Below are 121,896 nucleotides of genomic sequence, written 5' to 3'. Positions count from 1 at the left end.
AGACAACGCTTCCTGAAACACACCCTGTGTAGAAGGTGGAATGGAAGGGGATGGTAATTAATGGTATTGGGGATGGTAATTAAATTTTACTTTAATAGTCCAGGCTGGAGTTTTCCAAAGTGTAGAATGAGTGTGGACCATTTGCATCAGAATCTTCCTGGGAGCTACTCAGGAGGCTGAGATGGAAGGATTGCTTGAAGCCAAGAATTTGAGACTGCAGTGAGGCTGTGACTGTGCCTTTAAATAGGAACTTTACTTTAACCTAGCCAGCATAGCAAGACCCATCGAGAAGAGAAGAGAAGAGAAGAGACGAGACGAGACGAGACGAGACGAGACGAGACGAGACGAGACGAGAAATCTTCCCGGGGCAGTTAATAAAAATGCAAGTCCATCACCTGTCTCCTCAGGTCTACTAGATCCTAACCTTTTCAGCAGGGCAAAGGAATTTGTGTTTGAAATTAGGCACACACACAGACATATACACCCACATGCACACAAGTACATGCATTTGACTCTGAGAGGGTGGAGTGGGATCAATTGTGGATGAAGACAGTGAGCTAAGTTTCTACCTATAGCAAGAGAGGTAACTATGGGACATCCAGCCAGCCAGTAGAAATTAGGGTATCAATTTTGATGGGTGTTTATTAGGTTCTTTATTGATCTTCCTCGTTCAGGAAGTACGGGGATGGGGAGTTGCACATAGTAGGAACTCACCAAATGTTTATTGAGTGAATTACGAACTTAGCTTAAAAGCAACTCGCTACAATTCTAATTCCTTACCATCTTCCAAACTCTGTTGCCAAGGGTGTGCATGATTTTATTACGGTGGCTATCAACCTGGAGAAGTGGGAAAAGCTTGAACTTCAGAGCCAGACAGACCTAGATCCAAACCTGGGTCCTCTTCTTCCCAGCTCTATGGCCTCAGACAAGTGATTTTCCTTTTGGTTTTCTCATGTGTAAATAATGCATCCTGTGAATCCGTCATTCATTCAACAAATATTTATGGAATGCCCATATTCACTGGGCATTGTTGTAGGTGGTGGAGAAACAGTGATGGATGAGACAGACATGGCTCCTGCATTCCTGGGTCTCACATCCCAGAAGGAAAAACCTGCAGTAAAGAATAAAGGCAGTAAATAGATTAATTATACTGTATGTGGAAAAAAGGAGCAGGGTAAGGAGCTGGGATGGGTGGTATTGGTGGCAATCATGCAGATCATTATTTAGGATGACCACGTAGTAGGGCACATCTGGAAGGGAGATTTGGGGAACGACCTGAAGGAGGTAAGGGAGTGAGCCAAGTGGAAATCTAGGGAAGAGTGTTCCAGGCAGAAGGAATAGCAGGTGGTAGATCCCTGTGGCAGAAGTGTAGCTGGCAATGTTGGTGACACTAAGGAGGCAGTATGGCTGGAGTGGAGTGAGTGAAGAGGAAATTGAAAGAAGAAGGCTTTGTGCTTGCTTCGGCAGCACACATACTAAAATTGGAACAATACAGAGATTAGTGTGGCCTCTGGGGAAGGATGGCACGTGAATTTGTAAAGCATTTCATAGTATATATAAAATAAAAATGACGGCACCTGTAGATCAGTGGGTAGGGCGCTGGCCACATACACCAAGGCTGGCTGGTTCGAACCCATCCTGGGCCAGCTAAAACAACAATGACACCTGCAACAACAACAACAACAAAAATAGCTGGGCATTGTGGCAGGTGCCAGTAGTCCCAGCTACTTGGGAGCCTGAGGCAAGAGAATCGCTTAAGCCCAGGAGTTGGAGGTTGCTGTGAGCTAAGATGCCACCGCACTCTACCCAGGGTGACAGCTTGAGACTCTGTCTCAAAAAAAAAAAGAAGAAGAAGGCGGCGGCTTTGTCAGGCTGTGACATTATGACAAAAGAATGAAATCAACTCAATTACTAAGTACTGAGTATGTGTCAGGAACCGTGCTTGACATACACTGACCTTTTCATCCTTGCAATAACCTTACAAGGCAGGTAATGTGGCCCCACCCACCTATCATGCACATGAACAAATTGAGAGACAGGAACAAAAAATGGGACTTGCCCATGATGTGCAGCCAGTAAGTGGCTAAGCGGGTCCTTTTCTAGAGCTGTGCATCATGCACCACGTATCTGTTGATATTATAGCTCTAGCAATTCCATAAACTTCCCATCACTTTTAGTGAAAGGATTCAATGAGGAGATTGTGAAGCGGACATGGCCTAAGTAGAGGGAGATGCTACACAGGGCCCATGTATCCTGAGGCTGTCCTGGGACCTCAGGGGTAAGGTCTGCAGAGAGGCTCTTCAAGTCAAGGGCATTATGAGCCTGGAGTGGCTAAAACATGAGGACTTGCTCAAACAATATTACATATATTGCAGTATATTTTAAATGATTGCCTCTAACAAGATAATGTTTTTAACACATAATACACAGTAATATGATTTATTTAAAAGTATTAAAATTTATAGCATGCAGTATCAGGTGGTACAGTGTGATGGTGGGATCCATCTTACAGATGTGACAGTCCTCTTCCCAGACTGTCAATTGGTTCTATGACTGAATGTGTAATTCATCTGGTATGAACATCAAACTCTACACTTGAGGCCTTTGACACATGTTAATGAAGATAGTGATGGTAAATATGTGTGGTGCTCTCTGAGAGCTGCTCTAAGTGTTTCCTGCACATCGACTAATATCTTCATGACAGCCCCTGAGGTTGGCACTATTGTTGCCCCCCACCCCGTTATGGAAGGAGAAACTACAGAACAGGAACTGATTTACCCAAGGTAAATTACAATTTGCGAGTGGTGGTCCTGGGATTTGCAGTTTTTGGCCGGGGCCGGGTTTGAACCCACCACCTCCAGTATATGGGGCTGGCGCCCTACTCCTTGAGCCACAGGTGCCACCCGTGGTCCTAGGATTTGAACCTACACAAAGTGGCTATCCATGTTAGGCAGCCCCAGTATTTAACTATTATTTTCACTGCCTCCCAGGGTTAGGCTTTGGCCACAGGCTCTCCCAGGTGGTTTCTCCCAAGGACTCTTTCCTGACATTATCATATTGTACTCTTCTTCGGGCCAAGGAGGATCTTAGGGCTGACATTTCCTGGTCCTCTTGGGATCTGCTGGCACCCAAAGACTGGGCTGGCACCCAAAGATTCACTGTGGACTGGAGTGAGAATCTGTTAGGGAGTGGGGTGGGTCAGAGCACACCAGTGAATGCTGCCTTCAAGACTGAAGGTCTTGGAGTTCTGGCCCTGGGGTCTCTGTGGAGAGTCCCTTCACTACGCCCACCCTTTCCTTCTCTTCTTTCTACACTGAACTTGTGGTGTTTTGAAAGAGTGCTAGACTCAGATGTTACAAACCTGACTTAAGTCCTGGATCTGTTTCTTAATAGCTAGATGTGTAACTTAGGACAAATGGCTTTATGATTTGGAGCCTTGGTCTTTTCACTTGTAAAATGGGAGTGAGAATAATAGCTACCATGTATTGAGCCTTCCATGTAGCCGGACTTGGACTGATACACCTGGGGCACCTGGTTGGGAACTATAAGAGCTGAACAATTGGGAGGCATTATTACCATTATTCTGATCTTTGCTCTAAATGCTGTGCCTCTCTTTGGTTACTTCCAACATAGCTGATGTTCTCCTTCCATCTGCTCCTAGAAGACCCAAGGCTCCTGGCCTTCTCTGAAGTCTCTTCCAGTGTGTTTTGTCATTTCCTATGTGGCTGGACCTTTGCCTGGAGAATGTGAGGTACAGAGAACTCAGTTTAACATTGCTGCCCTCAGTAACTATAATATCACTCTCTCTCTATATATATGTAATATCTATATTATATATAGATATTTATATTTCTTTTTAGAGATGAGGTCTTGCTATTTTTCCCAGGCCAAACCATAGCAGCTATTTCACAGGCATGATCATAGCACATTATAGCCCCAAATTCCTAGGTTCAGGCAATCCTCCTTCCTCAGCTTCCTGAGTAGCTAGGTCTACAGGTGCACAACCACGCCCCGCTATTATTATCTTAATATACTTTTCGGTGGAAGGACAGCATAGCTAGATAAGCACACACATTATGAGTGCTTAATGAGTTATCATAACATGACTACATCTTTGTAACCTTTGTAACTACCACCTAGTAAAGAAATAGAACATCACCATTTTTCCTAAAAGCCCTCATTGTTCCCACATTATGCCCCCTCCCAATCACTGTCACCTCCTGCCTCCTCCTGTCTTATCTCTGTGTTTTCAGCGCCCCATACAAAGCCTTATTAGGAGATCCGGTAAATATTTGTCAAACTGAATAAAACCTCTGTGAAATTACTTGTGACCTTAAACTAGTCACCTTTACTTTCTTGGTCTTAACTTAATTCTTCAGTAAAACAGTTCATGTTCAATAGCTCTCAACCCTAGCTGTGCACGAGACCTTTTGAAAGAATAACCATCCTTGAAGCAATTGTATATAAATCTCTGCAGGTGGTCCCAGGAAATGGTATTTTTAAGTTCTCCTATGTACATCTATAATCTCTTAAACCTTATCAATTCCATCCAATTTCATCCGACACCATAGGTTCAAATGTCAGTTCCACTACTGTTGTGGGTTGAATTGTGTGCCCCTAAAAGATACTGAAGTCCTAACTCACAGTGCTTTTGAACATGAACTTATTTGAAGATGATCAGGTCATTAGGGTGGACCCCTGATCCAATCTGACTGGTGTTCTTAGAAAAGGGTGAAATCTGGATTCAGAGACAGAGAAACAGAGACAACTCCTTGTGATTGGAGTTATGTGGCCACAATCCAGGAATTTATTAGACATTGCCTGCAAACCACAAGAAGAAATGGAACAGATTATCCCTCACAGTTCTCAGCAGAAACCAACCTTGCCAACACGATGAGGTTCCAACCTCTAGCCTCCACAACTGTGAGATATTAAGTTTCTGTTATTTCAGACACCCAGTTTATAATACTCTCTAGTCCTAGTAAACTAGCACAGCTATTTCCGTACTAGCTAAGGCTGCTGAAGCCCCAGGCCCCAGCGGCAGATCCCTACTGCCTGCAGCCCCACAGCAGGAGGTAAGTGAGAGCGCTGCCAGCAAGTGAAGCCTCATCTGTGTTTACAGCCGCTCCTCATTGCTTGCCTCACTGCCTCCTGTCAGATCAGCAGCCCGATAGATTCTCACAGCCTCAGGAACCCTACCATAAACTGTGCATGTGAGGAATTTAGGTTTCCTGCTCCTTGTGAGAATCTAATACTGGATGATCTGATGTGAAGCTGAGGTGTAACTGCTAGTGCTGGGGACCCGGGTGAATACAGGATGCGATCGCCTAATTTCTTTTTCTTTTTTTTTTTAATTTATTTTTTTTTGTGTGTGTGTGGTTTTTGGCTGGGGCTGGGTTTGAACCTGCCACCTCTGGCATGTGGGACTGGCGCCCTACCCCTTTGAGTCACAGGCGCCGCCCAACAATCACCTAATTTCAGGAAAACAAGCTCACAGCTCCTGCCGATTTCTGCATTATGATGAGTTGTGTGAATTGTATGATTATTTATTTATTTATTTTTGTGTGTGTGTGGTTTTTGGCCGGGGCTGGGTTTGAACCCGCCACCTCCAGCATATGGGACCAGCGCCCTACTCCTTGAGCCACAGGCGCCGCCCGAACTGTATGATTATTTCATTATATATTACAATGTAATATTAGAAATAAAGTGCACAATAAATATAATGTGCTTGAATCACCCCAAAGCCACCTCCCACCATGCTCGGAAAAACTGTCTTCCATAAAATTGGTCTACGGTGCCAAAAAAGTTTGGGGACTGCTGACTAAGGAACTCTCTTGACCTGTTTCCTCATCTGTAAAACTGGACCTATAATAATGCGCTAGGGTCATTGAAAAACTTTATACGGATTTAGAGACTTCTGCCATCTCCACTTTACAGATGAGGAAGCTGTAACGAGGTTAAGTAACTTGCTCAAGGTCACATGGTAATTGAATACATAAGATAATATATCTTGGGCCAGCCCGGTGGTTCATGCCTGTAATCCTAGCACTCTGGGAGGCTGAGGAGGGGGGATCGCTTGAGCTCACGAGTTCAAGAACAGCCTGAGCAAGAGTGAGACCCTAGTTCTAAAAAATAGCCAGGCACAATGGCTGGGCGTTGTGGCCGGCGCCTATAGTCCCAGCTACTTGGGAGGCAGAGGCAGGAGAATCGCTGGATCCCAGGAGTTGGAGGTTGTTGTGAGCTGTGATGCCACGGCACTCTACCTACCCAAGGCGACAGCTTGAGGCTCTGTCTCAAAAAAAAAAAAAAAAATAGCCAGGCATTGTGGTGGGCGCCTGTAGTCTCATCTATTCGGGAGGCTGAAGCAAGAGGATCGCTTGAACCTAGGAGTTTGAGCTCTACCTAGGGCAACAAAGTGAAATTCTGTCTCAAAAAAAGATAATGTATAACTTTCACAGTTATTGGAAAGCCTTCGTAAGACAGCAGCTGTGTGGATGTGAAGCGAAATTGCTTTTCACCCATGTTACCTAGAATCTCAGTAGATTCAGGACTTTTTTCTTTCTTTCTTCTTTTTTTGCGGCGTGGGGGGCACCTCTAACTCTCCTTCCTTTTCCTACGTGGTATTTCCTTCCTTAGGCGACAGGGGTCGCTGCGCTGCACGAGCCCTGACAGGTCGCTCTAGCCTGCGCGCCGGCTGCTCGCTGGTGCCTATAAGTACCAGCGCCGGGCTTCTCCAGGCATCAGTCCATTGCCGCCGGGGCTAGTGGTGGGGTCAGAGCTGGACGTGCAGGGGCTGCTGCTGGGTCAGGGCGGAGCGGCTGCCGCGCCGGAGACATCAGGAGGGGCGTGTTGCTGTTGGCCCGCCGCGAGCTGCCCCCAGCCCGCGCCGAGGCGCCTTCCCGCCAGGCCGCCTTCCGCTTCCCTCCATTTCCGCGGAATCTAAGCCTGGCGCGCCTGGACCCCGGCCCTTCTCTGGGTGGGAAAGCTCTCGGCTGCCTTTCAGCTTCACTCCTTCCTCGCAGACTGGGCTCCTAGCCCCCTCTTTCCTTCTCCTGGTCTGGATCTCATCCCCTTCGGATCCCTTCCTTTAGCTTAGGTTCCCTACCCCTTCCGTCAGCCTAGAGTCCCGAGATCCTCAGTCACTTTCCTCAGCTAAAGGTGTTCTTCCTTTCCTTTGGCGGGATCCAACCTATCCTGTCCCTTCCTCTATCTCCAGGGCTGAGTCTGCCCCTCTTCCCCTCTCCCAGACCTGGAATTCCAGACCTTCTGTGGTGGTCTTTTTCTATGGTCCTTTCTGGGTCCTTGTCCCTCTTCCCCAGTTTGGAGTTCCAGATTGGGAACCCAGCCTCTCTCCACCCCCAGAGGACTACTTCCACGAGCATACCTCTTTAAAACATGAACTTTTCCTAGAGACAACTCCAGTCTCTCTTCCCACTTGCTGACCCTTTTCTACCCATGTGCCAGGATTTGCTCTCATTTGGCTAAGGGTCAGGCCTGCTGGGCTGGGGAAGCAGCATGATGCATCTGTGGTCTGGCATCTGTGGCCTGTCTCCACCTCGGATCTTCCCTTCCTTGCTTGTGGTGGTAGCCTTGGTGGGGCTGCTACCTGTTCTCAGCAGCCATGGTCTCCAGCCCAGCCCTACTGCCAGCACCATCCGAGGCTCAGAACCACCACGGGAACGCTCTATTGGGGATGTCACCACTGCTCCACCGGAGGTCACCCCAGAAAGCCGCCCTGTTAACCATTCTGTCTCTGACCATGACATGAAGCCGCGAAAGGCCTTTCCAGTCCTGGGCATCGACTACACACATGTGCGCACACCTTTTGAGATCTCCCTCTGGATCCTGCTGGCCTGCCTTATGAAGATAGGTAAGTCCAATTTTCTCTGATGCTACCATCGCCACCAGACTGGCGAGCTTCTCACCCCATCTCTTATCATTTGAGTCTGCCTAGGAATAAGGGTCTGAGCTACTCTTGTAAGCTAGGCAGCCTCCATCTGTCATCTTGGTCCTTCTCAAACTCCAGCTCTGTGGTCTGAGGCCTTCCAAGATTAGAGCCAGCCTTGCGGAAAGGAGAGCGAAGGATTAGAGGATAGGATACTTCTGATACTAAGTACCTTCTGCAAGGCTTCTGGGACTGGCAAGTCTCAGGCTGGGCCAGACCCTGATTGGAGTCAGGCACCCAGCTGTGTGGGAGACAGAGAGGACTATTTTCTGGCAAGTGGCACATTCTGCTCTGTCAACAGCAACCAGTGTAATTTATTATAAGTTTCATGGGATGGTGTTCCAAAATGGAGTATACTTCTAGTTGGTCTGTTTGAGAAGTTTTGAATATAGCAGGGATCTGGGCACAGGACATTTACAAGTGTGATGAAACACAAGGGATCCCCATATTCTCATCTTTCTTCCCCCAACCTCAAAATGTTATCTGTCAGCTTTGCCGGCCCAGGCTAGTTAGGAGCCCTTGAGTCAGTTTCTGGCCCAGGAATGCCATCCTTTATAGTCTTTGGTACGAGGGGCCTGAAGTCTGCTTTCAGGGTAGAGGGAGATCGGAGGTGGTTCAGGCTTGGTCTGACCCCAGCTCACCCCCAGGTTGGCACCCAGCTGTGTCTCAAGGTGCTCTCTGGGTTGACTAGGCACCTTGGCTGCTTCTTAATCAAGTAGTTGAGGTATAGGGGGAGGGGTTAGGGGTTTTCTGGTCTGAAGAGACTTTGAAACATTATTTGGGGGAGAAGGAAACAGAAAAATTATTCCCTCCCAGAGGATTTTTTTTCACTGCAAGGCCTGAGCACCCTATTCTACTGGGTTATTGGTCCAGCTCACTGGAGCCACCATCTCCCAGACATCCCTAGAAGTGGTGGTAGTTGTGGGAACTTTGAAAACTGCCTGAGCTTTTTCAGCCTGCTCCCAGCTGGCGGTGGAAGGCATGAGCTCCCAGGACTCTGCTCTCATCTTTGCTTGAGACTTAGGTTTGGGGAGTTTGAGACTCTTGGCAGGAAGCCTTGCAGCTCTCCCAAGGACATGCAGGAGCTGAGTGGTGATGCCAGGCTGGTGTGAGGCAGGCTATGGGATGTGCTGCAGGATAGCACTGGTGCCTCTGATTTGATAGTTCTGGGAGCTGGTTTCCTGGCACAGGGCTTTGGTGCTGAGCCGGTCCCAGTGGCAGAGCCTTAAATGGAGCTGGGCCATCAGCACCTATACCCTGATGGCATCCAGCTTCCTGGAAAAAAAATCAAGGACTAGGCAAGGGGAACCATATGTACTGATTCTGACATGAATGCATGACCTTGAACAGCTGGGGCCTTTTTCTGCAGGTCTTCCTCACTTGTGAAATCTCTATTTGTCCCCAGCATTTGAGTCTTGAAACCTTGTGTCTTAATTTGTTTAAGGAGCTAAAGTGACCATGATGTGTCATTTGACTCTGTGAGACCAAGAAGAGACCTCACAAGTGCTGTCTATAAATTGCCTTCAACACCTTCACCTCCCAGCCACACTTGGCATTGTATTAGGGCACTGGAGCTGGCACACACACTGCAGGTCTCATTGTCTGCAGTGGGGCGACAACGTGTCCATAGACTCCACTGTGGGCAGTCAAAAGTTTGTCCCTGCAGACATGATATCTCTAGTTCTAATGGGGTCAGGCTTGGCCTGGCCTGCTGTGTCACCACCTGAGTGCTGTGCCCAGGACCGTGGGCTGCTGGAGAACAGAGATGGTGCCATGGCAAGGTATCAGTCTAGAAATCAGGAAACCTGGCTTCTCATCTCATCTTCCTCTGTGACCTTGAGCCAGTCTCACCTCCATACCTGTCAGTTGATCTTGGCCCCTTCCAGATCTGACGTTTCTGCCACTCCATTGATTCTGGAAACCCTGGCAAGTCACTCCGCGTTGGGCCTCAGTTTTTCCTGAGGCTGGATGTGATCTCCTTTGCAGTTTCAAAAGTCTGTGTCTCTGGCTCGGAAAGGCATTTTTCTACCTCTGAAAATAGAGAAGCCCTAGCACCTGGCCATTCTGGGGAAAGAGAACAGAGAGAAAAGTGGCCAAAAGGTCTTAAGGGTCTATGTTCAGGTAGCAAAAGTGAAAGCCCATTTTTTTCCCTTCACCTTTGCAGAGTAGAATTGAAGTTTTAGTGTAGAATTCAGTGACCACTGTGCCTTTCCGAGCCTGTTTCCTAATGTATTAAATATTCCCGTATGTAGCTTACAGGTTAAGGAAAAAAAAGGGATATGGTATCTAGCTATAGTGCTGCTGATGTGACAGTGACATAAATTAATGCATATAGGCTGGGTATAGGCTGGCACATACCTGTAGTCCCACAAGGCTAGGATAGGAGGATCGCTTGAGCCCAGGAGTTGGAGGTTGCAGTGAGCTGTGATCAAAGTACTGCTTTCTACCCCAGGCAACAAAGTGAGACCCCCCCATCCTGCCTCAAAAAAAAAAAAATATTAGTGCATACGTGTGTAAAGCTGATTTTGTATACACAGGAAGCACTCAGTGTCAACTGCCTTATACAGTCTTCCTCTGAGGCTGAGGATTACAAATCTTTCTCTCTCTTTTTTTTTTTTTTGTAGAGACAGAGTCTCACTTTATGGCCCTCGGTAGAGTGCCATGGTATCATACAGCTCACAGCAACCTCCAACTCCTGGGCTTAAGTGATTCTCTTGCCTCAGCCTCCCAAGTAGCTGGGACTACAGGCGCCTGCCACAGCGCCCGGCTATTTTTTGGTTGCAGTTCAGCCGGGGCCGGCGCCTTACCCACTGAGCCACAGGCGCCGCCCGGATTACAAATCTCTCAAATTAGGCCCGGATTACAAATCTCTCAAATTAGGCTACCACGAGTGTCCTTCCTTAAAGTTTCAGGGTTTGGGGTGTGTCCTATTCTTTTGTTCACTTGGGCTCCCTCCAGAGCTGATTGTGGGGGAGGGGAGATGGCACCAAGTGTGGGGGTAGAGTATATGCCAAGGGGTGGGTTGAGGCCATGCTTCCTCTGCAGTCTCAGATACCCAAGAGCCCAAGAACTTATTTTGGGGTCTTGCCTCTTCTCTCAACACACCAGCGTGGGTAGCAGTTACATTGGAGCCCTCATTCTGTCATCTCTGGCAGCTGCTTGCCTTGCAAGGTACCCCTCTTTCAAGAACAGAAAGTGCTTTGTGCTCTTCCTCCAATCCTAACCATGGAGCAGAGCCTCAGGTAGATACTTGCAGAGACTGGTGTGGGAGGGGCAGGGTGGGAGCTGAAGTTCTAGAGTAGATGCTTCTGAGTGCTGTCTTGCCTCTGACTCAGTGGGTGACATTAGGCAAGTCACTTCCCTTCTTTGGGCCTTTTTTCTCTCGCTGACAGTCAGGAATTTTCACTTTTTCCTTGGTGGGGAGGGGCTAGGGATGAGAGGGGGTTTAGGGTGCTGGGAGAGTGATGCGAATGACCCTAATCCTTAGGGTTAAGTCTACCTCCCCCAACTCCACATTGTGGTTTGGACCCTGTATGAATTCTGCTTTGTTCCTAGTTCACCTGACTCCCAATCCAGCGCTTGTTCTGAGGGACAGCCTCACTGTAACCCAGCTCACCGCTGGCATCCCTTCCATTTGTTTACCCATATTCTTGACCCAGAATGGCTGGCAGAGGCCTGGGAGCCCATAAAGCAGGTATTCATCTTGTTTCCTGACAGGGACAAAAAAGACTTCTTTTGTCCCTTTACATCCTATAGCTTTTTTTTCCTTTTGTTTTTTGCAAGGCGTATCCTGCCATCTCCTCCTTAGAACAGTCTATGAAGAGAGAAGGTGGGGTCACTATCTACTTCACGCTCATGAATATCAGACCCAGGAACTAGTTTCCTAGAAAATGACACTAGAATGCTCTTACTTCTCAAAAGAAGAGATGAATAACCAGCTTAAAGGTCACCTTGAAACTATCTCTAGCAGCCCAGGTGGAGGCCTGATGTAGTGGCTTGTGCCCATAATCCTAGCAATTTGGGAGGCTGAGGGAGAGGATGGCTTCAGGTAGGACCTTGTGTCTCCAGGAGCACCAAGGAACTTCAAGGGCCTAGGTTGGTCAGATAGGCTGGACTTTAATCAGTTGAGCACCCATGAGGTTTGCCTTTCCTCTAGGTTCCAGCCAGCCCCACCCTATCCAGCTAATAAAGGAAAGACGTCATCAGAAACCCTGGCTTCTGCCTCTAACACTGCCTTTTGGGTCCCTGTGTGTCCAGGTCCATTGGGTTTTATGCACCTCATTTTTCTGAATCTGACTTGCCTCATCAGTAAGGTGAAGATACTGTTTCTGTCCTCTAAGGCCCAGGTAGAGATTGAATGTGGGAATGCCCAGCAGAGTGTCCAGCTCAAGGTTTTCAGAGCCTGTTCAGATTCTTCCCCTTTTGGGAGGTCTTCCCAGCCAACAGCAATTACTTTGGCTTTCTCCCCATCCCTAGTCCCTTATTATTTATCCATAACTTTGGCATTAGGCCTAGTCTCTTCTGTGACATCTCCTCTGTTGGGGTGTGTGTGTGTGTGTGTGTGTGTGTGTGTTTCAGTAACAATTACCATTTATTAAGTATCCACAGAGTAGTGTCAGGCACTTCATAAACAAATCTCACTTAATCCCTATTAAAATCTCATGAAATAAAGTCTGTCTCTGTTTTGCAGATGAGGAAACAGCTTAGAAAGGTTATCTTCAGTGATGCTGAATTACTATTTATTTCCTGTTTCAGTCTTAGCATAGCCTCCCAGAAGGGTGCAGCCGCATCATCTTCTGCCTCTGGCATTCCCCTCAGCAGATGCACACAGCCCTGCAGTGAGTCCTGCCCAGCTCACTGCACCTGCGCTCAGGAATTATGGGACTCCCTCTAGGGGTTGGGTAAGTGTCGATGGTGGGAGCCCTCTCCCTGTCCTGAGAAAGCCATAGGTGTTCTGTGCCTGGCTTTGGGCCTGTCCTCTGTGAGTCTGCATGGGTGCACCTAAATCCTGCAGTGAGGCTGGGCTGTCCCCTTTTCTCTAGTAGTGACTGTGACTGCTGTCGCTCTGCTGGTGCCCACTCAGCGGTCTGACCAGAGATTTCTTCTTCCCTGCTTGAGCAGGGGAGTGCCCCTGGCTAGCGAGGGTGGCTGACCTTCTGACTATGACCTTTCTGCCTCTAATCAGGAAGGATGATGGGCTGCTATTGGTTATTCTCAGGGCCCAGTAGGATCCCCTGAGAGGCAGCCTTTGTGTTGGGAGCAGGTGGTGCAGGTGGGGCAGGAGGAGTTTAGCAGTAATTCTCATTAGGACTGAAATTGGTTGCTAAAGCACTTGCATGTACAATATTTAATTCTGATCTTTTCAGTGGTCCTGTGGATTAGAATAGCATGTGATATTGATGTACCCATTTTACATCTAAGGGAACTGAGCCTTGGGTCATTTAGTTAACTGAGCTGAGGTCACTTAGCAAGTAAGTGGCAGAGGACACAATCCCTGGACTTCTAGGGACCTCTTTCCTGCCAGGCTGACATGCTGGGCTATTATAAGGATCAAGGGGAATAAAAGATCCAAAGGGGCTTTGAGGATAGTAAATGACCAGACACATCCATATTGGTAACCTGAGTGGGTGTCAGGAGGGACACCAGTTCCTCCTGTAGGAAGGAAGGGCTGAAGGAGCCGAGTGGTCTGGAGCTTTGATGGGCTCAGTTCTAAGTTCTTATCAACCCGTCAAACACACCTGCGTTTGCATGAAGGAGGAGAATGAGGCTGAAGTCAGACTTGGAATTGTCATTTGCATAGGCCTTGTCGGTGAAGCAGCAAACCTTTGAAATACAAGGAATTTCCCTTCCCTGAGTGGAGTTGTAGGCCTTCGGAGAGAGGAAAGAAGAGGCAGGGAAGTGAATTACAACAGAAAACATGTGGGATGGGGCGGGAGATTCAGCTCTTTCTGCCCAGTTGTGTGACTTTAGGCAAGACATAACCTCTCTGAGCCCTTATTTGCTAATTGGTAATATTTTTATTTAATATTTGCTAATTATATTAGCTGCCACATATTAAGTTCCTGTTTCAGAGGTTGTGTAATATACTTGCACAGCTAGAAAACATTGTGATTTAAGCCCAGATCTGACTCCAGAGCCTATGTTCTTGTCATCCGCATGCCCTGACTCCAAGGGCCTTTTCAGCTTAGAAATTTAATTTTTCCCATAATCATTTTGAACTGGGAAGGTTTAAAGGTTATTTCAAGTCTTGGCTGCTCTCTGTGGATTGCTTCTTGGGTTTGAGGAAAAAATTGTGACTCACTCCAAGTCCCACTGTGAAGCAGATAGCCTTTCTCAGAGGTGGTGGCATTCAGAAACACAGGAGTGACAGGAACTGGAGCTAGGGGGCCGAGGCTCCCTCCAGGAATGGGAACGCCTCCTTTCCTCCTCTCACCCCTCCCCCACTTGTCCCCTTTCCTTTGGAGGCAGAGAGAGAAGCCTCACTCAGCAAACCCAGGACCTAGGTTATTACTGAGTCATCCATTGCCTGTGTGGGCCTCATTTTGCAGCACTCACTCCCCCTGCAAATGTCTGAGTCAGACATGTCTCCCCAAGGTTGTCTGCACACACCGCACTGGGCCAAACCGTCTCTTTAGATGCTGATAAACATCAACTGATACTTTAAGGCAGCCTGTGATTATATGTGGGTATTTTTAATCTTATAGACTATTCTAATTTTAACTGAACTAAGTTTTGGGTTGGGCCTGGATCAGTGGGCTGTTCCCCTTTCCAGGGATCATGCTGACTTCATTTCCTTCTCTCTGAAGCACCTCCGACATGCAGCGCCAGTTTTGGGGTCTCAGACCTGAGCCTTGAGTTCTAATACTACTTGCTGGGGAGTTCCCTCAATTACTCCAGCAAGCTCTTTCCTGAAAAGATAAGTCCTTAAGCAGCTCTGTGAGGCTCAGGATGAGAGCCTCTCCAGGTCCCCTTCCCAGCCGCTCAGGGGAAAATTACCCCTAAGCCCAGATTGGGCTTTCCTTAGTGCTGAGCCTGTTTGAGACCAGGCCACTGAAGGTGGAGAGGTGAGGCACAGCTGTGTGTGAGACAGAGCCCAAGTTCACCAAAACAATAAATAGCTAATGCTTACATGGTACTTGCCACACGCCAAGTAAAGCTCAAAAGGCTGTGTCTTTGCACTGGTCATCCAGGACAGAGAGTAGCTCATTAAGAACCTGGGTCCAAGAAGCAGGTCTGCTGAAGTCAGCTGGCAGGCATTTAGCATGTGGCCCCTTGGGAAACAAAGAGGCATGGGGTCTAGGCCTGCTCAATATGAGCTTCCAGCAGGGGCAGCTGGGTGGACTCCTGGCAGAGGCAAGGCTCAGAGAGAGTGAGCAGTCCCTGTGGACCGAGGTGTTTAGAGAAAGCCTCTTAAAGGATGTGATGTGAACTCCAGCCCAACTCTAGAAGGATGGAAAGGAATTAGGTAAGCAGGCTATACGTAGTAACGATTTTCACAAGGATGTAAGCCTCTTGAGGACAGGGCTTTGTTCACTGTTCTTATCTGTGTCTGGCACAGAGTAAGAGCTCCATAAATATTTAGGAATGGATGAATGAATGAGCATGTGACTGACCTCCTTGAAGAGACAGGGTCCCTGCAAAGCCGCTGGGGCAGACAAGAAACCAGTCTGACTGCTCAGAGAGGAGGGAGAGTGAGGGTGGCAGAGGCTCCTTGGCGCCAGACTGAATGCCAGGCCAGGCCAAGCCAGGCCAGGGAGTTTAACTGAGCTCACTGGGAAAGTGACACTGACACTCACAGATTGATGCTTTGAGTGGTGCTGCCACGCCTCCTCCCTTGGTGTGACTCTAAGAGAGGATTTGCCAGGGCATCCTTTCTGGGCTGGGTGGGGTCTCTCTGGGAAGGTCTGGGTCTGTTTGGTTTGTCCTCAATTTGTGTAAGTAAAAGCGAGATACCAGAGCTTCCTTGGGGAGCTGCCGAGAGCCCTAATTGAATTAAGCTTTTTCTGAGAAGATTCCTCAAGCTATAAACTGCACTGTGACTGTGAATTAATGAGACCAGTGGCCGTAAACCATACAAGAAGGCATGTTACTAATTTATTCTTTTTTTTTTTTTTTTTTAAACATTTTCTTTTTTTTTTTTTTTTTTTGGCCGGGGCTGGGTTTGAACCCGCCACCTCTGGCATATGGGACCGGCGCCCTACCTGCTGAGCCACAGGCGCCGCCTACTAATTTATTCTTATACCTGGACAGGTTTACTTACGGCTTCTCTTTGCTTTTATGTGTGTTAGGGGTGGGCTGGGGCCAGAATCTCTTTTCTATGGCAGATTTATTTTTATATAATAATATGAATAAATAAAACATGTAAAACATGTTAACGGTAAAACAACAAAAACAAAACAACAGCAAAAATAAAACCCAACAGTATGGAAGGGTATTAAGGTAAAAAGTAAAAGTCCCTTCCTCACTTCTCTGATCATGCCCATTTTCATACTCCCTAGAGGTTACCACCGTTAACTTTCTTGTCCATCTTTTTAGAAGTTATCAATGTGGGTGGCACCTGTAACTCAGTGGGTAGAGCGCTGGCCACATACACCAAGGCTGGAAGGTTCCAACCCAGCCCAGACCAGCTAAAACAACAATGACAACTGCAACAACAACAACAACAACAAAAAATAGCCAGGCATTGTGGTGGGCACCTGGGGTCTCAGCTACTTGGGAGGCTGAGGCAAGAGAATCGCTTAAGCCCAAGAGTTTGAGGTTGCTGTGAGCTATGATGCAATGGCACTCTACAGAGGGTGACAGCTTGAGACTCTGTCTCAAAAAAAAAGAATGAAAGAAATTATCAAGGCATATAGAGTGTGTATGCACGTGAAGGCAAATTTAGTTTTTTTTTTTTTTTTGAGACAGATTTTCACTTTGTGCAACCTAAGCTATTGAGGTAGCTTAATGCAACCTCAACTCCTGGCATAAGTGATTCTCTTGCCTCAGCCTCCCTAGTAGCTGGGACTACAGGTGCCTGCCACAGTGCCCAGCTATTTTTAGAGCTGAGGTCTCATTCTTGCTCAGATTGGTCTTGAACTGAGCTCAGGCAATCTACCTGCCTCGGCCTCCCAGAGTGCTAGGATTATAGGCATGAGCCACGGCACCCGTCTGGCAAATTTAGTTAGTTTTTTTTTTTTTTAATTGAGACAGAGTTTTACTGTGTCATCCTTGGTAGAATGCCATGGCGTCTCAGCTCACAGCAACCTCAAACTCCTGGGCTTAAGTGATTCTATTGCCTCGGCCTCCCAAGTATGTGCCCGCAATAACACCTGCCTATTTTTTGTTTTAGGAGGCCCAGGCTGGGTTTGAACCCATCAGCCCTGGTGCATGTGACTGGCGGCCTACCCACTGAGCTACGGGCATCACCCAAATTTAGTTTTCATAAAGCCATTAGGTAGGCCAGGTATGGTGGCTAAGATCTATAATCCTAGCACTTTGGGAGGCCAAGGTAGGAGGATCACTTGAGGCCAGGAATTCAAGATCAGCTGAACAACACAGTGAGATCTCGTCTCTACAAAAAAAAAAAAAAAATTTAAAAATTAGCTGGGCATGGTGGCAAATACCTTGTAGTCTCAGCTACTCAGGAGGCTGAGGCAAGAGGATTCCTTGAGACTAGGAGTTTGAGGTTGCAGTGAACTATAACTGTACCACTGCACTTTAGCCTGGGTGACAGAGTGAGAACCTGTCTCAAAAGAAAAAAAAAGCCATTGTGTAAAGGAATAGAGCTCTAGCTTGGGAATTGGGGCCCTGAGTCCTAGTGCCAGCTCTGCTACTTTCTTACATATTGGCCTATGGTAAATCATTTTGCTTCTCTGGGCCTTAGTTTACCTATCAATTGATTTTCGTTGTGAAAGGCTCTTTGGGGCTTTCCAGTGGGAAGGGCAGTCATTCTAGGGAAGCTGTGGCACTGTTGAGGCCTGGGCAGACGCTCAGATTTCCAGAAGGGGAACTCCACTTCACAGCCCCATCCTTTAGGGGTAGGCCAGTGCTGTCTTTGAGTCCTGGCTTCAGAGCACAGGCTTCTCAAGTACAGGATCATGGTGGCCATCTCTAACTTGAGACTGAAGAAATGAGCATTTGTGTGGTTTAGGCTGGGATTCTGAAGGAATCAGAAAAGAAGAGGAGCGATGAAGGAAGCTGCTCCCCATGCCCCCTCCTGAAGAGATGGCTGGGTTGCCCAGGCTGGAGTGCAGTGGTGTGAGCACAGCTCACTGCAGCCTCAAATTCCTGGGCTCACGTGAGATTACAGGTGCAAGCTACCCTACCCAAGGGAAGCTTCTTAAATTTTAGGTAGTCTTAAGAAGTGGGCTAGGTGGCAAAGAGGAATATCATTTAGGAGGGGTTGCTAAGGGATTCTGGCTTAGGTGGGATAATGGACTGGATGACCTGTTGTTCTTCTAAGATGTGGGTTTCTAAGATTCTTTCTGAGTCCATGATAGAGTTCATGGACCCTCCAAAATAGTCTGCAGACAGTCGTATATTTGCACTTATATTGGGAAGAGTGCCCATAGTAGCCATAGATGTTTTTTTAAAAACATAATTGATTGTCAGAGTGCAAGTAGCCATGGATTCTAAAGGTTAAGAGTTTCTGCCTTTTATGCTTTGGGAATTTGAATAAGCGTAGAGGACTAATTAGTTGGGGATAAATCCTTGAATGAGATGGTACTTCTGGAATGAGTGGAGGAACTACAAATGCCTTCTAAGTAGGCAAGGGAATGAACCCAGTCAGAATGAGTAAGCCGAGGGAAGAGAGGAAAAAGGAGTCCTTAAGGCAGAGAAAAACTTCTCTTAAGGTTCTGCTGCATCTGCTTTGATCTCCAAGGTGCTGGCTTCCTTCTGCCCCTGGGTCTGCTGGGTTGCCACGGGCAGGCCCATCTTACACCCCAGCAGGAGACTCTGGCCTCCTGTCTTTTTTTCCTAAAGTAGCTAGGGCCCTCTGAGGAGCTATTAGAGGAGTCAGCCACCTTCAAGGCAGCAGACACATGATAGAGAGCCTCTGAAGGTGGTCAGGCTTTGAGGGTACAGTTCTAGGAAGCCCTGCCTCGTCTCTGCTGTTTCCTGGACTAAGGATCCCTGATCTCTGCTCTCACCATGCCTAGGAGTGAAAGGAGGATTGCTTGAGGTCAGGAGTTCAGGACCAGCCTGGGCAACCCCATCTCTACAAAACCCAAAATTAGTCATTATGGTAATATACACCTATACTCCTAGCTACTTAGGAGACTAAGGCGAGAATATCATTTGAGCCCAGGAGTTGGAGGCTGCACAGAGCTATAAATTGTACCTCTGCACTCTAGCCTGGGTACAGAGTGAGACCCTGTTCAAAAACAAAAACAAAAAAACCTCAAAACTATATTCTATTTTTAGAATGTTAGAGGTAGAAGGAACCTTATCATAGCCTGTGGGGGGAATGGAGATGTTTTGATTCAGTCCTTTCATTTTCTAGTTGAGGCCCAGAGAGGACTTGCCCCAGGGCACATGTGAATTAATGGTGGAGAGCGATCTGGCCTCTCGGCAGTACAACCTAAGCAGTAGCTGGAGAGGAGGGGCTGTGGTCTTTGGTCTTGGCCTGGATATTGACATTTAAGTATTTGCAAATCTGTTTTCCCAGTGGATCCTTTAAGCCTAAAGAAGGGAAGCTTCCTGCTGGAGTATTTATTAGGAAACTGTCCCTTGCAGGGAAACTGTTTTGCTTTAGCCACATTGATCCTTAAGGGGAACCAAGTGCAGGGCTTTGGCCCTTTGAGCCAGTCTAGAGACTTCGGCCCTCGCACACTGAATCCTCAGGCCTACTAGTCTATCACAGCCAGTTTTTGAGCTTAGGTGCTGTGCTTTTTATAGCATCTTTTCCATCAAGCCAGGGAACAAGATCCTATCTCCTGGGCCCTGGGTCAGGGCCCACGGGAATCTGGATGCTCTACCAGGTAGGCAGCATGCCAGTGTGAGGCAGGGCCTGCTCACCCACCTGAGGAAAGCCTAAAATTCAAGTTACACCTAGCTGGGGGAGTGGGAGCAAGCGCCCCACCCCGTCCTTCCCTGACTGAGCCCTGCCTGCCTGGTTGGTGAAAGAAGATGCAAAGAAGCATGAGAACTGCTTCTCTTAAGGAGCTCAGGGACTGATCTGAGAAATGTGATACAGACGCAGAACAATCAGGCTGTAAAAAGTGAGTGTGATTTGAAGTACAGATGGAATTTCATGGGAGTTTAGAAGCAAAAGAGAGGCCTTCCCGCCTGGGAGGATGAGGGGAGGCTTGTGCAAAAATGATCATTGAGCTAGGCCTAGATAAGATGCTCAAATGAGATCTCACTGGACACAGTCCAAAACTTCTACTTGAGTTAGAAGCTCTGGATTGCAGAAGAGTGTCTCAGAGCAGTTCCCTTTGAAAATATACCCATGAACATGGTAGGCTGGGAACATAAGCTTTGCAGCCCAACAGGCTGGGATTCAAATCTTGGCTCCACTACATTGCAGCACCATGACCTTCGCCAAATCACTTAACCCTTTTTGAGTCTCAATTTGATCATCTGTAACATGGGGTAACACTTACCTGGCAGGGATGTTAGAGAATCAGGGAAGTTTCTATGTCAAAAAGGTAGCACAGAGTTTGCCACATTCTGAACACACACAAATGGTAGCTCTTAGGACTCCTTCTAGGGAAAGGAAGAAGAGAAATACTGGCCTGTTTTCTCTGGCTCATGTATCTCCCAGCAACTGAATAATCACTTAATAAGACTTATTGGTGCCTTGCTGTGTGTCCAGTGATTTGCTAAGCGCAAAGGTGAGCTGGCTATGATGAGAGAATATTGGTCTTTTTATTGAGTAAACTCTTTAGGTGAGTAGAGCACTCCCCAGTCTTCATCAGGAAACCTTTAGGGAGAGATGCTGTTATTAAATTTTTTTTTTTAATGAATGAGGAAGAGTGAGGTGACCTGCTTAGGGTCTTAATGCCTGACTGTGGCATAGCTGAAGCAGCCCAAAGGCTTCCCATTCCGTGTCCTGTGCTATTTCTCTTGCATAATATTATACTACCTTGCTAGAGTAGCAGAACCAATTGCCTGAAACATTTAATGATGAAGGCCCGATCTTGTATGACAACTTGATATATAACTAGAAAAGCATTCAAATTTGCAGAACGGAGGATAGTTTTTATTTTTATTTTCTATTTTTTTTTTTGAGACAGAGTCTCACAATGTCACCTTCGAGACTCTGCGTCACAGCTCATAGCAACTTCCAACTCTTGGGCTTAAGCGACTCTCTTAATTCAGCCTCCCAAATAGCTAGGACTACAGGCGCCCGCCACAATGCCCGGCTATTTTTGGTTGCAGTTGTCATTGTTTTAGCTGGCCCAGGCCGGGTTCAAACCTGCCAGCCTTGGTGTATGATAGTTTTTAAAATAGGCTCAGCTATGGTAAGTGCCAGGTGAGCTATGCCAATGTTGAAGGCAGAAGGTCTGCCACTTCTTTTTTTTTTTTTTTTTGTAGAGACAGAGTCTCACTTTACTGCCCTCGGTAGAGTGCTGTGGCGTCACGCAGCTCACAGCAACCTCCAGCTCTTTGGGCTTATGTGATTCTCTTGCCTCAGCCTCCCGAGTAGCTGGGACTACAGGCGCCCGCCACAACGCCCGGCTATTTTTTTGTTGCAGTTTGGCCGGGGCTGGGTTTGAACCCGCCACCCTTGGCATATGGGGCCGGCGCCCTACTCACTGAGCCACGGGCGCTGCCCAGGTCTGCCACTTCTTAGCTACATCATTCTGAGACTCAGTTTCCCCAGTCAGATGGAGTAATGTCTATAAAGCCTTGGGCACATTGTGTTCAGTAATGGGAGTTGCCATTATTCCTGTTGCATTAAAGGAACAAGTGAGGGTGGAGTGGAGCCCTGGGAGGTGGTTTTAGATATATGGGCCAGAGGGCACTGGGGTGGGTGGGGCTGAATATCACCAGTACTGGGGTTGGGGTACAAATGAGATGGTGAGCTGAATTGTCTGTGTTTAGTTGGGAGAGGGGGAGACACAGGCTTAGCAAACATTGATATTATTTTCTGATAAATGCTGTACTGAAGATGGAAAATGAGTAAATATAATCACCACCTCAAGGGAGAGGCCAACATTGTAAACAGGCACTTGTGCAGTGATGTGAATTGGCTCAGAAGGGGCCCACAGAGCTGTGGGTACTGGAGGGAGTGTGGGTGGGTGGATCAGGGGAGGCTTCCCAGAGCTTTGAGCTGGGTCCTGAAGGTTTTTTGTTTTTGTTTTTTGAGACAGAGTCTCACTTTGTCATCCTCGGTAGAGTGCCATAGTGTCAAAGCTCACAGCAATCTCAAACTCTTGGGCTCAAGTGATTCTCTTGCCTCAGCCTCCCAATTAGCTGGGACTACAGACACCCGCCACAACGTCCAGCTATTTTTAGAGATGAGGTCTCACTCAGGCTTAGGTTGGCCTCGAACTTGTGAGCTCAGGCAATCCACGTGCCTCAGCCTCCCAGAGTGCTAGGATTATAGACACGAGCCACCACACCCGGCCTCAGTCCTGAAGGTTAAGCAGGAGTTTGCTCAGCTCACACAGAGGAGAACTGGAGAAAGGCACAGAGATGTGAATAATGCAGAACCATTGTTGACCTTTGCTTTTGAAACTCATGGGGACATTTTGATCCCTTCCACCTCACCTACCTGCTTGGTTGGGCAGAGAAGGTGAAGAAGCTAACCACACCTATAAGCTGGTAAGCACCTGGGCTGGCCGTTGCCTTATGTAGGTGGTGTGGACGGAGCTCCCTACTACTTACTGAGACCCTGGCTAGAGTGCCATGGTGTCGAGGGCTGGCTTTGTGTGGAGGGCTTCACACAGTAACCTCTCTACTTGGGAGGTTATTTGACACATTGTGGGACAGCCCCTAAGGCTGCGAGTCATGGTGGGTAGCTTTATCCAGTTTACAGCTTCTTTGGGAAGGTGAAATAGAATAATTAAGTGCTTAATGATTGCTGTGCTACTTCCCCAAAGCACAGGAGGCCTTTATGGAGGGGAGAAGTGTGGCAGGAATGAGCAGGGAGCACAGGCCTTTGTACAGACACTTTCCCCAGATGCTCCTGAGAGGAGTGGAGGTGTTGGATCAGGCAAGCGCCATGACACCAGCTGAGGCTCTGAGCAGCACATGTGGGCAGGCCCCTGGGGAGAGGCCCGGACAGCTGGGGGTGGTAACATGTTAGTGAGAAATAAGACCGAGTGGGCTGGGCTGGATTCCTGATCATCTAGAACTGCAGCCAGAGCGGTGTGGATGTGGCTGGGCTCCTCAAACTGGTGGCAAGCGTGGTCACAGGTATCGAAGGCTTACCCTACACTCCGTCTCCTTTTGGCTCTACCTGTCCACACAAGCATCTCCAACCCAGTGATTCCTGAGCCTCTGGAATGGTCTCCCAGCTCCACTCCTGCCTGCCTGTAATCAGCTGTCCACAGAGGAACCACCGAGAGCTTTTAGAAGTGTAAACCAGAACATGATGTTCCTCTGCTAAAAACCTTTCAAATGCTTCCTGATAAACTTGGGAGAAAATCCAAGGAAAGTGTGACCCATAACTTTCTCCACTTAATGCTCCACTGCTCTTCCCCCTGCCCTGCTCCAGTCACACCGGCCTTCCTGTGTTCCTCAAACACACCTCCCTTGCTAGGTTCGTTCCTTTGAGGCCCCCAGCCTGAAGCACTGCCCAGAGGCTGTTGCAGGCCAGTGCTCTCATTCAGGCTCCAGATCAAATGTCAGCTCTTCAGAGAGGCCGCTCTGACCACCCAGTCTAATGTGCAGCACACGCCCTGCCAGATGCCTCCCCTACATGTCACACACTATTCTGGACCTGAGGATACAGCCAGGAACAATACAAAAGAGGCTCCTGATGTCAGGGGACTCCCATGCCAGCCTGGAGCATGGGACGGTGGACACAACAATGTCAGGCAGTGATAATGTCCTGAGACATGAGAGAGATGGGGTTACCTTGGATGGTCAGTAGAGGCTCTCGAAGGAGGTGGCGTTTGAGCTGAGACCTGAATGATGAGAAGGAGCCCACCTTTCTAAGACCATGGCCCCTGCAGAGGGTGTGTTTGAGGAACCTGGAGAGGGCTAAGAGGGGAAGTGTGGCATGAGAATGGAGAGGAAAGCAGGGTCCCAGCCATGTTGGGCCCGAGGGCCTTAGGTTAGGATTCGAGGTCTGTGTGGTGCCATCAAAGTGGGCTCACGTGATCCTCCTGCCTCAACCTCCCAAGTGGCTGGGACTATAGGGATCTGCCACCACACTCAGCTGATTTTTCTGTTTTTTTTTTTTGAGACTGACTCTCACTGTCACCCAGTGTAGAGTGCCACAGTCATTATAGTTCACAGCAACCTTAAGCTCCTGGGTTTAAGTGACCCTCTTGTCTCAGCCTCCCAAGTAGCTGGGACTACAGGGCACCCTCCATAACATGGGCTAGTTTTTCTTTCTTTCTGTCTTTTTTTTGGAGACAGAGTCTCACTATGTTGCTCTCAGTAGAGTGCTGTGCTGTCACAGCTCACAGCAACCTCCAACTCTTGGGCTTAAGTGATTCTCTTGCCTCAGCCTCCCAAGTAGCTGGGACTACAGGTGCCCGCCACAACACCCGGCTATTTTTTTGTTGTAGTTGTCATTGTTTGGCTGGCCCAGGCCAGGTTCGAGCCCGCCAATTATTTTTCTGTTTTTAATAGAGGCAAGGTCTTACTCTTGCTCAGGCTGGTCATGAACCACCAAAGGCTTTTGAGTAGCATGACACAGCCTGGGAGTCAGATGGAGAGTCAGCTCAGGTTCTAGGCTGGCTCCAGAGGGAGCGGAGCAAGCAGGTCCCTGCCTACCAGCAGCCCAGCCTGGGTTTCTGAGAGCAGCAGAGCAAGGCTTCCCAGCAGGCATGGCTGGCCAGCCCAGAGTGGGATAGAAGCTTTAGCTTAGGACAGCTGCTAGCGGGATATAAGGGGCAGGGGGTGAACAGGGGTCTGGGGTACAGTGGGAGGGGAGCGGGGCATGTGGGCAAGGGAAGGGCTGAATGGGTGCCAGCCGCTGGACTCCTGCTGGCTCCCTCCCCTGCCCAGCCTCAGCACCCGCAGGCGGACTGGATGGACAGTCACCAGACCTGTCACGTGGGAGGTGTGGCACAGCCAAGCTCCAGGACTAGACATGCCTGTTTCCAGCTGAATCCTATGGTCATGGCCTGGGGAGTTGTCAGCCAAGAAAGGACAGACCTAGAATCAGAGTCAGACTCTAGAGATGGTAGGGATCCTGGAGACAGAGTGGGGTGCCCAGGAGGTGTAACAGAGAAGGTGGGAGTTTGGGAATCAAAAGCCCTGGACTTAAATCCTGGCTCTTCCACATGCAATTGTGTGGCCCCATGCATGGGGTTGTGGAGGTTAGATGAGCACGCCGTGGAGAGAACCTAGCAGGAAGGACTCATAAATGTCTGGTACTGATGACAGAACCTGGCCCGGCCCCTCATCTCATGGAGGAGGAAGCAGAAGGCCAGAGCAGAATGGACTTGCCCAAGAGCCACAGAGCCAGCATTGAGCTCAGCCCTCCCAACCCTTAGTCCAGGCTGTTCTGTGATGATGGGAGTGGTCCTTCTGCAGAAGTGAGGTGGCTTCCTTGGTTTCTTGCATTCTTTTCCACCTGCCTCCGAGTACCTACTATGTGGCAGGCACAGCTGTACAGGAGGTGGTTCCCAGTCTTGAGATACTGACACTCATGTGGGAGACAGACATGTAAGCAGCTAAAACTCAAGGCAGGCCCAAGTGACACAGGGACACAGGACAATGCAGGTGGCCCAAACCTCAGTTGGAACTCAGTGCAGAGGAGTGTGGACTCTTTTCTGTAGATGGGGAGACTGCTGAGGTTTTGTAGGGAGCCATGACCATGACTGGCTTTTGTTTAGGATGCAGGCCCTTTGATGGAGAACAGACTAGATGAAGCTCTTTCCGTGTTCTTGGCTCTGAAAAAATTTCCGCCTCCTCCCTCCATGGATAATTATCCTTCCTAAGAAACTGATCAGATGGGAAACTGCAGGAGATGGTTTGGGACAGGGATTGTGTAGGAGTTGGGGGGGAATGGAGAGGATGTAGCAGGAGAGGGGATCTGTGCCAAGCAGCAGGAGGTGGCTCCTTTGAGAGGGGGAGTGAGGGAAGCCTGGACAGGACCAAGAACTTAAAGCAAGATGCAAGCTCTGGGAGAGCTGAGTCCCTCAATACTGCTCTAGTCCTGGTCTCTGGTTAGGGAGAGGGGTAAGGTTGACCAGCAGGGCTGGTTTTTCTGGGTCCACAGGAACTGGGGAAAGTGTGAGGCAGTGTGCCCAGTGGTTGGAGACAGGCCCCGTTCTGCTGCTTAGCTGTTAAGTGGCCTCTGCCAGGGCCTGTTAGGAGCAGTAGGTGTGCGCTGAGCACCCTCCCTTGGCACAGAGCATCCCTTCTCTTGCTGCTGCTTCCAGCAGACCCCAAACTTTAGCCGTGGGCCCAGCTTCTGCCCCATCTGGCCTTGCTGGTTAAATAGCTCTCTTAGTGTGCTGAGGCTTCTGGCAAACCAGGCTGTACTTTGTGACTGAGCCACAGTGGCAGGTGAGGAGCAGGCAGCCCCTACAGTGAGGCCCAGGAGTGAGGCTGCCTCTGGAGGGACCCTGATGGCTCCACAGGTAGAGATTCAAGGCATCCTTCAGGACAGCCAGGGGTCTATAGAGCCTAGTATCTTAAGGTCCCCCGAGTCCAACAAATCTGTTTGAATTCCAAATCCTCTACCCACCTAACCTGTGAGTGTCATTTTTCTGCGGATAATTCTTGCCTCAATGGTTTGTTTTTTATTTAAACTTTTCTCCCCCTATTAATTTGAGAAATTACACACATACACATATGCATACCACTAATCCTAAATTCTACAGCTCATTGATCATTTGCACATGTTTGCATCCATGTTAACTACTCAGATCAAGATATAGGATGTCTGTGCACCCCTAAGGTCCCCTTGTGCCCTTCCCAGTCTGTACCCAAGACTCCTCTGGAGCAGCTGCTGTTCTGACTTCCATCATTGCTGACTCGTTTTTTACCTGTTCTTCAACTCTAATAGAAGGACATGTAATATAATAGGTGCTCTTTTGTGACTGGCTTGTTTTGCTCAGCGTTTCTGTGAGATTCCTCTTTGTGGTCACACGTACCAGAGGTTTGTTCTTTTTATTGCTGTTTGGTGTTGCCTCGTGTGAATACACCACAGTTGGCTCCTTCTCCTGTTGATGGGCTTTTGGGTTAGTTCCCTTCTTTGACAATTGTGAATAAAGCTGCTCTGAGCACTGTTGTACTCCATAGGGCTTTTGTGAGAATTAAATGAAATAATCTGTTATGGTAAAATATTTCATTCTGAAAAATCTTTTTTTTTTGGAGACAAGAATCTCACTATGTCACCCTCAGTAGAGTGCTGAGGCGTCACAGCTCACAGTAACCTCTAACTCTTGGGCTTAAGCGATTCTCTTGCCTCAGTTTCCCAAGTAGCTGGGACTACAGGCACCTGCCGTAATGCCCATTTTGAGCCTGCCAGCCTCGGTATATGTGGCTGGCACCATAACCTTGTACTGCAGGCGCTGAGCCTTCATACTGAATTTTGACTCAGAGCCGGTGCTCAGAAAATTTTACCCCCAGGTGTTTTTTTGTTCAGAAAAAGTAAGAAACAAATTCAAATGCTGAATAAATACAGTAGAACTTGAGTAAGTTGACCAAGTTGACCACCCAAGGGACTGTACAAACTGGTCACCATACACAGGTAGTCAACATAAGGAACTAAGCCCACTGTACTGATATGTACATGTGGTGCATGTCGGGTCTATGAAAATTAGGTCAACTTGAGGTGGTCAATGTAGGGAGGTGGTCCACTATCTAGGTTCTACTGTATAAAGAAAAAAAATGCAAGTCATATCCTTTTCACTTCCCTGCTTCTCATGCTGAGCATTCTGAACAGTTCAGCGTGTTTGCCTGGGCTTTTCTCTATGGTGATGTGAACTTCTTTTTAACAAAAATAGTTGGCATAAAAACAATCACGCTGTCCATACTGTTTTGCAGCTTAACTTTTTAAATTAAATCTGATCTTTTAAAATAGTTCCCTAGGCTAGGTGCAGAGGTTCTCACACCTGTAATCCTAGCACTCTGGGAGGCTGAGGAAGAACGATCTCTTGAGCTTAGGAATTCAAGACCAGCCTCAGCAAGAATGAGATGCCATCTCTATTAAAAGTGGAAAAAGTAGCTGAGCATTGTGGCAGGTACCTATAGTCCCAGCTACTTGAGAGACTGAGGCAGGAGGATTGCTTGAACCCAAGAGTTTGAGATTGCTATGAGCTAGGCTGATGCCAGAGGACTCTAGCCTGGGCAACAGATGGGACTCTCTTTCTCAAAAAAAGCTTCCTTATCTTCATGGAAGGAGCAGCTTGGAGAGGGAGTCTAAGATGAGGCCCTGAAGCAGTCATGTGAGGCCCCCTAGCCTGGTGGGCCACTCTTACAGGCTGTACTGGGTTTGGTTTCCAGAGTCCTGGGGGCAAGTTTTGGCTCTTTTGCTCCCTGTCTGGGTGTGTTCTTGGGCTTAAATGCCCTAAACTTTGGTTTTTTGTCTTTAACATAGGAGAACCCATACCTGTCTCAAAGAGATGCCATGAGGCTTAAATATGATAATGTACCTGAAAGCGCAAAGCAAAATGGAAAGTGACACATGTGTGCTAGTTACGATGGGCTGTCAGAGCTGGAAGAAAACGCTGAGAACTTAACCCAGTCCTGTTGTCTTACATGTGATGAAATTGAAGCCCAGGGAAGGCCACAGAGCCAGCAAGTCAGGGAGCCAGAACCGAACCAAGGGTTTTGACTCCCAGGAGTTTGTACTGCTGCTTCCTGGGCAGTGGAGACTCCCCTGGAGGGGTCTCTCTCTGAGCCAGAGCTTAACTCTGACCAACACACTTCTTATCTGTAGGGCTCACTGCTAGGGAGGAAGGATACTTTATAAAATGTCCAAGGTTCTGCTCTGGGAGGCCAACGTGGGTGGATTGCTGGAGCTCAAGAGTTTGAGACCAGTTTGAGCAAGATCGAGATGCCATCTCTTAAAAAAAACAAAAACAAATAGCCAGGCATGTGGCAGGTGCCTATAGTCTCAGCTACTTGGGAGGCTGAGGCAAGAGGATCACTTGAACCCCAGAGTTTGAGGTTGCTCTGAGCTATGACAAAGTTAAACTCTGTCTCAAAAAAAAAAAAAAAAGAAAAAGGAAACGTCCAAGGCTCCAGGCCCCATGTCCCTGGCTGAGGCCATGGGGGTGACTAGAACTTGCAGGCAGTGAGATGTACCCAACCTCCTCTAATATAAGAAGGCAGAGGGACTGGCCAGGTGCAGTGGCTTATGCCCGTAGACCTGGCACTGTGGGAGACTGAGGCAGATGGATTGCCCTAGTTCAGGAGTTCCAGACCAGCCTGAGCAAAAGCAAAACCCCATCTCTACTAAAAACAGAAAAACTAGCTGGGCGTTATAGTGGGCACCTGTAGTTCCAGCTACTCTGGAGGCTGAGGCAAGGGGATCACTTGAGCCCAAGAGTTTGAACTTGCTGTGAGCTATGACATCGTGGTACTCTACCCAGGGCACAGAGTGAGACTCTGTCTCAAAAAAAAAAAGAAAAGAAAACAGGCAGAGTGACACAGGAAGGTCACAGAGCAGAGATGTGGGGGCTTGGATGGGAGGGAGATGCTGCCATGGTAGGCCACAGCACCCCTTCTGTTCTAACTGTACCCCCAAACCTGGGCCTCAGTCAGTTCCCCAGTCCCCCCTAAGATCATTTCCACCCCCCTGCTCCCTTATAAAGATGGGTTTGAGTAGTCTCTTACACTTCTAGCTCGGTGTTCAAATCCCTGAGCCTTCACAGGAGGACAAAAAGAAGCCCCCAGACCTATGAGATTACAACCAATGCTAAAGTCAGGAATCCGGAAATAAAACCTTGCCTGGCATGGCCTGGGCCTTTGCCTTACTCACCCTGCTCCTTCCCAGGAAACATTTGGCATGATAAGATTTACGTGGTATTGGCCCAGGTGGGCCCCACACTCCCAGGTGTTTAGCTACCCTAACAGTACCAGGTACCAGGAGGTGGAAATGGCTTCTTGTGCTCCAGCTCCCGCCCTCTCTTGGAGCCACAGCTCATTAAGAAAGCACTGTGGCAATGATAACAAGGGAGCCAGGCAGGGCCCACCTGGGAGTGCCCTGTTGGCCCAGAGCGGGGGATGGGGAGGGACTTCAGGCCTTGGTATCTGCTTTCGGGGCGAGGTCATGGGGTGACACATGTTCTAGTGGCAGTGAATTGTGATGAGAGAAAGTCCTGCACTAGGAGTAGGAAGCACCCGCCAACTCACACTTGAGCACCTGCCTTATCTGGCCTTGTGCTGGGCTTTCTGCCATCATCATCTAGGGTAGTTCACACCTAACCCTGTTAGGTGGGTAAGGGTATACCCATCCTATAAAAGAGGACCCCAAAGTCCAGAGAGATTAACCAACTTACCCAGGATCACACACACAAGAAAGTGGTGGAAATGAGTGACCTCTCAATCCTAAGTCAGAGTGAAAGAGCCATTTGAGGTTACGAAGTTCACTCCCTTAATTATATAGCTGAGCAGACCCAAAGTCAGAGTGTCACCTACTGAAAGAGTTAGGGCAGTGTGGAGACTGGCACTCAAGATCAGTGTTCTTTACATTCTGTTGATACCAACAGCTGGTTGTTACCATATCGAGGCCCCCAGCTTGTTCCTTTGAACATTCAGAGACAGTTCTGGTTATGCCCATCCTTTGGAGAACTGAGAAAATAAAACTCATGCACATCATTTTTCTGTGGCCCACATGCGGAACCACTTGAGAAATGCCTTGGACTGTCAGCACCTCTCAGCTCTGGAGTAGCTTCCTGGGCTTGAATTCTGCTTGGCCCTATAACCTAGCCTCTCTGAGCCTCAATTCCTCATCTGCAATATGGGTATTCTAGTGCCTACCCTTGCTGTAGCTGTGAGGATTAAGAAGCCCTAAGTAAGTTAGCTCCCATTATTCCTAATGTCTCCACCTCATGAGGAAGTTGGGAGACTGAGCTGATTAGAACCAGGGTCCCTGCCTAAGTTCATGACCCTCATACCTTCCTGTCCTGCCCAACAGTGGCTGCTTCCCCAGTTCCGGCTGCCACAGGTTTCACCCCTGCCCTGCCGCGGGGAGGCGTGTGCACCTGTGTGTTTTGTTGCCATGCGCAGGATCACACCATGTGCCCTGCCCAGACCCAGCAGCCGGCACAGGGCCAGGCGGAAGCAGGCGCTGACAAAGACTTCCTTATCTCCTTCCTGGGCACAGGGCATGTACTTCTATGGGGTGGGCTGGTTGGCAGGCAAGCAGGCAGACAGACAGCCTCGTCGTCTTCTGGACCCTTGGCCCTCCGTGTTCAGCTCATCCCTGCTGAGCTCCCAGTCTCCAGCCAGGATCTCATGTAGGAACCTGTATCCTGGAGGATGACAGCGTCAGCAGGAAGCAGTTACCAGGCCTGGTGTGAGGGTAGAGCTCTGGGATCAAACAGTCCTAGGATCAGATAGCAGTTTGGTTCTTTGCTGTCCAGGTGTCATTTGAGTAAGTTCTTTTAGTTCTGAGCCTCAGTTTCTCCACTGGAAAATGGAAGCAGTAGTGTGTACCTCATGGCATTGCTGAGGCTAAGGAGAAAGCACAGAGCTTGATGATAGTTCCCTCTTCCCACAGAGTTTTGCACAATGTCACCCAAGGCAGCACAAACAGGTCTTGAGCAGAGGCCTGCAGGCCAGACCCCGGCCTGGGAGATGCTGCCAACAGAGCTCCCTTCCCAGTTACTGCAGTGCCAGACAGCTGCTCCTCCCCTCACAGGGCACATAAGGGGCAGGCTGTGGTAGTACCAGGGGTCTTAAAGAGACCAGCAGTTTAGGGTATATGAGTGGCCTTCCCAAGGTATTGCAGCAAAGGAGTGACAGACCTGGCAGTGAGCAGGGCTGCTCCCCAAAGCCTCATTTGGTCCAGCATCAGGACAAAAAAACCAGGGCTTATAGCCTCAGGCAGCATGCTTGGAGGAGTGGCTATGGGGCCCAGGTTAATTCCTTTCACCTCTCTCTGCCTCAGTTTCCTTAGCTGCAAAATGAGGGTGATGCCTACGGGCTGGGCTGTAGTTAAGTATACAAAACATCAAAGGGAAGTGCTCAGTAAAAGGTGGTTAAAATAAAAGTGGAGATGGGATGGGGGCTGGCCCTGTGTTCTGAGCAAGGACCAGTTTTGGGGTGGATCATCTTGGGTGTGATTCCCAGATTGGCCACTACTTTGCTGTGTGACCTTGGCCAAGTTCCTTTCTACCCCTCTCTGGGCTTCATCCTTTGCATCAGGGAAACAGAGGGGTTAGAGTAGATAGTTTTGGAGGGCCCTACCTCTTCTAATTTCCTGTGTCTTCTTACTGCCCCTCTTCTCCCCGGGAGATGTCTGACCTCCTGTTGCTGTTCCATAAACCTTGGGCCCTCCTGACACCAGGACCAAGCCCTGCAGCTGGCTATGTCCTCATCTTTTCTCTGCAGTGTCCTTTAAAGGGCAGTCTCCTCTGAGCATGCTCAGCTCTCCCATCCACTTAGTACATCTCCTGGCTCCTAGCAGCCTGAGGTGACACACTGTCCCCAATGTGTTGGGAGAGGAGGCAGAGAGATGTCCTCCAGGCCTGCCTTCCAGCAGGGCTCAGCCAAGTATATTGTTTTTGGAAGAAATGTGTGGGAGACCCCCTACTGCTGCCCTGGAGATGGGTGCCTCAGGCACTTGCCTGGGGGTAGCTCTGGCCTCCCCTCCCCAGCCCCACTAGTCTGCCTCTGGGACTCTGGGGAAGGGTTCAGGGAACTACATCTGCAGAGGTGTGTTCAGCTTTTACAAAGCCCAGCAGCTTCCAAAGCTCTGTGACATGTACTCAGGGACCCTATAAGGAAGTTTTACACATTCTATAGGTGAAAAGAAGCAGGTTCAGTGGGTTCCAGAGGGCTTCTGCCTCTCTCAGCCTCCTTCAGTACCTCTGGAGACTCCTGCCAGCCAGGCTGGGCCTGAACCAGTCCTGACAGGGACAAGATGCCAAGCTCCGCTTCTGCAGGGCTGCCTCTAAGTGCAGCCCGGTGTGGCGGGCCTGGGTCCGCAAGCATGCACAGACAGAGCAGAGCCCTTTGCTGAGCGTTTTCTCTGGCAACTCTCACTTGAGAGACATAGTCTCATAGACTTTTGAGATGGAAATGAGAAACCCAGCTTTTCAGGCGAGAAAGGCAAGACTTGAAGGTTACATACCTGCCAAAGAGACATGGCTAGTAGGTAGCAGGAAACCGGGCTGCCTGTCCTCAAGACTGTATTCTCTCTTACCCCCACCCTGACTGATAGCTGGATTTGGTTTGAAGTTGTGGACAGGTCCCTAAGGTCTCTCTCCCCCTTCTTCTGGGTGCCTCCCTCTCAGCCAAATTCCTCAGGGTCTCTCAGCCTAGCCATCCTTCTGGTTCAGCCCTGTATCTCTGCCACAGTCCCCCACACTGCTGGCTACACAGCTCCTATGAGAAGCTGCCTGGGCTGGTGAGAGCTCGTGCCCCGAGGCCCTGGCTGTGTGCTGGGCTGAACCTCCAGGGCGTGCCAGGCATGAGTAACCTCTGCTCCAGGGGAAGGTCCAGCCCCCCTGATTTTCCATTCCTGCTATGCTCTCCCTGAACCCAAGAAAGTGGTATGAGCCACATGAGGCTGCAGAGTAAGTGGAACCCTGGAGGGCAGACGTCCTCTGCTCCATAGGAACAGAGAAGCCCTTTGGCATCACACCCCCATTCAAGATGCTGTCACTTTGCCCCCTTGTGTCCTCCTTGAAAGCAAAGTTGTCATATAATTATCCCTCTGCACCTTTGGGTCTATGTTTTTCTTTTGCTTTCTTGTGAGTGTTTTTACCTCTGTACTTTCTTCTTCTGTAGGAACCCTATGCCATAGACATTGCTTATCCCAATGTTAGAGAAGAAGAAATGGAGGCTCAGGGCAGTACTGTGATTTGCTGTAGGTCACAGAGAAGTTAAGGTTTAGAAGTAGGACAGAAACCTGCTCCTTTGTTGGCAAACTAGGGCTCTCTACACTGCCCTACCCTGGCTCGTGCCATCCTGCTGTGGCATGAACACTATTCCGGGCCCACACGCTGTGCTTGTTGGCATGGACAGAGATGGTGAATATTATAGAGCCTGACATTGTCCCGCAGCAGAGCTCACCAGTCAGTCGTCAGAGGTGGAAAGGCTCTCAATAAGCCTCTGAGAATGGGGAAACTGAGGCCAGAGAAAGCACCCAGTGAGTTGGTGGCAGGGTCTAGAGTGGAATCCAGGTCTCCTGACCTTTAGTCTTTGTTTGGCTCAGGCCCTTCCTTCTGAATGTAGACCACAGGTTTCTGGTCTCTTGAGGCAATCGGAGGAGGCTTAGAGGAGGCTTTACCTATCTTGCTGGCTTTTTCTGGAACCTAGACTTAATGGCTGTGCAGTTGGACAGTTCTGCCCCACCCAAAGGTGCTGAGGGTGAGTGACCAGTGCCATTTCCTTTGACTGTCTCTCTGTGGTGTCTGTGGGTAGGGCTTTCACATTGTTCCTCAGGTCAGAGCCCTCCAGTGGCTCTGCCTTCTCACCAGGTTGGTTGGGAATTCTCTCCCTCCAAAATACTTCAGACCTTTCATGACCTGGCCCTGGTGGGCTGGGAGTCAGCAGTCCTGGGCTTCTGACCTGGGTCCCCTGCTATCCTTATGACCTTGGGAGTGTCTGGACTTCTCTGAACTTTTGTTCCATCATCTGCTGCCCACTGCAGGTGCATGAGGAGCAGAGAAAAAACTGCTTCCTGAGCATCTAAGTAAGGATTTCCTCTCCAGTCTTCACTGTCATTTGGCTCCCAGAAGAAATCCTATACCTATCCTACACTTGTTCCTTTGTCCTGCCTTGCCAGACACTGCTGCTTCACCTGAAAGGCCTTCCCAGTGCCTAACTCTAACCCTTCAAGGTCAAGGTCAATTCAGCTGGAGTTTAGTGCACACATGCTTAGTGCCAAGCACCAGAGATTAAGTTAAACCAGAATTCTGGTTTAAGAATTCTGCTCTCAAATGGTCCTGCAGGTTTAATAAGCAAATCTTGATCCTTACCTATATGCCAAACTCAGTGCTCCATGCAGGAGAGTGAAAGACAAATAGGACCTCTCCCCCTCCCTACCTTTGCCTGCAGGTAGGAACTTGCTTGTGGTCTGAAGAGAAAGACAAACCAACCAGCTGTGCAGTGTTATCAGACTCTTCTTTTTTTTTTTTTTTTTTAGTTGAGACAGAGTCTCATTTTATCGCCCTTGGTAGAGTGCTATTGCATCCTAGCTCACAGCAACCTCAAACTCTTGGGCTCAAGCGATCCTCTTGCCTCCGTTTTTTTTCATTTTTAGTAGAGATGGGGTCTCACTCTTGCTCAGGCTGGTCTCGAATTCCTGAGCTCAAGCAATCCACCTGCTTTGGCTTCCCAGAGTGCTAGGATTACAGGTGTGAGCCACTGCACCCAGCCTCATCAGACTTTTTTTTTTTTCCTGAGACGGAGTCTCAAGCTGTTGCCCTGGATAGAGTGCTGTGGCAATCATAGCTCATAGCAATCTCCAACTCTTGGGTTTAAGCGATCCTCTTGCCTCAGTTTTTCTGTTTTTAGTAGAGATGGGATCTTGCTTTTGCTCAGGCTGGTCTTGAACTCATGAGCTCAAGCAATCCACCCATCTCGGCCTCCCAGAGTGCTAGGATTATAAGCATGAGCCACTGCACCTGGCCTTCATCAGACTCTTGATAGAGGTTCTGCAGGACCACAGAACTGAGTATGATTGGTTTCTGTCCCACAGGGTATTTAGGGAAAGCTGGTGATCAGCGCCTTGGAGGAGGGGTGGCTCTCCAGGGACAAGCTGGTGGCGACTGCCCTCCTCACAGGGTTTTATGGTTTGCTCAGTGTTTTCATATTTCTGGCTCATGTGACCCTCATAACAACCTTGTTAGGTCACTGGGGTAAGAGAGATTCATCTATTCAGCAAGTATGGATTATGAGCCTACTGTGTGCCAGGCACCACCCTAGGTGCCAGGGATATAGCAGTGATTGGGACAGACCCTGTCCTCACAAGGCTTACATTCTGAGTGGGGCACCATCAGTAAGCACATATAGGCTGTCAGGAAGTGACAAGTGCTATAAAGACAGAGAATGCAGAGTAAGAGGGTGGAGAGGGTAAGGGAAGGCATCTGAGCCAGGGACCTGAAAGAAGGGAGGAACTCTGACATCTCACTACGTGGTGACAAGTGTTTCCGGCAGAGAAAATGGCAGATACAAAGCTGGAATCATATTTGTGCTGCAGGAGAAGCAAAGAGGCCAGTGGAGCTAGAGGGGAGTGAGAAGAAATTTTGGTTTGGTGAAAAGTCACTAGAGGCTTTGTCCCTACCTTTCCAAAGTACATTTTACCTCTTAAAAAATTGCACTCTTGGCTTGCATAGGAAGAGCCTGGGGGCAGGAGTGGCTGCTGCTGTGGTGCTCCCACTCCTGGTGAGCAGTCAGGGCAGCATGGAATGGATGTTACCCATGGAGGTGGTAAGAAGTGTCAGGGTCTGAGCGGCACCTGTGGCTCAGTGAGTAGGGCGCTGGCCTTCCGAGGGTGATGGGTTCAAACCCAGCCCCGGCCAAACTGCAACAAAAAATAGCCAGGCGTTGTGGCAGGCGCCTGTAGTCCCAGCTACTCCGGAGGCTGGGGCAAGAGAATCGCCTAAGCCCAGGAACTGGAGGTTGCTGTGAGCTGTGACGTGACGGCATTCTACCGAGGGTGACAAAGTGAGACTCTGTCTCTAAAGAAAAAAAAAGTGTCAGGATCTGCACTTGTGTAGAAGGTAGAGCTGCAGGGTTTGCTGATGGATTGGATGTGGGGTGCAAGAGGAAGAAAGGAGTCAGAACGATCCCTGCTCAGGATCCCAGGGGCCTGAGCAGCTATAGGAAGAGCGGGTGTGGGAATGAGGAAATAAGAGTCCCCTGTCAGGGGCTCCCAGCTCCGGTGCTCTGGCCATTGCACAGTCCTCCCATGCACACCCAGACACAAGACTAAGGGTGCCTGGGCCCTACCCTCCAGGAAGCCTCCCCATCTCTTCTGCCTCAAGCTCAAGTCCTCTGAGAGTCATTTTCCCTTGCTCACATCTTTCTGCCCTTTTGAGAGGTCCAAAATATTCAACTTGAAGGTGCCCGACCCCCCTTTATCATAGCCCCCAGTTGCTGTGAAATGCACATAACAGGCCCCATAAAGCAGCCTGAGCAGGGAGTGGGAGAAAGGGGCCCCTTCTGCCTCCCTGAGGCTGCTGATCTCTCTCTTCCACCCAGCCAGTGACACTTGAGTCTCGTTGTTCCTTTGCAGTCCCCACCTTCCCTGTAGCAGCTGAAAATAGGACACTGTGACTTGCTTTCTGAGGGCAATTGTCCTGGAAATTGTAGAATTTCTTTTTGTGTTGCTTTCCTACTGACACCTCTCTATACCTCACTTCTCTGTATCCAAGTATGATGATATTTTGAACAATTTCGCGTTATATATAATGGATTGACTGCATTGTTAAGCTTCTAGGCTAAATGGAGGCAGCACTAGGAACAACAGGTATTTGGTAGACTCAATTTCAGTTTTCTCCCAAATTTGCATTTTGCAAGCTTTCCCTACCCTCACCTGAAAAGAAAAGAAAAATCTAGCTTTCCCATGGCTCTAATGTTTCTAGAACTGGTGCCTCTCTTATTAAGCCTGTTTTCTTCCACGCCTCCACCCCACCCCAGGGGTGGGGCAAACTGGTGGTGGGTGCTCCTGAGATGGACTGCAAATTCTGACAGCAGGGGGCCAGGGATGAGACTCCTCAGCTGTGGGGCTGCACAGCTAGAGCACCGGGAAAGGAGGGGGACAGCGGCTTAAAACCAGCTGTCCCCAGTTTCCTTTTCAGCTCAGGCATTCTGTGCTTTCACTTCCTCCACACTTTAAGGTTGAAATCTGGGAGCCAAGAAGAGCCCCCTTTGCAAGGAATGTCATTTAGATCTTTCTGACGCCAGTGGTACTGTGGGGTTAGGTGAAGGTGCGGATAAACTGGAAGCCGAGGCCCTCTGGTTTCACTGCCAGCGACACAGGCAAGGCCTGCTTGAGTCTCTTAGTAGAGGATATCAGTACAAGAAACCAACCAGCCTTCACTCTAATGCCATCGTGGCGAGGATTGTTTAGTTATTATGGGCAGTAAAGTCTGTAAATATAGTGGGGTTGCTCCGTAGGTGGACATGGAAGGAAGAAGGTGGGGTTGTCTTTCAGGAGGCCCTGAAACACTTGGGGCGAGTGGCCATCCTCTGGACCTGCAAAGGGCTGCAGTGTCATCATAACTCACAGCAACCTCAAACTCTTGGGTTCAAGAGATCCTCTTGCTTCAGCTTGCCAAGTAGCTGGGACTACAGGCACCCGCCACCAATCCTGGCTAGTTTTTCTATTTTTTAGTTGAGATGAGTTGCTTAGGCTGGTCTTGAACTCCTGAGCTTAAGTAATCCACCTGCACTGGCCTCCCAGAGTGCTAGGATTACAGGTGTAAGCCATTGTGCCCAGCCCTGGTTATTTTTCTTAAAACAGGGATAATACTGGCAACTACTGCAGGAGGGTTGTTGAGAGAAGTAAATGAGTACTTAGTTCAGTCTCTGCCCCACAGAAGCAGTTTTAGGACAGTATGTGTGATTTACCATTAACTATAGATGCAGGAAAGTGTGGAAGTTACGGATACCAAACTTAGTGTGGATTTTGGTGGAAGGCCAGGTAGGTTAGGTGTAAGAAAGGGGGAGATGATTCTGGGAAGATGATCCTCCACTTAAAGCACTTATATATGGGCGTGATGGCTCACGCCTGTAATCCTAGCAATTTTGGAGGCTGAAGCAGGCGGAGTGCTTGAGCTCAGGAGTTCGAGACCAGCTTGAGCAAGAGCGAGATCTCCATCTCTACTAAAAATAGAAAAATTAGCCAAGCATTGTGGTAGATACCTGTAGTCCCAGCTACTTAGGAGGATAAGGCAAGAGGATGGCTCAAGCCCAGGAGTTTGAGGTTGCTGTGAGCTAGGACACCATAGCACTCTACCCTGGGGCAGCAGAGTGAGACTCTCTCTCTCTCTCTCTCTCTCTCTCTCTCTCTCTATATATATATATATATATATATATATATATAAAATAAAGCACTTATATATTATGAGAAAAAAAATTTAAATGACCATGAATTCCATTTAAAATCACCAAAGAGGCTTGGTGCTAGCTCAGTGGTTAGGGTGCCGGCCACGTACACCAGGGCTGGCAGGTTCGAACCCACCTGGGCCTGCTAAATGACAATACAACAACAAAAGAATAGCTGGGTGTTGTGGTGGGCGCCTGTAGTCCCAGCTACTCAGGAGGCTGAGGCAAGAGAATTGCTTAAGCCCAGGAGTTTGAGGTTGCTGTAAGCTGTGATGCCATGGCACTCTACCAAGGGCAGCATAGTGAGACTCTGTCTCAAAAAAATAAATAAAATCACCAAAGAAATACATATATTCCATTTTGAGAAAATCAAAAGAAATCAGTGTGTATCACATGGTCACTTACTAGGGACCCAATTAAACCACAAGAGTCTTTGGAGCCCTAGATCCTACTCTCCCAAGTAAAGCCAACACCTCTAGCTGTCCTCCACCATGGATAACCACCCCCACAGGCTGCCTGGCACCTCTCCCTTGCCAGGCACTGTTGTCGAGCACTGTCTCTTGTCAACACATGGGCTGTTTACCTCCTATAACTCCTGTCCCTTCTCCTGGGTGAGTCATCTTCTGCCTCACTACACGCGACTCTTTGGTCCAGTGCCTTTCCTGCTGGGGGGTGGGGAAATTCATTCAACAGACATTTATGGAGAGCTTGGATGATCGGGGGGGTGGAGGGGGCTGCTAAAATGGGTCTTTGAGTTGCAGAAAAAAGTATGGTGGCAGTAGAACCCGGCTGCAGGCTGGGTCAGGGGCACTTAGGGCCAGTCCTGAAGGCCAGCAGACCCTCTGCGGCCTACAGGGTCAGCTCTGGCTCCTCAGCTCAGTTTCTTCCACAGTCTGCCTACCTCCTGCCTGTGTGCCAGGTCCCCACAGTGTGCAGTCTCATTTCCAGGCTGGCTGCAGGCTTCAGGATTCTCAGAAGGCTTTAGATGTTCCCTCTTTGTTCATTTGTTCACACTCTTCTCCTCACTGGTCCCTTACTTTTGAGACCAAACATTAATCCCACATCCTTGAGGAAGCTTCCATCATTACCTTAATTTACTTTTTTTGAGTGTCACCTCCGTGGGGCCCAGAGTTGTGTGCCCAGGATGCCACGCTGTCTAGAACACCAACCATAGATCTCCTCAGTTTGGAGGAACATCTGACTCAGCCTGGAAGGCTTCCCAGAGGAGGCGACACCTGCACTGGGTTTTGAAAGGTAGGTAGAAGTTCAAGACCAAGACAAAGGAGAGCTTCCCCCATTTGCGCAGAGGTGGGGTTTGGGGACTTTTGGCAAGCGCAGTCAAGAAGTTGATGCAGCGTAGGAGGCACTGTGTGTGACCATTGCCAAGGTCCCTGGCTCTGGAATCCCAGATCATGATGTACCTCCCTCTGGAGCAGCCTCTCTTGCTAGGTCTTTGAATGCAGACTTGCGACAGGCACTGCTGGCAGCGTCACTCTGCTTATTACTCTCGAATCGCCTAGCCCATTCCAACCTGCCTTACCTCTCTTTTATCAGTCAACTCTGCTACTTCACAATACACAAAGTATTCCTATGTCCAGTCCCTTAATTCTCAGTTGTTTAGATGCAAGGAAACTGAGGCCGTTCTGTGATGTAGTGATTTGCCCAAAGCTTGTGGCTTCTAAAAGGCAGAGTTGGCTCTGGACACAGTGTTCTGGCTTCCTGGTCCAGTCTTCTCTTTCCTGGCTCAAGGGCCAGCAGATGCTGCTTGGATGGGTTATTTTTTTTTCTTGGAAGAGATACGGTCTCGCTGTGTTGCCCAGGCTGGTCTTAAACTCGTGGCCTCAAGTGGTTCTCTTGCCTCAGCCTCCCCAGATACTGGGATTCCAGATGTGAGCCACCCTTCCTGGCCCTGTTGCTTATGTTTTCTGCTAGCTTTTTAGCTGCTTTCCCATCTAGACTTGATATTCCCAGAGGGTGAGACCCTGCCTCCCCAAGATAGTAGGTCCCCCTAAAATCTGGACTGAAACAAACTAGTAGTACCATTTGGAAGAACAATGGGGAAGGCAGAGAGAGAAAGCAGCTCCCCTGGGCATGGGGTGTGATTCCTGTCCAGGTGCTTGGAGCAGATTTACCTATGGCTGTTTAGGGGGTGCATATTACAGACTTGAATTCTCTTCCTGGCGATTCTGGCAGGCTTAGTTGTCATTGGCATGGCACAAAGAACTGGCAATTAGGACGCCTGGGTTCTAATGTCAACTCAGCCCCTTCCTAGGTAGGTAGCCTTGGGCATGTCACTTTACCGCTCTGAGCCTTGATGCCTTCATCTGTCAGATGGGGGTCAAGCAGGATATGAGACGAAACGAGGTATATAAAAGCCCTCCCCACAACACAGCACCTCGAGTCAGATGCTGTTAAGTGTCCGGTGTTTTTCTTCTCTGTGTTGGAAATTGTATCTTAATGTGGAGCATGATCAAATACAGTCCTACTTGAGTGGGCATTAATGGTTTACTTTTTTTTTTTTTTGCAGTTTTTGGCTGGGGCTGGGTTTGAACCTGCCACCTCCGGCATATGGGGCCGGCGCCCTACTCCATTGAGCTACAGGCGCCGCCCCGGTTTACATTTTTTTTAAGGGTTATTCATCCAGTTACTGCTGTGAGCCAGGAGTTCTAGTTAAATATCTCAGGGTTGCTGCCAACCACCTGGGGGAGGGGTAGCAGCATCAACCCAGCTGCAGAGAGGAAATGTGACTCAAAGACACATGTGCCTGGGATTGTGCTAGATGTTTTGCACATACCAAATAATCTCTGCAAGAGCCCTCATTTTGGATATTGGCGAAAGCTTGGTGAAGTCAGCCTGCCTTCCTAATTGTTGTCTTCTTCCCTTATTTTCCATACATTCATTCCTCACATTTGCTGTGTGCAAGGTACTATACTAGGCTTTTTGGAGGGTATAGACCCTTCTCTTTTATTGATCCTCCAAAGCCCAGTTCAGACGGTCCCTGCTCTGGGAACACCACCTACTCTTGAAAGTTTAGAGCCATCTCCACCTCTTTCCTCTTTCCCATACTCCTATTTGATAAGTCAGATTTATTTCCATTCCCAAATAATTGATGCATATTCTATTCTGGAAGCTGGAGACCCAGATGACTCTAGAAAGTTCCTGGAGACTCAGATGACTCTAGAAAGTTCCTGCCTTTAGGAAGTTGATAGCCCAGTAATGGACGCGTGCACACCAAAAGGTCAAGGTAACATAGAGTGATTTGTGTTATGCTGAGGTTTTGAGGAAAATTTCAGTATAGTAGTGTTGCTACTTTGGGCCAAGATGGAGTACCATCATTGTTTGGCATTCTTTATCCTTATTATCTTCTCCAGAAACCCTTTGAAATAGGCTTTTTACATACATGGGGAAAATGAGGGTAGGAGATGTGAAGTAACTTGCTCAAGGCTACCCAGCAAGTCAGTGGCTGCATCCAGAGTAGAACCCAGTTTTCTGGCAGTGGGCCGTAAGGGCTGGACAGCTAGCTCCATGTGTCTTCATCTTCTCTGCAGGTCTGTTTGTGAGGCTGTTCTAATCTGGATTATCGTCTCCCTCATCCTCATAGCTTTCATTGATGGTAGGAAGAATCAACATTGAGAAGAACCAGAATCAAAAAGAATCAGAGCCCTCCCCAACCTGAGGGCTCTCTGGCCTCAGTGGACACCAGGGCTGAGTGCAGATCAGGTAGGCAGGGGCTGAACAGTGTGAATCATTTCTACCTCTCACCCTAGGACTTTAGTAGAGAAGAATGACCCTTCCTAGCTGAGTTAACTTAGGCTTCCTAGAAGGAACAGGCTTAGAAGATAGGAAGGATTTCATGTGGTCTTTACTAGGCCTCTAGAGTGGGAGGGAACAGTGGGGGAACTTCCCTGGAGAAGCCCATGGAAAGAAATGCGTGCCTCTAGCCCTTTGGGAACTGCTTCAGGCCTCTTTAGTTCAGGGCTGATGCGCCCCTTAGAAACAAAGTAAGAATAAAACCCGGGGTAATGTGGCAAGTGGCTGAGAACACTCTAGGTCAGATGGCCTAGGTTTGAATCCCACTTACCAGCTGTGTGACTGTGAGCAAGTTGCTTAACCTTCCTGTGCTGCAATTTCTTTATCCGTAAAATGAGGGCTTGGTAAATTGCGACCTCCCAGAGCTGTGGTAAAGAGCAAATGAGTTAAAAAGTGTCAGAGTGCACTGCTGTAAACTGTAGAGTGCAGAGTTTTCATTGGGAAGTGTTAGCTTTCATTCTTATAGTTGAGACTCATTGCTAGGGCAGTTGAAGAGGGAGTTAAAGAAATGGAATCATTGTGCAACTAGGGATCCCTTGGGAACTGGCCGAGTTGCAGCCCCAGAGCAGTCCTCAGGCCTGGAAGTAGGGCGGCAGAGCCCCCAGGGTATCCCTGAGTCCCCTGTTAGCTGGCACTGGTGGGCCCTGGAGGCCCCTTTTCCTGGTACTCCCTTCCAACTTCCCAGCCAGGGGAGGGACACAGAAGTGGGAATGGGGGTATCTGGTCATCCAGGCAACCCAGGGTGATGTGGGGCAGCCCTGCCTGTTCCAGCGCACCAGTGTCTCAGCAGATGGAGATAGTCAAGGAGATATAAGTAAATAAATCATTCTCAGGGTGGAGGGCAGAGTAGCCACAGAGGGCTGAGAACCCCCTGCCAATTCAGAGTTTGATGACATGTCTGCTCAGCGTGCCACTGTGAACTTGCATGTGTGTGTTTTCCAGCTGCCACCTACACAGGCTAGAATGAGAACCCCATCTCCACCCCCACCCCACCCTGCCTCTTATCCTGAAAGGACAGCAGGCCCGGAACTGTGTCAATCTGGCCCCTGGCTCCGAGATGCCGAATTTGACACCTTCTCACCTCCCTGCTCTAAAGAACATCCTCAAAGGAGGCCAGAAGGAGGCCTGTGTGGCTTGAGCTGACCACTGAACTTGGAGCACCGTGGGCTGTCATAGTGGGACTGGTCGTGTGGCCACTGGCAGGTCACTGGCTCTCTTCCAGTCTATGCTTCCCTGTCTGTGTAATGGAGAATTTAGATGTTCACCAAGGTCCATTCCAGCTCTCATATCTCTGGATCTGATTCCAACTGCCTCTGCCCTACCCCGATTCCATCCGGGTGACATCACCCCTGCTGCAAGTTTGGGCCCTGGAAGTTTTGCATCATTTCTTGACATCCTGGGGTCTTTCCCCAGGGCTGGGCCTGCGTCAGGATAGAGGACCTCCAACCATTCTTCCAGGCCCCTTTCACCATGCCTGATGTCAGCAAGCTTCCTATGTTTTGAGGGGATTCTTCAGAGATAGGGGCAATTGGTGGAGTCAGGGCCTTGGAGGGGAACAAGCCAGAGCAGGCCCATGGCTGCCCCTCCTTCCCTGAGCTGCTGTGTGCCTGTGTGCGTCCTCCTGATGACAACCTTCCTCCTCCCCCAGCCCTGGAAGCACTTTCCAGTAATGTGCCACCTACCCCTGGGCAAGGAGCCAAGGGTAGATCTCAGACCTTCCTCTTCAGCCAGCCGGCCCTCCCCTTTTCTCAGGGTACCCTTGGGGGTCCCTATCTCCTGCTGACTGAGAGACAGAATGGGAAAGCCTGAGAGGTCAGCTCTGGGACCCTCGGAGCTGGCTGACCTAGAGGAAACTGCCACATTACAGTCAGGAGCCCAGAACTAGCCCTAGGTGGCTCAGCTGGGCACCTCCTGCCTTCTCTTGGAGTCTGGTAGGAATGGCAGCTGTCTCTCTACCTGGTGATGAGGGCCCCAAGGTCTAGAAACGCATGGCCATCCCAGGAGCTCCTCACAGAGGCTCGGAGTCAGCCCCAGTGCCCAGCATGGCCTGGTTCAGAGAAGACACTGACGACGAGGACGTCTGAGTAAAGGATTAATTAGCCCTCTTTAAGTAGCTTGTGTGTGTGCATGTACATGCGTGTGTATGTACAGCATTTCAGCTACTGTCCATGCTGCATAGAATAGGAAAGACCTCTCTCTCCCCCCAGCCTCCTCTTCCCGGCCCTCAACTATGTCAGAGGGTTTGGCCCTGGCTTGGAGATGCTGAAATCCACACCTTCTCACCTCTCTGCTCTGACAGGAATGGACACCCTTGAAGGAGGCTATGTGGCTTGAGCAGACAGCTTGAGCTGCAGATTTGGGAAACCCTAAGCTAGAGCAGAGCTCCTGACTTAGGTCCTGGGGACCCTGCCCAACCTTGCTGAGCCTCAGATTTGTCTTCTGCAAAATGGGGACAGTATGTAGCCCCCAGGGCTGTTGTGAGGACTGAATGAGATGGCATGTGGCAGGCTCCCAGCATAGTGCCAGCCCCTGGCACGCCTTCAGGAATGATGAACATTCTTTATGCTGCTGCCCTTGGCTTGCTTCACACACCTTCCCCCCTGCCCCTGGCAGGAGCTCTGCCCACTGTCTCTTGGTGTCCAGGGCACTGTCTGGTGTCACGGAACCAGCAAAGCTCTGTGCATTGGGCTGATAGGAGGGCCTAACCTCCAGGGTGGAGGGAAGAGCTGTCCACTGCCTGCCCTGAACTATCTCTCTGGACTCTGCCTTCTCCTGAGGCAGCTATTGGTGCACATCTTCTCCAGGGCGGGGTGGGGAGGCTGTTGATGTGGGTTCCCTGGCTAGAGCTGGACTTCTGGCCTTGGGAAGCTGCTTTCTGGCCTGTGCCTGCAGGAGCCTGCTCCCCTAAGACCCTGTGCCCACCTGTCTCCTCCCAGTACAGCACAGGTCTCAGGTGTGGTGCCATTGTGTTGTCGTAGTTGCTTCTGCCTAAGTTGTCTAATTGACCTCAGTAGGTGCTGGGGAAAGAAAAACCTGGGTGATGATTGTGGACTGAAGGTTATGGGAGAGGGAAGCACCAGAAGATGCCTGCCCTAACCTGGGAAGACTGGGTAGTCAGAGGACATTTTCTGGGGGAGGAGGCAGGTAGAAGGTTATGTCAGCCACGCACAGTGGGAGCAGAGGTAGAGAGAGGAAGTAGACTAGAAGGCTGGCAGGCAAAAGAGGATGCGGCTCAACGTGGGGCAGTTGTGAGAAATTTGGCAAGTGACATGAAAGAGTTGACAGTGGGGAGGGTAGGACATGAGGCAAGGCCACATGACATAGGCAGTGCTGAAAGTTTGGGTTTTGTCCTGTACAGCAGGGGAGACTTGGACCTAACATGACCCAGCTCTTCCCAGTATTGCAGCTGCACACTGGGTGTTACTGGTGGACAAGACAGACATGGGGACTTTTCAGCAAAAGGGATGACTTTTGATCAGGTCTGTTTTCTTTGTTTTGTTTTTAAGACAGAGTCTCACTCCATTGTCCATCCTAGAATACTGTGGCATCACAGCTCACAGCAACCTCAAACTCCTGGGCTCAAGTGATCCTCCTGCCTCAGCCTCCTAAGTAGCTGGAACTACAGGTGCCCACCACAATGCCTGGCTAGTTTTTCTATTTTTCGTAGAGATGGGGTCTCACTCTTGCTCAGGCTGGTTTTGAATTCCTAAGTTCAAGAGAATCTTCTGCGTCAGCCTCCCAGAGTGTTAGGATTACAGGCATCAGCCACTGTGCCTGGCCAAGTCTTGTCTTGAAGTCAGGAGAATGCACATGGTGGCTCTGAGGTCCTCTCCTGGCCTAGGATGGGATGTTTTTCCCAATGTGTTTTGAGTATCCCCAAAGAACTTGGCACTGTGCCGGTGGTTCTGAGCCCAGATGGTGTTTGGAGTGTGAGTTTTGACTTGTAGCTGTGTTAACTTTGCCCAGATCTGTCTCTCACAATAGGAAGGGATTTGGGTGTGGGGAGGCAAGTTCCTTTTCCTTCTCAAGGATCTTGGTGGTAGTAGGAGCAAGGCGTGGTCAGATGGGTTATCAGGAATCACATGGATACTGTCTCATCCCTGTGTATTTTCCAGTCAGTAGATATTTTTTTTGAGCACCTGCTGTGTCCTCAGCCCAGGGATATATTGATAAATAGACATCAAATCTGCCTGCACAGACCTTACAGGCTAGGGAGGGAAGGACTGAAGGACTGAGAGCTTTTACCTTGAGCAAAGGGTCACACCTCTTGGCCAAGCTGATCTTGGGGGTTATGGCACCCAACGTGCAGCTCAGTACTCAGGTCTTCTCCATCCATCTCCCCGTCCAAAATTCAACAAACAAAACAACTCATAGGGAACTTGGGGATCCGTGCCCAAACTTGGTATTGAGAGAGGCCCTCTCCGATAGAGATTTTTGCTACTCTCAGCTCTGGGTTTGCAGCCCTAGGTGAGCCACAGCAGAGAGTGGCCAGCTGCTGCTGGCCAGGACACAGCTTAGGGAGATGGTCGGTGGGTCTCAAGCAGAGGGGTCTCAAGCAGAGGGGACACCTCCATGGGGAAGAAGGGTAGAGAGGTTGTATTACAAAACTATGGAGTTTGATGGGAGCTTGCGGGGAGGGCCAGTCAAACCTGGATTCTATCCTGGTTCTGCTACCAACTTGCTGTGTGACTTTGGCAAGTCCCTTCCCCTTTCTGAGTCTCAGTTTCCCCATCTCTAAAGAGCTAGAAACAATCTGGCAAATAGATTTTATCTCACATGCCAAGACTGGTTGCTGTTGACTTCTTCGAGCCCTATCTCAAGCAGGAAAGCTCGCTGTGATTATTTAAAGATGTCTAGGACTGGAGGTCACTGTACTGCAAAAACTTTGCAGACTCCAGGCCTTATTATCCCTAAGTTCCTTCCTGCACTGATATATTCTTTGACTCTTCTGTGCTTTCTTCCATCTCCTATGTTGCTTTCCTAGCAGCTGGTTGTCTGTCTTCTGCTTAAACCCGTCTGTGATGGGGAACTCTCATATTCCCTCAGATAGAATTGTTTTTTTTGGGTTTTTTTTTTGTAGAGACAGAGTCTCACTTTACTGCCCTCGGGTAGCCATGACGTCACACGGCTCACAGCAACCTCCAGCTCTTGGGCTTACGCGATTCTCTTGCCTCAGCCTCCCGAGCAGCTGGGACTACAGGCGCCCGCCACAACGCCCGGCTATTTTTTTGTTGCAGTTTGGCTGGGGCTGGGTTTGAACCCGCCACCCTCAGTATATGGGGCCAGCGCCCTACTCACTGAGCCGCAGGCGCCGCCCAGAATTGTTAAATTGTTATTGCTCATGTTGAGCCCAGATCTGCCTCCTGAACTTGTGCCTGGAAAGATGCCATGAGTTCAGGCGTAGGAGATGCCCTTAGGTGCTTGGTGCCTCCGTAACCAGTTTCTAATTTCTGCCTTCTGGAGGCATACAGAACTGCTTTCTAACATTTTATGACAGTGACAGAGAGAGCAGAAGCATATCTGATGAAAAAAGCACTTTGAAAACATCATCACTTGGTTTATATGACAACCCTGTGAAGCTGGTATTGTCCCTTCCATTTTACAGGCAAGGAAGCGGAGGCTCAAAGAGTTAACAGAGCAGCCCTCTGAGACCAAACCTGTGCACCTCTCACCAGCTACATTACTCATCCCTGGCCTTGTCCCCAAACTTCTGTTCTCCTGGCTCCCCTCAAAGCCCACGGCCTCCCATTCTCTCGCCCTCCGCAGGTTTCCATGTGATCCCCACCATCTCGAGCATCGTCCCGGAGAGCTGCCTGCTGATCGTGGTGGGGCTGCTGGTGGGGGGCCTGATCAAGGGCGTGGGCGAGACGCCCCCCTTCCTACAATCGGACGTCTTCTTCCTCTTCCTGCTGCCGCCCATCATCCTGGATGCAGGCTACTTCCTGCCACTGCGGCAGTTCACAGAGAACCTGGGCACCATCCTGATCTTCGCAGTGGTGGGCACGCTGTGGAACGCCTTCTTCCTGGGCGGCCTCATGTATGCCGTGTGCCTGGTGGGTGGCGAGCAGATCAACAACATTGGCCTCCTGGACAACCTGCTGTTCGGCAGCATCATCTCTGCCGTGGACCCGGTGGCCGTCCTGGCTGTCTTTGAGGAAATTCACATCAATGAGCTGCTGCATATTCTCGTCTTTGGGGAGTCCCTGCTCAATGACGCCGTCACTGTGGTGAGGGGGCCATGCCCACATGCACACAGCACAGACCTGAATCCAGGTCCAGCAGTGACTCCCTCCTCCACCCACTAGCAACAGTAGAAAAAACAGCTGTTGCCCCTTCCTGCTCACAGAGTGCCAGGCGCCACGCTTCAGAGCCCTTTGACGTGGATTATCTCATTTAATCCTCATGACAGCTTCAGGAGATGCTTATTCTCATTTTCCAGAGGAAGAAATAGGCCCAAAGAACTCAAATAACTTGCTAAAATATGATAGAACCAGTTTGTGATTGAACCAGGTGTGTCTGACTCTAGGGGCTGAGCTCTTGGCTTTAGGTCATAGGCTCCCTGTTTGACTTGCATTTTGATGTGATCTTGAACAAATTACTTATCCTGTTTGTGCTTCAGTTTCCTCTTTATAGACCATTTAATCTGAGGGGCCTTTCAGCTCTTATCTTGATCATATCTTAAGTTAGAATTTGGTTTGTGCAGAGTTTGAAAGCAGCATTATGAGAAAGAGTCTTGCCCCTCAAACTTCCAGAAAGTGATGAGTAAAATGAATTGGCCTTGATTGGCCACTTGTTTGCTGTGTGACCTTAAGCAAGTGACTGTACCTCTCTGGGGCTCACTTTGGACAGCTGCAAAGTGGCAGAGCATTAGTGCTTTCCTCCAGGGTCTAGGGAGGAGAGGACAGATACCCCCAACTCAGGGTCTGCATATGCCCTTCCTTCCTGCTCTTTGCCTTAGGAGACAGATGTGTGTACATGCACAGTCCTAGTGTGAGGACACCCTCACCCCTTCCTAAGCTGGCTCCCTCAGAGGCAGCTGCACATGCAGGAAAGTACAGGGCGTGTGTGCGTGCTCGCACACGCGCTCCTGCATCCCAGCCCCTCAGGAAGCAATACCTCAGAGTAGAGACAGACTGTGGCATTCAGCTGCTGGCAGCCCGTTTCCTCTTCCTCCCCTGTCCCTTTTGCCAGCTCCTCATGGGCTTGGGTAGAGCAGCAGCCTTGCCTGAGCAGGCAGGCCTCTGTCCTGGTCTCTTCTGGCATCAGCTCTTGCCCACGGTTACCGCATAAGCCTCAGTTTCCTTATCTGTGACAAAGTATTGCAGTACCCAGCCTGTCATCCTCCCAGGGCTCTTCCAGGAGTAAGAGCTAATATCACTAATGTCTGTGACACCCGTGGGTGCCAAAGACAAAACCCCTCCCCTGTTGGATCTGGATGTTGGGATCCTTCAGGTGGCACTTCAGAGGAGCAGTGGGGTGTGGTTATGCCACACAGGTAACTCAGATCCAGCTACTCGGGACCCACAGCCATGCCACCAGAAGGTGGTGATCATGACCGTGGTATCTGTCAGGTGCTTCCTGTCTGAATGTGTATTGCCTCATCTGATTTGCACATTGACTTCATGAAGCTGGCATTCTTACTATCCCAGTTTTTTGACGTGAGGAAACTGAGGCATAGAGAGGATACATTAGCCTGATAAGTGATATATCACGTTTACACACTTACCACTATGCTACACTGCCTCTCTGGGCTTCAGTGGAAATAGTATCAGGGCAGAAAGGAGGACGTTGCCTTCTGTGCCCATCGCATTGGTCTGTGTGGTGAACCATGAAGGCCCATGAATCCCCTCAGGCCAGGAGAGCATTTAGGTAGCTCAGGGCTACCAACAGATGGGACAAGATGGGCTGAGTGCGCTCCTGCTAAAGAGGCTGTCTGCTGCTCTGTGTCCCAGGCAGCGACAGGCTTGGCCAGTGCAAGTTGGGTCTTTCTGGAGCTCTGAGCATGGGTGTGAGTGCCCCATTTCCTGGGCAGTAAAGCTGGAGGCTGCCCCTGAGCTGCCTGGTCTCAGGTCTGTACCCCAGAGCCAGTCCTTTCTCATACCTTATTCTCCTTGCCTCCATGTCCTGAGGGCTTTGGTGGGTTCCCTGTCAGGGCCTAGAGACGCCTCACTGGTTCTTGCCAAAGCTGTCTAGGACCAGACTCGGGGCTGGCGGCAGGAGGAGGTAGAACCACAAAGCTGAGCCTGCTAGGGCGGCCCCAGCCCATGGCCAACAGGGAACAATTCCGGGCCCATTTCTACTGAGATTGTCAAAGGGCTTTACAGTGCCACTTAAACATCTGGCAATAGCATTACAGTAACTGTCTGTTTCCCAGTCTGGGAGATGGGGAAGCCTCAGACAGCCTTCAGTTCTGTAGCTTTGGAATTCGGTTGTTAATCACAGCTGGGGAGCTTGTGAAATAGAGATTTCTGGGCCCTAACCCAGAGAGTCCAAGTCCAGTATGGCTTGGCCTTGTATATTTTCAGAGAGCATCAGAGATTAAGAAATCACCTTCTAGGCCTCTGTGAAGGAGAGACTGGAACCCAGAGATGGGCGTGATGTGCCCAGAGTCAAACAGTGAGGGGCAGACTTAATAGAAACAGTGGTACCAACGCTGGATTGGGCAAGGTTCTGAACGCTTTAATAACTAATTAGTGACTCATTTAATCCTCACAACAGCCCTTTAGAGCTGGCACTATTATCATCCCCATGTAACAGTGGGGGGGACTAAAGCACAGGGGATGTGTGACTTGCCCTATGTATACGGATCAGGAGTGGCAGAGCCAGACTTCCAGCCTAGGCAATTTGGCTTCAGGGTCTGACCCCTTCACCAGGTGACATGCTGCAGGGTCAGTGAAAGCTCCATCCAGCCCCAGGCTGTGGTTTTGAGCACCTGATTGGCACTAGGGTTTCTCTGCTTCCGTGTGGCCTCTTCTCGTGGCCATGGTCAACAGATGGGACAAGATCACTCTGGCTAGACCCTAGGGAGCCGTGGGGCCAGGCCCCTGCCCTCCCACCCACCAGCCTGCACACCCTCCCCAGGTCCTGTATCACCTCTTTGAGGAGTTTGCCAACTACGACAATGTGGGCATCGTGGACATCGTCCTCGGCTTCCTGAGCTTCTTCGTGGTGGCCCTGGGCGGGGTGTTTGTGGGCGTGGTCTACGGGGTCATCGCAGCCTTCACCTCCCGATTTACCTCCCACATCCGTGTCATCGAGCCGCTCTTCGTCTTCCTCTACAGCTACATGGCCTACCTGTCAGCCGAGCTCTTCCACCTGTCGGGCATCATGGCGTGAGTCTGGGTGTGGCAGGCTTGGTCGGGGGGCTGCCAGCTTGGATTCCCCAGGGTTGTAGGGTCACAGAGCTCCCCAGGGGCCAGCCTCCAGCTTCAGGGATGAGACATGAACTTCAGGCTCATCGGAGGTGTCCTAGAAGAGGTGCACTTCTGCTGAGCTTTGTGGGGTCCAGGCAGCTGGAGAGAGCCCAGGCATCTAGCTCTCAGCAGATGAAGCAAGAGTGACCTGCATTAGGGCAAGCCCAGGGCATGGGAGGACAGAAGCTGGAGCTACCATTGGAACATGGAAGCCTAAGCTTGAAGTTCAGGAAAGTCTCAGGTCTAGTGGTTCTTTCTGTCAGTTATCTCAAAGGGTGTCCTGTGGTCACTGCTGGACACAGGTGCTCATCACTCCTCTCAGCAGCCCTGAGGAGGCTCAAGGCTTCCATCGAAGTGAGGATTCTCACCAGGCTTGAGTCCTGGAGGCCCCACGCCCTCTGCTGGGTCTTGAAGTGGGGGAGAATGGACATGAAGAAGCAGTGAGGCATGAGAGCGTTTCCCACAGGGGAGGACATTGGAAACAGGGTAAAACTGGGGGCTTCAGGGCAACTGCAGAGAAGCAGAGCTGGCAGGAGCAGGGCCCAGGTGTGGGTGCCAGGCTGGGAAGACTTAGGCTGCTGCTTGGAACAAAACGTACTTGTGGGAACCTCTCTGCATCGGGGGATGCCACACTCAGGGGGAATAAACCCAAGAGACCACGGACATGTTACTGACTCCCTTTGGGCAGAAAGGCTTCGGGGTGGAGGCGCAGGTCTTGGAACTGGACGGACTGTTGTTTGCATCTTAGCTCTGCTGCTCGTTGGCAGTGTGACGGTAGGCAGGCGACTTTATTTCTCCCGGTGTCAGCTCTCTCATCTGAAAAATGCAAGAGCACACCTGTGCCGGTAGGGTTGTTGTGAGAACTGAGTGGGAATAGGTGTGTAAAGCGCACAGTGGCATCTGGCCCATAAGGGGAACTCAGAACATGGGCACCTTCATTGTGGTTTCCTCAGCCCCCAGCAGTGGTGGGGTACAGAAAAGTACGGCTCGACTATGAGCCTGATCTTCGCTCTTCCCGACCCCAGACTCATTGCCTCAGGAGTGGTGATGCGGCCCTATGTGGAGGCCAACATCTCCCACAAGTCCCACACCACCATCAAATATTTCCTCAAGATGTGGAGCAGCGTCAGCGAGACCCTCATCTTCATCTTCCTCGGTGTCTCCACCGTGGCTGGCTCCCACCACTGGAACTGGACCTTCGTCATCAGCACCCTGCTCTTCTGCCTCATTGCCCGTGTGCTGGGTGAGGGCTGGGCTGGGGCTGCCCTGCGGGGGAGGAGCTGTGTGCAGGGGCTCCCCATTCCTCCTCTCTGCCATGCTGACCCCACGATGGGTCCTTTCTAAAATGAGCTTTAGGTCTGTTGTCCCCAAACCTAGCTGGTTGTCGCTTGTACTTGGTGCACTTTTAAAAATCCCCTTTATTCCTGAGCCTCATCCTCTAGGAATTTGGATTCTGTTAAAGTTGGACCAGCCCTCTGCACTTTTTGTTTTTATTTATTTATTTTTATTTATTTATTTTTTTGAAACGAGTCTCACTTTGTTGCTCTCCGAAGAGTGCTGTGGCATCCCAGCTCATAGCAACCTCAAATTCTTGGACTTTAGCAATTCTCTTGCTTCAGCCTCCTGAGTAGCTGGGACTACGGGCACCCACCACAATGCCCGGCTGTTTTTAGAGGCAAGGTCTCCCTCTGACTCAGGCTGGTCTCGATCGAGCCTGTGAGCTCAGGCAGTCCACCCGCCTCAGCCTACCAGAGTGCTAGGATTATAGGCAAGAGCCACCACACCCAGTCTTTATTTGTTTGTTTATTTATTTATTTTTTAATTTTTTTTGTTTTTAGAGACAGAGGCTCACTTTATCACCCTCAGTAGAGTGCTGTGGCGTCACAGCTCACAGAAACCCCCAACTCCTGGGCTTAGGCCATTCTCTTGCCTCAGCCTCCTGAGCAGCTGGGACTACAGGCACCTGACACAACGCCCGGCTACTTTTTGTTGCAGTTTGGCCAGGGCCAGGTTCCAACCCACCACTCTCGGTATATGGGGCTGGTGCCCTACTCATTGAGCCACAGGCGCCACCCATTATTTTTGATTTTTTAAGACAAGAGTCTCACTATGTCACCCTGGGTAGAGTGACACGGTGTCACAGCTTACAGCAACCTCAAACTCTTGGGCTTACGCGATTCTCTTGCCTCAGCCTCCCAAATAGCTGGGATTGCAGGTGCCCCCCACAATGTCCAGCTATTTTTTTGTTGTTGTTGTAGTTGTCGTTGTTTGGCAGGCCCAGGCTGGGTTCGAACCCACCAGTCCCAGTGCATGTAGCTGGCGCCTTAGCCGCTGAGCTACAAGCACTGAGCCTATTTATTTATTTTTGAGATAGAGTCTCACTCTGTTGCCCTGGGTAGAGTGCTGTGGCATCATTGTAGCCCACAGTAACCTCAAACTCTAAGGCTCAGGTTGATCCTCTTACCTCAGCTTTCAAAGTAACTGGGACTGCAGGTGCCTGCCACCAATCCTGGCTAGTTTTTCTATTTTTTAGTCAAGATAGAGTCTTGCTAGCTGGGTGTTGTGGCGGGTGCCTGTAGTCCCAGCTGCTTGGGAGGCTGAGGCAAGAGAATTGCGTAAGCCCATGAGTTAGAGGTTGCTGTGAGCCGTGTGATGGCACGGCACTCTACCCTAGGGCGGTACAGTGAGACTCTGTCTCTACAAAAAAAAAAAAAAAGAGTCTTGCTCTTGCTCAAGCTGGTCTCCCACTCCTGAGCTCAAGCAGTCCGCCTGCCTCAGCCTCTCAGAGTGCTAGGATTACAGGTGTGAGCCACCACACTCAGCCTATTTATTTATTTAAAATTTTTCATTAAGGCTCAGTGCCTGTGGCTCAGCGGCTAGGGTACCAGCCACATACACCAGAGCTGGTGGGTTCAAACCCAGCTTGGGCTTGCCGAACAACAACGACAATTCCAACCAAAAAATAGCTGAATGTTGTGGTGGGCGCCTGTAGTCCTAGCTATTTGGGAAGCTGAGGCAAGAGAATCACTTAAGCCCAAGAACTTGAGGTTGCTGTGAGCTGTGATACCACGGCACTCTACCCAGGGCGACATAGACTCTGTCTCTCTTGCATTGCCACCCATGTTGGAAAGCAGTGGGCACAATCAATAGCTCACTGCACCCTTGAACTCCTGGACTCAAGCCATCCTTCTGCCTCCACCTCTTGGTTGCTGAGAGTATAGGTGTGGCCTGCATTTTTAAAATTTTTATTATGGAAATTTTCAAATCCATAGAAAAGAGAATAGGCTAATGATCCCCCACGTACCTGTCATATCAGCTTATGATCAGTCTGGTTTCATTCTTCTCCCTCCACCCTCCTATTCTTTAGCCAGTGGAGGCCCCTGTGACATCTCTAAAGCACATCTAGGTTGTGGAACCCCCTTAAGAGTCTACCCAGGGATTTGGAGCACCCTAGACTGAGGGACTCTGGAAAGAGTGAGTTGCGTGGCCTTAATAGTGGAAGCTTCCTGGATACGCAGAGAAGTCACTGGTGCAGAAGTGAGGAGGGGCTGGGGACAGCCTGACCTGACTCCTCACTTCCCCCTCCCCTTGGCAGGTGTGCTGGGCCTGACCTGGTTCATTAACAAGTTCCGCATTGTGAAGCTGACCCCCAAGGACCAGTTCATCATTGCCTACGGGGGCCTACGAGGAGCTATCGCCTTCTCCCTGGGGTACCTCCTAGACAAGAAGCACTTCCCCATGTGTGACCTGTTCCTGACCGCCATCATCACCGTCATCTTCTTCACTGTCTTTGTGCAGGTGCTGGGCCAGGGTGGTGCAGGCCTTTGCTTTGGGGACCCTGACGGTGTTCCAGCGGAAAGAAGGGGAAACATGTGACTCAAATTGAGGTCATAGGTTCTAGTCGTAGCCTCACCACTAACTTGCTACTTGACTTGGACAAGCCACCACCCCTCCTTTTGGGGCCTCAGTTTCCCCAGTGATAAAGGGAGAATTGTGATAATGGGTCATTGTGAAATGACTGATCGGAATATAAAGTAACCAAAAGTAGTTTGGTAACTTTATATTCCAGTTTTATTTTATGCTGCCTAATTTAATTAGGAGCCCAGATAGCAGTAAGAGAAGTGGGTACAATCAGCAGGGCCAAGATCTGCCTTTGCCACCAACTCATGATAGGTCTTTAGGCAACAGATTTCATATTTTAGGACCTCAGTTTCTGTGTCTGTAAAATGGGAATAATAGCACTGCCTGGGGAAGTGGGAAGGTCTTGGAGTCAGCTGTAGCTTTGCTGCTGTGTCTTTGTGGCCCGCCTCTTGAGTTGCAGTTCCCCATCTGTGAAGTAAGGGGACTGAGCTGAGATGATCCCCAAGAATTCAGCCTGCTGATTAGTAATTTCTACATTTAAATGACCCAGGCTCAGCTGAGAGTCCCCTGCACTCCCCATCCCATGTCCCCAAGGAAGCCCAGGCTGACTCACTCTGTGGGGCCTGGGGCAATTGAGAAACACTGGGGCTCCAGAGAGCTTTGGGGCCACAGCCACCTGGGTCATCCCAGCCCAGCAGGCTCCAGGGTCGCAAGAATTTTTTGGGGACCTAACCTATACCTGTACTTTCCTGGACACTAATCCTCGTTATCCCTGTGTCTTTCCTGGACACTAATCCTCGTAAAGCCCTAGATGGGACGCATCTTTGCATTCTCGTGAGAAACAAAGGGGAAACCTTCCATGACTGGGCTTATTCTTTGTCCTTTAAAGGGAGAAGCAGCTCCCTCTTTTGTCTTCTTGCTCTGCTTCCCTTGTCAAAAATACTTTTTTCACCTTGACTTTGTAGTTGTAAGTGCTAATGGTTTTCCAAGTGAATTTTCATTGAAGGCAGCATTGGGATGGGGACCTCCCTGTGGAAGCAGCCTGCCTGGCTCTCCTACTTCTGTGAGGCTTTGGAAAGTTGCTTAACCCCTCTGAGCCTCAGTTTCCTCATCTGTAAAAGGGCAACAATGAAAGGACCTATGTCTTAGGGTTATTGTGGGTATTAAAGAGCTAATACTAATACACTTGCAACCAGGCCTGTCCCAGGGCAAGTGCACAGTTAAATTAGCTGCTGCTGTCACTATGAGGTCCTCCTGCAGTCCTGGGAGGGAGGCAGAGCAAGGCCGCTTCTCCCTGTGTACGAGCCCTGACTCCTTGGGTTTGCAGAGCGTGTCTGCAGAAGAGCCTGCCTAAGTTCTGGGATGGAGGCTCAGGAATTCCAGCACTCTTTGGTCCTGGGAGTGGGCATCCTAGCCTCAGGGGCCACACTGTCTGGGTTGCAGAGCCAGAGTGCCTGACACCCTCCTACTCCCTCAGGGCATGACCATAAGGCCCCTGGTAGACCTGTTGGCTGTGAAGAAAAAGCAAGAAACAAAACGCTCCATCAATGAGGAAATCCACACACAGGTACTGGGAGCTGGGGCTGGGGCTGGGGGTGGAGGGGCAGGAGAAGGCTCAGGGAGCTGGGTGGCAACTAGGCCTCATGTCTCCACCCTCAGTCAGCTCCTTCTTCCCTTATGCCAGTGCTGGACTGGTCCCTCTGTCCCTCAAGGCCACCAGGGACTGTCCATAGGGAAAGTGTGGTGTGAGCAGCTGGGAGCCTGAGAGGGCATCATGCCATCTCTGTCTCTAGTTGAGACCTAGCCCAGACATTGGGCATAGATCAGAGAAGGGGGCTCAGTCTGATACCAGCAGCAGAGGTTTTCAATGTCCAGCACGGGTTCCCCAGGGTTCAGGATGAGTGAGGTATAGGCACCACCTCCTGGCCACTTCTGGAACTACAGGGCTGGATGAACTGCTACAGCTGCCAAGGAAAGGTGCGGGGGAGGGGGAGGCGTTTGGAAGTTTGGGAAGGGAAGGCGCCCAGTAGTGATCCTTGACCTGGCCCTGGGCCCATTTCAGTTCCTGGACCACCTTCTGACAGGCATTGAGGACATCTGTGGCCACTATGGCCACCACCACTGGAAGGACAAGTAGGTGGCAGGCCTGGTGGGTGGCAGGCGGGCAGGGAGGGACAGGTGAGGGTCTCAGGGCATGGGAGCTGGCTCCATCCATCTCCTTCCTCCTTTCACCAGACTCAACCGGTTTAATAAGAAGTATGTGAAGAAGTGTCTGATAGCTGGCGAGCGCTCCAAGGAGCCCCAGCTCATCGCCTTCTACCACAAGATGGAAATGAAGCAGGCCATCGAGCTGGTGGAGAGCGGGGGCATGGGCAAGATCCCCTCTGCTGTCTCTACCGTCTCTATGCAGTGAGTGCCCACAGCAGACCCTGGCCCATAACCTCAGCCAGAGGCAGGCCACTGGAAGTTGGGAGAGCCCTTTATTGTCCTGTCGGGGCAGGGAAAGAGCTTTGGAGCCACAGCTGCGTGGGTCATCCCAGCCCAGCAGGCTCCAGAGTCACCAGAATTTTCTTGGGGACCTAACCTGTACCCTGTTGCCCCAGGAACATCCACCCCAAGACCCTGCCTCCTGAGCGCATCTTGCCGGCATTGTCCAAGGACAAGGAGGAGGAGATCCGCAAAATCCTGAGGAACAATTTGCAGAAGACCAGGCAGCGGGTGAGAGCCTGCTTCCCAGCCCGGCTCCCCCACAGCAGAGGATCCCTTGGCCCCTCTCCACAGCAGCCCTCCCCTGCACATGCCCCCCAGCATGCCTTCCAGAGCCCCAGCCCAGCCTCTAGCCCTCCCCCATCCTGCTCCCCTTGCACAGCTTCTGGGGCCTGCCCTGATGGCTATTCCTCCCACAGCTACGGTCCTACAACAGACACACACTTGTGGCAGACCCCTATGAGGAGGCCTGGAACCAGATGCTGCTTCGGAGACAGAAGGCCCGGCAGCTGGAGCAGAAGGTGGCCCCTGCCCCTTTCTGGGAATCTGAATTTTTCTTCCTGCACCCCACCCACAGCACTTCGGCATGCCCCTCTGAGGAAATGTGCCTATTCTAGAAACAGAGGGTTTGAGCTTGATCCCAAAGGCATGAAGAGCCATGACCCCTTGGTCTAAGCAAGGGGATGCCGTGGGGGTGGCCTGGATTAGGGCAGTGGCAGAGAGATGGAGAGGAGTGGGTAGACATAAGGGACATTGAGGAGAAGACTTGGCTTCAGTTTGAGGTGGGCTGAGAGAAGAAGAAAAGGGGTCAGGGTCATGCTGGGCCTCTTAATGGGCTGGTTGGGAGAGGTGACTGCTGTGCAGGACCCCAAGGAGGGAACAAAGTTTTAAGGGAAGGAAGGAACTGAGCTTAGTCTAAACATGTTTGATTTGAGATACTTAGGGGCCATCCAGGGCCCAGGTATCCACTCCCAAGCTGGCTTTAAGGGACTTCAGTGCTGGGGCAGATGTGGGCTGGAGCCAGAGGCTGGGGCAGCATAGGGATGTTGAAAGCTGCCCAGGAGGTTGCTGGCTTGACAGTGCCTATGACAAGCCCACAGGAGCCCCTGAAGGGCCAGGATGGGTGCCAGCATAGGTGTGAGGAAGAGAGGGTAACTGCCCCTAAGCATACAATGAGGAGTGCACTGGCCTTGGGCACCGTCCAGAGGGCTCCCTCTACCCTGACCACACTCACCTGGCTACTCTCTCTGTCAGATGAACAACTACCTGACGGTGCCAGCCCACAAGCTGGACTCACCCACCATGTCGCGGGCTCGCATTGGCTCAGGTAAGGGCCTGGTGAAGGGCCTTGGGGCTGGGCTCTCATACCACAGGCTCTGACAGGAATGGGCTTCCGAGAACCAGCTGGGAGGACAGAGCTACTCCTTGCCGGCTTCCTCCCAAGCTACAAGCTGCTTCTAGGTCAAGTGTGGCTGGGGGTTCACAGAAGGGGGCAGAGGGCCCTGCTGCCATCCCCATGGACAGAATACTGCCAACAAGGACTATGAAGGGAGCGGGGAGGAGGTAGGGCGGCTGGCAGGGAGGCAGGGGGTTTGGTACCCTTGACTCTTCAGTACATATACAGGAAGTAAGGGCCCTGGGGCAGGCGGTAACTTAGGAAGAACCCAAATCCTTGACCTTCTAGGGACACCTGTGGTCTGAGGATAGGGCCAGTTTGAGGGAAAAGAAGTATTTCCCTTCTCTGGAGTAGAGGGTTGCAAAGGCCAGTGTGATGGAGGCCTGAGGCCTGTGGATCGCTGTATTCACGGGAAGCCCCTGTGGGAGGTGCTGACACAGCTCACCTGATGCAGGCTAGGCCAGACTCAGGAAGAAAACCCAGCTTGTGTCTTGCTCTTGGTCCCCAGACCCACTGGCCTACGAGCCGAAGGCAGACTTGCCGGTCATTACCATCGACCCAGCCTCCCCACAGTCGCCCGAGTCCGTGGACCTAGTGAATGAGGAACTGAAGGGCAAGGTGTTGGGGCTGAGCCGGGATCCAGCAAGGGTGGCCGAGGAAGATGAGGATGATGATGGGGGCATCATGATGAGGAGCAAGGAGCCTTCGTCCCCAGGCACCGACGACGTCTTCACCCCTGGGCCAAATGACAGCCCCAATGCCCAGAGGATACAGCGCTGCCTCAGTGACCCTGGCCCTCACCCTGAGCCTGGAGAGGGAGAGCCATTCATCCCCAAGGGGCAGTAATGCTGCCCCAGGGCAGTGCCCATCTCACCACAGACTCTCCCACCAGAACAGGGGCTGCTGACCTGGATTGGCCCTGCCCTTTCCCCACCGCATGGCAGCTGGGCCCACAGGCCACCACACTCCCCCCTACCCTGCAGCACGGCTTCCCCTGCCTCCTGGGAAGCATCCTTTCGCCATACCTATGGGGCAGAACTGCTGTGCTGGTGAGCAGGCCCTGCTCCTTCCCCAGGCCTAGACTCTCCCGCACCACACAGGGACCAGGGCCTCAGAGGCCATCCCTCCACTCCCTCACCCTCCCTGTTCACACCAATCTTATTTCTAACCAAAGAGGCTCTGGCTCAGCGGTGGTCCTACCCAGAGGGGAAGGCACTGAGGCCTCCTTAATCAGGGGAGACACCTGGGTGCCAGGCAGGTGGCAGGAGGAGGAATCAATGACCCATGGGGCCTACTCCTGCCAGCCCTGTCACCCTGGCTGGCCACCCCAACCTGTCCTCACTCAGAGCTGCAGTCTGAGGGCATCTCTGAGCTGCTCTGCCTGGAGCTGGGGAACTTTGTACAGGGACAATGTTGTGACTTAGAGCTTTCCAAACCACTCCTTCGGGGACCACTGACCTTTCAGGGGCTGCTGCCAGAGGAGGGACTATTGGGGCTCCAGAAAGTGCTGCCTTTTTATGTTTTGTTTGTTCACACTTTCGTGTATGATTCTGTTTGCACAGAGGGCACTCCTGTTTTTAAACCCCCTGGCTGAACAGAACTCTGTCCTCCATTTCCTTCCACTTACTCCAGAGAATCAGCCCTCATTTGTGCCTGTCTGTCCAGCCTCCTCAAGTCAGTCCTCTGCCTGCTGGGCTCTTAACTGTTGCCCAAAGGCTCTGATTGCAGCAGTGACCCCCCAATGCTAATCATGATCCTCCCACAGATACTGGGCCTCTTGGCACCTGACCTTGATTCCTGCTGGCCTGGTGAGGCCTGGGAAGGCTTTTCTTACTGCCCCCACCCCAGGGTTGGGCCCTGAAACCCCTTCCTCATGTGTACCACCCCCAGCTTGCCATGGAGCCCAGTGCTGGGAGAGGAGGCCTCCCTTGAGGATCTCTTGCCCACAGAGACTGGTCAGGAGGGCAGAATGCTGGGCCCCAGCAGCCTTTGCTCACGGCCCTCTGCCCTCCTCCTACCCCCTGCCATGGCCAGTCCTGTTGGTGTGTGTTCTCCCCAAGACAGTTCCTGCCCCAGGTTCATGCAATATCAGGATTGTGCCCCTCTTTTCAGTGGACTGGGCCCCTCTTTTCAGTGGATTGGGCCATGGGTCCTTGGCCCATCTGTCCATCCTCTCCATGCAAGTGCTGTTTTGAGCAGGAGTCATCATGCAAGGGTGACATTGACAACCATATACAAAGCCACTGCAGCTGCTGCCGCTCTGCCGCCTGTACAGAAGAAACGGAATCTTTTTCATATTCTAATAAATCAATGTGAGTTTTTGATAGAGTCAAGAGCTGCTTCCTGGGGATGAGGGGCTTTAGGAAGGAGGTTGGCTGTGGGCTGGGAGCATTTAGCTCACAGGCTGGCACAGAATCATTAGTAGCTGTCAGCTGCTGGTGTGGATATTCCATGTGCCATGCACCGAGATAACAACGGTGAACAAAGCAAGACGCTCCTTGGCCTCAAGAGCCCCCAGCCCAGCAGGAAAAGCAGCATTTATTAGACATTGAGCAGGCTGGAAAAGCCCAGTGTGTCTGTGAGAGAGATGAATAAAAGGCAGAGGGTGAGGAGGGGATGGCATGAAGGACTTTCCTGAGTAAGTGATGACCCAAGAAAGGACTAAAGAATGAGCCAAGTTAACCAGGTAGAGAGAAGGTATCTCAGAGTTCCCAAATACTCTACTTGGGAACTGTACACACAAACACTCTGGGATCTAAGAAAAGGTAGGGATGGCCCGGTCAGAGAATGACAGCAGGCGACAAGGAGGGGACCTTGAGGTCCATAGTTACAATTTTGGTCTTTATACTAAGGACAGTGGAAAGTCATTGACATTCTGTTTTTCTGTAAAACGGACAGCAACCCCTGCATGAAATATGCTTAGGTGTGAGGAGGTTAGCACGTCCAATCTGTAAAATGGCTCAGTGAGTAGGGCGCCGGCCCCATATGACGAGGGTGGCGGGTTCAAACCCAGCCCCGGCCGAACTGCAACAAAAAAATAGCCGGGCGTTGGGGCGGGCGCCTGTAGTCCCAGCTGCTCAGGAGGCTGAGGCAGGAGAATCGCGGAAGCCCAAGAGCTGGAGGTTGCTGTGAGTCCTGTGACGTCATGGCACTCTACTGAGGGCAGTAAAGTGAGACTCTGTCTCTACAAAATAAATGAATAAATAAAATAAAAATGAAAATCCAAAATCTGGAAAATTCCAGAATCCAGCACTGTTTAAGCTCCAACCTGGCTCCACAAGTGGGAAATTCTATACCTGACTATATGTGATTGGTCGTGGTCAAAACACAAAACTTTTTCATGCACAAAATTATTTTAAATATTATATAAAATTGCCTTCAAGCTGGGCCATGTGCAGGGGCTCACGCCTGTTAATCCTAGTACTCTGGGAGGCCAGGGTGGGTGGATTGCTTGAGCATGATTTTGAGACCAGCTTGAGCAAGGGTGAGACTCTGTCTCTAAAAATTGGCGGGCATTGCAATGGGAGCCTGTAGTCCAAATTACTTGGGAGGCTGAGGTAAGAGGATCGCTTGAGCCCAGGAGTTTGAGGTTGCTGTGAGCTGTGACGCCATGCACTCTGAAGGTAACAAAGCGAGACTGTCTCAAAAAAAAAAAAAAAATTCAAGCTGTGTGTGTAAGCTGTATATGAAACATGAATGAATTTCATGTTTAGACTTAGATCCCATTCTCAAGATATCTCATTATGTATGTGCAAGTATTGCAAAATTCAAAACAGTCCAAAATTTGAAATGCTTCTGTTTCCAAGCACTTTGAGGGAAACACAACCTGCCATGAGCTCAGTTCAGCAGATTGGACCCCTGAGCTGCATTTCCCAGAGCTGGCCGCCAGAGGGCAGTGGGGCCTTGGCGCACACCCCAGGCATACTTTGAACCCAGGTTGTCCCAGAAAGTGTCTCCTTCCAAGCCTGGGGCCTGAGTGTGGAGCCAGTTTGACTCACGAATTATGAGGTGGTCAATGACAAAAGGATTGAGGAATCACACTGTCCTTTCCCAGCAGGAAATGAATGCTACAGTTATTCCTCTGTATTTTCTGGGTTTTGGTTCTAGGACTCCCATGGATACCAAAATCCTGGGATGCTCAAGTTCCTGATATAAAATGGTGTAATACTGTCAGCCCTCCACATCTGGGAGTCCATCTACATCCATGGATTCAACCAACTGCAGATTGAAAATACTTGGGGAAAAAGGCTGGCTTTTGCCGATAATCCTAGCACTTTGGGAGGCTGAGGCAGGAGGATCGCTTGAGCCTAGGAGATCCCCAGAGTTTCAGACTAGCCTGGGCTGGACTCTATCTCTAAAAATAATTTAAAAATTAGGCATGGTGGTGCACACCTGTAGTCCCGGCTACTTGGAGAGGCTGAGGCAGGGGATCTCATGAACCCAGAAGTTTGAATTTGCAGTGAGCTGTGATGATGCCACTGTACTCTATCCTGGGCAACAGAATAAGATCTTGTCAGAAAATATTTGGAAAAAAATTTTATTATTTATTTATTTTTATTTATTTTCTTTTTTTATTTTCTTTTTATTTATTTATTTTCTTTGAGACAAGAGTCTCAAGCTGTCACCCTGAGTAGAGTGCTGTGACGTCGCAGCTCACAGCAACCATCAAACTCTTGGGCTTAAGTGATTCTCTTGCCTCAGCCTCTCAAGTAGCTGGGACTACAGGTGCCCACCACAACGCCCAGCTATTTTTTTGTTGCAGTTGTTATTGTTGCTTTAGCTGGCCTGGGTCAGGTTTGAACTTGCCAGCCTCAGTGTATGTGGCTGGCTCCCTACCTACTGAGCTATGGGTGCCGCCCATGGAAAAAAATTTTTAAACACAAGAAAATAAAAGATAATACAAATAGTATAACAAGTATTTACATAGTATTTTCATTGTATTAAATATCAGAAGTAATCCAGAGAATAGTTGACATATGCAAGAGGATATGCGTAGATTTGTGTTTTGTTGTTGTTGTTGTTCTTTTTGAGACAGAGTCTCACTGTATCACCCTCCATAGAGTGCAGTGGCATCACAGCTCACAGCAACCTCCACCTTCTGGGCTTAAACAATTCTCTTGCCTCAGCCTCCCGAGTAGCTGGGACTACAGGCATCCACCACAACGCCCAGCTACTTTTTGGTTGTGGTTGTCATTGTTGTTTGGCAGGCCTGGACTGGGTTTGAACTGCCAGCTCTGGTGTATGTGGCTGGTGCCTTACCTCTTGAGCTACAGGTGCTGAGCCTGCACCATTTTATATATGGGACTTGAGCATTCTTGGATTTTATTATCCTTGGAGGTCCTGGAACAAACCCCCTACAAATACTAAGAGATGAATATATTTGCATATAACCTACACACAGTCTCCCATATACTTTAAATCAACTCTAGATTACTTAGAACAGGGGTCCTCAAACTTTTCAAACAGGGGGCCAGTTCACTGTCTCTCAGACCGTTGGAGGGCCAGACTATAGTTTAAAAAAAAAAACTATGAGGGCAGCACCTGTGGCTCAGTGAGTAGGGCACCGGCCCCGTATGCTGAGGGTGGCGGGTTCAAGCCCAGCCCCGGCCAAACTGCAACAAAAAAATAGCCGGGCATTGTGGCGGGGGCCTGTAGTCCCAGCTGCTCGGGAGGCTGAGGCAAGAGAATCATGTAAGCCCAAGAGCTGGAGGTTGCTGTGAGCCATGTGACACCATGGCACTGTACCAAGGGCAGTAAAGTGAGACTCTGTCTCTACAAAAAGAAAAAAACAAAAAAACTATGAACAAATTCCTATGCACACTACACATATCTTATTTTGAAGTTAAAAAAACAAAACAGAAACAAATACAATATTTAAAATGAAGAACAAGTAAAGTTAAATCAACAAACTTATCAGTATTTCAATGGGAACTATGGGCCTGCTTTTGGCTAATGAGATGGTCAATGTCCGGTTCCATATTTGTCACTGCTAGTCATAACAAGTGATGCAAGTGTGCATCAGTTAGTCCTGAGACTGAGAGGAGGAGTTGAGGGACAGAGAGGAGGGGAGTCAGAGAGTGCAGTGCACATTCCACTGCGGGCCCAGGAACAGTCTGCTGCTAAACAGGACAGGCAGCGGTGGCAAAAACACGGCGGGCCAGATAAATGTCTTCAGCGGGCTGCATATGGCCTGCGGGCCGTAGTTTGAGGACCCCCTGACTTAGAATACCTAATACAATGTAAATGTTGTGTAAGTAGTTGTTACACTGTACGGTTTTTTTAATTTGTATTTTTATAGTATTTTTCTATATTTTCGATCTGTGGTTGGTTGAATCCATGGGTTCAGAACCTAAGGGTAGAGAGGGCCAACTGTATACTCAGAGAGGTACTGGCGAGACTTCAACTCAGGGATTAGTTGCAGAGTTGCGGGCAGGGTAATAGGAAGCTGACCAGGGTTGGAACCTGGTGGCGCTTATGGTACAGGAAGCTATTACAACCCCTAGACCTGAAAGGACAAGAGAGAGGAGCTGTCACTATGAGGGGCTGCTCTGCTAGAGCTGTGCACACAGGCCCTGCGGGGCGGGGATGGGGGATTAAGGACTCCTACTTCATCCTGACAGTGGCTCCTGTGTGTGCACACCAGGTCAGCAGCAGAACCTTCCAGTTGCCCCTCAGCATCTGCTCTTGTTCTTTGGAAGAAAAACTCGTGTCTGTATTGCATAATAGTTACAGAATTTCTGTTTGGAATGATGAAAGGTTTTGGAAATAGATTGTGGTGATGGTTGCACAATATTGTGAATTTGCTAAATGCCACTGAAGGGTTCACTTTATTATTGTTTTTTTCCTTCATGCTTCTCGACAGGGATAAAGTGTTCCTTTTTATTTATTTTTTATTTTATTTATTTACTTATTTGAGACAGAGTCTCATTTTCTTGCCCCCAGTAGAGTGCTGTGGCATCATAACTCACAGAAACCTCAAACTCTTGGGCTCAAGCAATCCTCTTGCCTCAGCTTCCCAAGTAGCTGGGATTACAGGTGCCCACCACAACACCTGGCTATTTTTTAGAGACAGGGTCTTGCTCTGGCTCAGACCTGTCTTGAACCTGTGAGCTCAGGCAATCCACCTGCCTCAGCCTCCCAGAATGCTGGGATTACAGGCATGAGCCACCATGCCCGGCTAAAGTGTTCATTTTTAAATGGTTAATTTTATGTTATGTGAATTTTGCCTCAATTTTCTTTCTTCCTTCCTTTTTTTTTTTTTTTTTGAGACAGAGTCTCACTCTATTGCCCAAGCTAGAGTGCTGTGGCATCATAGCTCACAGCAACCTGAATCTCCTGGGTTCAAGTCTCCTCCTGCCTCAGCCTCCCAAGTAGCTGTGACTACAGGCACCTGCCACAAGGCCAGGATAATTTTTCTATTTTTAGTGGAGGCCAAGTCTCACTCTTCCTTAGGCTGGTCTTAAACTTCTAGGCTCAAGGGATCCTCTACTCTTGGCCTCCCAGAGTGCTAGGATTACAGATGTGAACTACCATTCCTAGCCTCAATTTTCTTTTTAATGGAAGAAAGACAAACCTCATCTCCAAGAGTAAAAAGAGACACAAAGTCTCCTCAAGACTATATCCTTGTTCTCCTTCAGTCATATTCACCTGGAGCGCAACCTGAAATGCCAGTCATTCCCAGGGCTCTTTGAAAGCATATACTGCCTCCTACCTGTTAACAGCCCAATTGCAGGATGAAACAACAGAGGGTGCAAAGAACAACAGAAAGCTGCTACACCCCCTACTTTTTCAGCTGGTCCCAAGGCCTAAGTTAACCATGGCATCCTTCCTCCACCCCCACTTCCTTTTTCCTCTGCCCATCCTTCCATACTTTGGCTGATTGGGGGGTTAAATCTAGTGGAGTGTCCTAAACCTTTATTCCTATCCAATTCAGCTTCCTACTGTCTTTGCTGGGTTGCCAGCTTTCCACTGCTGTCAAATTGGACATGGAGAGTCCCCTGTCTACACCACTGCAGCAGGAGCCTACTGGCCTTCTGGTAATTTACATTGATAACTATCTGAAGTAGGTGACACTCCTCTCTGCCTTTTGGTTAAGCAACATGAAGAGCTCCAAACCACCAGGAGGAACATGCTACTTCCAATTTAAACAAACTGAGAGGTCAAAAATTGAAAATGAAAGATTATTCCGAAACATGAAATGAAAGGAAACAGAGTCCAGGATCTGTGTGGGCAACAGTGGCCTTTATTCCCACCCAGGTGTAGGTGAGTTGAGTTTGAGAAGGAAGTCAGCACGTGGGTTAAGGTGGATGGGAATTTTAAAGGGTCGGAAGGGTAGGGGTTGGCACAGTCCCTCTTTCCGGGGTGGGACATTCTATTTGGGCAGGTCGGTTCTATTTGGGCTGCCTCCTCCATTTGACTCTTATCAGGAACCATATCTGTGTTCCCTGGTGGAAAGATTCCTCCTTTGGGCATTAAGGACTCCAGATCCATTGAACACAAAATTGAAGAGACAAAAAGCAAAAATTCCTGCAGTCAGTGATTTGGAATAACAGGAGAACCACCCCCACGTCCGCCCCTTGGCCCCTGGGTCTGTGTGCTCTGGCTCTTGAGATGGGGGAGCCATATGTTAGCCACTGATTTGAAGCATATACTGCCTCCTGCCTGTCAACAGCCCAATTACAGGGTGTCGTGTCCCTGCTGGCTACACCCAAGATGCCTCCCTTCTAGGGCCCATTATAAAACCAGCACATTCCATGGGCGAAATTGCTGTGTATCCTTCACCATAAAAGGCAGGCAATGTGTGTGATAGCAGAGTGATGAATGAGCTCTTCTGTCAAGTCTAGAAACGATGGTGCTGGCAGAAGTAGTGCAGGCAGGGAAGGGAAGTCCACATCAGGAATACGTGGTTATAAATAGCTGCCCCCTTCACCAAGGAGGCTGAGTGCAATCAACCTGCCAATCTGTAGCTAGCTGGTCCCCCTAGGGCAGTGGCTCTCAATTTTTTTGGTCTCAGGAACCCTTACAGACTTATAAATCACTGAAGATCCCAAAAGGGTTTTGTCCATGTGGGTTATATCCATCAATTTCACTGAATTAGAAATTTCAACAAATCAACCAGGCACGGTGGCTCATGCATGTAATCCCAGCACTTTGGGAGGTCAAGGTGGGAGGATCGCTTGAGCCTAGGAGTTTGAGACCAGCCCGAGCAACATAGTAGACCTCATTTCTACAAAAAATAGAGAAGTCAGCCGGATGTGGCGGCGTGCATCTGTAGTTCCAGCTACTCAGAGGCTGAGGCAGGAGGATCACTTGAACCCGGGAATTTGAGACCATGCTGGGTAAAAATAGCAAGACTCCACCTCAAAGCAAAAACAAAGCAAAGCTTTAAAATACTAATTTATTTAAGACTAATGAACCCAGTACATGTTAAAATAAATACACCATTTTAAATAAAAAATAACATTCAAAACAAAAATTATGTGAAGAATGGCATTATTTGACATTTTTGCAAATCTCTTTAGAGTCTGGCATGATAGAAGGCAGCTCGAATCTCAAATTTTCGGCATTGGAGCTGTTGTACAATTGTCACGTGGCCTCTGGAAAATCCCACTACACATTCATGAAAGAACAACAGTAAATAACAAATGCAATCAGTGTAATCTGGCTTATTGTACCTTCAATGAATCCCCAACAATAAAAAAAAAAAAAAAGAACAACAGTAAAAAAGGCAAATTATTTCTTAGCATTAATACAAAAATAAATTTGACCTCAAAGAACTCTTGCAAGAGTCTTGGGACCCCCAGGAAATAGTGCCATATAGGAAATTTCGTCTTTGTTGCTGGCGGCTCGGGCATTCAAAAATGCCAGTTGCAGGTCAGACCTGGTGAGGGAAACGTGTTGAGCCTCTGTGTGTTGGTTTTCTGTGGCCGCCCTCACAAATTATCACAACCTTACTGCCTTAAAACCACCCAGATTTATTATGTTACCATTCTAGAAATAAGAATCTGAAATGGATTTCACAGGGCTAAAATCCACATGTTGGCAAGTCTTCATTCCTGTTTAGGGGCTCTGGAAAGAAACTGTTTTCCTGCCCTTTCCAGCTTCCAGAAGCCCCTTACCACCTTCAAAGCCCACAGTGGCTGATCAGATCTTTCTCACATCACATCACTCTGACTTTGACTCTTCTGCTTCCTTCTTCTACATTTAAAGACCTTTGTGATTACCTTAGGCCCACCCAGATAATTCAGGATGATCTCCCTAGTTTAAAGGTGGGTTGATTAGCAAACTTAATCCCATCTGCTACCTTAATTCACCCTATGTCATGTAATGCAGGGGGATGGTATTCTGCCTACTACACCAAGCACAGCCCCATCCCCTGGCACCATGGCCACTATGGGGACCTGTTAAGCAAGAACCAGGGTAATGGGGGTGGAGGTTGATATCTACAGGATGGGTCATAATGTCCATCTGATTATTAACAGCTTCTCCCCAGTGGGTGCCCTCTTGGGGTGTTTGTGAGGTTAAAAATAGCTTCTCCTCCACTTCAAGTAGCCCCTGCACATCTCTCTTACACTGTCTCATTACCCATCTTTAAGGCTTGGAATGTCTGAGTCCCTAACCAGCCGCTGACTGTTGGCCCTGCTCATGGGTCAGTGTGGATCCGTAGCTCAGGTCACCTCTCCTCCCATGCAACGTGGATAATCCACATGGCCAGAGGTTCTGCCTGCTGAGAGCTTCCTTCATCACTGTCCTCTGGGGACACCCTGAGTGTGGCTGTGATGCAGCAGTGGTTCATTTGTGGTTGGAAATCATGTCTGTGCCTTTTCTTTTGTGTTAAGTGGTCATAGCAACTTCATCAAGTGTGGGTTGAAGGAGAAGCAGTGAGGAAATGAGAACAGATACCCTGGGAATTTGAACCACCTGCTGGAGTAATTCCCGTGTGCCTTCTGGACCTGCTCAGACCTGATCTCATACACCCTGTTTACTAGCAGGCTGCCACCACGCATGCCTAGTTTTATGACTAGGTGCATCAGATAATATCCCATTCTGGTTCCATGGGTCACTTGGCATCCCACGGTCAGACATCCCACCTCCACCATGTCCATTTGTGAGCCAGAAGCTGTTTATTTCTTTCTTTGTTTATTCGACAGTCTTGCTCTGTCCCCTGGGCAATGGCATCATCATAGCATTGCAACCTCAGACTCCTGGGCTCAAGTGATCCTCCTCCCCCAGCCTCCCTAGTAGCTGAGACTATAGGTGTGCACTACCACATCTGGCTAATTATTATTTTTTTTTTGTAAAGACAGGGTCTCACTATGTTGCCCAGGGTGGTCTCAAATTCCTAGTCTCAAGCAATCCTCCTGCCTCAGCCTCCCAAAGTACTGGGATTACAGGTGTGAGCCACTGAGACTGGTCTTAGAGCTGTTTTTTTTTTGTTGTTTGTTTTTTGGGTTTTGGGTTTTTTTTGAGAGAGTCTCACTATGTCACCCTCAGTAGAGTGCTGTGGCATCAGCTCACAGCAACCTCAAACTCTTGGGCTAAAGCGATTCTCTTGCCTCAGCCTCCCAAGTAGCTGGGACTACAAGCGTCTGCCACAACGCCCAGCTATTTTTTGGTTGTAGTTGTCATTGTTGTTTGGTAGGCCTCAGCTGGGTTTGAACTCAGCAGCTCCCATGTATGTGGTTGGTGCCCTAGCTGCTGAGCTACAGGTGCCAAGTCCTTAGAGGTGTTTTTTGAATGGAGAGAAGTTATTGACCAGAGAGGGTGAGACTTAATCCAGAGCTCTAAAGAGCTGTAAATGGATTGTTGTTCTCCCATTGGGGCTTGTCCACAGTGACTTTTGCTACAGTGACTTCCAAATCATAGCTCTTGTGACAAGGCAGTTTTCTCTGCAGCCTTACCTTGCTCCAGGCCTCACTCAGACCTTAGAGCAGTGGTTCTCAACCTTCCTAATGCTGCCTTTTTTTTTTTTTGGCAGTTTGGCCAGGGCCCGGTTCAAACCCACCACCCTCAGTATATGGGGCCGGCGCCCTACTCACTGATCCACAGGCTCCGCCCAGCATGACCCTTTAAATAGTTTGCGACTCACAGGTTGAGAACCGCTGCCTTAGAGTCTTATGGGTTTTCCAGTAAATGGGTAGAGCAGCACAGCCGAATGTGCTATATATTGCCTCAAAAATCCAGTCGCATCAAAGATTTTGCCTCTTTCTTTGTAGTGGGCCATATATGGTTCAGCAGCTTGTTTTTCACTTTAGAAGTGATATCCTGACATGGCCCAGACAACAGAGTCCCTTAGAAACTTTGCTGACATGGCACATCTCTGAATTTTTGCAGGGTTTATCCCCCTTCTGTGGCATATAATGTTTTAATAAGAATCTCGTGTGCTTGCAATTTCCTGCTCACCGGGGCCAATTACCATAATGGCATCAATGTAATGGACCAGTGAAATGAACTATGTCAAGATGATCAATGGTTCTTTGGACATAGGGAGAGCAAAGCTCCAAGGAAACAGTGAAGGAAGACTGCTGTGCCCTTCCCAAGGCAAACTATTTCTATCTTAGTGGAGCAGAAAGAAAGCACTGGGGATCAAAGATACACAGCAGGCCAGGGGTGGTGCTGATTTGTTCCAGTAAAAATTCCATGTCTGAAGCCACAGCTGCAACTGGCATTGCACCTGACCTTATGGTAATCTGTAGTCGTTCTCCAAGACCAACTGGTTTCTGCAGTAGCCAAATAGGTGAGTTCAGCTGGATCGTGACAAGAATGACTACTCTCCATCTTTTGGGTCTTTGAGGGTGGTACTGATCTCTGAAATTCCCTTAGGAATGTGGTGTTGCCTTCAGCCTGCTGCTTTGACGTTGAGTTCAGGGGCTTCCATTTGGCCCTTCTAACCCCTAGAAGATCTGAGTTCCACAAGTCAGGAAATGAGTGGGGGGAATTATCTCAGCTTATGTACAGACACAGGATGGGTCTCTGTGTCTCTTCAGAATCCACCTGGGCCAAGCCTCTGTCCATCACCTGACCTCCAGAGAAACACCCCCCCCTCTCTAACTGGTGACCATGGCGGCATTTTGAATTTCCAGGAATCATCAGCAGTTCTGAGCCAGGATTTTCCTCTTTTCCAAGTAGACAACTGGTCCTGTGGGAGAACAGTTAAGGAGAAATTCACAGTAAGAGGGGAGTCCGGAAAGTATCTAGCCATTGTCAATACTATTTTTTTTCATGTTACATGACTGGGTACTTTCTGGACAGTCATTTACACTTACAGCAGTGTTGCAGACTCCTGCCTCCAAGGGGACTGAGGAATTAGATAAGGGATGGTGAATCCCCATTTGGAAAACTTGAATCAGGTTTCTGCCCACCAGACCTAGTAGAGTTTTTCTTCTTATTTAGGTAAAAATTTAAATGGTAGACCTCCCCACTACATCAAGGACACCATGCTCGATTAGCCATTACATTGATCCATGAGGGTCAAACACTGATCACCACTCCTTCCACGGGCCTTATTATAAAGAACCTTGCCTCTGCAGTTAATTGCCACCACTGGGCCTCTGTCACTGCTGGGTCTCTTCTAGAAACCAAGAAGCAAATACATCTGGCCTGTCCTATGTTATCTCCAGTCGACAGAGAAACTAGCAGAGCGCTTTTTAGAAACTATGGTCCTGTTCTCCCTCAGCCTCCCCCACAGCTTGCCAGGGGAGTCCCAGCCTGCCTGGGACTTTGCAGGCCACAATTGAGTCCAGGTTGCAATTAGGCAACTCAGGCTGGTAATGCCACACAGGTGCTCAAGCCAACACAACCACGACCCTGGGTGAGCACACCATATCAATCAATCTGGCCCAGTCTAACCTTAAATTTTGTCTTCCTCAGCCTAACACCATTGGATGCTACCCAGACTCTTATACTTTTTAGACTGGGCTATACTAGGATATGATTCTGTTCTAATTCTTATTCTGTATTATAGGCCTGGAGTCAATGAGAGGTGATGGGGGTACATCCTGGGGAAGATCAGTGTCCCCTTGTGAGGTAACTGCCTCAAGTGAAGTCACTAAAAGAATTTTATGCCAGGGAAGGCTGGTTTCCTCAGACTGAAAGCAGGGGCCACTGCCTTTACCAGCAAGGAAGATTCAGGGGGTGCTGGTATTCAAAGTTCTAGCCAATGATGCCTCCAACCATTTTGGGGTCCCATTCCTTTTTTTTTCTTTTGAAACAGAATCTCACTTTGTCACCTGGGTAGAGTGCCATGGCATCATAGCTCATAGCAACCTCAAACTCTTGGGCTCAAGGGATTCTCTTGCCTCAGCCTCCCAAGTAGCTGGGACCACAGGTGTCCCCCCCCCCACCCCTCACACCTGCCTATTTTTAGAGACAGGAGTCTCGCTCTTGCTCAGGCTAGTCTTGAACTCCTGAGCTCAGGCAATCCACTTACCTTGGCCTCCCAAAGTGCTAGGATTATTGGTGAGAGCCACCGTGCCCAGCCCTCCCATTCCTTCTTAACCAGTGTCCTTCCCTAAGCATAAGAGATTTAATGAGGTCTCACAACCCTGTGATTTTTATAGTCGGGCCTGAGCTAGGTCCTCAGCCACATCCACCCTGTGGCCAGCAGTGATTGAAGATTCTTTCAGGGACACACAAGGCCTTTCTGAATTCCCACCCCTGCGCTGAGTCGGAAATTCAAGGCTTTCAATCTGTTCTTCTCTTGGTGCATATTTCTAGGGCAGTAAGATATAGAGTCAGAAGCCCACACCACAGTCTTTGTCACTATTTCCTGGTCATTTGATCTCTCAACATCATGCCACCTGTGGTCAGAATGTGACCCACTGTGATAACCCCTGCACGCTGCAGTTTACCACTGTGCATTAGCCTCATCACAAGGGTTATTCATGGCATAATCACAATGTGAGTGACCCAATCCCAGAAGCCACCCAAATATCTGTTTCCCAGGGCTATTCCAGCACCAATTGTTGCAGCAGCTGGGGCCCTGGGTGGAAGCAGACTGCACACTCAAAGGGGCGGCTGAAAAGGGCCTGATGAAGGGATCCTTACAAAGTGGTGGGCAGAGCCGAAGGAGCCAAGGACGGCTGGTGAGGCCCTTGAGCTGCAGCAGAGGAGGCTGTCACCAGCCGGGAAGCAAGGGAAGGTCCTGGATCCTGGAAGGAGCTGGAACCCTCCCCCCACCCAAAAGGCAACCTTCGGGCCCAGTGAAGTGGGGATGAAGGTGAAGAGGTGACCTGGCCTGATAAGAGGAACATCAGACACCTTCTTTACAGATGAGAAAACTAAGGCTTAGCTGCCACCGTGCAATCCAGCAGACAGGTCCAGAGTCCCCACTGTGTGTGCTGTGTGTGTATGTGTGTGTGTGACTAACGTGTGTCTGTCTGTGTCTATGTGTATACATGTGTGTATGCGTGTGCACACGTGCATTTGTGTGCGTGTGTGTATGTCTATGTATGCGTATGCTTGGGTGTGTGCAAGTGTGCATGTGTGTGGTAAGTGTGTGTATCCGTATGTATGTGTATGTGTGTGCGTGCATGTGTCTGTGTGGGTGTGTGAGTTTGTATGTAAGTGTGTGTGCTGATGCTTGATTGTGTATGTGTGTACGTGCATGTGTGTGCATGTGTTATGAGTGTGTATATGTGGGTATGTACGTGCATGTGTGTATGTGGGTGGGTGTGTGGCATGGGGAGGAACCAGCAAGCTGCTGAGAGAAGTGCCCACTGAGCTTCACTTCCCAACTCTAATAGGCTTGTCCCTAATTTCTGCCCACACCATGGTCCCAGCAAAAGGATCATGATGTGAGAGCTGGAAAGAAATTTCAAGGAGTGTTTTTTGAGGCCCTACTGTGTGCTGCACTCTGTGCTCAGGAAGTGGGAGGGGATTGAAGGCAGCACTTGAGAGAGTTGAAATCCACCTCTGTGGTTCCCCAGAGAGGGAATCAGGAAGGAAGACCAAGAGAATTGAGCCCAGGAGCTGGAGTCCAAGTCCAAGGTGGAAAGTCTGAGAGCCACTGAGAAACAGAAGGGGGCAGCCTTCACAGTCTCTGGGGCTGCTTCTCTTTCAGAGGTCCTAAGGTACCTGATGGCAGGCAGCATTGTAGAAGGGGAAAGGGGAGGTCGAAAGTGGCTCTGAAACCAGGTGGCAGGTGGTCAGAGAAGGTACCCTAAAGTGGGCGTGACTGTGGCACTCGGCACAAGCCTAGAGGGCACCATATTGGGGTCCCATCAGGCAGACTCACTGACTCAGTATTCTTTTTTTTTTTTTTTTGTAGAGACAGAGTCTCACGTTATGGCCCTCGGTAGAGTGCCGTGGCCTCACACAGCTCACAGCAACCTCCAACTCCTGGGCTCAAGCGATTCTCTTGCCTCAGCCTCCCGAGTAGCTGGGACTACAGGCGCCCGCCACAACGCCCGGCTATTTTTTGGTTGCAATTTGGCCGGGGCCGGGCTTGAACCCGCGACCCTCAGTATAGGGGGCCGGCGCCCTACTGACTGAGCCACAGGCGCCACCCATGACTCAGTATTCTATCTGCCCAGGGTCCTCTGGCTGACTCTCCATGCCGTCTAGCCAGCCCTCCAAGATCCCTTTGGCCTAGCCTGGCCCACTGGTTCTGCTTTGCTAAGTAGCTCATTTCACACAGTGTGATGTCAGATGTGCTGCTCATTTAATGTCAGACAACCCACACTGAGGGGAAGTGGCGGAGGAGGTGGTGGTCACTGGCTCTAACTTAGCCAGAGGCTCACTCTCCAGGCCCTGAATCTACAAGGGCTTCAGCTTATTTTTTCCCATGGACCGCAGAGACTGCAGCAGGTAACACCCTGAATATCAACAAAGGGTCTCATTGAAGATAAGTGGATCGGCAAGAATGTCATAGAAAACACTGCTCTTGCCTGTAGCCGGGTGATGTGGCGGGTGCCTGTAGTCCCAGCTACTTGGGAGGCTGAGGCAAGAGAATCGCTTAAGCCCAGGAGCTGGAGGTTGCTGTGAGCTGTGTGAGGCCACGGCACTCTACCGAGGGCCATAAAGTGAGACTCTGTCTCTACAAAAAAAAAAAGAAAAGAAAAGAAAATACTGCTCTTGCCTGTATAGGGCATAAAAATCCAGCTACCACCAGTAGGGGTTGGGGGCTGACTGGAAGGTGATAGTAGGGAATTTCTGGGCCAATGGCAGTGTTCTTTATCATGATTGGTGTGTTGTAAAAACTCACTAAATTCTACGCTTAGGATCTGTACATCTTACTATAAAATTTATCTCCATTAAAAAATTATATGTATAGCCTCGGCGCCCATAGCACAGTGGCTACAGCGCTAGCCACATACACCGAGGCTGGCAGGTTCAAACCCAGCCCGGACCAGCTAAACAATGATGACTGCAACTGTTACGCCCCAACTCCATCTTGCTAAGGGCTTTCAACACTCCCCCTTTAAGACAGGAAGCTCAGCTGAAAGAGTTCAGTAATAACTGCAGAACCCCAGCTTCCCCTTGTAAGGACTCCCCTTACCAGGTGTTGGCGCTTGTGAAATTCGGCTTCATTAAGGATTCTCCCACCCCGGGCGGCGCCTGTGGCTCAAAGGATTAGGGCGCCAGTCCCATATGCCAGAGGTGGTGGGTTCAAACCCAGCCCTGGTCAAAAAAAAAAAAACACACACACACACAAAGAAGGATTCCCCCACCCCTACCGAAAGCCCCTTATGAAAGGTTTCCACCCCTGCTTCTAGGGGTCAAGAGACTTTGAGGCATGAGCCCTCTCTCAGCCTGGCCGATCAATAAGGACCCTTGTTTAATTTGGACTCAGTGTGCTGGTGTTTCTCTATTCCACTTGCTTTGGATATAACATAACAACAACAACAAAATAGCCGGGCATTGTGGTGGGCACCTGTAGTCCCAGCTACTTTGAAGACTCAGGCAAGAGAATCGCTTAAATCCAGGAGATTGAGGTTGCAGTGAGCTATGACACCATGGCACTCTATGGAGGGCAACATAGACTCTGTCTCAAAAAAAAAAAAAAAACATTATATATATATCTAGAGAGAGAGGGTGTATACATATTTTAAGAAAGAATAAGCTGTATTAAAATTGTAATAATATGGGTGGCTCTGGTGGCTCAGTGGGTTAAGGTGCCGGCCCCATATACCGAGGGTGGTGGGTTCAACCCAGCCCTGGCCAAACTGCAACAACAAAAATAGCCGGGCGTTGTGGCAGGCACCTGTATCCCAGCTACTCGGGAGGCTGAGGCAAGAGAATCGCCTAAGCCCAAAGATTTGGAGGTTGCTGTGAGCTGTGACATCATGGCACTCTACTGAGGGTTAATAAATGAGACCCTGTCTCAAAATAAATAAATAAATAAAAAATTGTAATAATATATACCAACAATAAAAGATGAATACGAGTCACGTTTGAGCACTTCTTGTAATTGCAGAAATCAAATGTGACTTGGCTATTACTATATACACACACACACAAACCTAGCCACCAGCCCTGGCGTTCCCATCCTGAATCACTGGTCCATGCAGCACACAGTGTCCTGCGGCCACTTGGGAAGGCCCCTGGGAGCCAGGCTTTGTTGTTGGTTAGATGTCAGCCTGGTCCTGCAGCTAAAACAGGTCCCCATTCTCCATGAGTTCTCTGTTCACGCAAAGATGAGACAGACATGGCAGGGGAGGTGGACAGCAGCGTCAGCACTCACACTGAGGGAAGCAGTGAAGGAGGAGGGAGTCTCTGCTGAGCACGCAGAAGGAGACAAACACTGGGCCACAAAGGGCTCTCTAGGAAGGACAGGTGAAGCTGCAGCTGAGAAGTCAGAGGGGACCAGCCCTGTAGAGGCGTATGGAGAATGTACTAGTCAGAGGGTGGGTAAGAGTAGGACATTTTTGGTATCCTAAGAGGCAGCTTTTTATGGCTGGAGTTCAGCCAGCAAGAGAAGTGCAGGAGATAGATGATGCAGGTGTCACAGGCCAGAGGGGAATGGATTCCATTTGAAGTGCATTCAGAAATTACTCACATGATTTAAGCAATTACTCATATGATTTAGTGCTGGAAGTCCCAGCCAGAGCAATCAGGCAAGAGAAGGAAGTCAAGGGTATCCAAATAGGGAAAGAAGAGGTCAAACTGTCACTCTTTGCTGGTGATATGATCTTTTATTTAAAAAAAACCCACAAAAATTCTGCGCAAGATTCTTGGAATTGATAAATAAATTTGGCAAAGTCTTAGGCTACAAAATCAACAAACACAAAACAGTAGCGTTCCTATACGCCGACAACAGTCAAGCTGAGAATCAGATGAAGGACTCACTATCTTTCGCAATAGTAACAAAGAAAATAAAATGCTTACGAATGTATTTAACTAAATAGGTGAAAGACCGCTACAGGGAGGACTACAAAGCACTAAAGAAGGAAATCACATAGGATGTAAACAAATGGGAAAACATAGGCTCATGGATCGGCAGAACCAACATTGTTAAAATGGCTACACGACCCAAAAGATTTACAGATTCAATGCAATCCCCATCAAAATACCAATGTCATTTTTTGCAGACCTAGAAAAAATAGTTCTATGCTTCATACGGAACCAGAAAAGACCCTTATAGCCAAATCAACCTTAAACAAAAAGAACAAACAGGGAGGCATCAGTTTACCAGACTTCAAGCTACACTACAAGGCTAATAGTAACCAACACAGTCTGGGACTAGCACAAGAACAGAGACACAGATCAATGGATCAGAACGGAGAACCCAGATATGAAACCGTCCTCATATTGCCATCTAATCTTTGACAAGCAGACAAAAACATACACTGGGGGAAAAAAATTCCTGTTCAATAAATGGTGCTGGGAAAACTGGAAAGCCATGTGTAGAAGACTGAAACAGGAGCTGCCTCTCTCACCACTCACAAAAGTTAATTCACGATGGATAACAGACTTAAAGTTAAGGCATAAAACTATAAGAATTCTTTTTTTTTTTTTTTGTGGTTTTTGGCCGGGGCTGGGTTTGAAACTGCCACCTCCGGCATATGGGACCGGTACCCTACTCCTTGAGCCACAGGCACTGCCCACTATAAGAATTCTTGAAGAAAATGTTGGAAAAACTCTCATAGACATCATCGGCCTATGCAAAGAATTTAAGAAGAGGACCCCAAAAGTAATCACAGCAACAATAAAAATAAATACATGGAATCTAATCAAATTGAAAAGCTTCTGCACAGCCAAGGAAACAATCCATAGAGTGACTAGACAACCTACAGAATGGGAAAAATATTTGCTTGCTATCCATACATCAAAGGACTGATAACAAGAAACTACAAATAAGTCAAGTAAATCAATAAGAAATCAAATGATCTCATTAAAATATGGGCAAAAGGTATGAACAGAAACTTTTCAAAAGAAGATAGACTAATGGCCAATAAACATGAAAAATGCTCAATGTCTGTAATCATACAGGAAATGCAAATCAAAAGCACAGTGAGATATCACCTAACTCTAGTGAGAATGACTTTTATCAAAAAGTCCCGGTTACGGCACCAGCCACATACACCGAGGGTGGCGAGTTCAAACCTGGCATAGGCCAGCTAAACAACAATGACAACTGCAACAAAAAAATAGCCGGGAGTTGTGGCAGGTGCCTGTAGTCCCAGCTACTTGAAAGGCTGAGGCAAGAGAATCGCTTAAGCCCAAGAGTTGGAGGTTGCTGTGAGCTATGACACCACAGCACTCTACCGAGGGTGCCATAGTGAGACTCTGCTCACCCCTCGAAAGTCCCAAAAAAACAAATAATACACTGTTGGTGGGGCTGCAAACTAGTACAACCTCTATGGAAAGTAGTATGAAGATACCTCAAAGAACTGAAAGCACATCTGCCATTTATCCAGCAGTCCCGCTAGTGGGTATTTACCTAAAGGGGGAAAAAAAGACGTTTTGTAAAAAGGACACCTGCACTCTAATTTTTTTTGTTGTTGTTGCAGTTTGGCCGGGGCTGGGCTTGAACCCGCCACCCTCGGCATATGGGACCGGCGCCCTACTCACTGAGTCACAGGCACCGCCCTGCACTCTAATTTTTTAAAAAATATAGACTCACAGCCAAAGCTCTTGATTTATAACTACACAATTCACAATCACAAAGACGCGAAAACAGCCCAGGTGCCCGTCAATATATCAGTGGATTGATTAATAAAGTGTGGAACATGTATACCATGGAGTACTACTCAGCCAAAAAGAAAATGGCTCTTGGATGAACCCGGATGGAACCAGAGACCATTTTTCTAAGTGAAGTATCACATGAATGGACAAACACCACATGTACTCACTAGTAAATTGGAACTAATCCATCAACATCGATGTATACATGTGGAAATAACACTCATCGAAAATCAAGCAAGGGGCAGAGGGGAGGAAGGGACGGGTGAATTTATACCTAACAGGGACAATGCACACTGTCTGGTGATGGGCACACTTTGGTGATGATTCTGATGCAGCTGTGGGTGAATTTGGTGTGTGATAACAGGCTCTGGTGATCTGAATGTGGGGAGCCAGGGAGAGGCAGGTTCCGGGCTCTTGTGATTGAGTGGGTGGTGCTGCCACTCACTCAGTGAGGAAGTAGGAGGCCTGAAAAGCAGCAATGCTGAGTTCCTGATCTTGCGATGCTAGTGAGAGCTGGGTAGAACCATCAAAGTTGTCCACATCAATGGGCTTGGAGCTGGGGAGATGTTGGGCCACAGATGAAATGTTAGGACTATCCAGAGGCATTTAAACCTGCAGAACTGGAGGAGGTAGCTTGGGCAAAGTGTGGTTGGAGAAGGGAAGGTGGCCTGCAGAACCATCAATGGGACCACCAGTGTGTCAAGATTGAGTAGAAGAGGGAAAAACTATGAAAGGAACTAAAGAGTTCTGGGCAGAGGGGCCGAAGAAAAATCAGGAGGGTCTTGTCTCCTCAAAACCTAGAGGGGAAGGCTGGGAGCTCACACCTATAATTCTAGCACGCTGGGAGGCCGAGGCAGCTGGATTGCCTGAGTTCAGGAATTTGAAACCAGCCTGAGCAAGATTGAGAACTCTAAAAAAAATAATAGCCAAGTCTTGTGATGGGCTCCCAGCTATTCAGGAGGCTGAGGCAAGAGGATCGCTTTAGCCCAAGGGTTTGACCAAGTGTTTGAGGTTGCTGTGAGCTATGACGCCACAGCACTCTACCCAGGGTGTCAGAGTGAGACCATGTCTCAAAAAAAACCAAAAAACAAAAAAACCCAGATGGGAGAGTACCTCCAGGAGGAAAAGGCGGGCAAATGTTAAATGCTACTGAGAGGATGAGATTGATGATAATGAGAAAGGGGCCAATGGACAGAGGAGTGTGTAAAACCCACCAAAAGGATCCCATCAACCAGATCCGGAAGGTGGAGGGTTCTCCAGAAACATTGACCCCTTTTTTCAAATCCTAATTGGCAAGACAAAAAGAATAAATACATAAAAGGAGGGCCATTGTTAAAGATTAAATGAAATTCAAGGAACACACCAACCAAATGCAATGAATGGCTCTTATTTGGATCTTGAATCAAACTAACCCACTGGAAAAGACATTTATGGAGCAATCAGGCAAATTTGAAGACTGATACTAGGTAACATTAAGGAGCCATTGCTAATCTTTTTTCATGACAATGCAACTGTGGTCATAAGTTAAAGAGTCATTATCTTGTAGATATTCATACACAAGTAGTGATTTATTTACTAGTAATATAAATAAGTGAGATTTGCTCTAAAATAGCCCAGAAGAAAATAAGGCAGAGAAGTTGTGGGGTCCAGATGAAAAATTGGCCATCGGTTGATGGGGCTTTCGGTTCATGAATGTTCATTATATTGTTCTATTTTATTTATGATTGAAAATTTCCATAATAAAAAATGTCAGGGCAGGGCGGCGCCTGTGGCTCAGTCGGTAAGGCGCCGGCCCCATATACTGAGGGTGGCGGGTTCACACCTGGCCCCGGCTGAACTGCAACCAAAAAATAGCCGGGCGTTGTGGCGGGCGCCTGTAGTCCCAGCTACTCGGGAGGCTGAGGCAGGAGAATCGCTTGGGCCCAGGAGTTGGAGGTTGCTGTGAGCTGTATGATGCCATGGCACTCTACTAAGGGCCATAAAGTGAAACTCTGTCTCTAAAAAAAAAAAAAAAATATGTCAGGGCAGTGCCTGTGACTCAAAGGAGTAGGGCGCCGGCCCCATATACCAGAGGTGGCAGGTTCAAACCTAGCCCCAGCCAAAAAACTGCAAAAAAAAAAAAAAAAGTTAATGAAAAAAACTCAGAATAAAAGTGCTTATTGGATTTGGCAAGAAAGGTATCAGTAGGGCGGCGCCTGTGGCTCAGTGAGTAGGGCGCCAGCCCCATATACCGAGGGTAGCGGGTTCAAACACGGCCTCGGCCAAACTGCAACCGAAAAATAGCAGGGCATTGTGGCGGGCACCTGTAGTCCCAGCTGCTCGGGAGGCTGAGCCAAGAGAATCAATCGTGTAAGCCCAAAAGCTGGAGGTTGCTGTGAGCCGTGTGACATCATGGAACTCTACCGAGGGCAGTAAAGTGAAACTCTGTCTACAAAAAAAAAAAAAAAAAAGAAAGATAGCAGTAATTTGACAAGTTCGATCTCAGTGGATGGAAGGCAGACTGGGGTAAGAAGATGGACCCCAAGATTCCTGCCTCCTCTTGAGAATGGGTAGATACGATGGTATATTGCTGTGATTAGGTTACATTATATAGCAGAAGTGAACTGTGAAGACGTAATTAAGAAATAATCCTTATCAGTTGACTTTGAATACACCAAAAGAGAGATTGTTGTGATGGGCCTGACCTAGTCAGGTGAGACCTTAAAAGAGAGAGACTCTAAAAAAAAAGAGAGAGAGAGAGAGACTCTACTGCTGGCTTTGGAGGAGCAAACTGTCCTACTGTGAAGAGGACCATATGGCAGGGCACAGCTAGTGGCCTACAGTTGCTAAGAATGGCCCCCCATTAGCAGCCAGCAAGAAAGTGGGACTTCAGCCCAAAAATTGCAGGGAACTGAATTCTGCCAACAATCAGTAAGCTTTGAAAGATGATCCCAAGTTGCAAAAGAGGTCATGGCCTGGGTTTCAGCCTGGTGAGTTACTGAGCAGAGGAACCTGTGAAAACATGCTGGACTTCTGACCCACAGAAACCACGATGGAATAAAGTTGTGTTGTTTTAAGCCATTAAGTTTGCGGTAACATATTGCACAGCAATAGAAAACTAATACAGATGTTTGTTTTATTTGGTTGGGGGGTGTGTGTGTGTTAGAGATGTTTGTAAGCTGTTGGGAAGTGATCCAGTAGAGAGGGCAATACTTTGAAAAAGTCAGAGCTCCTTTGAGGTGTGGTGGCTCACACTTACAATCCCAGCATTTTGGGAGTTAGGAGGATTGCTTGAGGCCAGGAGTTCCAGACCAGCTTGGGAAACACAAATACTGTCTCTACCAAAAATAAATAAATAAATAAATTAGCTCGGTGTGGTAGTGTACACCCCTAGTCCTAACTGCTCAGGAGACTGAGGCAAAAGGATCACTTGAGTCCAAGGGTTTGAGGTTGCTGTGAGCTATGATGCCAGAGCACTCTACCAAGGTGACAAAGTGAGACTCTGTCTCAATAAATAAATAAATAAATAAATAAATAAAAACCTGGTTCATTAGCCCACGGAGCCTACTGGAGGAAACAGGTACAAAAGGTAATGCTCTAAGTTTTAAGCTCTGTACTTGGAGGTGACACACAGCAATTCTGCTCATAGCCATTGAGAGCTGGGAGCTGGGAGGCTGGGAAATGTAGTTTCCACAGGGAGGCTGGGAAATGTAGTTTCTGGGTTGACAGCTAAATAACTCTACTATTAATTCGAAAGAAAGATAGAATGGATTTTGGTGGATATCCAGCAGTCATTGCCATGGAGGTATTTTAGCAAATGAGTGTGGTAATCCTAATATATGATCTCATAATTTATTTAATAATCCCCCATTTTGAACATGCAAATTCACCTATATGCCTATTCTTTGTTTCTCCATTTATTTCCTAAGACAGATACAAGATAAACACCAGTTTGCCTACGTTTTAAAAGAATATTTCCTTTCCCACTTGAATGACCAGTAAAGATGTAAGTCCAATTGGCAAAGTGAAAGGAGGCACCATGTACCTATTCTAACTGATTTGCCAATGAACACTTTAGTTAATGGTACATAAATTTGGGGAAGTACAATTTCTAGTAAGCATCTTTCTAAAAACATCTTCCTGAAAAGAAATGACAAGCTAATGAACAACCAGTCAAAGCTGAAGTGAAATGAGAGATGAGTCAAGGTCTAGAATTGTTTTTTCCTGAGCTCATTTGCTAAATGGGTATGTATGGGCTTCAGGTTGAATGTTCTCACGAAGCCCAGAACTTAACCAAGAAGAGAATCTGATATAAGACCTCAAACAGCCACTCTCTTAGGATACATTTGAACCAGAAGAAGCCAATACATCACCCCTAGGGGACTGCAAGAAAATACACCATGGTGCCCAAAAAGAAAAGGAAGAAGAAAATCATATACCTGAGAAATTGCATCTTGAAGCAACTTCTTTTGTTCAGCATTGCATACCAAAATAACTTCACATCACCTATCATTGCCCACAAATCTTCAAACATTACGTTTAGTTTAAATCCCGGGCTTGTAATTCTCCTAGAACCTAATAGAAGTAGGACCCTCAGTAGGACCCTCAACATGTGATGCTTTTAAAAATGTGCACTATTGGCTCGGCACCTGTAGCACAGTGTTTACGGCACCAGTCACATACACTGAGGCTGGTGGGTTCAAATCCGGCCCAGGCCATCTAAACAACAATGACAAGTGCAACAAAAAATAATGGCCGGGCATTGTGGCAGGCATCTGTAATCCCAGCTACTTGGAAGGCTGAGGCTTGAGCCCCAGGAGTTTGAGGTTGCTGTGAGCTGAGACACCATAGCACTCTACCGAGGATGACATGGTGAGACTCTGTCTCAAAAATAAATAAACAAATAAAAAATAAAAATGTGAACTATTACCCATATAAAGGAGAGAACAAGGTACCATGAGTGACTGCAAAGGAAAAGATGTGTATGTACCTTTAAGTATATTAAAATACAGAGACTCCATAAAGAAAATGGAAAAAATAAGCCACACAGTAGAATAATACTTGAACACATAAAACTGATGGAGTCCTATCCTGAATATATAAAGAACTCCCACAAATCAACAAGAAAAAGACAAACCTACCAATAGAAAAATGTACAAATAAATGTAATACACACTTCACAAAACAAAAAGGAAATCCACATGGCCAATAAATATATGGGAAAGTGCTTAACTCCATAAATAATCAGGGACATTCAAAACCTATAATGAAATACCACTATATATGCCAGTCAGATAAGATTCAAGTCTGGCAACACCAAAGACTAACATGGGTGTGATATTCCAGAGACTTCCACACCCTGCTGGTGTATATTAGTACACCCATTTTGGGGGAGAGTTTGGGACTTTCTAGTAAGTGATATAAATACTCATATCCTATGATGCAGCAACACCATGAAAAAAATCTCATAAGTGTGCATACTACATACCAAGAAACATTGTACAAAAATGTTCAGAGTAAAGTTGTTTATGTACACCCAAACTGGAAACAATTCAAATGCTTATCCATAGTAAAGTGAATAAATAAACTTTTTATAATCCTACTATGGAGTATTAAACAGCAATGAAAATAAACTAGAACTTCACAACAACATAGACTGATGAGCTAAAGAAAGAAAACACAGGAGATGTTTATGTGAAGTTCAAAAACAGAAAAATCTAAATTATATTGTATAGGGATGGATAAATTACAAACAGCCATAAAACTGTAATAGTAGGCAGAGATTATCATAAAAATACAAGGATGATTACCCTTAAGAGGAAGGGAGGGGTGTGATTGAGAAGGGCAAAGGAGGGTTCCCGTGGTGCTGGCAATATTTTATTTCTTGAGTTGGGTGGTGAATACACAGATGTTTGTTTTATAATTACACATTATAGTATGCACTTCTGTTTTATGCACCTTTCTGTATGTGAGTTATATTTTACAATCAAGTTTTTGAAATAGAAAGATGTTATGAATAGCTTTATGCCAATATATTAGAAAATTGGACAAATTCCTAGAAAACTATGACTCTCCAAAACTGGGTCAAAAAGAAATAAAATATATGAATGGTTCTATGATTAGTTGTATTAGTTTTCTATTGTTATATAACAAATGACCACAAACTTATCAATTTAAAAACACATGCTTATTATCTTGTAATTTCTGTGGGTTAGAAGTCTGGGCACAGTTTAGTAGAGTGTTCTGTGTTGAGGTCTCTCTCAAGACTGCAATTGTTATCCAGGGCTCGGGTCTCATCTGAAGGCTCAACTGGTGAGGTCTCCATGTCCAAGTTGGTAGAATCCATTTACTGCAGAGTTTTTGGACTATGGGCCTCAATTTCTAGCTGGCTACTGGCCAGAGGCCACCCTCTGTTTCTTGACAGATGGACCTCTCCAGCACAGCCATGTGCTTCATCAAAATACAAAAGCCAAAAAGGCAAAGGGGAGAGTCTGCTAGCAAGACAGAAGTTACAATCCTATATAATCTAATCACGGAAGTGACATTCCATTACCTTTGCCATATTCTATTGGTTAAAAGTAAATCACACATCCCATTTACCCTTGAGGGTAGGAGATTATACAAAGGGTTGTTTCCAGGAGGCAGAGATCACTGGGGACCATCACAGAATCTGCCCATAGCATGACTAAAGGAACTGAATCAGTAGTCAAATATCTTTGACTACAAATATCTAGCAAATTCCTGCTAAATTCTGGCAAGAATTAAAGCAACAATTCCATTAAAGCAACAATTCCAATCTTACATAAATCTTTGTCCTCATTTCCAATTATTCCCTTAGAATAGGAGATTAATGAGGCAAGTCTCTTGATAAATGCTGCTGACTGTTTTCCCTAAGAATGTTGAACAAATTTTTACACTTCTGCTATTCTTTTTTTCAGAATGTTACAGAGTTAAAAAAAAAAAATGTTAAGGGTACAGATGTTTTGTTTACATACTTTGTTTTTGTACAGATTGAGTCAAAGTTATACAAGTAAGTGTGCCCTTCACCCAGATAGTGTGCACGGTACCCAATAGATGTGAATTTACCCATCACCTCCTTCTCCACCCCTCACTTCTATTTTTCTAAACCTAATTTTTCTAACATTTTACTGTGGAGGATTTCAAACATACAGAAGAGTTGAAATAGCTGTGCAATGAATGCATATACTATACTCACCACCTAAATTCTACAGTTGTTAACATTTTGCTATATTTGCTTTATAATAGATCTATATACTAGGATAGATCTATATATTATCTATACATAATAGATCTATATAATGTACATCCATCAGTGCATCTTTTTTTTTCTTTTGGTTTATTTTTAATTGTGGAAAATTTTACATAAAATGTACCATTTTAACAATTTTTAAGTATACAGCTCTGTGGCATTATGTACATTGGCATCATTGTTCCACCACCATCATCATCTATGTCCAAAACTTTTCCATCTTGAAAAACTGAAACTCTACCCACGGAGTTTCAGAAATTAAGGCCTACAGTCCAAGAACTCTTCAGTAAATAGATTCTGCCAACAGTCATGTAAACTTGGACATGGAACCCTCTCCAGTTGAGCCTTCAGATGAGACCCCAGCCCTGGATAACAGCTAGTTGAACAACTCCCCATTCCCTCCTACCCCCAAGGCCCTGGCAATGAGATCAGTTGTCCTTTTGTGATTGACTTATTTCACTTGGCAGTTTCTTTAAGATTCTTCTATGTTGTAGCATGTCTCAGAATGTCCTTCCTTTTTAAGGCAGAATAATATTCCAGTATATATATATATGTTTTGTTTATCCATTCATCTGCTGAAGAACACTTGGGTTGCGTCCACTTTTTGGCTATTGTGAATAAAAATGCATTAATTTTTTTAACTTCTTTTAATTTTTCAAGCATTATATGCATAACTAAATACAAATATAAAATGAGAACATATTTTTTATTTTTAATTATTAGGAGTACATAATAGTTGCATATCTTCATAGAGTACACATGATGCTTCGATACAGGCAAACAATGTGAATGAATCAAATCAGGGTAATTGGAGTATCCACCACCTCAGGCAAAAAACGCGTTTATTTTTAATGTAATAACTACTTCACCATGAATAGCATTGACTAAGTTCAATATTCGTTTACAGTTTTTTTCTTCTGAGATAAAATTTAGACACAGAGAAACACACAGAGCTTCCTTCCATGATTGTAGTAATAGAAAAAAATAGCTGGGCGAGGTGGCTCACGCCTGTAATTCCACCACTTGGGAGGCCGAGGTGGGTGGATTGCCTGAGCTCACAGGTTCAGAACCACCCTGAGCTAGAGTGAGATCCTCTAAAAATAGCCACGCGCTGTAGCGGGCACCTAAAGTCTCAGCTACTTGGGAGGCTGAGATAAGAGAATTGCTTAAGCCCAGGAGTTTGAGATTGCTGTGAGCTGTGACGTCATAGCACTCTACCAAGGGTGACAAAGTGAGATTCTGTCTCAAAAAATATATATATATAATACATACACACACACACACATATATATCTGTATTTTATATACATATATCTCGGACCAAGCTGGACATGTGGCTCACTTCTGTAATCCTAGCACTTGGGATGCCAAGGCCAGTGAATTGCTTGAACTCAGGAGTATAAGACCAGCCTGAGCAAGAATGAGATCCTGTCTCTAAAAATAGCCAGGCATTGTGGCAGGCGCCTCTACTTGGGAGGCTGAGGCAAGTGAATCACTTGAGCCCAGGAATTTGAGGTTGCTGTCAGCTATGATGCCATTGGATTCTACTGAGGGTGACAAAGTAAAACTTGAAAGGAAAGGAAAGGAAGGGAAAGGAGAGAGAGAGAGGAAGGAAGGAAGGAAGGAAGGGAGGGAGGGAGGGAGGGAGAGAGGGAGGAAAGATGGAAGGAAGGAAGGAAGGAAAAGAAAGAAAGAAAGAAAAACACACAGACCTTAAGCATACCATTGGATGAGTTTGGGCAAATACATATGTATATCATGTTACCCAGACCCTCATCAATAAGCACAACACTTCCATTATTCAGAAATTCTCTTATGCTTTTTCCTAGCCAGTTGCCAGCCACCCTTGCTCCCAATCATGAGGCAGCTACTTTAGAGGTTTTGTTTTTTTAAAACCATAGATTGGTCTTGCTTATTCTAGAACTTCATCCAATAAATACTCCTTTGTGTCTGTCTTCTTTCACTCGGAGCCTAATGTTTTTGAGATTCATCCAGGTTGCTGCATGGATCAATAATCCCTTCTGTTTTATTGATGAGTGATATTCTATTGTTTGAATACAATAGACTCCATCCTCTTGTTGATGAATATGTGGGCTGTTTCCCATTTGGGGTGGTTGTGAACAGAGCTGCTATGAACCTTGTACGAATCTTTTTGTGGATGTGTATTTTCGTTTCTCTTTGGTAAATTCCACCTGTATGTGGAATTACCAGTCATGGGGTATGTGAATATTTAGTTTTACCCAAAACTACCAAAGCAGGTGAGTATTTTAGTCTCCCACTTAGAGTGTGAGAGTTCCAGTTGCTCCTCATCCTCAACAGCACTTGGTATTGGCAGTCTTTTCATTTTTAGCTATTCTGATGGGTCATCACATTCAGTGGCATCTCATTCTGGTTTTTTAAATTTGCATTTCCTTCATCACTAATGCTATTGAATGTCTTGTCTTAGCTTATTGGCCATATGGGTATCTTTCTTTATGAAGTATCTGTTCAAATCTTTGGCTAATTTTATTTTATTATATATATGATAATTTTACTTTATTTTAATATATTTTATTATATATATGAAATCTATAATAAAATAAAATTCCCAGCTACCTGGGAAGCTGAGGCAAGAGAATTGCTTGAGCCCAAGAATTTGAGGTTGTGATCTATCACACACACACGCAAACACACGTATATATGTGTGTGTGTGTATATATATATATATATATATATATATACAGTCTAAGAAACACTTACCTACCTCCAGATTGCTAAGCTTTTCTCCTGTTTTCTTCTAGAACATTTATGGTTTTAGTTCTACATTCAATTTTGACAACTTACAAGAGTTAGATACTTTTCCCCCTTTATGGGGGAGGAAACTAAGGACAAAGGCTATGTAGCGCACACACCTGCACACCCCGCAGACTCCTAGTACTGGGATTAGGATCCAGGAGTTCTGACACTGAACTACGTACCACTTAAAAAATGTGCTGTGGTGCTTCCTCCACAAAGGAGTTGGGTTTCTGGAGAGAAGAAACCCAGGGCCAGTGGCCTTGTCTTTTCCTTCAGAAAGAGAGAGCTGGGCACCAGGGCCTGGAGGAGGGAGGAGACGCTGGAAGCACTGAGTCACCAGTGACCCAGGAGGGGCTGGACTGGCCTGGCCAGGCTCCCCTGACTGTGCCAGTCTGGGCCCCCGCCCCTCCACAGGCCACGATAAGGGGTCTCTAATCCTGTTCGTCCCCTGAGGGCAGCATTTCTCTTGGGCAAGGCCTAGTTTACATTCCTTTTGCCTTCAGTCAGCACCATAGCTGGATGGTTCATTCCTGTTACAAACCTTTACTCATGAAGAACCAAACCCTTGGGTATACTTTTGCCCACATCGAGTGAAAATCCTCCCAGGACTTTACTACCACGCGTGGAAGAATAAGGACACTTCTTGGATGAGGCTGCCCCTTCCTGGGCTCTCTCCAGAGTCCTCCCTGTTCCTGCTTCATAGCAGCCTCCATCTCCTTTTGGCACTCAGGGTCCACACCTCAGCCAATGCACAGGGCACTCTCTTGTCTGTTTTCACGGCTGCGGTGACAGTCCCAGCTGCCACATCAGCGCAATTATTTTTGCACTTCTGGATGGCCCCTGTCCTCCCCTGGGGACTATGTGACACTCCCTCCTCTCTCACTGCCTCTCAGACTCAAGGGCTCTGACTCCAGGAGAAGCAGCAGCATCACCCGTTGTCATGGTGCCAAGCATGTGCCACTTCCTACAGCTCAGCAGGAGGGTGTCTCACCATGCTGTGAGACCTCATCCCGGTCACAGGTAGCAGGGGAGGCCTGTGCACTCTCTGGGCCTATTGTATATCTTCACAGTCTTCACAAAATGTCAGTCTCTCGGTGGAAGGCAGTGTCACGCAGGACACTGACCAGGGACATTCAGTAAGTTCGTGAGTGGAGGTGCAGGGCCACCAATCACTGCAATCCTCTGCAAAGGTGCTTCTGTACGAGGCAGTCCACAGATGGCTGGCTGAGCCCCAAGGGCACAGTTGTGGCCGTACAGAGGTGATGGGAACCAGGTTGGCTTCAGTGGGAGGCAGTGCCCACTGCAGAGGCCGGGCTGAGCCTCCCTGCCTGCCTCCATGGCCATTTTATTCATAGGCCCATTGACTCTTGACTGGCTGAGGCTTATAGGAGACTTTGAGAACTCAGGACATCTCTGTGTAACAATTTGTCCTCCTCTTGGAAAGCAGACGGAATTAACAAACTGTGACTATTAAGCAGGTTATACCAGGAGATAAATTATGCATATTGCAACAAGGAGGGAGAGAACATGTGATGTTTGCAAAATTCCGAAGAGAATTTGTCCTTGTCCTGGAAAAAAAAAAAAATGCTGGCTTGCTATTTAGTATTTCTTTATTTTATTTATTTATTTGAAACAGAGTCTTACCCTATTACTCCAGGCTAGAATGCACTGGGGTTAGCCTAGCTCACAGCAAACTTAAATTCCTGGATTCAAAGGATCCTTCTGTCTCAGCGTCCTGAGGAGCTTGAGACTACAGGCGCCCGCCTTGTCCATCACCCAGCTAATTGTTTCTATATTTAGTAAAGGTGTCTCTTGCTCAAGCTGGTCTCGAACTCCTGAGCTCAAGAGATCCTCCCACCACAACCTCCCAGAGTGCTGAGATTACAGGCTGAGCCACCTGAACAGCCTGTTCAACTTTCCTATTAGAAAATTAGGCTCCGTGTGCCTCAAATAAGGTAAGAATGTTGTGCTGAGATCTCACGCTGACACTGCCTCAAATGGGGGAGAATCACGACCCAATTATGACCAATTCTGTCCCCAGGGAATAATGGTTTGTTGTCGCTTGACATTTTTAGTGCAGGATAATGGCCCAGGAGAAACTCTGTAGCTCTGTATCTAAGGTCCGTATATATCTCTTGTTCTAAAACGCGTGTCCCATTGCAAATGGAAGTATCTAAAGTAAGGCCTAGGTGTGGTTGGCATATCTTCTCGGATTTTGCCCAGGTCCTAATAATATAGAAAAGGATGATGCTGATGCCCACAGATGTCACATGACTATAAAGAGACTCTTTGGGAGGTGGGGAGCTTTGGTGAATAGTAACCTAAGAAGAACATTCTCTCACAATCTGGGCCCATCTAGAGCCCAGCCATGTAGCACTAACCCAGTGCCGCGTCACCAACCCTCCCATCTCCCTCCTTCCAAGGCCCTGCCCACCCCAGCCACTGCCCAGGGTCACTGCAAAGCCCAACCTCTGGCCACCTCTCCCTCCCTGAATAGACCCCACCCTGTACTGTTACAGGCCCTGGGAGGGTCTCTCCTGGGTCCCACTGGTGGGGACATGCAGCAGAGCCTCAGCAACAGATTTGGGGCTGACTGCTGAGGGACCATCTGTTCACATGCTGTGGAGAGAGCTCAGAGTTGCTCAGGAATGACCTCGAAGTCTCATCTTGGGTTGCCTGGCAACTAGCAAGCTGGGACCAGCGGCTCTCTGTCCCTGAAGGAGGGGCAGTGCATGAGCTCAGCTTCCCACGGGAGGAGGATGGGGTGGGGCAGCGAGCCCTGGGGAAGCCTGCACTCCCACACGCTGACAGTTTAGTTCAGACTGCTCAGCATTTGAGCACAAAATGCCCATGATCCCTACCTCCTCCCCACAAGGTCATTCTCATTCCCGCCTCTGAAAAGGGAGAACATGGTGGGGGGACGCCCCCTCTGCTCCACGTCGCTTCTGGTGCCTGTTAGTGCTTCTGCCTGACAGTCTTCCTCAGGTGATACTGCTAGCATTCTCCGGGGCTCTTTGCATGGCACAGGTGCAATCATGGACTGGTCCTAGGGTGTCGGTGGAAGCAAGGGTCAGCTAGCAACCCAAGGAGGGACTCTGGGGAAGGAGCCACCTGCTGTGCAGCTCACCTGGGCTTCAGGACATGCCTGTGCCCAGCCCTCGCCCATGTGTGCCCTCTCCCCTTGGAGGACAGAGGCCGCTGGGCTCACCTGACTTTGTGGCAAGGTCAGACAGCACTCAGCTCTTATCACGTGGGCCCCAGGGGCCGCATGTCAGGCTTTCCATCTCCCCAGGGCCCACCAAAGGCAGGAACTGTTTTTCAAAACAAGAACAGTGGCTGGCAGAAGAGGCACAGCTTCACACTAAAATCCTGGCTCCTGAGCTGAGTTTTGTCTCCTGGGTCTTGTCACAGGCTCTATAAGGGCATCTCAATATGCTGCAGACACTCAGGGCCTCAGAAGATTCCAGCAAGCTTTGGAGCAACTGCTATGTGTCAGGGCATGGGGGTGGAGGATGCTGGTGTCCACACCAGCCAGGACCCTCCAGGGACAGAGCTGCCTCCTGGGGAGGGCTACTCAGCTCCTGCCACAGGGGATGAATACAGATGTCCTGAGGACCTGTGTGCTTAACCCCTGCCTTCTACCCCTCCCTGCCTCCTCCTCCCAAATTCTGCCTGCATTAGTTCTATCCGTGGGATCAGAATAGACTCCTGATTTTCTTAAGAATTATAAGAAGCAGTTTGGTGCCCGTATCTCAGTGGTTAGTGCGCGGGCCAGATACAATGGGGCTGGCGGGTTTGAACCCGGCCGAGGCCTGCTAAACAACAATGACAACAAAAAAAAGCTGGGCGTTGTGGCGGACGCCAATAGTCCCAGCTACTTGGGAGGCTGAGGCAAGAAAATCACTTAAGCCCAAGAGTTTGAGGTTGCTGTGAGCTGTGATGCTATGGCACTCTACTGAAGGTGACATAGTGAGACTCTGTCTCAAAAAAAAAATTAATAAATAATAAAGAATTACAAGAAGAAATAGCATGAAGCACAGTGTTCTCAAATTTGAGCGTGCATCAGAACTCTCTGGGTGGGGAATTTGTTTCACGGAGAACTGCTCAGGTCCCAATTCTGGAGAGTCTAATTCAGCAGAGCTGAGGTACCCTGGAACATGAATTTTAAATAAGCTCTCCACCCCTTGATTCTTATTCAGGTAGTTGGCCATCTACAATTTGAGATATATGGGTAAGTTATACTCCTATATCAGCTGGAATTAATTTAAGCTATGAGTGATGGATACCTAAAATAACAAGAACCTAAATGTTTTAGAAATTTATTTCTCCCACTTAAATGTGTAGGAACACAGTCCAGGCTGGTATGGTGATACTGCAATCATTAGGGACCTAGGCTTCTATCTTGTTGTTCCCAAATCCTCCAAATTCACCTTTTGCCTCATGATCCAAAATGGCTGCTCCAGCTCCAGCCATCATGCCTCCATTTTATCCATCAGCTGTTGACAAATAGCTTTTTTCCTCTATATGTTGGTAAGAAACACCAGAAGCCCTGGTAGGGCTCAAAGTATATCTGTATAGTCTTGGCTTGGAGGTGTCAATTCTGGTTTTCTGGCATTAAGGTGGCCTATAGAAATCTTTTTTTTTGAGACAAAGTCTCAAGCTGTTGCTCTTGGTAGAGTGATATGGCATCATAGCTCATAGCAACCTCCAACTCTTGGGCTCAAGCAATCCTCTTGCCTCAGTTTTCTATTTTTAGTAAAGACGGGGTCTTACTCTTGTTCAGGCTGGTCTTGAACTTGTGAGCTCAAGCAATCTACCCAGCTCAGCCTCCTCGAGTGCTGGGATTACAGGCATGTGCAGAGTTACTGGACAATGTAACTCTTCCAACAGTCCTGAGGTAGGTCCTACTGTTTCTTGTTTTCCAGAATAGGGACACACATACACACCCCTAAACTATACAAATTGAAGGATTAGCTTTGCCTGCTTCTTCTATAAATGACTCTGAGCAAGTTCATTGCTGACAAAACCGAATAGGAAAACCATGCTGAGTTCAGGCTGGATACAATTCACCACCCTAGACCTGCTGTGTTGCCAACAACACCTTGACAGAGTCAGTCCTCTGCCAGCCAGAAGGAGGAGTGCATTCTTCCCTGATGTCTGGCTAACCAGCAGGGGTGCCCCATAAGATTGAGGCAAGTTTTGCTCAAACCCCTTCCCATGTCCTGTATCATGAGAAGCCCTCCCTATGTTCTCTGTATGCTCCTGTGGTTCTGTTCTCAGGGTACTCCTAGCTTTGAAGCCGACTTCTTGCTTCTGCTGAGTTCTTCTGTCTGTGCATGTATGGAGCCTGGAGGTGAAATTAATTGCTGGGCTCTGGCTCCTCCAGTGGGTCTCCTATTGGCGCAGTGGCGGACACAAAGTAGATGCTCAGTACAATGCTTGGTGAGTAATAATGATAATAACCATCATTTAATGAGTGCTTACTGCACTCCAGGCTCTGTGCTAATAGCTTGACATATATTACACCATCTGATCCTAACAACTGCCAAGATCTTCATTTTACTGATAAGGAAACTAAGTAAGACTCACAAGGGTTAGCTACTTGCCAAAGGTCTCATAGCTGGTGAGTGGAAGAGCTGAGATTTCGAGCTGCAAACTCTTTTTTTTTTTTTTTGAGACAGGATCTCACTCTGTCACCCTGGGTGGAGTGCCATGGTGTCATCATAGCTCACAGCAACCTCAAACTCTTGGGCTCAAGAGATCCTCTTGCTTTAGCCTCTCAAGTAGTTGGGACTACAGGCACCTGCCATAATGCCCAGCTAGTTTTTCTATTTTTAATAGAGATGGGGGTCTCATTCTTGCTCAGGCTGGTCTCAAACTCCTGAGCTCGACCTGCCTTGGCCTCCCAGAGTGCTAGGATTACAGGTGTGAGCCACCGTGCCCAGTAAACTTTTAACCACAGTGCTTAGCTGTCTACAGCCGCATGCACCTACAGACCCAGGTGCCTGCCATCCTGAGAAGTGCCGAGCCTGTCCAGGCTGATGGCTCTGTGGGCTGACACCACAAGAAGAATGAGGTTTTTGTTTGGGCTTCCAAGGATTCTAACAACTGCATGACACTCTTGTCCAGTCTCTTCTGTTCCCTGCCTCCAACTCCCAACAGGCCCCCCACTCCGCCCACCAGTGATCATGTGCAGCACAGAATGGAGGTCATGTACACTGTGGAGGGAGGAGGAGGAGGACAGGCCTTGCATCCACGGGGGAATTGGAAACCATTTCCAGAAAAGCAGCAGAGCTCGCCGCGGAGAGGCTGGACTCTTGCCTGCCACTCTTCAGCTTCCACCAAGCCGGCCGGGGATTAAATGAGTTCGCCCAGGTCACAGAAAGCACTTAGAAAGGCAGCTGTGCACTGCCCACCCTCCAAGGGCTGGCCATCGTGATGACAATATCAGCAAAGGTTAGTCCCCGCAGAAGGCAGCCACCCTGGAGAGGGACAGATGCCCTTTGTCTTCCTTTTTATAAATGAGATGGTTTTTACGCAGCAAGTGACACATAGTCAACTAGAGAAAATGTAAAGATTCCATTTTTAAAAAATCACCTACAATCCCTCCCTCCAAACGTCATCTTTGGGGTCTTCTGTTTGACTAATATCACAGTGATTTGGAGGTGACTGTGATGTGTAGTCCTCTCACCCCATCAGCATCTGCCTGTCCCCCTGTCTAGTCACCTAAGATACCAGTTTGCAAAGGGAGTGATGTCTCAGAGAGGAGAGGCTGAAGAACAGGCCGTGCAAGTGTGGCTGGCCTGTGCCCAACAGAATTTTACGAGCAAAGCATTTCAGTGACTTTGAAAAGGTAAACCAGAGCTGCCAGCCCCTGCTTAAACCTTGCAACAACTTCTCATGTTTAGGAAAAGGCTGCAGTGCCTGTACCCCATGCCCCATGTCTGAGTCTTGGTCTGCATGAATTAGCTTCATGGCTTTGGACAAGTTATTTATGCCTCTCTGTGCCTTTATTTCCTCATCTTTAAAATGGAAATAACAGCATCTACCTCCTAGGACCGTTTTAAGGGTGAAAGATGCTAAGTGAGGTGCTTGGCACTGCCCTGGCACATGGAAAGTCCTTGATACAGATGAGCTGCTGGTACTGTGATTGTTTCATACCATTCTTCCCTTGCTCTCTTCCCCCAGGGCGGCACCCCAGTGGCCCAACTATGGAGGCCCAACCTCTAACCCCTGTGCCACCCGGCCTCTGACAGCATGCCAAGGGGAAAGGACAGAGCCATGCTGCTCTCCAGATGTCTTTCTTGTTTTATGAGGGGTGGAAGTGGGGGATCTTTCCAGAATGCCCTTCTGTTTCATTGACCAAAACACTATCCTACCCCCGCTCCAAACAAATGATTGGCAGAGAAGAGTGGGAATATGGTTATTATACAACACCTGAACAAAAAATCCAGCTTCTGTCTGCACAGACTGGTGCTTCTCCGGGTGGATCAAAACCACTTGAGGGCTAAAAAGCAGATTTCCACCCCCAGAGGTCCAAGGTCAAGAATTTGCATTTCTCACAAGTTTACAGCTGCTGCTGTTGTTCCAGAGACTATACTTTGAGAATCCCAGCCCGGCAGAGAAATAGAAGTATAGTCCACTTTCCCCTGTGGGCTCGGCCCCTAGAGACCAGGATGAGGCGAGTGCAAATCCCAGCTGGACTATGGCTGTGCAAAGACCTCTGTGATTTCTGCCAGCTCTCAGGGCTTGCATTTTCCTGGCCGCTGTCCTGCATCTGCTGATTTCTTACAGCTGTTGCCTTTATTTCTCCCCCGGAATTGACCCAAATGTGGGACAAGGGTTGGAGGACATTTTCCCCTGCTCCCAGAGCAACTGTGGATACAGGGCTGTTGTGTGAGTGGGATTTCAGAGGCCCCCACACTGGGGTTCAGAAGGGCCTTTACTCCCTCCCTTCCTCCTCTCCCATGGGCAACCAGGACTAGTCCGGTCTAGTCCTCCCTGTGGCCAAACCCCTGAACAGAGATCAGGGCTGAGAGTGATGGAAATCCCTCTATGAGGAGGAGTCAGGATACTGAGGCAGAGCCCCAGCCTGGGGAAGGGGGTGCTCCTTATCTGAGCAACCCTGAGCACAGGCAGGAGACTGCCAAGAACTGGGCTGGGTGCTTCCCAACACCTGTTTCCCCAGAGGTTGTGTGGGAGTACAAGGGGCCTGGGTGCGGACTGGACTTCGGGCCTGAGTGATCCTGATCCTGAGACGGAGCCAAGGAACACTAGTGGGAGCACCCAGACATCTGTGAAAGTAGAGTGGAGGCTCCCTCCCACTTCTCCTTCAGATCTCGAAATCGCTCACAACAGGCTCCTAAAAGAAATCACTAACGCTTTAGAGCCTCAGAGGTGGAGAGCTTGCTAGCCAGGCAAAGGAACCCCCCAAGGTCCAGAGGCACTGGTCTGGGGGACAGTTTAGAAAACTAAAGGAGGCTGGGTGGTGCCTGTGGCTCAAGTAGTAGGGTGCCGGTCCCATATGCCGGAGGTGGCAGGTTCAAACCTAGCCCCGGCCAAAAAAAAAAAAGAAAACTAAAGGAGGCTGGAATCTTTCTAATGCAATTTGATTTTACCCTCCCAGGTTCTGAAAAAGTGACCGTGTCCTTCTCTGAATTTCCTAAAGACTCTGAGGGGCTCAGACAGGCCCTGGAGTGGGGGAAGGGGGGCTTTTAGGCTGTCAGCTTACTCTGAAATTTGAATTTCCAATGCACCTGAAGGAGTCCACAGGGGGACTTTCGTTATTTATAACTACAGCTTCCTTCCAAGGAGAGTGGATCCTGCTTCATTAAATAAAAGGCCCTTTTGTTCTGAGCCCCCTTGTTGGGTTTGGCTTGGCAAAAGCAGCCTGGTTTGGGAGGAGAAGGAGGGGCTGGGGAGAGCGGAATTGCTGGGTGTCCTGTGTAAGAAAAGGAGGCTCCTGGGGGCACCAAGGTGGCTGAGAAAGAAGATGAGGAGCCAGCGGCCTTGGGTAGGCAGGGAGCCCTGTAGGGGGGTGGGAGGAGGCTGAAAGATGGAGGAGGAAACAGCTTGTAACAATAGGAGTGTCCCAGTGCCACCTTCAGCTGTGCTGAACGGCTCTATAACTCTTCCAGGGACCCACAAATCTTCAGTGAAATTCTGCTTACAGAGCAATCTAGCATTCATGGTTTCTTGGGAGAAGAAACGGGCTGCATCCTACGTTTGAGTCAATTCCAGGGCAAAAATAAAGGGAACAGCTGCTTGAATTCAGCAGAAGCAGGAAAGCAGAGCCACATAATTGTGAGCCTGAGAATCGGCAGGCTTTTCTCTTCCAGAACCTAAGAAGGTAAAATCAAACCACAGTGGAAAGATACCACCTTCTAGAGTCTTCCAAACCCCTGTCCCCCACTCTGGACACCTCAGGGGTTCCCTTGCCTGGCCAGTAGACTCTCCGCCTCTGAGGCTCAAAAACCTCAGCGATTTCTTTCAGAAGTCTGTTGTGAGCAATTCTGAGAGCTGTGGAAAATCAGGGTTGGGGCCTGAGCCAACCTTATGTAAACCGGAATGGACCAGCCGACCACAGCTACAAACTGTGGGTTCCACCACAGGGGCAGACCTTTGCCCCCTCCATGTACCTCGTGACTCCCAGGTGGTTGATGACAGAGGAGAGAGTACTGCGTTTGTTCCACTCCCCTCTCTGGTGATTGGGTTGTGGGGGGAGCATCTGACCCTGTTCTGGCCAATGAGCCAGGAGGAGGAGTCTGTTGGGGACTTCTGGGAAGGAGTTTCCTCTCTAACAAAAAGGGACAGAGGCCAGCTTGGTGGCTCTGGCTTGTAATCCTAGCACTCTCGGGGGCCATAGTGGGAGGATCCCTTGAGTTCCAGACCAGCCTGAGCAAGACCTCATCTCTATTAAAAATAGAAAAATTGGGCGGCGCCTGTGGCTCAGTGAGTAGGGCGCCGGCCCCATATGCCGAGGGTGGCGGGTTCAAACCCAGCCCCGGCCAAACTGCAACAACAGCAACAAAAAAAAATAGCCGGGTGCTGTGGCGGGCACCTGTAGTCCCAGCTACTCGGGAGGCTGAGGCAAGGGAATCGCTTAAGCCCAGGAGCTGGAGGTTGCTGTGAGCTGTGTGATGCCACGGCACTCTACCAAGGGCCATAAAGTGAGACTCTGTCTCTACAAAAAAAAAAAAAAAAGAAAGAAAAATTAGGCTCGGCGCCTGTAGCTTAAGCGGCATACATCTGAGCTGGTGGGTTCTAATCCAGCCTGGGCCCACCAAACAACAATGATGGCTGCAACCAAAAAATAGCTGGGTGTTGTGGTGGATGCCTGTAGTCCCAGCTACTTGGGAGGCAGAGGCAGGAGAATCACTCAAGCCCAGGAGTTGGAGGTTGCTGTGAGCTGTGATGCTACAGCACTCTACACAAGGCGACAGCTTGAGGCTCTGTCTCAAAAAAAAATAGAAAAATTATGTGTCGTGGTAGGCACCTGTAGTCCCAGCTACTTGGGAAGCTGAGACAGGAGAATTGCTTAAACACAGGAGTTTGAAATTGTTGTGAGCTAGGTTGATGCCACAGCAACAACAGAGTGAGCAACAGAGTGAGATTCTGTCTCAAAAAAAAAAAAAAGTCTACCTCAAGACCTCTTAAGATAAGGTTCCCAGGCAAGCATGGTGGCTCACACCTATAATCCTAGCAATTATTGCTTGAGCCCAGGAGTTTGAGAACAGCCTGGACAATACAGCCAGACCCTGTCTCTACAATAAATTAACAAGGTATGGTAGCATGTGTCTGTAGTCCCAACCACTGAGGAGGCTGAGGCAGGAGGATAGCTTGAGCCCAGGAACTTGAGGTCGCAGTGAGCTATGATGACATCACTGCACACTAGCCTGGGCAACAGTGAGATTTTTGTCCCCCAAATAAAATAAAAAATAAAACAATCAACTCTTTAGGCAACTTTTAGTTGTGGATTCTGTTACTTGCAGCCTAAAGCTTTCCAGCCAATGCATACGTAAAAGCTTCATATCTATTATTTTACAATAAGAAATAGAACCACCTAACCCACAGGACACTGGTGTTTATTGATGAGAATACTCACCCTGGCGGCAGACCATCACATTGAATGTACTAGTGTTCTCAAATGTATAGTTTCTCTTTCTTCTTTAATAAAAAGCACCACTATAGTTTAGCCAGGCACACATCGCCTAGTCTCCCTTGCAACTAAATGAAGCTGAGCCCCACTTTCAGAGAAGAAAAATGAATAGAAGTGACGTGTGCCACAGGACTGGGCATGTTCCTACCTCGCTCTTCTCTCTATCTGCTAACAAGAATGCAGCAAGCGTTGGAGCTCACCTTTGACCCAGGTGCAGCAGAACCATTTTAAGAGTGGGCAGAATTGTTGTACCGGACCTGAACCACTTCCCTGGGACCTCTTGCATACAAGAAAATAAATAATCTTATTGAAGTTACTGTATTTTTGGATTGTTTCATTGCAGCAGATCCACATGAGGGTCTAGAAGAGTGATTTTCCACCGGTGTGCTGTAAGAGCATCTTAGGTGTGCTGTGAAAATTTTTAAAGATCAAAACAAAATTAATTAAATTATTTTCAGAAGAAGTTCAAAGCACAGTAAGTACATATTTTTTTCTTTTTCTTTGATCAACATAAGTGTGCAGCGGAAGCTTAACTATGGGTTCAAGTGTGCTGTGAGATAAAAAAGGTTAAAAAACACTGCATGTCAAATGGAAATGGTGGCACAGAAATACTGTTCTGTGAGTATTACTGTGACCCTTTCTATCATTTAGCTGTTGCTGCATAACAAACTACCCAAAATTTAGACCTTAAAAGAGTAATGATTTGCCGGGCGTGGTGGCTCTTGCCTGTAATCCTAGCACTCTGGGAGGCCGAGGCAGTTAGATCACATGAGCTCAGGAGTTTGAGACCAGCCTGAGCAAGAGTGAGACCCCATCTCTACTAAAAATGGAAAATCTCTGAGGCGGGTGGATTGCTTGGGCTCAGAAGTTCAAGACCAGCCTGAGAAAAATCGAGACCCTGTCTCTACCAAAAATAGAAAAACTGAGGCAAGAGGATCACTTGAGCCTCAAGAGGATCACTTGAGGTTGTTGTGAGCCATGATGCCACAGCACTCTACCCAGACAGACAGCTATCTCAAAAATAATAAATAAATAAATAAATAAAATAGAAAAATGAAAAACCTACCTGGGCGTTGTGGTGGGCATCTTAAGTCCCTGGTACTCAGGAGGCTAAGGCAAGAAGATGGCCTGAGCCCAAGAAACTGAGGTGGCTGTGAGCTATGATGACACCAGGACAGTCTACCCAAGGTGACAGAGTGCGACTCTGTCTCAGGAAGGAAGAAAGGAAGGACTTTTCTAGAGACTTGGAGTCAGTAGAAAGGAATGCTTGAGTTGAGATAAAGGGGTCTGCTGTCGTGGGATGTTATACCAGAGTCAGGCTGGAAAGCAAGCCACATTATACTGGGTTAATTTAAAAACAAAACAAAACAAAGAAAAACCTGTTTAACAAGATTTTAGGGTTTGTAAGTTATGACTTAACCTTTGCCTCGAGTGACCTTAGGTCCTGTCTGCAATTAGTCTAAACGCTAAAAGGGAAAGACTATAATGAGGTGTGCCAAATCTCCCTTCCCTTTATGGCCAAAAACTCGGTTTTAAGTTTTTTTCTGGGGTCCCTTGGCCAAGAGGGAGTCCATTCAGTCAGTAGGAGGCTTAGGATTTTACTTGTAGTTTACAATAGGATAAGGCTGTGTGGCCCAGATTTGCCTCAGTGGGACTTCAGGCACCAAAGACAGCCCTGCAGAGCTGTCCCCCCAACATCTATTCTGGGGGGAAGGGAAAGGGAAATCTCTTTGGAAACCGAGGAAAGGAGCCCAATCCGTTGGAAGCAGTTGCTGGCTTCCACATCCTCTTGCAGTATATCCTGCTTCATCATGACGAAAGCCAAAGTTCACAACTCCTCTGATGTTCAAAACACCAGAGTTTTGAGTGCCCTTCCCATTAATGGACAGAAATCTATCTTTTCTTCTCCTTAGGTAGGTCCAAGGATCCCAGGGTGTCTAATAGACCAGAGGAGGCCATCTTGGTTTGGTTTTCCTGGCAAAGGAGGGAACAAGAAAATCTCCTCTAGACCACTGAGGGGCCCAGCTTTCCTTAAACCAGAAGTTCCAGCAGTTTCTCAGAGCACATATGGCCTTTGCAAAACACCCAGGGACCTATCCTGATGGAATGATTCAGGGATGTTGCTATGGTTTGAATATTTGTCCCTTCCAAAACCTGTGTTGAAATTTAGTCTTCAATGTAGCAGTATTGAAAAGCAGATCCTTTAAGCAGTGATTGTGGGCGGTGCCTGTGGCTGAGTGGGTAGGGCGCTGGCCCCATATACCAAGGGTGGCGGGTTCAAACTCGGCCCCGGCCAAACTGCAACAAAAAAATAGCCGGGCATTGTGGCGGGTGCCTGTAGTCCCAGCTACTTGGGAGGCTGAGGCAAGAGAATCACCTAAGCCCAGGAGCTGGAGGTTGCTGTGAGCTGTGGGACGCCACAGCACTCTACCGAGGGCAATAAAATGAGACTCTGTCTCTAAAAAAAAAGAGGTGATTGTGTCATGAGGGTTCTGCTGCTGTCATGAGTGGATTAGTGGATTAATGGGTTATCATGAGAGTAGCACTAGTAGCTTTATAAGAGGAAGAGAGACCTGAGCTAGCATCTCAGCCCCTCACCACATGATGCCCTGCACCACTTCAGGACTCTCTGCAGAGTTCCCACCCACAAGAAGATCCTTATCTGATGTGGCCTCTTGACCTTGGACTTCTCAGACTACATACCTATAAAAAAATGAATTCTTTTTCTTTATAAATTACCCAGTTTCGGGTATACTAAGGAACAGAAAACAGACTAAGATGCCCCATTACACAAAGCAAAGAAGTCCAGGGCATGGTACAAGTGTCTCCTAGGATGCTGAGTCAGGCTGCACACTTCCCAGGAAAGGAAGGAAGACTGCTCCTGGCCTGCTCGGGCTCGCTTTTTCCCTCAGGGAAAGGTAGTCTTCCAAGGGTTTCATGATTCTTCTTCCCCTGCCGCCTTGTAATTCTCATGCTTTGCATCCTATCATCCCCCATCTCGCTGCCTCCAGGCCCAAGGTGCTCAGAGACCAGGGGCCTTCCCCCTGGGGTTCCCTTCCCAAATAGCCCCACTCTTTCCTCTCAGAGAGTCTCCTATCAGGAAAGTTCTGAGAGGCTTGCCAACAGCACTGTGGTGACCTCTGTCCTGTTGTCACAGTCATGGGCTGGGGAAAGGGACCCTCACCCTAACTCACGCCCCACCTCCCATGGTAGGAAGAAGGTTTTCTTCCCCCATGTCCCACATTCCTGAACCTAGGATATAGGGAAGGGACAAGGAGCCAGGGAAACCCTGCATAGTAGGCTCAGTGGGACAGTCATGTCTTATGGTGGCCCCATGCCACAGCCCCTGCCACCACTCTCGCAGTGCCCCAGCATAGGCCTCTCTGCCATGATGACCTTCAGGACCCTGCCTGTCCGCCTCTATCTTCTGGACCAGCTCTCCCTACCCCAGAGCAGGGCCTCCCCTGAGAAGGGAAAGGAGGTCAGTCCAGAGCGCCTTGTCTGCTGAGGTGGGGTGGGGCTGCGTAGTTATTCCTACCACATTCTGGGGGACTTTTCAGACCCCTGGGAAGGGCCGTGGGGTGTGTCTACTGCTGCAGGATTCTGGGAGTGTGAACTTATAGAAGGCCAGGGGGTGGGGAGAGACCTGGGGGCAGCCTTCCAGCTACCCTCCAGCCTGAGCAATGTTGCCGTGTAGCAAAGAGGGCCTGCACCCCTGTCAGGACAGCCCTGAAGAGCAGGAGCAGGAGGCTGCTTCCTGCCTGTAAAATGAGAACAATATGAGCTTGAGGAGATTATAGAAATAAAGTCACTCATTTGACCTCTCTGAGGTGAATTTCTAGGGCAGAAGACACACCAGGAGTCAGGGCAGGCTGGGCCGGGGCCGGAGCTGGGCATGGCAGCATTTCACCTCAGAGAGGTGGGTCACGCCCCTCTGTTTGCAGCAAAGCAGGTCAAGCAGAGACAAGGACTGCTCCTCGGACATATAAAAATCTTGAGAACCTCAGGAATATGATTTGTAGGCCTGGACACATGTTTGTCAAACGAAAGAACGACTGAATCAGTGAATGAATGAATTCAGCACTTCGTGAAATCCTAACATCCTGAACCCCGACTCCGCTGAGGATGGGCCTGGGCGCCACCTGCTGGCCAGCACTGACTCTGGCTGTGCCTGCTACAGGAGGAAGTTGTCACCTGAAAAGTCCAGGGGATGATGAAAGGAACAGGACCAGGCTCTCTCCAGATGTCCTGCTCCCTCAGAAGCCACTGCTACCTGATTTATCCTGACCTTTCAGAGGGTCAGCCAACAAAACATACCAAACCCTCGGAAAAGGCACAAGAGATTCCTGGGTGTTTGTCCTTTCAGAGAAGGACCAGGTATCAGCTAGGTGACCTCCAATCATCTGAACTGATTCTGGAAGGGTGTATGCTTTTGATTGCCTTTGAGGGGCTTTATAATTATGTAGGGATAGAGTCAACTATTAGAAAAGAGAGCATATTGTGCTCTCCTAACTATTCTGTCCGGCAGAAAATGTAAATACCTATAAGTAAATTCTTATTTAAGCTTATTTTGACATCTTGCTGATTCACCAGTTAATGAGTCAAAGAAAATCTTTAGCACATTTTCATTTTTATTTGTATGAGGGTCGTGGTTTTATATTTTTGAAAATTAACTCAAGCAAAAAAAAAAAAAAAGGAAAGAAAGAAATGAAAATTTACTCAACTAGGTAAAGGAATCTACAAAGTCTCTCACACCCTTCCTTCCTCCCTACCCCCAACCTATTCAGGTGGGACCAGCAACTTCATCTCCTGGGTCCCCACTGTGCCCTGACCTAGCCTCACCGCCTACACTCTCAGATCCTGAGGGCAGGGCCAGGTCTGATCCTTGCTGGCATAATGCAGCTCCGTAGATGCTGCTGAGTTAATTTATGCACATGCTTAATTTGGGCCACACTTCACTACTTGTTGATGGAGAGTAGATGGGAAAGGCATTCCTGCTCATGACCTAACACTTCTGAGCCTCAGTTTTTGCATCTGTGAAATGAGGACAATGTTTCCTATGTACGCAGCATACAGATGGGAAAGAAGTCTTAAGTGACTCCAGCATGTTTTCCATTTCCTTCTTTTGGTTTATTTTCCCACCTCCTACCCCACCCCCAGGATGCTGAGAATAGGAACCTGGTCATTTTCTCTGGCTCCCCACACCCACGCCAAGGCCCATGGATGGTTCAGTTAAGTCCTCCTGCCTGGTTCATGAATGACAAGAGAAGTGGAGATGGCCTACTTAGCAGAAGACTCAGGTTCCAATGCTGGAGGGACTGCGGGAGGAGCATGGGGGGCCAGGTGCTTAAATACGGACAGGAAAACCCTACGAGACAAACCAAAAGGAGACTGAAACGGGAAGTGGCTGCATTTCAAGCAGATCCATGTCCTGGCACAAAGCCCCAGCCCACCCCACAACAGAGGAGTCTACCTGTTTTTTCCTCCCCTACTCCCCCGAAGCGTTTCCTCTGCTAAGAAACGCCGTGAGTCCCATATAACTGGGATTCAGGTGTCATCTTGTGGCCGTTCCTGGAACTGCCAGCCCAAGCGGAGTGGAGCCCAGTGGTGGAGGGCAGAGGCAGCTAAGCCAACTCTTCAACTTTCCCATCCTCCAGCCTCCTCATCCACCGGGTTCTCCTTTCCATTTATTGAGCGCTGGCTGTATGCTAGGCTCTGTGATCAGCCTTTTAAAGGCCTTTAGTATGTTTATTTCTTGGAACAGCCTTAAAAGGCAATTATACTTCAGCTATACTTAATACCAAACAGACACAGAGAGATGAGAGAGGTTTCCCAAGTCCATACAGCTAGGAAATTGATCAGAATAGCTTTTCTCTGTACAAGAAAGGGACAGTAAGGCCAGTAAGTTTGTCCTGCCTTTTAACAGCCATTTTGGCCTTGGGGTCTTTCAGCTCTAATTCAAATACATTTTGGTGCTGACTCTGTGCAAGACCCTGGGATCTACTGCAAAGCTATCTTAGTCCCTGCTAATCCCCCTCACAGCACCTATCACTGGTCACATGGCCTGATTCATTTGTTAAGTGTCTATCTCCGAAGACTGTGGGCTTCCTGAGAGCAGGGGTCTTGTCTGTTTTCTTCACTGTTGTGTCCCCAGAACTCAAAATGAATCTCAGAACACAAAATAGAGCCCAGTAAACATCTGTGATTGAACTAATAATTCTCACAATGAGGCCAAGTGTGGTGGCTAACACCTGTAATCCTAGCACTCTGGGAGGCTGAGGCAGGTGGGTCACTTGAGCTCAGGAGTTCCAGACCAGCCTGAGTAAGAGTGAGACCCCTGTCTCTACTAAAAATAGAAAAACTTGTGGGGCGTTGTGGTGGGCACCTTAGTCCCAGCTACTTGGGAGACTGAGGTAAGAGAATCGCTTGAGCCCAGGAGTTTGAGGTTGCTGTGAGCTATGATGCCACAGCACTCTACCCAGGCTGACTGAGACTGTCTCAAAAAAAAAAAAGAATCTAGTAATGAATATAAGATTAACAAAAGACTTGTCCCTGCCCTGACTTCAAGGGGTTCTCAGTCCAGTGAGGACAGACTGGTCCTCAGGGAAGATCACAGGGAAGTTGTGGTCCCTACCCCAACCCCACATCCCCATCTTCCCTCACTCACTGCTCTGCAAGAGGGAAATGTAGGAGCAGAGAGGTGACACCTGCCCTTGCCCAGGGTCCCCAGGGCAGGCTGACTGAAAGAGGACAGCACAGCAGAGCTGGGACCTGGGAAGACAGGCAGAGAAAGGTACTCCAGGATGAGGCCACTGGGTGATCAAGAAAAAAAGCCACATGGTGAGCAGTCAAGGAAACACACACAGGGGGAGGAAGAGAGGTCTGCAGGGCATTTATCAAGTGAGCCATAAAAAACAAACCCCTCCCTTGACAATGCCTCAGACTTCTCATCCACAAGATGGGGATAACACGAAGATGGAATCAGTTGGGAAATATAAAGCACTTGGCCCAAGGCGGGGGAACAGTAACCATCAGGCCTCCCTAGCACACCAGATGCACTTTAGGGGCAGGGCCACCAGGGGTCGGTAGCAGGGTTCCAGAAGCCACGGGCAATGGCCTGAGACTAGGAGCTGAAGGGGACGGCAGGGCCCAGCTGGGTTAGATCACTGCCTGTGAGGCGGCAGCACCAGGAGATTCCTTGGGGTCCTAGTATCCAAACCCCATGAGACAGCGGAGCTGTGTTGGCTGCCTCAGGACAGTTCAGCAGACTACACCAAGTACCTGCAATCTGCTGGCTGGCGCAGGTCAAAGAACTGGGGTGGCTACTGAAAAGATGGAAGCAGTAAGAAGAAAAAAAGAAGAAAGAAAAAAAATGGGGATGGGCCTCACATGGAGGGTATAGAGACCTTTGACATAACCAATAACTCATCCTTCCCCCCAACATGTATTAAGCACCTATTATGCTCCAGCTGTTAAAAGTACTGGGCATGCAGCAGACAAAAAAATCAGCTTAGTATATGTACATGCATGTATATGTATGTGTGTGTGCCTGTGGTGTGCATGCTTTAAACTTCTGGGCTCAAGTGATCCTCCTGCCTCAGCCTTCCAACTAACTGGGTCTATAAGAGCACACTACCACACTGGCTAATTTATTTATTTATTTATTTATTTATTTATTTTTGAGGCAGAGTCTCAAGCTGTTGCCCTGGATAGAATGCTGTGGGGTCATAGCTCACAGCAACATCCAACTCTTGGGCTCAAGTGATCTTCTTGCCTCAGTTTTTCTATTTCAGTAGAGACGGGGTCTCGCTTTTGTGAGGCTAGTCTTGAACTTGACTTTAAGCTATCTACCTGCCTCAGCCTCCCAGAGTGCTAGGATTACAGGCGTGAGCCACTCTGCCTGGCCTATTTTTTTTTTTTTTTTAATTTTTGTAGAGACGGGGTCTTGCTATGGTGCCCAGGCTGGTCTCGAACTCTGGGATTACAAGTGTAAGCCATTGTGTATAGCCAGTTTGCGATTTTAAATATGATGATGTGGAAAGGCCTTCCCCAGAAAGGACTTTTGACTACAGACCAGATGATGTGGGGGAACAAGCCATGAGGATGTTTGAAGGAGGAGTCTTCCAGGCAGAGGGGACAGTAAGTGCAATGGCCCTGGGATAAGACTGTGCCTGCCTATGGTTTAAGAAGCAGTGAAGTCCCCAGAGGGGACTGGGTAGGGGAAGGGGGCATCAAGGAGGAGTAAAGTCTCACAGGCCACAGGGATTCCCAAATAAGGATGTAAGACATGGTGACAGAGGCACGCAGTGAGATAGAAGCACAGAGCTGCTTCTCAGGCAGCTCTACGAGTGTCTCATTATCCAACCACACCTCCCATAGTGCACTATGAATTAATATTTTCTATAATCCTGTAATTATCTTGTGAATAGCACAATTATATTGCATTGCTCTGTGTGTGTGTTAAAAAACATTCATTTGTTAAATGTAAACATTTAAAACGTAGCATGTTTCCTGCAACTCTATTTACTTTTTTTTTTTTTTTTTTTTAGTACACTAGAAGCCTTAAAACTGGAAGCATGGGGACTGCTCTATGACCTCCAAGAGGCTCTGGGGGCAGATCTATATTCACACTCACCCTCATCCACACCCTCACATTCACTCACCCTCCCACACTGATGCTCACATTTACTCGCTCCAGGCAGATCACTTCAGCATCTACCTTGGCCTTACTTCACCCAGCCCTTGACAGTTCACACAGACTATTCCCATTCTCATGGATCTTCACTACAAAATGGACAAGGATAAGTGTGTCCATTTAACAGACAGGTAAATGGAGGTTCCGAGAGGTACCTAGTCAAAGCTACTGAGGCAGGAGTAGAGCATCTGAAGGAGACAAGAAGGGATCAGAAAGACTGAAAAGTTCGGCACCTGTAGCTCAGTAGCTAGGGTGCCAGCCACATACACCGGAGCTGGCAAGTTCTAATCCAGCCCACGCCTGTCAAACAACAATGACAACTATAACCAAAAAATAGCCAAGCGTTGTGGTGGGTGCCTGTAGTCCCAGCTACTTGGGAGGCTGAGGCAAGAGAATCACTTAAGCCTAAGAATTGGAGGTTGCTGTGAGCTGTGATGCTACAGCACTCTACCTAGGGCAACATAGTGAGACTCTGTCTCAAAAAAAAAAAAGAAAAAGAAAAGTTTAAAGGTGAGGAGAAGGGCAGGAAAGGGGCAGTACTAACCCTCTGGTGGACTGTGACCTTAGACCAACCCGAGTTTGCATCCCAGCCTGTTCATTTATTTATCTTGGGTAAATTACTTAAGCTCCCTGAGCCTCAGTTTCCAAATCTTTGCAAAGACAATAGTGATAGTACTCAACTCGTGATTTTCTTACGCAGATTAAATGAGGTGGTGTGGGTTATTATTGTTTTCAGTCTTAATAAGTCTCATGACCCTGGAGTGTGGGATGGGGAGGGGTGAGGAGGAGGCTGCTTAGATTACACCCTGCCCAGCCATATGCTGGGGAGACTTCTGTGTGGCATCCTCTGCCTGGCTAGACAGTGGTTATTTTACAATTATCACTGTTTAACCTTTCCCAGCACTCCTGCTTCATAGTTTACAGAGTGTTTTCATTCATTTACCCCTCCATTCATTCATCCTGCATTTTCCAAGTGCTTGCTGTATAAACCAGGTGCAGTGCTGGGTTCTGGGTATATGTTGGTGACCAAGGAAGGCTCTGTCTCTGTTGACCAAGGAAGGGAGCTTACAGACATCAAGTAGTTAACAGCACTGTAAATATACAGTTAAAAGGTAGGTTAAGGGCTAGGAGAGAAAAATACAGGGAGCTCAGTAGAGAGACTCACAGGGCCCCAATCTACCCCCAACAAACCTGCATAGTAGTGGCCAAGGCTAACTCTACCCCTCACTGCCTCGACAGAGACTCTGAAATCAGCACTGGTCAAGCTCTTGCCCAAGGGCACTGATGAGGTGGATGGAGGAACCAGAAGGCCACCAGATCAGCTGATTTTTTCTCCTACCCAAGCTGGCCCAAGGGAAGGAGAGCCCTGCCCAAGGTTTCACTGGCCTGCAAGAGCAGCCAGGGAAGGGAATAAGCCTGCTTGGAATCCTGTGTCCCCCCATACCTCCATTGTGTCTCCTAAGCGGTGGGGGAGCTGGCTGAGACTGGCGGTGAGGGGGTTGTTTAAAGGGCAGAATGTACTGTTCCCTCCCCATGGCACCTGTACCTACCCTTTGGCCATCAGTGTTCCAAGCTTGAACCCCTCTGGGCTCCTGGGGACCAGACCGCGAGTCGGGAGAGGGTTGCTCCCTAGGGAGGCTGTGCCAGGCTGGCTTGGTGGCCTGCCCAGATTGCCTGCAGAGTGGGCTAGAAGCTGTGCTCGTTCTGAGTTCAGTCTGTTGAGCTGCTATAATAACCCCAAGGCCACCAGCTTGCAGGCCCTGTTTTGCCATTTGCAAAGCTCTTGCACAATGCTGTCTGCTTTGATTCTCATCAAATTCTTGATTCTTGGCCGTCTTGAAGGGTATGTCACTAACATTCATGAAACATCTACAGTGTACCAGGTAATAGGCTAAACTCAGTAAGAAAAAACAGACCAGACAAGGTGTTTGCTCCCCTGGGGACAGAAAGGAAGAGAAAGTAATCAAGACATCACATGAAAACCAGGGCTCCATTCACAAGTATCATCCTAGCAGGGTCTCTCTCCTTCACTTCCCAGCTATCAGGACCCATAGGTATGTCCTGAGTCCAGCCACTTACCACTGGGCTACCCTCTAACCCAGCCTTTGGGTCCTTCAGGATTGCATTGTCCTGGGAAAGAGGCCCCAGCTTCCCTCCTGCAGAAGACAACAAGGTCCTCTGGAAGGAAGCTAACAGCATTTCCTATCCCAGAGCTCTGCCCCCACTCAGCCATAGCAATTATTCCCTCCCTGCAAAGAGCCTAGAGGCAAGCACCCTCCCTCCTCAATCATATCTCCTGAAGCCCCTTTCTCAAGTCATCCTGAGTACTGCTGCTTTAGCCCAGATTTGAGTCAGAGGACTTCCTGACTCAAATGAGAGTCAGGAAGGGATGGGAGGCCCTAGACAAGGCAAATGGGGACATTTCTATCCCAATACAAGGAACTGATTTCTGGAAGCTTTTTTCAAACACTGGACAAAAAGAGCAAGAATCTTTTCTGACCTAACAGGGCACAGAGGGAAGATTTTTAGAACAGGGGGGTGGCTCCATTTTGTACAAAAAGTTGCCATTTTGCACTTTGTGTGAGCCACCTGCAGATACTAAGAAAAACTGCAGCTTAATAGTTAGACACATACCTAACCACAAGCTGCCCTAGTTAGGAAAGTACCCCAGGCTCAGCCAATAAGCAAGTAAACAAGCTTGCCCTTTGAAAATTAGCCAATCCCAGGGTAGCCTCGCAGGAAACCCCCTTCGTCACTGTAACCACAATAAAAACCCACTGCCTTCAGAGCTGGGGCTCTCGGCCTGGATCCGGGCAGCAGAGGCCCCGGGAGCCCGAGCTCGAGCTTGCTTGAATAAAAGGCTCTTTTGCTTTTGCATCAGACTCAGCTTCCTGGTGGTCTTTGAGGACTTCGTGATCTGGGCATAACAGGGGAAGTACTTGTTGCTCAAGAACACCAAGATTAAGAGCTCAGACTCTGGAGCTAGACTCCCTATGTCAAAATCCTGCCACTAACCAGCTATATAACCTCAGATGAGCAACTTAATCTCTTCGTTTCTTCATGTATAAAATGGGAGCAATAGTAGTACCTATAAGCCAGGCACAGTGGCACATGCCTGTATTCTTAGCATTTTTGGAGGCCAAGGCGAGAGGATCGCTTGAGGCCAGGAGTTTGAGACCAGCCTGCACAACATAGTGAGACTCAATCTCTTTTTTTTTTTTTTAACTAAAAAAAGAAAAAGAGGGGCAGTGCCTGTGGCTCAAAGGAGTAGGGCGCCAGCCCCATATGCCGGAGGTGGCGGGTTCAAGCCCAGCTCCGGTAAAAAACTGCAAAAAAAAAAAAAGAAAAAGAAATAGTAGTACCTATCTGATAGGGCTCCTATGGGGCTTAAATTAATGCATTGAAATTTGTTTCTTTGTTTGTTTGTTGCAGTTTCTGGCCAGGGCTAGGTTTGAACCTGCCACCTCTGGCATATGGGGCTGGCACCCTACTCCTTTGAGCCACAGGCACTGCCCCCAATGCATTGAAATTTGTTAAGTGCTCAGCACAGTGCCTGGCACAAAATTGAGCACAATCTAAGTGTTTGATAAAAGAAAGAAAAGATATCAGTGGCTTCCATTTGAGAGAATCCTGGGCACTGGGCCAGGCTATTTTTAGGCCCCGCATTACTCTATAAGAAAATTATTTCTAGTTCCCATCCTGCAGATGAAGAAACTGAGGCCCAGAGAGAGGAAGTCCCTTGCCTGAGTGACTAGAGTGACTCTTCTAAAATTCCACATTATCACACTATCACATCAAGGCACAGCCCTGATGAGGGAGGGGGTGGACCAAGAGGCTCTCTCAGCCCCCTGCACCTGCACGTCACCACACAGCCCTCCAGCCCTTCCCGCCTCATTGGAACCTGGAAAGAGTTCACACTTGTGCAGGGTAAATAGTGAGCTTAGGGCTGCACCATCTCATTAAGCAATTACCTCTGGGAGCACCAAGGCAAGGAAGTGACCTCACTGCCATCCTGCCACCACCTTGCCTGTGGGAAGACGGTAATGGGGGTAATCATGGCAGTGGTTGTAGTGACATTGATGGTGACGCCTCTAATGATGAAAGGTGACAGTTCTGTTACAGCCTGACGTTGTTGGAGGTGAGGGGGCTGGTAATGACTTGATGGTGGCTCAGGGCATGGTGAATGGTGGTAGGATCATGGCCTTGACAGAGAGGGGACAGTGGTGATGATGGTTTGTGGGGAAGACATTATGGCTTGGCTCCCTAGACCTCCAGGGCACCCTCCTAGTAGGGAAGGCTGACAGCTAACAGTTGCCTTTCTTTCCTTGCAAGTATTTGCGTGTGGAATAGGCTCCATCAAGGAGAGTCACCAGAGCAAGATCTGGAAAGTGAAGTGAGGCTCACTCTTCTCTGTGCTTTGCTTTCCTCATTCATAAAACAGGGATAATAGGCTCGGCACCCATATCGCAGTGGTTACAGCACCCACATACACCGAGGCTAGCAGGTTCAAATCCAGCCTGGGCCAGCTAAACAACAATGACAATGGTAACAACAACAACAAGATAGCCAGGCATTGTGGTGGGCATCTGTAGTCCCAGATACCTGGGAGGCTGAGGCAAGAGAATCACTTAAGCCCAAGAGTTTGAGGTTCCTGAGAGCTGTGACACCATAGCACTCTACCGAGGGTGACATAATGAGACGCTCTCTTTAAAAAAAAAAGGATAATAATAGAACAGATCCTCACAATAAGAAGCACTATATAACTGGTGGTTGTTTCACTACTGTTATTTTATTGTTTTTTTATTATTTCTTCCCCCTTTTGGCTATTTCTATCAGCCAGCAAGTTCAGTTACGTGAGGTTTTTCTGTAGCGTCAATTCTGTGCCAGGTATCCAGCATCTGGGTGTCCAGCTTTCTGTTTGCTTAGAAGCAAGTTGCAGCGCTGAGAGCAGTGGCAGCAGCTTATTAAATCCAGCTCCTGATCCCCTAAAGCTTCAGGGGTGTGTTCTTGAATTCATAGCTCCTCTGGTGGTGGTGGCTCTTTTGGCGGGTCACGTATGTATAGTTCTGGAGGAATGACTCTTTGAGCTTCTCTGATGATTGTATAAATGCTTACTGCCCTGTATTAAATACCTTCCTGCTAAAAACATGAAGGAGATTTCTGTTTCCTGCACAGAACCCTTGAGAACGATAAAGATGGCGATAATGACAATGTCTGGTAATAGAGATAAGTGGCAATCAGAGTTCTTTTTTTTTTATTGTTGGGGATTCATTGAGGGTAGAAGAAACCAAGTTACACTGATTGCATTTGTCAGGTAAAATCCCTCTTACAATCGTGTTTTGCCCCCAAAAGGTGTGGCACACACCAAGGTCCCACTTTTTTTTATTTTTTATTTTTTGAGACAGAGTCTCACTATGTGGCCCTCAGTAGAGCACTGTGGCATCAAGCTCACAGCAACCTCAAACTCTTGGTCTTAAGCGATTCTCTTGCCTCAGCCTCCCAAGTAGCTGGGACTACAGGCGTCCACCACAACTCCCGGCTATTTTTTTGTTGTAGTTGTCATTGTTGTTTAGCAGGCCCAGATCGGGTTTGAACTCATCAGCCCCAGTGTACATGGCCAGTGCCCTAGCCACTGAGTTACCGCACCAAGCCAGCAATCAGAATTCTTGCATGCAACCAATAAAATCTGACTCTGGGGCGGTGCCTGTGGCTCAATGAGGGTGCTGGCCCCATATACCGAGACTGGTGGATTCAAACCCAGCCCCAGCCAAACTGTAACAAAAAAATAGCTGGGCACTGTGGCAGGCACCTGTAGTCCCAGCTACTCGGGAGGCTGAGGCAAGAGAATCATCTAAGCCCAGGAGTTGGAAGTTGCTGTAAGCTGTGATGCCACAGCACTCTACTGAGGTTAATAAAGTGAGATTCTGTCGCTAAAAAAAAAAAAAAAAAAGAATCTGACTCTGGTTGACCTGTGAAGAAAACAAAGATATTGGGGTTCCCAGACAGCACTGGACAGGCCGAGTCCACTGCAAAACATCTAAACACCACTGTCACTGTATTGACCACTGTAACCAAAAGTCACCTTTCTGAGCAAATTCTTTTTTTTTTTTGAGACACAGTCTCACTATGTTGCCCTTGGTAGAGTGCCGTGTGGCGTCACAGCTCACAGCAACCTCCAGCTCTTGGGCTTAAGCGATTCTCTTGCCTCAGCTTCCCAAGTAGCTGGGACTACAGGTGCCCGCCAGAATGCCTGGCTATTTTTGTTGCAGTTGCCACTGATGTTTTAGCTGGCCAGGGCTGATTTCGAACATGCCACCCTTGGTATATGGGGCCGGCCCCCTACCCACTGAGCAATAGGTGCTGCCCTTCTGAGCAAATTCTTACCCTCCTGGCTTTGCTTCACTCACTCCAAACCCTGAGCTTAAACATCCATTTAGCCGAGCCCAGGTTATGTGCCCATGTCCTCCTGCCAGGGAGTGGGCAGAGAGGTCTGTGGTCCCCTTCAGCTTCAGTACTAGGCAATGGGGACCTGATGTCCATCCAGACTCATGCAATGGGGCCCTGATGTCCATCCAGACTCATGCAGTGGGGACTTCTCCCCAAAGAGAAAAGATGTTTGGATGCAGGGAAGGCAGAAAATAACAACAGTCCGCTCAGTGAGGAAGCCTGGAGGTCAGGATGGAAGAAGAAACAGAGAGATTCCTGCCCTCTTTACCAAAAACAAATCAAGATCGGAGGCTGCTGGCCCTTCCAACCTTAGCAAGACTCAAAGCCCCTTGAGATCACCCAGAACTCTCTGCTGTCAGTGTCCCTGCAGGGTAGTGGTCTATCCTTCACATCCTGGCCCAAGTACAGAGGAGACATTCTGCCCTGTATAGCCTTCCCTGTATAGTCTGGTGGAGAGAAGAAACCAGGCCTGGCATTCTAAGGTATTATCAATGTCCCAGGGATAATAAAGCTCAAACAAACATAGACATTTATGCATTGATTTCATATCCATTTATTTGGCTCCCCCCACATACCAGGTACAGAAGAGGATGAGGTCGCTACCCTCATGGAGCCTACACTGCAGTGGGGAAGAGAGTAAAACAAGCGAGGAAAATGCAGACAGCAGGACTGAGCCGCCAATGATGGGGAGTCACTGGGGAGCCTCCTTCAGAGGGAGAGGCCAAGGAGGAGGAGGAGCCAGACATGGGAGAACTGGGGGCAAATGTAAGCTCAAAGTCCCTGAGGCAAAAGCAAGCTTGTATTTTTAGAACAGAAAAATGGTCCGTTGTAGCCAGAATTTAACAGTCAAATACCAATGGGGGGGTATTTTCAAATGTTCCTGACTCCCCACATTGGTATGCAACGGTAAAGAGCCAGGGGTGGGAGGAGGAGATGAGGGCAGAGTCAGCCCAGAAAGAACTGGTATTTTATTCCAGTCTTCGATGGGAAGCGTTGTCCTTTGGTAAGAAGAGGGCCTTGGCTCAGCGCCTGTAGCACAGTGGTTATGGCCAGTCACATACACCGAGGCTGGTGGGTTCGAACCCAGCCATGGCCAGCTAAAACAACAATGACAACTGCAACAAAAAAAATAGCTGGGCGTTATTGCAGGTACCTGTAGTCCTAGCTCCTTGGGAGGCTGAGGCAGGAGAATCGCTTAAGCCCAAGAGTTTGAGGTTGCTGTGAGCTGTGATCTCACGGTACTCTACTACAGGCAACATAGTGAGATTCTGTCTAAAAAAAAAGGGCCTTGTCTTCAGGTCAAAGTCAGGAGGAAGAAGTTGGGTACAGCACAGGTAGGAATACAGATTCAGGAGGTGAGGTAGGGTGTTACCCACATTGGGCTTCTGTCTCCTCCATGCAGGAGGAGGCCAGGTCACTACTTGAAGGGCAGGGGGAGAGTGACTGCAGGTGTGCTGAGGAGGTTATGTCAGGTTGCCAGTGTCCCAGATAGAGCTGTAATACAGTGTAATACAGCTCCCATGCTGCTGGACACCTGGCAGTTTCCCTTGAGGGACTGAGGCTCTTCCTTGACTGGCTTCTCCTGTCACTGAGAAGACACCAGTAACTGAAGCCTCAACCATCACAATCACAATGACAGCCACAATCATAATCGTGGTCACTTCCACACCAGCAGGCACAGAGACAGCAGGCACCCTCCGGGCACCCAGCAAACCAGCAGGACCCCAGCCCATTCCTAGGCCCTGTGAAAGGCTGTCCTGGGACACAGCCAGTGGCACATTAGAGCCAGCACCCACTGACTTTCAAGAACTGATTCTGTGTACCTCTTCCCACCTCTGCAGTGTTAAGTGGGCAGCTTGACATCAGTCACAGTGGAGGATTTTTGGTTATTCTTTTTTTTTTTCTTTCTTAGAGTTTGACTATGTCACCCTCGGTAAAGTGCTATGACGTCACAGCTCACAGTAACCTCAAACTCTTGGGCTTAAGCGATTCTCTTGCCTCAGCCTCCCAAGTAGCTGGGACTACAGGCACCCACCACAACACCTGGCTATTTTTTGTTGTTGTTGTCATTGTTCTTTGGCAGACCCGGGCCAGGTTCAAACCCGCCAACCCCGGTGTATGTGGCCGGCGCCCTAGCCGCTGAGCTACAGGCGCCGAGCTGCTTTTGGTTATTCTTTCCAGTCAGCCAGTTTACCTCAGGACAGAGCCCTGAAGACAATTAGAGAAGCTGACCCCACAAGTCCAGCTGCCACTAGAAAGAACTGGCACCACTTGCCTCTGTAAGCATGAGGCGGCCAACCACATCCATAGAGTTCTGGTGGGTAAGCTGGGGGGGGAGGAATTGGGAGGATGTGGGGGGAGATGGGCCCCCACCCAATGGTGAACTAGGGTACCTAGGCTTCACCCAGAGCCTCTGCTCTAGCCCAAGAGCCTCAGGCCTGTGGGCTCCAAGCCAGCTGCCTGACTCACCCTCCGGGAGTAGGAATCCTGGGTTGGTTCTATCCTATGAGGAACTAAGAGCTTCTCCCTGTTTCCTGATGCCAGGACAGGCCCTGATCTTGGTCATAAATGGACCTAAACTCAGTGACAAAGATCTCCACCCAGGCTAGACAGAGCCCCACCTGTCCTGGGTTGTGCCCTGATGGGGCCATAGAAAACACATTCTCAGAGGCCCACTCGACCCCAGAATCATGACAGAAAGACCCAAAGTGGGATTGTCCAGAATCTCTCACCTCTGCAGTTGAGGCTTGAGCCTCCTGCCCGGGGAGCAAAACAGTGATAAACAAAACCAAATTGAAACCCACTATCACCTCCTTCTTGCCTTAGTAACATATCTCTCTCTTAGGAAATAAAGCCTAAAGGCAGAGTATATTTTCAGAGGTATTAAATCTTCCCTCCCATTCTGGACTCCCTCTTCAATTTGGAGAATTCTTGTCCTTTTTCTTTCTTTCTTTCTTTTTTGAGACAGAGTAGAGTGCCATGGTGTCATAGTTCATGGCAACCTCCAACTTGGACTCAAGGGATATTCTTACCTCAGTTTTTCTATTTGTAATAATGATGGCATCTCGCTTTTGCTCAGGCTGGTCTCAAACTTGTGAGCTCAAGTAATCCACCCACCTCGGCCACCCAAATTGCTAGGATTACAGGTGTGAGCCACCATGCCAGGCAGAGAATCCTTGTCTTAAACTCCTCCCTCCCCACTGTACCCAAACACAGGCCCCAGGTCCCCATGCAGAAGGAGCTATGAAAGCCCCCAGACACTTCATCAGAGAGCCTAAGGAATAGGGGCTAGGGTCTTATCTGGCTTGTGAGCTTGAGCAAGATCCTTTCCCTCTCTGGGCCTCAGTTTCCTCATCTGTATAATGAGAAGTTTAGCATTCCAGCTCTGACATCCCAAGTTAAGGATCCTGATGGACGGGCAGCGCCTGAGGCTCAAGGAGTAGAGCGCCGGCCCCATAGACCAGGAGTGGTGGGTTCAAGCCCGGCCCTGGCCAAAACTGCAAAAAAGGATCCTGAAGGATTCTGATGGAAATTTAGAGCCCCATGTTCAAGGGCTGGACAGGTTGAACTTCCTGGATAATTCAGGCCCAGGAGACCCAGGAAGCTTCTTCTAGAACACATATAGCCTCCCAGGTTCAAGTCCTGAAATGACCTCTTACCTCTGATACTTCAGGTTAGTGAATTGGCCTCTGAGGGCCTCAGTTTTGTCATTTGCCAAATGGTAATAACACCAAGTTTGTGAGAATGAAAAGTGATGATGCCAAGAAAAGCCCATTGTAGAATGCAGTCTTCATTGGAGGGAAGGTAGTTGTTAGGTTGTCATGGGTCACTGTTTTGACTCCCAGAACAGCCCAGAGAGGACAAGCCTGGCCCAGCTCTTACAGCCAAGAGCCTTCTCCCAGGACCCACTGCTCCTGCCCTGTCCAGACTTGCAGCCATGGGCAAACCTCCTGCCTGCAGGGAGGAAAGCCCTGAACAGCTGGGTCTTCTTGGGGCCCAGCCCTGGACTGAGGGTAGAGGGGAAGAAGGAGCCATGGGAGAGGAGGAGTACCGAGGGAGGGAAGGGAGAAGCGGCAAGTCAATGAAAGCTCCAGGGATTTAGTGACCCAAGCTAGGGCACGGACAAGGATGGGGCTGGCAGGGCGGGAGACGCGGAGGCCCCGCCCCCTGAACAGCAATTCCCGGGACGGGACGGAGCGGGGCCTCCCTCCCTCCCCCGCGGCCCGCTCCCTGAGGCGTGCCCCT

General features: G+C 48.6%; 1 protein-coding gene and 2 non-coding genes across 3 annotated transcripts; 2 read left to right on the top strand and 1 right to left on the bottom strand.

The window, feature by feature from the left end:
- The first annotated feature begins 1,451 nt into the window (after positions 1-1,451).
- LOC128575668 (U6 spliceosomal RNA) lies at positions 1,452-1,555 on the top strand. Its single transcript, XR_008377088.1, has one exon. It is a non-coding gene; the product is annotated as a U6 spliceosomal RNA (small nuclear RNA).
- A 5,179-nt stretch (positions 1,556-6,734) lies between these two features.
- On the top strand, positions 6,735-62,524 carry SLC9A1 (solute carrier family 9 member A1). Its single transcript, XM_053577047.1, has 12 exons — positions 6,735-7,870; positions 48,812-49,272; positions 52,127-52,377; positions 53,484-53,701; positions 56,054-56,256; positions 57,797-57,886; positions 58,382-58,452; positions 58,555-58,728; positions 58,923-59,037; positions 59,226-59,327; positions 60,061-60,133; positions 60,711-62,524. The coding sequence occupies exons 1-12, from the start codon at positions 7,516-7,518 to the stop codon at positions 61,046-61,048; spliced, it is 2,451 nt and encodes an 816-aa protein (XP_053433022.1). The 5' UTR covers positions 6,735-7,515; the 3' UTR covers positions 61,049-62,524.
- Positions 62,525-85,222: 22,698 nt separating this feature from the next.
- Positions 85,223-85,345, bottom strand: LOC128575712 (small nucleolar RNA SNORA27). Its single transcript, XR_008377123.1, has one exon. It is a non-coding gene; the product is annotated as a small nucleolar RNA SNORA27 (small nucleolar RNA).
- Positions 85,346-121,896: the final 36,551 nt, after the last annotated feature.

This window comes from Nycticebus coucang, chromosome 22 (genome assembly GCF_027406575.1).
Source record: "Nycticebus coucang isolate mNycCou1 chromosome 22, mNycCou1.pri, whole genome shotgun sequence".
In the NCBI taxonomy this organism is placed as follows: Eukaryota; Metazoa; Chordata; class Mammalia; order Primates; family Lorisidae; genus Nycticebus; species Nycticebus coucang.
The sequence above is the reverse complement of the archived record's forward strand: the minus strand, read 5'-3'. Positions and strand labels throughout refer to the sequence as shown.

What these genes read in the sequence shown, in the direction of transcription:
- SLC9A1 (XM_053577047.1), top strand. Translation starts at nt 7,516, where the DNA reads ATGATGCATCTGTGGTCTGGCATCTGTGGCCTGTCTCCACCTCGGATC. An exon ending in TCTTCACTGTCTTTGTGCAG is followed by an intron (nt 56,257 to 57,796) that starts GTGCTGGGCCAG and finishes CTACTCCCTCAG; the next exon opens with GGCATGACCATAAGGCCCCT. An exon ending in GTCTCTACCGTCTCTATGCA is followed by an intron (nt 58,729 to 58,922) that starts GTGAGTGCCCAC and finishes CTGTTGCCCCAG; the next exon opens with GAACATCCACCCCAAGACCC.